The 141,060-nt window shown below is 52.5% G+C and overlaps 4 protein-coding genes across 5 annotated transcripts in view; 2 read left to right on the top strand and 2 right to left on the bottom strand.

Annotated features, from left to right (window-relative positions):
• LOC114226108 (long-chain-fatty-acid--CoA ligase ACSBG2-like) overlaps positions 1–16,751 on the top strand; it is an 18,795-nt gene extending 2,044 nt beyond the window's left edge. Inside the window, exons 2-11 of the mRNA XM_028126017.2 lie at positions 233–316; positions 2,958–3,107; positions 7,160–7,336; positions 9,223–9,404; positions 9,539–9,772; positions 11,852–12,069; positions 13,831–13,970; positions 14,123–14,369; positions 15,673–15,781; positions 16,636–16,751. Of these exons, the coding sequence (XP_027981818.2) occupies positions 248–316; positions 2,958–3,107; positions 7,160–7,336; positions 9,223–9,404; positions 9,539–9,772; positions 11,852–12,069; positions 13,831–13,970; positions 14,123–14,369; positions 15,673–15,746 (1,491 nt within the window). The 5' untranslated portion in view covers positions 233–247 and the 3' untranslated portion in view covers positions 15,747–15,781; positions 16,636–16,751. The remainder of the gene's footprint in view (positions 1–232; positions 317–2,957; positions 3,108–7,159; positions 7,337–9,222; positions 9,405–9,538; positions 9,773–11,851; positions 12,070–13,830; positions 13,971–14,122; positions 14,370–15,672; positions 15,782–16,635) is intronic.
• Positions 16,752–27,360: 10,609 nt separating this feature from the next.
• LOC114226107 (long-chain-fatty-acid--CoA ligase ACSBG2-like) lies at positions 27,361–45,578 on the top strand. The gene is made up of 13 exons (XM_088023537.1): positions 27,361–27,424; positions 27,908–28,131; positions 31,869–31,957; positions 32,487–32,607; positions 37,511–37,591; positions 37,722–37,871; positions 37,988–38,164; positions 39,923–40,104; positions 40,213–40,446; positions 43,718–43,935; positions 44,192–44,331; positions 44,776–45,022; positions 45,487–45,578. The coding sequence occupies exons 1-13, from the start codon at positions 27,361–27,363 to the stop codon at positions 45,576–45,578; spliced, it is 2,019 nt and encodes a 672-aa protein (XP_087879663.1).
• A 4,879-nt stretch (positions 45,579–50,457) lies between these two features.
• On the bottom strand, positions 50,458–114,624 carry MLLT1 (MLLT1 super elongation complex subunit). Its single transcript, XM_028126185.2, has 12 exons — positions 114,528–114,624; positions 105,208–105,388; positions 97,781–97,863; positions 69,083–69,226; positions 65,290–65,415; positions 60,752–61,306; positions 56,621–56,708; positions 54,660–54,768; positions 52,367–52,466; positions 51,959–52,030; positions 51,657–51,728; positions 50,458–51,495 (listed from the first exon to the last, which is right to left on the bottom strand). The coding sequence occupies exons 1-12, from the start codon at positions 114,537–114,539 to the stop codon at positions 51,367–51,369; spliced, it is 1,671 nt and encodes a 556-aa protein (XP_027981986.1). The 5' UTR covers positions 114,540–114,624; the 3' UTR covers positions 50,458–51,366.
• A 9,422-nt stretch (positions 114,625–124,046) lies between these two features.
• ACER1 (alkaline ceramidase 1) lies at positions 124,047–140,255 on the bottom strand. 2 transcript variants are annotated; one of them, XM_088022613.1, is made up of 6 exons: positions 140,113–140,255; positions 128,491–128,600; positions 128,270–128,411; positions 127,311–127,448; positions 124,512–124,649; positions 124,047–124,212 (listed from the first exon to the last, which is right to left on the bottom strand). In XM_088022613.1, the coding sequence occupies exons 1-6, from the start codon at positions 140,253–140,255 to the stop codon at positions 124,047–124,049; spliced, it is 837 nt and encodes a 278-aa protein (XP_087878739.1). The 2 variants fall into 2 exon arrangements, with proteins under 2 accessions (XP_087878739.1, XP_027981843.1); XM_028126042.1 differs by having other exon boundaries at positions 128,491–128,605; positions 140,113–140,205.
• Positions 140,256–141,060: the final 805 nt, after the last annotated feature.

Below are 141,060 nucleotides of genomic sequence, written 5' to 3'. Positions count from 1 at the left end.
GACTCAGGAGGCTGTTGTCTTCACGGGTCTTGAAGTGTTGGAGGCTACTGATATGAAGCACAAAGAACCCCATCCTAAAATCAGGTTGTGTCCTGTCAGGACAAAGAGCAGTGTTCTACGGGCTGGGCAGGGGAAAGAAAAGAGGCTGGGTAACTGTGGGAGATTGCTTAGGAAGGGCATCCACCCTCAGTCTCTTCCAGGGCCATGAGACCCATGTGGAACTTTCTTTCAGATTCCGCAGGGCAAGATGGAGACCCTAAAGGTGATCATCCAGTACAAGCTGCCAATGAAGGAGAGCAATAATAACCTGTACTCTGTAAGTGTGGGAGGGGTCCTCTGAGTCAAGGGGAAGGCAGGCCCCACAAGGCAGGCAGACGGGGCCTTAAGGGCCTTCCTTTTTCTTCCTGGCGTGAAGGGTCTGATTTATGGGAAGATATCTGTTCTGGTTATTTATTGCTGTGAAACAAATCTCCCCCAAAATTGGTGGCTTAAGACAGCAATAATCATTTTTTTTTTAGAACATTAAAGCAACTGAAAAAATACTACATCACTGAAAATTAGGTGTGTGAAAACCCACAGCATTAGGTTTAAATATTTACTTGATATCCAAACCAGAATTTGTTATAATTTTCCTTTGGCTTTAATATGTGCCATGTCATCAATAACAGTGTCACTAAAACCATGAACCATTGTTTAATATGAACAAATATGAATACGGGGCTGAGCATTTCTGCCATGGCTCGGACCAGCTGCCCTGGTAGAGCTTGTCTTTATTTAAATTTTTGATATTTCAAAAAAAACTTTTTTTTTATATTTCTTTCATCATAGATTTTTTTTTTTTTTGGTGTGGTTAGTGACAAAATATATTGCATTAAAATATTTTTTCTCTTGATTGCCAAAGGTTTGTTGTCCTTCTGCTTCATTTTGTTGTTAGCATTTCCTTGAATTTTGCATTGGAAGCTAAGTCCCTAGTCCTCACTCTGGTCTGGACCCTGGGGCTGGGGCTCCTCCTGTCCCTCCCTCTTTGTGGCCTCTCCAGCATGGTGACCTCGAGCTCTCTGGACTTACTCCTGGCTCAGATCTCTACAGAGAACATCGAGAGAGAGAGAGAGAGAGAGAGAGAGAGAAGGCCAGGTGGAAGGTGTCTTGCCTTTAACAAGCTACTCTTGGAAATCACACACCATCGCTTCCGACATACTGTGCCCATCAAGGCCAACCGAAAGCTCTGCTGGGGAATGGGGGGCCGGGGGTGGGGACCTGGACCACCTCTTACTGAGGGATGAGCAAAGCCACTGAAGAGTGTGTGACACCATAAATGCTGTCACAATCATGTTTTGAAAAGGCACTCTGCCTCAGGGTGTTCTATTTTTTACTTTTTTAAAAATTTTATTTATTTATTTGAGAGAGAGAGAGAGAGAGAGAGAGAGAGGGAAACAGCATGAGAGGGGAGAGGGTCAGAGGGAGAAGCAGGCTCCCCGCTGAGCCGGGAGCCCGATGTGGGACTCGATCCCAGGACTCCGGGATCATGACCTGAGCCGAAGGCAGTCGCTTAACCAACTGAGCCACCCAGGCGCCCTATATTTTTTATTTTTTAAAGATCTTTTATCTATTTACTTGAGAGAGAGAGCGCACACAAGAGAAGCACATACTCCCACTGAGCAGGGAGCCCGATGCAGGGCTCGATCCCAGGACCCTGGGATCATGACCTGAGCCGAAGGCAGATGCTTCACCGACTGAGCCACCCAGGCGCCCCTGCCTCAGGGTGTTTTAGTCAGGAAATGTTTCGGTACAAGCAACAGAGATGCACTTTAGCCAGAGTAGGGGTTCTGTGTGTGAGGATACACTGGGTTAACTCACAGACGCTAGGGAAAGAGGCTTGTGAGGGACAAGAACAAGCTCCTGTTAATGTCCATGAGATGAGACCCTCAAACCCATGACTCAAATCGGAAGTCCCACAATGTCACAGAGTTTATTTGGTTTGCCCTCCATGCAGGTGGGACAAAAGGTGCCCATGATCCTTTCTGGCTGACCAAAACCCTTGCCAGCTTTCGTACCTGCCAGAAAACACTCAAATATTAAGACCAGGATGATGAATAATTAAGGAAGAAAACTGATCAGAATCATAGACTTTTTCGAAGTCTTTTGGATACCTCAAAAGAAATCCTTTGTTAGCAACACTACTTACAGTAGGATTTCTCAACCTCATTGCTATGGACATTTGGGGTGGATAATTCTTTGTTGTGGGGTTGTCGCGTGCATTGCAGGATGCCAAGCGGCGCCCCTGGCCTCCACCCACTAGATGCCAGCAACACCCTTCCTGCTGAACCAACCAGAAATGCTCTCGGACATGACCTGATGTCACAGGGCCAGCATCACCCTGGTTCCGCTTCTGGAGGACGCTGCGTGCCCTCCATCTTGAATTCAGGACATTGCCCTCATCCAGAGACTTGCTGGGGGCTCAGTGGTAGAATTTTTGCAGGTCCTGTGTGATTCTCAGTTCATACAACCCATCAGTTCCGCTTGAGGCGTCATATTGGAAGGTCAGTAAGAGCACAAGCTCTGGAGTGTGACCATATTGGTTTAGACTACTCGTTCCTGTTTACTTGCTGTGTGACCTCAGGCAACTCCTGGGCCTACATCTTGACTCATTCATGTCCAGATGACTCATTCCAGTCCCAGCACTTCTAGCAAAAGCCCTGAACTTCACTGTGATTGGACCAGCTGAGGTCACATATCCAGACCCAGTAGCCTGCCAGGAAGTGAAGGAGGAGAAGCAAACATCTTAGGGCTTTTGTAAGAGGTACCAGGACTGGTGACCCTAAGCCTTCCCTCTTGCTGGCAATCATGCTTTAGAGAAGCTGATGGCGCAAAACCTGACCAGGGAAGGGGACTCCTGGCGTGTTGAGGCTCACCCTCACTTCCTGAATCCCCATCCTCTGCCTGTCTTCTTTCCACAGTGGAAGGATTTCATGGAACTCGGCAACAGCATCCCCGATTCCCAGCTGGACGAGATCATGGAAAGCCAGAGGGCTAATCAGTGCACTATGATCATCTACACTTCTGGGACCTTAGGCAATCCCAAGGGAGTGATGCTTAGCCATGACAATGTAAGTGGCTGTCTCTGCCCATGGTGATGAACCTCGCAGCACCCAGAGTCCCTGCACATGGGCCAGTGGCCCTCCAGCTCTTTCTGTTCTTGCCCCATAGCAGGCAGGGTGGCGTTCAGGGGTCTGGCACACCATGGCTCCCTAGCCAGCAAAGCACGGAGAGTCATGCAAAAACTTCCAAGAGGGCAGCACAGTGCAGGGGCGGAGATTAGGGACTTGAGAGCAGACCTGTGTTCAAATCCTGCCTTGTGATCTTGGGCCAGCCACCTAACCTCTCCAAGCCTCCATTTGCACATCTGTAAAATGGGACAGTCCCCGCCCCTGGGCTGTTTTGAAAATGAAGAGTTGATATATTTGTAGAGAGCACAGAACAGTGTTCAATAATAAAACAAGCAGGTGAAAGAGCAGAATATACATGCTGTGTTTTGGAAGTAAAGCAGAAGTTGACGTTTTGGTTACTCAAGAAGGGCTGCATGTCTGGGAAAGACAGATATATGTTTGGACGGAGTCCACAGGTGATAGTACTTTAGACCACTGTTATAGAAAAATAAGGGGAACAGATCCTAAAAGATCTCATTTCTATAAAACCCTAAAAAATGCAAACTTATCCGTAGGGACAGAAAGCAGACACAGACCTGCCTGGGTGGCGGGAGGGTGGCAAAGGGAGGCATGACAGAGGGATGACACCATGTTCACTATCTGGAGGCTGGTGATGGTTTCACTGGTGGAGACAGATGTCAGGGGGTGTCAAACTCTGTATGTCAGTTATACCTCAATAAAGCTGTTAAAAAAAGAGAGAGAGAAGGAGCAGGAGAGACAGTCACAGCTCAATACATGCCAGGCACTGTTCCGAGAGCTTTACACTTAGTAAATCCTCACGGCAAGCTTCCCAATTCTACCAGGCTCCTTTTACAGGTGGAAAAACTGGATTCCAGAGAGGTTCTATAACTTGGCCCAGATCACAGAGAGAGCAACGTGCTGGAGACTGAACCCACGCAGGCAGGCTGGCTTCACGGCACACATTCTTTCTTAAAAGATGTACTGATTCATTTGAGAGAGTGGGGGGAGGCGCAGAGGGTGAGTGAATCTCAAGCAGACTCCCCGCTGAGCGTGGAGCCCGAGGCGGGGCTCGATCCCACGACCCATGAGATCATGACCTGAGCCAAAACTGAGAGTCAGACGTGTAACTGGCTGAGCCTCCTGGGCACCCCTCACAGTACACATTTTTAAAGACGCCGTAGCTCTGCGCAGCTAATGTGTCAAACTCTCTGGCGATGCAATGCGAACATCTTAAAGCCAGTTGCAGAGGAGTATACACAGAGCAAAATGTGCTTTTCGCTAAAAACCAAGAAGCGGCAGCAAGCAATGTGCACATGGGTACATTTTAAGAGCAGGGAAGTGTCCAGCAGGACATGCACCCGACTGGCAACAATGGTTTTCCTTCAGAAAGATCGCTGGCTTTTCAACGAGGACTCTCCTCCCAGCCTGGATTAATAGTTACTAGACACACTAGCCTTTGCACTGGCTGTTCCCTCTGCACGTTCCCTTTGCCAGAGAGCCGCCCGGCTTGTTGCTTCTCCTCCTTCAGATCCCTGCTCACATGTTACCTCCTCCATGAAGCCCTCCTGGACTCCCATGTTTAAAAGGGCAAACAAAAACAAACCACTCCATTCGCTTCTAACCCCGCTCTGGCTGCTGCTTTTCTCACCGTGACATATTATAGAGTCACTTGTTTCTCGTACACGTCAGCTCCTCAAGGACAGGGCCTGTCGCTCCCGTCACAGCCGTGTCTTCAGCGCCTGGTGTGCAGGAGGATGCAATCCGCTTCTACCGGCTGAGCGAGTAAACGTATGAAAGGAATCTCATCAGACCCTCAGCCTGCCCTGGCCGGCGTCTCTCCTCGTAGCGACTTCGTGTGCGGTAAGAGAGTCTCCTGCCGTCAGGGTGACGGGCACAGGCCCTGGAACGAGGCTGCCTGGCTCCGAATCCCGGCTCTCCCACCTGCCAGCCGTGTGACCTGGGACACGTTCCTCATCTTCTCTGGGCCTCCGTTTCCCCATCTGTAAGATGGAGACGAGAAAGGCTTCTGCCCTCTCAGAGCTGCCTCACAGAGTGAATGATCCCACATCCTGTGTCAGTTAACGGATGCTGCGTAACAAGCTGTCCTACAACTCACAGACTTAAACCCCAGGGGCGAGTGACTTCTGGGTCTGGGGCTGAGGCAGAGGCGCTGGCCTCAGCAGGGAGTTCCTCTCGTCCCAGCTGGTGCCGGGGCTGGGCCAGTGGAAGGGCGGCACTCACTTGTCTCATGTGGCCCGGGGTCCCCCACAGGGCGGGGGCTCCAAGGCTGTGGAACTTCATGTGGTGGCTGCCCCCCTGCCCCGCCCAGAGCAAGCACCCCTGAGACAAAGGTGGAGGCTCGATGTCCGAAGCTACCCAGGGTCACTCCTGCTCCGTTCTCTGGGTCAAAGTAGCCCCATGAAGGGAAAGGACAGAGGACTCCAGCTCTGGGGGCGGTGCCGCAGGGACCCCGCAGCATAAGCAGGAACGCCCGGCGCACAGCGAGCCATGCAGGGCTGGCTGTTCGCATTTGTTAGGCACCATCTTCTTTAGACAGGAAGTCAAAGCCAGCCCAAGACGCTCCATGCACATCAACAGTTCAAAGTTACTCCCGTTCCCAGGGCACTTAGCGCCGCGCTGAGCTAGGCACCCGTTTACCCTCGCTAAACCCCTCGCCAGGAGGTAAGGTATCATTAACCCCAGTCACAGACAGGGAAACTGAGGCTCAGAGAGGGGAAATGACGTGCTCCACGTCCCTGAGCCAGGACCCAAACCCGGGAGTGGCAACACCCCTGGATGCATCACAGTCTACACACGCCAAGCCCCTTCCCTCAACAAACCGGTGCTGGGTGCCTCGGAGCATTGGCTGTCAATGACAGGGCTAAGGGGAGAGAAGTAAAATCCCTCCCTCCTGAGGCCCAGGGGGAGAAGTGTGACTGGTCCTGAGGGCTCGCTCTGGGCCAGCGCTTTGCAGACTCTACCCTACTTACATAGCCGTTCTGTCTCCTCGCTCAGTCAACAAAAACGTGTCCGAGTCCCTACTTTGTGCTGGGGACACAGCACTGAACCAAACAGGCCCAATCAGGGCCCTCGGGAAGACAGGGAGCGAGCAAATAAAACCATGCGGGTTGCGGCGACGGCACCTAGAGACTTAGACGACGGCAACTTCAGTTTGCAAGGTGTGTCACGGCCTCTTGGAGGTGGCGTGGCATTCAAGCGGAAATGTTACGTTCGAGAAAGACTCAGTTGCGGGGCAAGCTGGAGGAAGAGCATTCCAAGCAGAGGCAACAGCCTGTGCAAAGGCCCTGAGGCAGGACCATGCCTCATGTGTGGGAGGAACGGTGTGGAGGCCTGTGTGGCTGGGTTAATGAGGTAACTGTTTGCCCGATGATGGACGACACCAGTGAGAAATACAGACTGCAAAATTATACCGCTGCTAAAACGACACATCGAGGCATGCGCTGGAGAAGGAAAAACATGCATATGCTAATTGTTGGGTGTTTGTGTGATGGGATTATAGGTGGCCTTTTGGTTTGTTGGACAGAGAAGCCCCTGTGCCCATTTTACAGGTGAGCAAAGAGCCCACGGTCACTGAGCTAGCAAACAGTGGAGCCAGGATTGGATCCTGGGCCACTTACTGAATCCGTTAGATTTCTGACTATCCATATAGACATTCCGATTCTAGGCTCTGTTGTTGGATCCAAGGGGGTCAGTTCAACCCCCAAAGCTGCCCACTACCTTTTACAGTTCCTCCTAGCCTCAGGCAAGTTCGTTAACCACTCTGGGCTTTTGTTTCTCCAACCCTAAAGTATAAAGGATTGTAGTTACCCACCCAGCATGTGATGACTTCATGTTTGGAAATCGTGAGAGCAGGGCCCAGCACACAGTAGGTGTGTTGTAAGTGTTTGTTAAGTAATTGCATTTAAATGGCCCTCCAGGGAGGATGGGACGGGGAGGGGCCCCCTGGATCGTAAGCCTGACTTGTGTTCTAGGTCACGTGGACAGCGAGCACAGTGGCAAGGAACAGTGGCCTGTCTTGCGCCTCAGAAAAGCAGGAGGTGGTGGTCAGCTACCTTCCCCTCAGCCACATTACAGCTCAAATGATGGATATCTGGATACCCATGAAGATCGGAGCTTTCACCTACTTTGCTCAATCAGACGCTCTCAAAGTAAGGCTGAGGGCAGCCTGGGGTCAGTGGATAGTTCTGTTAAGCCCCTTGATCCAGGGGTTCCTTCTCTCTCATCTTATGCTCCACTTAGGAGCAATGAAAACAGTTGACCACATTCTTTTAGTTTTTATCTTTACCCAAGTCAGGGCATCCACATATGGTTGTATGGATTGTGCACTGAACAACCCAAAACTAAGATGTGACTGGTATTGAAAGCAGAATGTGTGGGGGGGGTTTTGTTTTTTGTTTTTTTTTAAAGTCAGTATTCCCAGCACCCAAAAAGCTCCAAAAACCAAACCCATCTCAAGGCCCTTAACCACATCTCCTCCTTGTCATTTTGTTTTCTGCTTCAGTATCTCCTTGGCCCCTCTCCCCGCCACCCCCCCCCCCGACACTCCGCCCCAGTGCTCAGTGTCTGGGATGTTGTAGCCACTCGATAAATACGTTCTTCTCTGGCTGATTGCGTAATGTGCACCCATGCACCTTCGGGACCGAGAAGTTCCCACCCCCCCATACCCTTATTATCTCCGAAAACCACCAACAGTTTCCAAACGACCAACCCAACACGCAGCGGGTGATAAAGGTATCTTAATGTTTTAAGAAACTGCCCGACTGTTTCCAAAGTGGCTGCCCCATTTCCTGCCCCCTCCCCCTCCGGAGCACATAAGAGGCCTGGCTCCTCCCCATCCTCGCTGACACGGGGCTGCTGCCCACACTACCGCTTCTCAAAGCGGGTGGGAGGCACAACCCCTCATGACAGACGGTGGCGAGCGCCTCCTCATGGGCTTGGTTGACCTTCTTTGGGAGAAAAGTGTTTGTGCCAATCTTTTGTTCATTTCAAAACGTGGCTGCATCTCTTCTTATCGTTGCTCTTGACCAAATATCGGTTTGCCAACACCTTCTGCCGGTGGCGTGTCTTTTCATTTTTAACTCCAATGAAGTCTTTTCTCTTTTCTTTCATGAGTGTGGTGCCATATGCAAGAGACCCTTGTCCGCCCCCGGGGCCACAGAGGTCTCTGTCGCGCGCCCCATAGAGCCTCTGGTTTTAGCTGTCACGCTTGGGTCTGGGCTCCATCCTGGTTCACTTTTGCGTGTAATGAGAAGACACTAAACGGAGTTCTTGCTTTTATTTTTCAGGATAGGACTAGCCTTCCCTCCGCTGAGTTTCATGGGCGCTCTCACTGACTGTGAATTGCTCATAAATTAGAGACTCACGTTTGGGTTTTCTATTCTGTCCCGTTGAACCGTATGTCCAGCCTTACACCCAAACCGCACCGGCGGGACTTCTCCGGCTTTCTGGCACGATGCCCCCCTTGCCTTGGTTTGCCTGAGACATTCCCAGTTTTATGACTGAAAATCCCGCCTTCTAGGACCTCCCTGGGTTCTGAGCAAACCAGGATGGCCAATCACCCTATTTTAGAATAAATTTCAAAATCGGATAGTAATTGTTCCCACTTTGTTCTTCTCTTCCAAAACTGCTTTGGTCATTCTAGGTCCTCCGCATTTCCATATAAATGTTGAGATGGGCTTGTCAATATGTGGAAAAGTCGGCCTGGATTTTGAAAGGGATTGCACTGAACGTACAGATCTGTCTGGGAACAAATCTTACATCATTTTTAACAGTTGTGCAATAGTGCTCTGCGTCCTTGGGTCGGGCTTTGTTACCAGGCGGGTGTTCTCCACCAATTCCCTAGATTTCACCCAGAGAGTGAAATCTGATTGGCCACCAGCCCGCCAGTGGGTTGGCTCCCTTGGGTGGGGGGCTCGCCCTGGTCCAGTCAGCCAAGAGAAGCTTCTCCGGGGCTAAGCTGGCAGGCTGGGGAGAGATGGACATCTGGGTTCCAGGCAGGATGCAGGTGTGACTAACCCAGCTCGGTCCCTTGCAGGGTACCCTGATCAACACCCTGCAGGAAGTAAAGCCTACCGCCTTCTTGGGGGTGCCCCGAATTTGGGAGAAGATGCAGGAGATGATCAAAGAAAATGGTATCAAATTCTCAAGCTTGAGGAAGAAGGTGTTTTCATGGGGAAGAGTTATTGGCTTAAAGGTCCATACAAAAAGGATGTTGGGGTACGTGGAGGGTCCAGTGGGGCCAGGCAGGGAGAGGGCCATGGGGCAGGGGGCCCAGCATTCTCCAGCTGGTGCCCACCAACCCCCGTTCGGCTCCATGGTTGCTGAGCTGCCCTTGGCATTCTTTTTCACAGGATACATGACACTCCCATGAGCTACCGCATGGCGAAGTCCCTCGTGTTCAGCAAAGTCAGGAGTGACCTTGGCCTTGATTACTGCCACTTTTCTATCAGCGGGGCTGCGCCTCTCGACCAGGAGACATCTGAGTTCTTCCTAAGCCTGGACTTGCTGATAAGCGAGATATATGGTATGACTGAAAGCACAGGACCCCACACCACACCCAGCCAGAATAACTACAAGATTCACAGGTACCAGCCTCCTGGAAAGACCCCCAGCCCTCCAGCAGCATGGGGTACTGGGGTTAGAGGTGGGAGGGTGGGCGAGCCACGGGGCTAAGGTGAACCCTGACCTGAGTCTCCAAAATGACCCCTGTTCTCCAGCCTCCAAGCCCTAAATCTTCACAATGAGGGAAGTCCCCATTTGTCCAAGAGCCCATGGACAAGGGCTCTTAGAATGTTCCAGGGTCTCCCCAATTGTCACCTGTGAGTTTTGCCTCCAGAAGGCCCCCCAAGGCTCACCTACCCCAGGTTCACCTGAGACCCTTCATCTCCACCATGCTCCATCTCAAACACGTTCACGGGCCCTTTCTAGCTTTCTCCCAAACTCAGCTGGCTCCAGGCTGCAAGCAGTGAGCCCAGGGACACAGAAGCAGGAAGAATACCAAAGACGAGCTCCACTCTCTGGGTCTGACAGCCACAGGGCCTGCCACTGTCTCTCCCCAACCCCCTCCCTGCTGGCACATTCCAAGTCCAGCTCTCCTCTCAGGCTTGGTCAGGTTCTAACTGCCTTTGAACTAAGTTCAGTCTTCCCAATATGGCAGAACCATCTCCTGCCTCTTACTTTGCCTTGTGGGGGAGATTTACACCTCAGCGTCCCCTGGTCCCCACTCCATCATCCCATCTGAGGTCTATTTTTTTGCATAACCCAAATGCCCACTGAAGTTTTTCCAAAACCAAAGAGTGGTCCCTTCCTAAAGAGAAGTGACCTTGCTCCAACCCTGGAGGAAAGGTACAAGCTCCAGCCTCCATCTTTAAATAGTGTTTTTCAATGAGGAATACATGTCCATGTCCAAAAACTCAGAAGGCATAAAATGACACAGTGAAAAGCGCCCTCCCTCCCACCCCACATCTCCAGGGAGCCTGCTAAGGCCACCTTAACAAAGTTCCCCAAAACTTAAACAACAACAAATTTTTCTTACAATTCTGGAGAACAGAGGTCCAAGATCAAGGTGTGGGCAGGCTGGTTCATCGAGAGGGTGAGGGAGAATCTGTCCCGGGCTCTCCCCTGGCGTGTGGCCGTCGCTGGCCATCTCTGGTGTTCCTGGCCTTGTAGACGTATCTCCGCCTTCATCTTCATGTGGTTCTCCCCGTGTGCGTGTCTGAAATAAAAACTTCCCCTTTTTGTAAGGACACCAGGCAGACTGGATTTGGGGCCACCCTACTCCAGTATGACCTCATCTTAATTTAACTCATTACATCTGCAATGATCCTGTTTCCAGCTCTGGTCATATTCTGAGGTGCTGGGGGTTCGCAGTACCACATATGATGGGAGGGAGGGGCACAACTCAACCCCTAACACCCTCCCAGTGGCCAAACCACCACACCATCGCTCTTGAGCTAAGCTGGCATAAGCAGTGCATGGACATATGTGCTTTTCAACAAAAGCATTTTCCATGTTAAAATGAACACAAAACTCATCCTTCCTGAACTATTACTTGCTATCTGGAGCTCAGGAACCAAATGAGGTCAGATAACCCCGTGTCCTTCATTATCCGGGTTTGTAATACGAACTTCCAACCAGTCTTGATTCACATCATCCGAGCTCAGGAATCAAAAGGATTTGGCTGGTGAGAGATTCCTATCTTGTAGAGAATGTTCCCTATAGGAAGCACCTGCCCCATCTTAACAGCTGCAGTGTGTCCCCCTCGGTGCACGCACCATCATTTACTTAACTGGTCCTCTTACTGGTGGATACTTATGGCTTATTCTCCATCATGGGTCACCACAAACAATGCCGAAACTAACACTGCATGCACATCATCCACGGTGCCAAACCAGTTGGTAAAAAAAAAAAGGGTACCTCAACACAACTTTCATATACGTTCCTTTTGTCAAGAATGAAGTTGAAAAAAACTCTTTGCATACATTTCAAACGCATTTGTATTTATTTTTCTTGGAACTATCTGTACACCTCCTCATGCCCACTGGGTCCTGGAGAGGGTGAGAGCAGCAGATCCCAAGGGGGAGCCCGGGCTGCGGACCCAGGCTGACCTGGGTGGGTGATCTTGTCTCCCTGAGCCCTGGTTTCCCCCTCCCACTCCCTGGCAGCTGTGGCAAAATCATGGCTGGGTGTAAGAACATGCTGTACCAGCAGAGCAAAGAAGGCATTGGGGAGATCTGCATCTGGGGTCGGCACGTCTTCATGGGCTATCTGGAAATGGAAGACGAGACCACGGAGGTCATCGATGAGGAAGGCTGGCTACACACCGGGGACCTGGGCCACATGGACAACCAGGGTTTCCTCTATATCACAGGCCGCATCAAAGGTACTGGGGCTGGCTCTTCAGGAGCTTCCTGTGGGCAGGCCCACCCTGAACGCTGAAGGGCCTAGTGCACCAGCACGGAGGCTCCCGGCCCCCCACCTTCCACGGGGGGCCCCCACACAGATTCACAGAGACACCGCCCTCCACAGAATCCAGCTCTTCCCCTGTGCCTGGCATTTGGCCCCCCGTCAGAAGGGCCCTAGGGAAGATACCCACGTGAGTCCTGAAACCTGTCTCCTCCCCTGTAGCTCGGGGAGCATAATAATCTACAGGATTATAACAAGTGAGGATTCACTGAGATGCTATAGAACAGGGATAAGCCGACTCTTCCTGCAGAGGGCCTGAGAGTAAATATTTTTGGGATCTGCAGGATCACGGCTGCTCAGCCCAGCCAGGGTGGCACAGAGGCAGCCACGGACACCTAATAGACAAATGGACGTGGCCATGTGCCCACACTGATGTCATTCATATAATTCTCACGTGTCCCAAATACTATTATGCTTGGGATTTCCTTCCAACCATGTAAAAATAAAAACCATTTCTAGCTCATGGCCATACAAACCCATGGAAGGTTGGATTTGATTCAGAGGCTGCAGTTTCCTGACCTCTGATGTAGACAGAGCATTTGGCAGTGAGCCCGACATAGGCAGTAACTTTTCCAGTAAGTGGGCTAGGTTAGTATCCTTTCCGTGATAAGCGACAGAAAAGCCTTCTGAAATAGGTGTGAGCGAAAAAGAGAAACTATTGGCTCAAAAATGGAGAAGTCCAAGAGGTCTCACTTCAGGCTCGGCTGGACCCAGGTGCCCAATTAACAGCAAAGGAATTGCTTTATCCTTCCCTTACTGAGCTGTCCTTGGTGTTGGGGCCGTTCTTGGAGAGGCTTTTCCCATTTGGTGACAAGATGGCTGCCAACAGTCTAGTCCCCTAACCACCAAGGCACAGCCAAAGTTTTAGGTCTGGCTCTCACCGGATCCCATCTCAAGATGAATCTCTGCAGAGAACGGAGTGTGCTGGCCAGTCGGACCTGGTCACATGCTCATCCTTGCAGTCCTTGCCCAAACCACGAGCGTTTGAGACAGAGGGAAGAGTTCCCTAACAAACAGCAGGGCTGGATACCTGAGTCACTGGCAGACACCACCACAGGTGTCCATGGCAATCATATAATTACCACTGCCTTAACTACTACAGTAGGGATGGTTGAAAGATCATGGGATAAGACAGAGAGTTTGGGTGGGTGGGATAGGAGGCAGCCAGCATCCTTAGATGAAAGAGCAAGTGAACAGATCTGGGGTAAGAGAAGGAGCTCTTGGAGAATTTGAGAGGCTGGGGGGAAAAGTGACACAATTCTCTTAAAGGTTCTTCTGGTGTTGCCAAGTGGTAGAAAAATCAGGAGACAGAGACGGGGCATGGCCAGAAGCACTGCACTATCTTCCAAGCAAAATTTTTGAGGGCTTGGAACAGGGTACAGAGGACCAAGAAACAGGCAGTGGATTAATACAGTGCTGTCCAAGTGAAATGCATAGGACTTTGGATATCTGATGGGAATTTTAAGGAGACAGGGGAGGGGGAGCAGAGTGATGCTGGGTCTGTGGCTTGGAGAAGGGCATGGTGGGAGTTCTGGCCATGGGCAGGGAGCCTCCTCTGCTTCTGGGGTTTTCTAAGTGAGCAGTCATCTGTGTCAGCATCTGTCCCCTCTGATCCTTGAGGGGGTAAGGCTTTTGTACTGTCACGGTTGAACCCTCACTGAACCATGCTTTGTTCCAGAAATCCTTGTCATGGCCGGCGGTGAGAACGTGGCCCCTATTCCCATTGAGAACTTGGTTAAAGAGAAGATTCCCATAATCAGTAATGCCCTGTTAGTGGGAGATAGGGCAAAGTTTCTGAGCATCCTGCTGACGCTGAAGGTAACGAGGGTTTGCGGTCCTGCTGGGGGGGTCTCTGCCCCAGGGTCCAGAGGGTGCACCCCTGTGGGTTTGAGACCCACTTCCTGGTCCTCAGGTGTGGCCAGGGAGTGTGTGTGGTCATTGGGTGTGGTGACGAGGGTGTCTGGGGGCAGTGTGAGGTCGACGAGATGAACGGAGAGCCACTGGACAAGTTAAGCTTGGAGGCCATCCACTTCTGCCGGAACCTGGGAAGCCATGTGTCCACCGTCTCTGAGATTTTGGAGCTGAAGGACCCCCTGGTCTATAGGGCCATCCAGCAAGGCATAGATGCTGTGAATCAGGAAGCCATTTCCAATGCACAGAGGATCCATAAGTGGGTCATCCTGGAGAAGGACTTTTCTGTCCAAAATGGAGAGATGGGTGAGCAGCCTGGAGAGCAGGTGGCCTTGGCACTTGGAGGCTGGTCCCTTGCTAATGTCCAGGGCCACATGGGAACTGAGGAGATGTGCCCTTGTCTGGTGGTCTGAGGGTCCACTTCCAGCTCATTGGTGCACAGCTCCCCCACCACACACACACACACACACACACACACACACACGTCCCTTCTCCCCAGGGCAGCACACCCCCTGCTCCGGGAATAAAAGCCAAACTCCTCATTAGGGCTCTGCATGATCTCTCTCCTGTTGACCTCTCCTTTTCACTTACTCTGCCCCAACTCCACAGGCTTCTGCGCTGTTCTCACAACTCTCCAGGCACAGCTCCGCCTCAGGCCTTTGCACCTGCTGCTCCCTTTGCCTGGAATGCCCTCCCCCCTCAATTCTTTGGCTCCTTCTCATTGTCCACGTCTCACCCTAACGGCCACTCCCTCGAGCGGCCTTCTCTGACCATCCTGGCTAACGTGACTCACCACTGCCCTTAATAGAGCAGCCCTGTAGCTCACCATCCCACCTCCTATACTGCCGCCATCTTGCCCCCGTAACACATCATAGTCTGAAATTACCCTACGTATTAACTGATCTTTGTCTGTCTGCCCCATGAGGGGAGGGCTCACTCCACGGTGGGTGGGGGTCTTGCTTTCCCTCAATGTCCTTTCTGGGGCTTGCTCTCAGCACTCAGCTGTAATCTGATGGCATGGACCGCAGAGTTAGAGTGACGGGAGCACGCAGCCTCCAACAACTTGGGCTCAAATCCTGTCCCCTCCAAGTCTACTTGTTCCCCCGATCCTTGGTTCTTTCAACCACAAGTTGAAAATGCAGTCCTCGTGGGGCTGCTCAGGACACAGCTGGGGAAGCCTGAACCCCACGGTGACCCAGAGCCTGTGAGCAGCCTGGTGCGTGGATCAGGGCCTGAGTTCAAGTTTTGCCCCTGCCTGCACGTTCTGGGTCAGCTCAGAGCAACTGGCCCTCTCTGAGCCCGTTTCCTCACCTGTAAAATCAGGGGGTGGCATGCCCCCTTCGTGGGGTGCACCGTCCATATGAGGCACAGAGTTTGGCATGCTGTCTGCCTGCTGGCTCACACGGTCCTCACCTCACAGCCCGGGGCGAAGGGAGGGTTCCATCCTCCCCACACTGATGGTGAAGGCAGTGCACCCACGAAGTCAATGGCAGAGCCAGCCCCAGCCAGCCCCGGGCTGCCCCAGTCCCGGGACCCTGTTGCCCACACACGGGACACGTGGACTTTTATTTCATCCCCACATCTGAACTGGTCTCTCCCTTCTCGATAGGTCCAGCGACAAAGATTCGGAGACATTTTGTCACCCAGAAATACAAAAAGCAAATTGAAAAATTCTACCACTGACTTCTCTGGTGGAGCTGCTCTTGGCTGTCCCAATGGTGAGATTGGCTTTGCTGGGCCGGGCCTTGAACGAGTCCAACAGAGGTGGTCTCCCCTGTGTGGCAGGCAGGTCTGTGAGCAGAGCTGCAGAGACTGCACACAAATGCACGTTTGGTTGCCAGAGATTCTAGGCCTGGTCTCAACTCATGCTTTCTCTACCAGAAAAATGCCCACATGGTATACCGTGGCTTCTCTGGAGCAGGCCTTTGTCAGAAACTTTGGTGGGGAAAAGTGCTACCTGCCAGGGACCCAAGGAATGGGGCGTGTTGGCCCATCACAGAGGGCAAGGGATGGGGATTTGAACAATTCCCACCCACCCACCCCTGTTCCTCTCCTCTCCCCAGATCTCATCCAGAGGAGGCCCCCTAAGGCAGAGTCACTGATAGGTTTGGGGGGACTCCAGCTAGATGCAAGAACAGGTGGATAGTAGAATAAATTTTCAGTTGTCCCAAAGGCCCCTGGTAATCCTTTTGTGGTCAAATCATTGTCTTCTGACGCCCCCAGCCGACTCACCCACATTGGCTTGCTAGGGCTGCAGCCAAAAGGTACCCCAGACTCACGCGCTTCCACCACAGGAATTTATTTTCTGCAAGTCCAAGCGCAAGGTACTGGCTGGTTGGCTTCTTCTGAGGCCTCTCTCCTTGGCTTGTAGATGCCCTGCCTTTGTCCATATTGCCCCCCCTTCTTTTTACAAGGACCCCAGTCGTACTGGATCATCACAGATCTCTGAATTCCTATGAACCTTCAAGGCATGATCCCAGGGAAGCTTTTGGGGAGGTGTATAAAGAACTGCTTGTTTTGGAAGAAAGATCTCATCTTGTGGGTTCCAATTAGATTTTTTTTTTCTCCCCAGAGGACTGACTGAGACATCAGAAAGAAAAGCCTTCACAAGTTTGAAGAAGTGGGTCCCCAAATCAACTGGTCTTCCTGGAAGCAACTTGGAAACCCTCCCAACAAGTTCTGATAATAAAGCACTTCAGCATCCCATGTCCTGATTTTTGGCTCCAGATTCAAACATTTTGTCCTTTGTTGAGAAGTTCAGGCTCTGAAATCAGTTCTAGGTTCAAATTCTGACTAGTTATGTGAGTTCGACCTTCTGTGTCTGAAGGGGGGTGGGAATCTGTAAAAATTCCCAACTGTTCAACAGCTGTTGAAGACTCACACCTTCCCAGAGAAAGGGGCATTGAGAAGGCAAATGGTGTGCTGCGTCCGATGCCCAAAACCCCTCATTACAGGTAAACTGTTTCCATCAAAGCCCCCATCAGTCTTGGTTAACAGCTATGGTTCTCGATAAACCCCATCTGTGCAGATGAGTTTTGCTGTTGTCGTAAGGCCCATAGTAACAGCAACTTAAAGAAGACAGAAGTTCATTCCTCTTTCAGCCAAAAGTCCACGCACAGGCAAACCAACACTGATACGGCAAATCCACAGTGCTGGTTCCTGAAAGATCAGTGGAAAGGACACTTCCCAGGCCACAGAAGGACAGCCTATGAGGACAGGAGAAAGAACATTTCCACTCTTTTAAGGTTATCTCTAGATACCCAGAGGCAGTCCAGGCCCCCTTTTCTTTTTAAAATATAAAATTATAAATAGATTGGAAATGTATGAAGACATTCTCCTTGCAAAAAAACCCCCCAAAAAACATTAAGCAATGCACATAGGCTAATGTCATTTTTGATGCCCTTCCTCATCTACCTGGTAGGCTTTTAGGGTTTTTTTTTAAATGTAAATACAGTCTATCCTCCTTTTTATTTTTTTTCCAGATTCTGTATTTGCAAGTTTTCCTGCTCACTAAAATTTATTTGTAACCCCAAATCAATGCCCCCGGAACATCTGTGGTTGTCTGTGGACACGCACAGAGTGGTGAAAAATCTGAATCCCAGCTGAGGCCAAACACAGTGCTGGCCTGCCTTCTTGCTTCAGCTCATGCTGTAAACGCACGCCCTTCTGAGGATCTATTTAGCATCATGTTTTTGCATTTTTTGTTGAGTGATGGCACTGTCGGAAGGGCCCCCAAGTCTAATGCCGAAATGCTGTCTAGTGTTCCTGAGTACAAGGCGGCCATGATGAGCCCAGGGGAAAAAAATATAGGTGTTAGATTAACTTCATTCAGGTGCGAATGATAGTGCTGTTGGCCGTTAAGTTCAATGCTACTGAAGCAACAGTGTGTATTAAATAAGGTGTCCCTGAACAGAAAACACACATAACCAAGGTTAGATAGCAATCAGTTGATAAAAATATTGTGACCAGAGGCTGCCAAGAACTTGACTCTTATTAAGAGCAGTGGTTCACTTATTTTCAATAACTCCGTGTTCACAGCATTTTTATAAACATAAATATCACAAATGACAAGAATTGACTATAAATATATATGTATGTCACTATTGAAAAAAATGTGTGTGTGTGTGTGTGTGTGTATGTGGTAGGGAGGGGAGAATTCATTTTTGCATATAAAAATATATAAAGGACATTTTTTTCTTCCAGGCAGGGGCAAGTTAGCACAGTGGTTGAGAACGTGGGGACGGGGCAGGGCGGGTGGCTGCATGAAGAAGCAGGGGGCAGGCTTAGAGGCCAAGACTGCGGAACAGAGGGGAACCGAGGGCTCGCAGGATGAAGAGAGGAACAGTGTGGTCGGGAGGCTGGACACATTGAGCCAATAAGTAAATAGATTTTTAAAAAGTGGGAGCTAAGTTTCTCACTGGCAGAGAAGAAATTTAGGAAAAGGTTAGAAAGAACCATGGGGTATTCCATTTGGATTGGAGGTACTGTAGAGACTCATGGTTTTATAATATATTTACAGACACAGAACTGTGGATGTGTGTTATAAATAAATATATCTACCTATGTCTGTGTACAAACACACTCAGTCGTGGGCATATATATACACAGACATACATACACACGTACGTTTTCTATCTCTGTCTGCTCTGAGGGCCTGGCCGCAGTGGGCACGCTGAGTGCCCAGATCTTGGTTTCTAAATCCCACCTACGGCTAAAAGGAACCAGGCATGTTTGGGGAAGTGTCTGATTCCAGGGCTAAGACAGGGACTGTGAAAGAGGGGCCTGGAATAGCTTGTGTCAGAAAGTAAAACAGTGTTCAAAAAAAAAAAAAGGTGGTACCTGTCAAAGCGCCAGAGGAACCAGCCCTGAAAGGCTTTCCACTGGCCACCCGGGGGCAATTTGCATACCAATGCAAATAATGAGAGTAACAGATTCCAGCCCACTGAGTAACTGGTTGTCATTATTGTAAGACAAAGTCCCAAATACCACAGAAGGAATGATGGGAAGAGAAAGTCTGTGTTTGGCAATCACGATACGGGAGCCGGTAGTGGATACCAAGGTCACTGGCTGGAGCTTTGATGCTCGGGAAGATAATTGGTATAATCTCATAATACCTCCCCAGAAAATTCTGATCGGCTATAACAGCAGGAAAAGATAAATTTAAGGTGGGGGAACCTGAAAGACACCAACTTGACCAGGTGGTCACGGTTTTTGTCACCTCCTGATAACTGCACTAAAAGGAACACAGCATGGTTTCTGTCATATTCTTTCCAAGAAAGCTGTAGTGAGTCGCAGGGATTGGGGGCCTGAGCGTGACCACAAGGTGACGGCAGTTTTACTTGGGCAGCGCTTCGGTTCTCATGCAGGGGAAGTCCCTCACAGAGTGAGCCTTCCCAGCAGCAACAGCACAGAGCCTACTACCCAGGAGGTGGGGAGGGCAAGGCCCCACCCTCATGCCCCAGGGGGAAGGGGGCTTATTTGTCTAGGTGTCTGTGGGCCAGAGAGCCCCAAAGGGCACAGTGTCCTGGGCTCTGTTATAGCTCTAGGGTTTGTTTTCTATATGGCGCATGCTGGGTGCAGTTTCAAGAGACACACAAAGCAGGCAGGCTCCAAATGGCTAAAAATATGCTTCCTTTAGATATATTTTAAACTGGATGTGTAAGAAACCAAGTTTGCTACCATCTTTCCCTTCCAATAGTGTATAATGATCAATATAACTTAATATACCCTTGAGATCTGGAAAATCATCTTTTTTTTTCCAAGTTAAAGAATAAAATGGGGTTCGGCACCAGAGGGCTTTTGAGCTAGCAGGTCCCAAACTGTTGTGAAGAAGTAAACAACACAGGGCCAGCTACACCGGACCCTCGTTGGCTCATTTATAGGACAAAAGCAGGGTTCCAGTCTGGTCAAGAGGAAACAGCAGGTGAACCCAAGCTGGGGCTCACTCTGCAGAATGTAAGGCCCATGCTCGTCAAGACTGGCCAGGAAGGGAAGACACAGCAAGTGAAGGCCCATTCCAGATTGAAGGGAGTCTGAGGAGACCTGACAACTAAGCGCACATGATCCGGGGTTGTATCCTGGACCAGAAAGGAAGACCTTACTGGATTAGTTAAGAAACTACGAATGGGGTGTGAAGACTGGACGGTCATGCAGTAATCGTGACCTCCTGATCTGGGGGGTTACACGCTTAGACAGTGTCCTTGTTTGGGGGGTGCACACTGGAACATTTGTGGGAAATGCCGGCAGGTTACTCTCGAAAAATACTAATGAGGGGCACCTGGGTGGCACAGTTAGTTAAGTGTCCGACTCCTGGTTTCGGCTCAGATCATGATCTCAGGGTTGTGAGATCGAGCCCTGTGTCGGGCTCAGCGCTCAGCCTGGAGTCTGCTTGAGATTCTCTCTCTCCCTCTGCACCCCTCCCCGCTGCTCCCTCCCTCTCTCTCTCTCTCTCTCAAATAAATAAATCTTAATTAAAAAAAGAAAGAAAAAGACTAATGATAATCTGGCGGGGGCAGTGGATGATGGAGGAAATGATCTTCATAAACAGGATAGAGCGCTCTTTGTACTGTTTTAGAAACTCTCCTATGACCTTCAAATTTATTATTTCAAAATAAATTATTTAAAGGGCATATTAAAAGACATATACCTGATTTTTCTCCCACTTAAAAAATATGCTATAGACACCTTTACCTGTAAAGACGAATATAGCCACCCCACTTGCTTTAACTACTGCACAGTGTTCCAGAGTAGGAGTTTTGCACGGCACTCGTCCATTCCCGTCACTGGACATCTAGATTGCTTCCACCTGTTCACTAACCCCATGCAGTGAGGACCCCGGTATGCGCTGCCTCATGCACAGGGTCTGTCTCTTCAGATTCCTTCTTTGTTGCACCCAGGATTCTTCTGGCCTCTCAGCTATAGTCACCAAGGCCAGCACTGAGTCCGGCCCTCAGTTAATCAACCACGCCAACAACCAAAGTGACTCCCGACTGCTTTGGCTAGTCGAATAAATCTACACTCTCCACTCAGCACATCCTGATAAACTCATTTTTCCTTCCCTAGGGCAACACCCTCAGAATCCAATCCCAAAGACAGTACCCGGATTTTCTGCCCAATCTAAAGGAGCCAAATCTTGTAAGTCGTTTGCAATTCTTCATCTCCGAGGTATGACTTTGTATGTGGCCTCCTGAAGTACTCTGAGACCTGACTCCATCGTAGGTGTGGAGGCAAGGAGGGAGCTACTGGCTTCTATTGCAACGTTACTGCCTCTAGATGGCAGGAAGGGCTGCCTTCTATTCTGCCCCCGTGGCCTGGGAGCCTGCGTGGGATTTAAAAGTTCAGGGCACTAGTACTCTGAAAACTACAGAACACTTGTGAAAGAAACTGAAGAGGATACAAAGAAATGAGAAAACATCCCATGCTCATGGATTGGAAGAACAAACACTGTTAAAATGTCTACACTACCCAAAGCAATCTACACATTTAATGCAATCCCTTATCAAAATACCACGAGCATTTTTCACAGAGCTGGAACAAACAATCCCAAAATGTGTATGGAACCACAGAAGACCCCAAATAGCCAAAGCAACCTTGAAAAAGAAAAGCAAAACTGGAGGCATCACGATTCCGGATTTCAAACTACATCACAAAGCTGTGATCATCAAGACAGCATGGTACTGGCACAAAAACAGACACATAGATCAATGGAACAGAATAGAGAGCCAGAAATGAACCCACAACTAGATGGTGAATTAATCTTCAACAAAGCAGGAGACAATATCCAGTGGAAAAAAGACAGTCTCTTCAACAAACGGTGCTGGGAAAACTGGACAGCCACATGCAGAAGAATGAAACTGGACCATTTCCTTACACCACACACAAAAATAGACTCAAAATGGATGAAAGACCTAAATGTGAGACAGGAGTCCATCAAAATCCTAGACAGAACACAGGCAGCAACCTTTTTGACCTCAGCCACAGCAACTTCTTGCTAGATAGGTCTCTAAAGGCAAGGGAAACAAAAATGAAAATGAACTTTTGGGACTTCATCAAGATAAAAAGCTTTTGCACAGAGAAGGAAACAATCAACAAAACTAAAAGGCAACCCACGGAATGGGAGAAGATATTTGCAAATGACATATCAGATAAAAGGCTAGTATCCAAGATCTGTAAAGAACTTATCAAACTCGGGGCGCCTGGGTGGCTCAGTCATTAAGCGTCTGCTTTCAGCTCAGGTCATGATCTCGGGGTCCTGGGATGGAGCCCCGCATCGGGCTCCCTGCTCAGCGAGAAGCCTGCTTCTCCCTCTCGCACTCCCCATACTTGTGTTCCTGCTCTCGCTATCTCTAAATAAATAAAATATTTAAAAAAAAAAGAACTTATCAAACTCAACACCCAAAAAACAAATAATCCAGTTAAGAAATGGGCAGAAGACATGAACAGACATTTCTGCAAAGAAGACATGCAAATGGCCAACAGACACAGGAAAAGATGCTCAACATCACTCAGCATCAGGGAAATACAAATCAAAACCACAATGAGATTCCACCTCACACTGGTCAAAATGGCTAAAATTAACAAGACAGGAAACAACAAGTGTTGGCGGGGATCTGGAGAAAGGGACACCCCCTTACACTGTTGGTGGGAGTGCAAACTGGTGCAGCCACTCTGGAAACAGTATGAAGGTTCCTCAAGAAGTTAAAAATAGAGCTACCCTATGACCCAGCAATTGCACTACTAGGTATTTATCCAAAGGATAAAAAACATAGTCATTCAAAGGGGCACATGCATCCCAATATTTATAGCAGCACTATCAACAATAGTCAAATTATGAAAGAGCCCAAATATCCACCGATATTTGGATAAAGAATGGATAAAGAAGATGTGGGGTGTGTGTGTGTGTGTGTGTGTAATGGAATATTACTCATCCATCAGAAAGAATGAAATCTTGTCATTTGCAAGGACATGGATGGTGCAAGAATGTATTACGCTAAGAGAAATAAGCCAGAGAAAGACAAATACCATATGATTTCACTCATATGTTTAATTTAAGAAACAGAACAGATGAACATGTGGGGAAGGGGAAAAAAAAAGAGAGAAGGAGAGAGGGAGGCAAACCATAAGAGACTCTTACCCATGGAGAACCAACGGAGGGGTTGCTGGAGGGGAGGTAGGGGGGTAGCTGGGCTAAATGGGTGATGGGCATTAAGAAGGGCACATGATTGGGGCGCCTGGGTGGCTCAGATGGTTGAGCATCTGCCTTTGGCTCAGGTCATGATCCCAGGGTCCTGGGATCAAGTCCCGCATCAGGCTCCCTGCTCCTTGGGAGCCTGCTTCTCCCTCTGCCTCTCTCTCTCTCTCTCTCTCTCTCTGTCTCTCATGAATAAATAAATAAAATCTTTAAAAAAAAAAAAAGAAGGGCACATGATGTGATGAGCACTGGGTATTCTATGTAAGTGATAAATCACTAAATTATACTCCTGAAACCAAAACTACACCACATGTGAACTAACTAGACTTTAAATAAAAACTTGAAAAATAAATAAGGTAATTAAATTAAATTAAATTAAATTAAAGTTCAGGGCACTCAAAGTCGTACAGTCTTCCTCCCAAATTACACCATTCCAATATTTCCATTCTCAGGGTACCGTTAACTCAAATAATGCCCTACCTTTCCTGCAAAGATATGGAGAGGCTGTGAATTCACACCACATTATAATTCAGCAGGCCTACAGCTGGAAGAGCTAAGAAATCACTGAAAGCATCCATAGAACGGATTCTCTGCACATGCTTTGAGATAAGAATTTGAACTCGGAGCCTGTTTTTCATAAGTCCTCCCATGCTACCATAAATAGCCTGCCAGTTCAGAGTCCTTGAAACCCCTGTGTCTCCCATAATGAGTTACTCTTACTGTCCCTCCATCCACCAGATCCTTGCCTTTCATAAAAGAACAAAGATGCAGGACTTTTCATCTTCACAACTTCCCATAAAGCTATTGACCAAGACAGTGTGGTATAAGATCAATCAGACAGAGAGGGCAGAAATGAAAGCTCACATTTATGGCCAACTAATTTTTTATAAAAGTGCCACAGTGGGGGAAAGGACAGTCTTTGCAATAAATAATGCTGGAATAATATGCCAAAAACAAACAAAACATGAGAACATAGACCTTCACCCCACGCCACGCACAAAAACTAACTCAAAATGTATCAGACACCTAAATACAAAAGCCCAAACTACAAAACTTTAGGGTAAAGAAAGACAAAATCTTTGTTCCCTTGGATTAGGTAAAGATTTCTTAGACGTGATAGCAAAGCACACACCATAGAAAAGAAATGACACAACTGGACTTCACCGAACTTAGAAACTCTTGCCCTTCAAAACATACTGTCAAGTAAACGTCAACCTTGAAACTGAAAAGACAAAAGTATTTAAGAATCATGTATCTAAGGGGTGCCTGAGTGGCTCAGTCGGTTAAGCAAACTGCCTTCAGCTCAGGTCATGATCCCACGGTCCTGGGATTGAGTCCCACATTGGGCTCCTTGCTCAGCGGGGAGTCTGCTTCTCCCTCTGTGTGCTTTCCTCTCTCTTGCTCTCAAATAAACAAACTCTTTAAAAAAATCATGTATCTGCTAAAGGACTTATAACCAGAATATGTAAAGAACCCTTACAACTCTACAGTAAAAAGACAAATGGCTAAATTTATAAACGGGCAAAGGATTTGATTGGACATTTCTCTAAAGACAAATGGTCACCAAGCATATGAAAAGATGCTTAATATCACTAATCATCAGGGAAATACAAGTCAAAACTACAAGGAGACAGCACTTTTACACTACCCAGGATGGCTAAAAATTTTAAATCTGATAATACCGAGTGTCAGTGAGGATCTGGAGAAACTGGACCCCGCATCCATCACCGGTGGGAATGAAAAATAGCACGGCCACTTTGGAAAGCAGCTTAGAAAGTTTCTTGAAATGTTAAACATGGAGTTACTATATGACCCAGCAATTCAGCATTTCTCCAAAGAGAAATGACACAAAAGCTTGTACACAAATGTTCATAGCAGCATTATTCATAATCACCAAACGCTAGGAGAAAATCCAAATGTCCACCAACTGATGAATCAATAAACAAAAGCACAGTACCACCCAAATAATGGGACACTACTCAATCACAAAAATGCATGAACAACTGAGACATGCAGATGAACTTACGCTACATGGAAGGAGCCAGACACAAAAGACTACACATTGTATTACTCCGTTTATGACATTTCTAATAAAGGCAAAACGATGAAGACAGAGAGCAGATCCGTAGTTGCCCGAGGCTGGTGTGAGGAGCATGGTCAATCTCACACAGGCGCTTGGGAACTTCTCAGGGTGATTACAATGATGGCTTCACAGTTGTTTGACTTTTATTAAAAATCATTGTACTGGACTCTTACAATGGGTGAATTTTATGGTTTGTCAATGATAGCTCCAAAGAGCTGGAGAGTGGAGGGAATCGCTCATAGGGCTGGAAGAGCATGCTCAGGAATGACTCCTAGTTCCCCGGTCGAGAAGTCTCCTCATCTCAGCAGTGGCTGATGGTGGACTCACGCTGCCCCTGCTCTGCTCAGGGAAACTGCTTATGCCCAAGAAGCTGCTGATTCAGGAGACTGCTGGCCAAAGCACGAAGGTGAGGCTCCCGGCTGGCCCCAGAAACCACCGGGCTCTTCCCCCTCACATGACTCACCCTCAATCAATCAAGACTTGGAACCTCGGCAACCACTCCAGCAACCACCAATCTACTTTCTGTCTCTATGAGGCCAACTATTCTAAGTAACTCCCATGAGTGGGATCAGACAAGATTTGTCCTTTTGTGTCTGGCTTATGTCACTGAGCACAATGTCCTCGAGGTTCATCCACGTTGTAGCAGGCGTGAGCACGGCCTTCCTTTTTTAAGGCTGAATCATAGCCCATTGTGTGGATGGACCAAATTGTGCTCATCCTTCATCCATCAATGGACAGTGGGTTCCTTTTAACTACTGTGAATTGTGCTGCTGGGAACGTGAATGTGCAACATCTCTTCCGGTCCCTGCTTTCCATTCTTTTGGGTATATTCCCAGAAATGGGATTGCTGGGTCATATGGTAACTCGGTGTTTGATTTTTTGAGGCACCAGGGAGGCCTTTAAATGACTTTTTGGTTTATCAACCTCAACGGCATCCAACACAATACATGAAAATGCAGCTGTATGCCCATGTGGGAGACTCTTCTAGCTCCAGACTGTGCCTAATGGACAGATGAGTTCATGACCCCCCAGGCACAGCGACTCAAAGTCCTTCTTGACCTTTTGGGAGCCTCAGGTTCTGCCGACCTTAATTGGCTCTTTGACACACTCCCTGGCCTCAGTGACATCATGCCTTCCACGGCACCTCCTCCATCTCACTACTCCCTCTATGGTCCCCCTGTGAACTTTGTCACCCAAAGCCAACAATGCTGGGCAGGGACTATGGAGTCCCTCCAGCTGCCAGCCTTAAACCCAAGACTTTGCTGCCGGCTCCTCCCTGGGAGCTGTCACTTTGGGAACCACTGGCCGTGGGGGCAGACCCCTGGCCCCTAAGACCCCGGCCCCTCTGCCAAGCAGCAACAGGCCATGTCACCATCATGGCTCCAGGCTACAGAATCTACAATGAGGTCACAAAGGCTGGCCACAGGCAGGAACGTTCTGGATGTCCAGTCTAGAGACTGCTGCTGTCCGCCTACGGCTAGAGCAGGGGGGTGACCAAAGCTGATAAAAAGAATTGGGAGACAGAAGTGGGCACAGCCTCCCTGACGACAAAGAAGGGTGAAAATGTGTCATGGGTGGAAGGCAGGGGCTGGGAGCTGAGATATTTCAGCTCCTGCTAGGGGTCAACCAGTCTGCATACTGCGCGGGGGATGGACACAGAAGGTACCAGAAAGCAATGTTTTACTAACACAGCCAGCAAGACCCCATGCTGATCCCACTCTCACTGCCTATCTTGCTTCATTTCTTTCCCCCCACTTTTCCTTATACTCCAGCCCCGATGGGCTTCATTGCATTATTCTCTTTGCTCAGATGTTTCTCCCTCCCTTCTTTGCCCGGTCAACTCCTACCCACTCTTCAGAGCAGCCTTCCCTGACCACCCCCATGAGTAGGTGGGACCCCTGTGCCTCCACACAGCTGGACACTCCCCGCCCTCCACTGGACTGCAACTGTGTTTCTGTGAACGTCCCAGGAGGCCAGATGCTCCCCAGACAGTAAGAAGAGAGGCCGAAGATACCCTGCACACCATGTCCTCACTCAAAACACTGAGTCTGACGGAGAGAGATCACCAACGGGAAATTAAAGCCAAAGGTAGGGGGCTCCTTGGGCCCCAGAGAAGCCAGTCAGGGTTGGCTAAGGGTGGGTGAGCCAGCCTCAGGATCTTTGAAGTCGCGTCAGGGTGGTGGGGGAGGCTGGACGGGTGGCTGGGAGTAGGGGATGGAGATGGCGAAGGTGGACACAGTTGTCAGAGGTGCCTGGTCCTCCGGAAGTCCACAGGAGGGGCAGTGGGCCTGTGACTGAGCTGCCTGCTCGCTGGTGGGGCTGCTGCTGAACTCCACCCTCTGGACCAGCGCATCTGCCTGTCCGCGCGCCCCTGTGCCCTCTTCTGTGTCTCTCTATCCGCTTCCATGTTTCCCCCTCGTCGGTGGTGTCTTTCTTTCTCTGTCCACCATGCCTCTCTCCCACCCCCCTCCCCCACCTTCTCTGCCCGCCCCTGCCGCCATCAGGGCCACAGCCCGGCCCCTCTTTCACCCACCTGGGGTCTCACTGCCCCCGAGCCCCGCCTGCCCACAGGACACCCCTACTGGACGTCAAAGCGCGACGGCGAGGTGCACCTGCGGCAGGAGGACGCCTTCACCAGCCAGGCGCCCATCACCGTGCATGACATGGTCATGAACACGGCCATCAAGTACGCCAACTACATCGCGCTCGGCTCCAAGCACAGGAACGGTTGGCACCTGCTCACCTACATCGAGTACTATGAAGAGTGCCGGCGCGCCGCCAAAGCCTTCCTCAAGGTACCACGTGCCCTTCCGCGCCTGCGCGCAAGCCCGCCCCTCTGCGCTTGCGCACTGCTGCGCCCGCGCGGCGCGCCACTCCCCGACACCACCACCGCCCCAACCTCGTACTTCTTTTTTTTTTTTTTAAAGATTTTATTTATTTGAGAGAGAGAGAATGAGAGAGAGACAGCACATGAGAGGGGGGAGGGTCAGAGGGAGAAGCAGACTCCCCGCTGAGCAGGGAGCCCGATGCGGGACTCGATCCCCGGACTCCAGGATCATGACCTGTGCCGAAGGCAGTCGCTTAACCAACTGAGCCACCCAGGCGCCCCAACCTCGTACTTCTTGCAGCGCCCCTCCTGCCCGGCCACCCTGTGCGCGCATCCTTTCCTCAGGCTCCGCGCTTACCTGCCCATTCTTGCTCACATCACTCAATCTCACTCACCATGAGGTGTAGTTAGATGCCTGTGGCTTTTTTGTTAAAAAATTACTTAGGCTACACTTGAGGGCATAGCATCATGTATAGACTTGAGGAATCACTGTGTTGTATCCACGAAGCTCATGGAATACTTGGTGTCAGCTGTGCCTCAAACTAACATTTTTTTTAATTACTCAGTCTCACCATGCCTCAGTTTCCCCATCTGTAAAATGGGGATTTTTATATCTATTTTTATATATGTATGATATTAAAAATATAAAAGTTACATATGGACATACCCATTTTATACTTTATTTTTATTAAATTTAGTATAAAACGTGTTCTATTAGCGTTTTATGTACGAATATATAAAAATAAAATATAAAAGCCCCTATAGCACAAGGGTTTGCTACAAGAATTCAGAGAGTTGGGGCGCCTGGGTGGCTCAGTGGGTGAAGCGACTGCCTTTGGCTCAGGTCATGATCTCCGGGTCCTGGGATAGAGCTCCACATCAGGCTCTCTGACCAGCGAGGAACCTGCTTCTCCCTCTGCCTCTGCTGCTCCCCCTGCTTGTGCTCTCTCACTCTCTCTCTCTCTCAAATAAAGAAATAAATACAATCTTTAAAAAAAAGGAATTCAGGGAGTTTATCAAACAGCCTCTGACTCACACAGCATTGCATCAGCATTAGCTATATTCTAATGGTAGTTATTGTTAATGTGTCTCTTCTCCAATGTCTCATCTTTTTTCCTTTTTTTTTTAAAGATTTTATTTATTCATTTTGACAGAAAGAGAGAGACAGCGAGAGAGACGGAACACAAGTGGGTGGAGTGGGAGAGGGAGAAGCAGGCTTCCTGCCGAGCAGCGAGCCCGATGTGAGGCTCGATGTGGGGCTTGATCCCAGGACCCTGGGATCATGACCTGAACCGAAGGCAGACGCTTAACGACTGAGCCACCCAGGCGCCCCTCATCTTTTTTTTTTAAGATTTATGTATTTATTGGGGGGGCAGAGGGAAAGAGACTCTCAAGTAGGCTCCCCACTAGGCGCAGAGCCTGATCCTGGGCTTGATCTCACGACCCTGACTGAGATCATGACCTGAGTCATAATCACAAGTCAGACACTCAGCCAACTAAGCCCCCCAGGTGCCCCTCCAATGTCTCATCTTCTGAGTGAGGTCATCCCTGATCACTCTGGGTCCCCAGACTCACCAGCCCCCAATACTTTCTATCACAGCCGCCTTGAAAGCGTTCTGTTCAGTTCTCATAGCCACATGATTACGTGGTTATATAATTTATTTGTTTAGTTGGTCAGTTCATGAGGTCAAGGGGCCAGACTGCCTCATTCATTGCAGGCCCCCAGAATCTAGCCCCTTGGGTATGTCTTCAATGAAGGAATGCCCATTTATCAGATTAGGAGAGGGGATAAGAGACCTCTAGGGACTTGACCAGTCAACATAACAAACAAGTATGCAGGAAGTAGACAGTGATCCAGAGAAAACTAAAGAAAAGAAAGGGGTAGATGAGTTGGGGTGGGGGTTGAAATCTTACCCTATGGTGGCCAATAAGAGCCTCTCTGAGAGTGGCATTTCAACAAGACTTAAACAACTCGGAGGGGGGAATCTAAGTGAGTATTTGGGGATAAGTGTTACAGGCAGTGGAAACCAACGTGCAAAAGCCCTGGGGCAGGACGGTGCCTGGCATGTTGGCAGAACAGCAAAGAGGCCCATGTGGCTAAAGCAGAGTGAGTGAGGGGGAGAGAGGAAGGTGGTGAGGGCAGGGGGTAATGAGTACAGGTCTTGCTGGGCCTTGTGAGGCTTTTACCAGGAGTGAGGTGGGAGCCATGGAGGGCTCTAAGCAGAGGGATGTGCCCAGAGTTGGGCGCTCACAGCACTGTGTGGCTGCTGCAGAGAGAACAGACTAGGTGGAAAAAGAGAGACCAGTTGAGGCTGAGATGAAGATGTTTGGGACCTGTGTGGTAGCAAGGGAGGGGATAAGAAGTGGTCAGATTCTGAAGGCAGAGCCAACATCATTTCCTAACGAACTGGGTGTCCGGAAGAATGAAAGGTGCTGAGGATGATCAAGATTTCTGGCCTGGGCAACCTGAAGGAACTGCTGTTAACTGAGATTGTGGAAGGCAGGGTCGGCAGAGCGGAGCTGGTAACATCAACAATTCTGTTTGGGCCATGTTGAGTTTGTGATGCCCTGGTTTAGACAAAGACACCCAGGAGTGGGCAGTTGTACCCGAGAGTCTAGAGTGGAGGGGAAAGGCCCACCTGGGGGCCAGGTGGTGACATGCCCTGGTTCTGCCAGGATGGATGAATGGTGCGCCATTTTGAATTTTTAAGTCAATCCGGATGTCAGCACAAAATAACCATGTGGGTAAACAGAGCTTGAGCTATGCAGATGTTCTCCCAACATTTTATCTAATAAAAATGGAGGGGAGAAAGGATCTTACCTAAGTATCAACCAATAAAGGGGGGGGTCACTAAATTATGACATTTTTTTAAAAAGATTTTATTTATTTGAGAGAGAGAGAGAGAGCACAAGCGGGGGGAGGGGGAAGGGCAGAGGCAGAGGGAGAAACAGGCTCCCTGCTGAGCAGGGAGCCCGATGCAGGACTCAGTCCCAGGACCCCAAGATCATGACCCGAGCCGAAGGCAGACACTTAACGACTGAGCCACCCAGGCGCCCCTAAATTATGACATCTCTATATTACACAATATCATAGAGGTATTATATTTGATACCACAGAGAAATATTTAAAGGCTGGGAAAATAGGATGTATGGTTTTATGAACAATGACGCATTAAGATAATATAGGCATAGTACTGTCCTGATTTTGTCAAATATTTAGTCATAAAAATGTTGGAGGGAGAGCATTTTGTTTGTATTATCTCGGGGTTTTTTAATCTCAGTACTATCGACACTTGGGGCTGGATCATTCTTTGCGGAGGGGTCTGTCCTGTACATCAGAGGATGTTTCTCAGCCTCCCTGGTGCCCACCCACTCGATGTCAGCACCATTCCCTTCCCCAGAAATGTCTCCCAATGTTGCCCAGTGTGAGCTGGGAAGGCAGAATCATCCCTGTTGAGAACCACCGCTCAAGATGAATATGGGGTAGCTTGTAATGGGGGGATGGGCTATTTTATCAACAAACAGAAGCACAAATGATCAACAGAGAAAAGGGAGCCCAGAAAATGGGCTATTTTATCAACAAACAGAAGCACAAATGATCAACAGAGAAAAGGGAGCCCAGGGCTCTCAGCCTTAGACTCCCGGGCAGGTGGGGTCAAGTGGCAGGTGAGCCCGCCTGTACCTCACAAGGGCCTCCTTCCCCAGCTGGGCCTGGAGCGCTTCCACAGCGTGGGGATCATGGGGTTAAACTCGGAGGAGTGGGCCATCGCCAGCATTGGTGCTATCATGGCTGGGTAAGAGGTACCTGGTATCTCCCTGGGGTACATGGAGTCAGGAAGCCACCAGCCCAGCAAAGTCTCATCCCTCCTCTTGAATCCATAGGGGTCTCACAGAAGCGTCCCCAGTTCAGGGAGCAGACTAAGGCTGCTGTTTGGTCTGTGCTCAATGGGATTTGTCAAGGGCTCAGCCCTGGGCACCAGCCAGCTCACCCTTCCTGACACTCTCTACCTGTCGAACTCATACACATCCTGTGAAGCCCAGCTCCCATGACCCCTCCCCCAAAAAGCCTTCCCCACTCCCCAGGATTCTCCAGCATTGGGCCCTCCCGTACTTGTCCAGACCACTGGGGAACCCCTGGAGGGCAGGACCCACGCACAAGCTGTCCCTGAGTCCCACCTTCAAACAGGGCATTCTGTGGGTGTCTGGGGGTATCCGCCACACTCTGTACCCTGCCCGAGGGACTGTCTCTGCTTGGGCCAAACCGGCCTCCTGGGAGCCCTGCAATTCACCAGTGGGTCCTCACTTCTTGGGTTCTGCTTCCAGGGGCTTCTCTGTTGGCATCTTGTCCACCAGCTCCCCAAAAGCCTGCCAGGTCATCGCCGAAAGCGCGGAGATGGACATATTTGTGGTGGACAATGACAGGCAGTTGCAGAAGATCATCCAGGTCAGTGACTCCGGGGCCTGTGGGAGCCAGGAGGGCATGCTGGGTGGAGGGCATAGCTTAGGTAAAGGCACAGACTTTGCCTAGTAAACAAAAGGGATCCCATGAACGATGCGCCTACCATCCTATCATTACTCACAAGCTGAGAACTGTGGATTCCATGCATGGGCAGGTCCAGGGCCTCTAAGAGGTGCCAGGCATGTGCTGTTCCTGCCAAATGGTCCTTACATTGCTGACCGCAGCAGGTGCTCAAGCCGGAGGAAGTCAGAGCCCGCTCAGCGATGGCCCAGGGGCTGACCCCCAGCACACCCCAAACTGGGACTTAGATGTGCCCACCGCAAGCAGATCCTCTCTTCCCACTTTAAAAAAATTTTATTGTGGTAAAATGCACATAATATACAATTTATTGTTGTAACCCTTTTTAGTTCAGTGGCATTGAGTGAACACACAGTGTTGTGCAACCATGACCTCTGTCTGGTTCCAGAACATTCCATCACCTGAAAAGCAAACCCTGTGCCCATTAGTGGGGATGCTTCATTCCCCTGGCACCAGCCCCTGGCAACCACCAACCCACTTTCTGTCTCTGTGGATTTGCCTGTTCTGAACATTTCATCGTAATGGAACTGCACAGGAGAACCCTAAAGTTCCTTGGGTCCGGGGCCGATCCAAATGAGGTGGTTCTGGGTGTGGGCTCCATGGCTCAGAGGCCACCTTCACTAACTCTGGGCCCTGGGGCACAGTGTTTGGCCTCCTGGTGCCTCGGTTCCTCACCTGTAAAGTGGGAGTGGTACCTACTGGGTTTGGTTCCGAGGATGAACCAAGTAAACCTGTAATGGGCTAGGACAGAGCTTAGCATGGTCAGTGTTCATGCCAACGCTATCCATAGGATCATCAATGGGATGGGCATTCCTATTTGATCTTTGTTCCAGGGAGGGAATGGGGAAAGATCCATGGGCGTATGGGGCGCCCAGAGAAGGTGGACATCAGGGTAATGCCCACTCATGGTCGGCCACCCCAGGCTCTGGGTCTTCTTCTCCCTCCCATATAGCACCCGTAACCCTATGCCATAAGGAACCAGTGGTGGTCCTACAGCTGAGACTTCTGTACCAGCCCCCACCCTGTCCTGCAGCCTGAGCTGAACCCTGGCAAATGGGGACCCTAAGAGGACCCATGACAAGTGGACAGAGGCACACAGGCAAAGACAGGGCCACCCCGAAACACCCACGAGGGTGACTCCAGTTTTAAAATGGACACTACCAAGTGTTGACGGGGTTGCAGTGGAATAATTCCTTCGTTGTTGGCAGAAATGCAAGATGGTACAGCCACCTTGGAAAATGGCCTGACCGTTTGGTAACAAACACCTGCGAGATGGTCCAGACCTTCCACTTCGGAGACTGTACCCAAGAGAAATGAGAACAAGCGTCTACACTGCATGGAAGTGTCTGTGGCCATTCTGTGCATGATTGCCCAAAACTGCCCAAACATCCATTAACCAAGATCCAGTTGTTTTTCTATCATTTGGATGAACAAATGGTGGTCCGTCCCTACCAACCAAACAATAGCAATGACTGGGCTCCTGATATGTGCAATCACGTGGCTGCTTCTGAAATGTGCTGAAGGGAGGGCTACCTGCTTCGGCGTGAGTTCATAGATGTGAAGCCCCCAGCAAAGGCGAAGCTATGGGACAGAAATCCAGGGCAGCTGGAAGGAGGCAGCTGACCACAAAGGGGCCCGAGGAAACTTTATGGGGCGATGGAAATATTCCAGGTCTTGATTGAGGTGGTGGTCACACTGCTCTAAGTTTGTCAAGGCTCATGGAACTGGGGGCGCCTGGGTGGCTCAGTCGGTTGAGTATCTGATTCCTGATTTCGGCTCAGGTCCTGATCTCAGGGTTGTGAGATCGAGCCCCGTGTCAGGCTCCACGCTCAGCGTGGAGACTGCTTGAAATTCTCTCTCTCTCTCTTTCTAAAAATCAATCAATCAGTCTTAAAAAAAAAAAGACTCGTGAAACTAGAGACCTAAAATGGTGGCTTTTACTGCCTGTAAATTATTCTTCAATCAATCCAGGCCTCTGTTGGCGAGAACGGAAACGGGTGCAGCCACTATAGAACGCAGCATGGAGAGTCCTCAAAACTTTAGAGGTAGAAGCAATCCCACTTGCGGATACGTACCTGAAAGAAGTGGAGGAAAGACCCTGAAGATATATTGGTGCATTCAAGTTCATAGCAGCAGCATCCACAGTAGTCAAGATGTGGAAATAACTCAAATGTCTGTTGATGGATGAATGAATAAACAAAATATGGTCCATCCAGACAATTACTCAGCCTTAAAAAGGAAGGGCATCCTGACACCTGCACACGTGGAGGGACCCTCCAAGGACACTGCTCAGTGAGAGGAGCCAGACCCAGAAGGACACATCCCGCAGGACCCCACTCCCAGGAGGGTCCCCAGAGGAGTCCCGTGCACACACAGACAGAGAGGAGAGGGTGGGAGCCGGGGCTGGGAGCCGTGCTTCACGGGGACAGAGTCTCCGTGTGGGGAGATGGAAAGTTCTGGAGATCTGTTGCCCAGTAATGCATATACACTTAACACTGCAAACCGTATGCTTGAAAATGGTTAAGGTGGTAAACTTTGTTGTGTATTTTTTCTTACCACCATTAAAATTTTTAATGTTTATTTTTTTTAAAGATTTTATTTATTTATTTGACAGAGAGATAGAGAGAGAGTACAAGTAGGCAGAGAGGCGGGCAGAGGGAGAGGGAGAAGCAGGCTCCCCGCCGAGCAGGGAGCCCGATGCGGGGCTCGATCCCAGGATCCTGGGATCATGACCTGAGCCGAAGGCAGCCCCTTAACCTACTGAGCCACCCAGGCGCCCCAATTTTTAATGTTTATTAAATACATAAATAAACCCAAGACAGCGTCTGTGCAGGTGACCAGGTATGTGGCCTGGGTCATTCTCCCCCCAGGAAGGTGAGCCCCTGATGGGGTGAGGATGATGTAAATAACGAAACTTTCACTGCCCGGCTCTCCTCCTTATTCCTCTTCACTTGTTTGAACCTTAACCATGGAGCCAGGCCTGGGACAGCAGACCACTTGCTTTCCGTGCTCTGTATCTTTTCCCCGGGTGATATCTGTGTGCAGACACTTCCCACATTTTTATCTCCCGCTTTCCCAATAATCACCCTGGGATGCCGAAGAGGCATCTCAGACGCAGCCTGTCCAGACCCAAGCTCCAGATCTTTCCCCTAAAACCCGCTCTTCCCTCTGTGTTTCCCAGCTTGGGTGACAGCAACTTCCTCCTTCCAGCTTCTCAGACCCAAAGCCTGGCCCCATTCCTGAGTCCTCTCTCTCAGGAAATGCCATTGGCTCGGTGTGATCAGCAGGATGATGCCAAAGATGTCCACGCCCTAATCCCTGGGACCTGTGATCATGGCACCTCGTGTGGCAAAAGGGATTTCGCTGATGGGATTAAGATTCATGCCCTCTGTCTGGGAGATGATCCTGGATTATCTGGGTGGGTCCCCTATAATCACGGGAGCCCTTCAAAGCACAGACTTCTCTCTGGCTGGAGACAGGAAAGATAAAGCAGAAGGGAGAACAGAGAGATTCAAAGCATGAGAGGAACTCAATCTCCCTGTTTCTGACTTTGAAAATGGAGGAAGGGACCATGAGCCAGGGAACATGGTGGCCTCTGGAAGCTGAGAAGGGCAGGGAACTGAATTCTGCCAATAGCCGGAATGAGCCAGTTCCCAAATGAACAAGCCTGCCGTGGAGCTTCCAGAAGGGACCTAGCCTTCCCACGCCTTGATTTGGGGATTATGAGATTCTAAGCAGAGACCGGACCAAGCTGCTCAATACTCAGTACCTCATTGTATCCTAGCAGCCATAGGAAACCAATGCAGTCTGCCTTCAAAATGTATCCAGGACCCCACAAGGTCAAAAACAAAACACACCACTGACGAAAACCCAGTTCAAAAATGGGTGAAGGGCTTAGACATTTCTCCAGAGAAGTAAAACACAAATGGCCAGTAAGCCGGAGAGAAGATGCTCAATGTCTGAAGTCATCCGGGAAATGCAGATGGAAGCCACCATGAGGTGCCACTTCCCACCCACGAAGACAGCTATTATCAGAAACGCAGGTGACAAGTGTTGGTGAAGATGTGGAGCCCCCGGAGCCCTCGTGCGTGGCTTGGGGGGAGGGAAATTGGGGCGGGCCCCATGGAAAGCTCCTCAGAAGGCCAACCATAGACTTATCGTATGACCCAGAGATCCCACAACTACGTGTCTACTCAAGAGAATGGAAAACAGGTGTGCAAACCAAAACCCGTACGCCAACCTTCTCAGCAGCCCAAACAGGGGGACAGCCCAGACGTCCACCAGCCAACGAACGGATAAACTGTGGCCCATACCCACGCTGGACTGTTCCGCGGCCCTAAAAGGAGGAAAGCTCTGACACACGCCCCAACGTGGATGGACCTCGAAAACATGACGCTCAGTGAAAGAAGCCAGACACAAAAGGCCACATAGTGTAGGATTCCATCTATATGAACTATCCGGAATAGGCCGATCTGTAGAGACAGAGTGGATTGATGAGCGGTTTCCAGGACCCGGAGGACGGAGGAATGGACACACTGCTAATGGGCACTGAAGGTTTCCTTTTGGGGAGACGGAATGTTCTGGAACTAGACAGAGGTGACTGTCGCAGCACGTGAATGTACTAAATACTGCTCAAGTGTCCACTTTGAGATGGTTAAAATGGTAAATTCCTGTGTATTTTGCCACAATACAAAGAAAATCGGGGAGTGCCCTTGCCACCCGTGGGGGAAGTGCTGGGGAAACGGGCTCGGGGCTCAGCTATGACCCGTACTCCTGCCCTGCACCTGCTGAGCCCCACGCTATCTGGCAGATCCAGGGCTCCTTGAAGCACCTCAAGGCCATTGTCCAGTACAAGGAGGAGATCCGGACCTGGCTGCAGAACCTGTATTCTGTAGGTTCTCACCGGGAGGGCAGGGCCGGGGGCCGTAGCCCGGGGGTTGAGGTCTCAGGCTCAAGGGTCTCCTCCCCCACCCCACCACCACCATGAGCCCCTCCCCACCCCAACCCCCGCCTCTCTGCAGTGGAGAGGGTTCTTGGACCTGGCAGACGGCATCTCGGAAAACACGCTGGATCAGGTCATTGACTCCCAAAAGCCCAACCAGTGCTGTGCCCTGGTCTACAGCCTGTCGGTCACAGGCCCCCCGAAGGCCATGATGCTCAGCCACGACAACGTGAGTGTCCCCTCCGGAGGCAGCAGGCTGTGGCTCTGGGTCTCGTGTGGACGAAGGTGAGCTCCTGGGGGTTGAGAACAGAATGGCCTATGGGTGATGGCTAAGGTGTCTTGCAGATCACCTGGACCACGGTGGCCACGGCCCAGAGGCTGTCTTACAAGTGCCCCCCGGAGGAGCAGGAGATCCTAGTGAGCTACCTCCCTCTCAGCTACATGGGGGCCCAGCTCTTCGACATGTGGGTCTCCATCTCTGTCGCCGGAGCCCTCTACTTCGCCCAGCCGGATGCTCTGAGGGTGAGTGGGGCTCCCCAGCCCTCTGCCGCGGTGGGTGCAGGTGAGGTTGGGGAGGCTGGAGGGGCTAGGGTCACCCTACGTGGGATGCTCAGCCGGCCCAGCACTGGAATCCCCACCCTGCCCCCGCCCCCAGCTCGCTGTGCGACTTTACTCCTCCTCCTCTCTGGGTCTCAGTTTCCCCATCTGTGAAGTGAAGGGGCTGAAGCAGACATGAGCTCGTGTCCTAAGGAATGGGAAGCCTGCATCCACCTCCTACCATGGGGCAAAAATCACCAGCACAGGAGGCTTAATCGAGCCGTTAAAAAAGCATGTGAGGGGAAACAATCCAGGTGCCCATCAACAGACAAATGGATAAATAAATGAGTTCCACCCATCCAATAGAATATGATCCAGCCTTAGAAAGGAAGGGACCCTGACACCTGCCATGACGTGGAGGGACCCCAAGGACACTGTGCTCAGCGAAAGGAGCCAGACCCAGAAGGACACATCCCGCAGGACCCCACTCCCAGGAGGGTCCCCAGAGGAGTCCCGTCCCCAGAGACAGAGAGGAGAGGGTGGGAGCCAGGGCTGGGGCAGGGGGTGGGGAGTCCGTGCTTCGTGGGGACAGAGTCTCCGTGTGGGGAGATGGAACGTTCTGGAGACGGAGGGTGGGGGTGGCTGCATGACGCTGTGAGTGTGCCTCATGCCGCTGAGCTGTGCACTTAAAATGGTTAAGATGGTGTTATGTGGATTTTACTGCAATAAAAAAAAAAGCACCTGAGGTCACTGACATACATCATGAGACCTCCATCACAGTTGTGTTCACTCTCTGAGTGTAGAAAACCACACATTTCCCATCAAGACAGGAAGTAGGGAGAAGCAAAGAATCCGAACATCGTTGCCCGGATCCTTACAACTCCCTCAGCCAAGGGTCCCACAGACTTGTCCCACAGAGGGCCAGGCACTGAGTGATTTAGGGTTCCCGGGCCAAGGGGCACAACTGAGGCGAATCACATAGGTACTTAGGGGGAGAACAAATCTCTGCAGATTTCTCGTTGAAAAAATGGAAAACGTGGTGGACATGAAAGCTTCAATTTCCTATTTTCACATGTCACAAGATATTCTTCTTAGAGCTCTCTAAAGGCCTTTGAATAATGTGAAACCTGGCTCAGCTTTGGGGCGGGCATTTGCTTAGGTCCGCCCCAGTGGGCTTTGCTCGGCTTAGTCCTGATTTTCCTCTCCGGCATTCTTTGTTAATATTGTACTTGTGGTCGCTGGGGACTCTCTCTTGGGAACCGGGAAGTTGTGAAAATAGTGACAAAGCCAGAGTTTGTCCCTTCCCCGTTCTCTCCCCCCTCCCATCCCTCCCTGTCTCTTTGTCTCATCTTGTCTCTCTCTCCCTCCATCTCTTAATCTCTGTGTGTGTGTTTGTCATTCTCTGTGTGTCTCTGTCTCTATCTCTGTCTCTCTCTGTCTCTGCACCTTCCCTTCTCCGTCCACCGCTTGCCCTGGCTCAGGGTTCTGGGAGAGGGTGGCCGGGACCACAGAAACAGCCAACAGTGTGGTTGAATCTCACATGTGTTGAGCCATGTGGGCCAGGAAACGGATCCTGTGCGTCCTGCTGATCAGGGTAGGTGGGAGCAGATGGTCCTGGCCATCCCCTTTGGCTCCCGGCCACGGCCGTGGGGAAAGGCTTCACACACCTGGCCCTACAGTGGGGCAGGGGGGCAGAGGGCTGGGGCGGGGTTGGCCGGAAGCCCATCGTGCCGTGTGGTGCAGGGCTCCCTGATAGACACGCTGCGGGAGGTGAAGCCCACCCTGTTCCACGGCGTCCCGTGGGTCTGGGACAGATTGCTGGACAACCTGAAGACCGACCAGCTCTCGTCGACCCCGTTCCGGAGGAGGATGGACCAGTGGGCCATGTGGCTGGGACTCAGGACAAACAGGAAGCGGATGTTCAAGTGAGGCTGGGTCTCAGGGCTGCCCCCAGGGGGCTGAGGGGGGGGCCCGCCTGGGGCGGGCGTGGAGTCCCGAGGCCCAACTCTGCTCCCCTGTGTCTGCTCCTCAAGGCAGACCCATTCTCCACTGTGCTTCAGCCTGGCCAAGAGGCTGACCTTCAACCGGGCCAGGAGGTTCCTGGGCCTCCATCACTGCAGGCAGTACTTCAACTTGGGCCTGGGGCTCTCCAGAGCCACCCTGGATTATTTCCTCAGCCTCAACATGCCCATCTTTGAGCTCTACGGCTTGTCTGAAAGCACGGGCATCCACACGCTCTCCAGGCAGCAAGACTTCCGGCTGCTGAGGTGGATCTCGGTGGAGGGACGGACAGATGGCTGGCCGTGGGGGTGGGGGAGGGGATGGCCAGGGCTGACCTTGGCCAGGTGCACGCGGTCCCCCTACTCTGTTCTTCTCCACCGCGGAATGCATATCCAAGGGCAAATGAGCGAAAGCAAGTGAACCCCTGTGTGGGATGGCCTGAAGCCCCTCCGATTTGTTTTCTGATTTGCAAAGCATTCTTTTTACTAATGGCCAACCATCTTTGACACCCTGGCCCCTTGGGAGGGAACACATTCATTGCTGTGTAAAGGTAACCCTCAGATTTCGCAGCTTAGTCCCACATGGGTTGGGAATTGGGGAGCTGCTTGGTAGCTGTGTGGTCCTGGCTCCAAGTCCCTCACGGGGCCGCAGTCAAGCTGTTGGCTGGGGCGGCCTCATCTGAAGGCTCAACTGGGGCCGGAGAAGCCGCTCGGAGGCTGGCTTCCTCACACGGCCGTGGGCGGGAGGCCTCAGTTTCTTGCTGGCTTTCAGCAGGTGGCTTTGCTTCTTTACTATGCCGACCTCTCCACAGGGCTGCTTGGGGGTGTCCCCCGCCATGGCAGTAGGTTTCCCCCACACAAGAGACCCCAGAGAGGGCAAAGTGGAAGCCACACTCTCCTTTAGGTGGCCAGATTCAGCAAATAAAAATACAGGACACCCAGGGATGTTTGAATTTCAGACAAACAACTTCTTTTTTTTTTTAAGTATGAGTATAGCCCCTGTAGTATCTGGGATATACTTATACTTACAGAAAATTTGTAATTCAAATATAACCAGGCATCTTATATTTGATTGAGCAACCCTATTATGACCTAACCTCAGAAGTGGCACTTTGTTATTTCTGCCACATCTGACGGGGTCAGGCAGACCAGCCTCCTCCAGGGTGCGAGGGGGCTACACTAGATGTGGATTCCGGGTGGACAAAGCCATCCTGGAGGCTGGCTGCTACCACCACTGATTTAGTTCAGGGCCCCTGCACATTTCCGGGAGGACTCAGCCTGTGTTGAAAACTCAGCACAACATAGGGGACTTGGGCGAGTCACGGCCCCTTTGGTGTGCTGGCTTTCTCCCCTGCCCTCGATCTCCCTAACCTGGGGCTCGCTCAGCTCTGGATGGGTGACCATTTTCAAAGATAAAACCCGACACTCCTTAAAGCAACAGGGACAGATTTTATTCACTACTACTAATTCAGCCAGAAGGGCCCGGTGTGAACTGATCTCCACTTCAATTTGGGCCGAGGGACTGGACGTCTCAGAGGGGTCTGTGGGGTTGGGGGAGGACGTGGGGGCTTGAGCCGTCTGGGAAGTGGCCATCACAAAAAGCAGGAAGGGCGGGGGGCGGGGGGGGTCACTAACTGAACCCATCTGGGTCTGAAGACTGGCGCTTCTCTGGAGAGAAATCTCATGTGTTTGTGGCAGGAGGCATAGATCAGAGCCAGCTGCCCCTCTGGGGTGGGGTCCTGTGCCTCCCACAGGCGCTGGCGGTGAGAGCCAGAGTTACCTACCTCCCTGAAGGTTTGTACTTCAAAGAGAGGAGAAAGTTCTGGGTGGTAGATTTGCATGTCCGAGGGCAGGGAAAGAACTTATCTGCAAGCTTGGGGGGCCATCTGGAAAACTCTCCGGGCAGCTTTGAGCTTTCTTGGGCAGGGATGTAAGGGGGATGGAGCCATCCTGGGGATGTGGCCTTGGGCGTTCGGAAATGCTAAGGTTTTCTCAAGTCTCTCTGTGCGGGAGTGGATGAAATGGTTTGCGCTTAGAGACCAAGGCCAAGGGCTAGTGAGAAGAGAGCTCAGAGGAGGCTGACCGGCATTTGGTCAAGGAGAGAGTCTGCGTCACCACCTTTAGAGCACCTTGGCTTTGGAGAGATGGAAGCAACCTTCCGCAGAGACAGGACAAAGAGCCAGTCCCAAAGCACTTTCCCACCCACAGGGTCTCCTCGACCCTCAAACCCAGAGAGGCAGGGCAGAAAGGGGGACAGGCATGGAGGCGGAAGGAAGGACAGGTGACGTGGTCCGAGGCTGTTGCCCGACTGGGCGGCCCCTTGGCATGTGGAGTGATCGCTGCCTGCAGGCAGTGTCCGACCACTAGGGTCACAGCGGGGGACCCGACGTCAAGAATCCCTGCCACGTGGCAGGTGGGGCTCGCAGTCTATCATTCCACACAGGACATAAGCAGCTCAAGGGAAGCGGTGTTCGCAGCCGTGAAATTGGTCAGAGCAGAGGAGCTCAGCGGAGCCTCTCAGTCTTCCACTCTTTTGTTGGGCACTTTGCTCGTTCCAGGGGCGTTGTGACCGTGAACAGAGCTTGCCCTGCACGGGGGGCCAGGCATCTGCCCTCACGGAGTGTGTCTCAGCTCGGGCTGCCGTGACAGCACCACAGGCCAGGGGGCTTAGAGAACCACGCAGATCTAGCCTCAGTTCCAGAGGCTCCAAGATCAAGGGGTCCCTGATTCGGTTGTGGGTGTGGACGGCCGGCTTCTCTCCGTGTCTTTGCATGGTGGAGAGAGAGCGAGCAAGCTCACTCTGGCGTCTCTCCTTAAAGGACATCAGTCTCATCATGAAGTTCCCACTCTCAGGACCTCATCGAGACCTAACCACCTCCAAACACCTTCCCATTGGGGGTTCGGAATTTGGGGGTGACACGATTCAGTCCGGGCAGGTGCATCCTGGGCGTTGGCCGGGCCAGCCCTGAGGCCTTGCCCTGAGTCTCCAGAGAGCCTGGGGAGAAAGCGGAGCAAGGATTGGGGTCCAGGTGCCTGGATAGGAACCTCAAAATTTGAGGGGTGGAGGGCCAGCCCCCAGCCCCCACCCCCAATTTCCAAGGAGACAAGCAGACAAGATGAGATGCCTCATTCTTGCCCAGACTGTACCGTTTTCTCTCCTGCCCCGATACCTCCCACAGCGACCTGTTCCACCCAAAAGGTGTTTTGAGTTTATCTGCCTCTTGCCTTTGTCCCCTGTGCTCAGCTGTGGGCTCCTCGTGGCCAGGGGCTGGGTGTGGTACATCCACACACCCTGCAAGCTTGGCTCCAAGTCAGGGTGGGCCAAGCCTCCACGCCCTGGGGGCCACGCCCTGTCGTCCTCCACCTGCCCCCTGCTTTGGAGCTGCAGGACTCTAGAAGCCAGACAGGCAGGAAGGGGCTAGGATCTGAGTGGCTGTGTGCCGGGGGAAGAGGAGCAGTGAGCAGGGGGTGCCCCTCCGCCAGTGGGCATCTCTGTCTGGTGTGTCTACAATACCCCTTCCCTGCCCATTGTCCGCAGCTGTGGGAAGTCCCTCCCCAACACCCACACCAAGACGCAGAAGCACAATGAGGAGGGCATCGGGGACATCTACATTTGGGGCCGGAACATCTTCATGGGGTATCTCAATGATGAGGAGAATACGCAGGAGAAGATCGATGCCCACGGCTGGTTGCACACGGGGGACCTGGGCTTTTTGGACACCGATGAATTCCTCTATGTCGTCGGCAACGCCAGAGGTGAGCAAGACAAGGCTGCAAGGTGCTCTCTGCCTCTGACCGGGCCCCACAGGGCTGCTGTGGACAGTGGTGCGGGTTGCACACAGCACGATGATGAGGGGGAGGACTAAAGTCCAGCTTGGAGGAAGGGACACCCTCTGTATGCCTGGGCTCCATCTCCGTCGTTTCTGAACATCAAGGGGTGGCCGTGGGCTCCAGGAGAGCTGACTTGATGCGGCTTTTCAGGACCACAGCCCTGCTCCCTCTCCGCATGCAGATATCATCACCCTCAGTTCAGGTGAGAGGATCAACCCGAACCCCATTGAGGAGCGGGTGAAGAGGTACATCCCCATCGTGCGCTACGTCGTGCTGGTGGGCCAGGACGCGCCCTACCTGTGTGCCCTGCTCACGCTGAAGGTACCGCGTGCCTGTGTTTTTGAGCCTCGTGGAATCCGGCTGTTGGCTGGACGGAGCCTACCGTCCTGGTTTCAAGATGGGGAAACTGAGGCTGGGAGAGGCGAGGCAATGGGCCGGTCACTCGGTGCCAAGCCTGGGGTACACTGGCCAGGCCCCATGGGGTAGAAGCTCCTGGCCCGTTTCCAGAGAAAGGGCAGCTGGGCCTGAGCCGGCCCCCCCCCCACCAGCCCCTAGGAAGCGGGGACGTGTGGGGCAAGTCTCCCCAAACCAAGCCTGTTTTCTCATGTGCACCACGGGGATGGGGACCGGCCTTCCGAGGGCCGAGAAGAGAGTGACGGGTTACCCACGAGGGCGAGCCCCCCGCCTGGGGAGCTGGGCGTGGGGGCCGGTGTGGGCGTGGGGGGCAGCTTGGGAGCCGCCTGACCCCCTGCCCCCGAACAACAGTGCCAGGTTAACACGGACACAGGGGAGCCCCGGAATGCGCTGACCAGCGAGGCGGTTGCTTTCTGTAGACAGCTCCGGAGCCAGTCCACCAGGCTGTCGGACATCGTTTACGACGGAGACCCGGTGGTCTTGGAGTTCATCAGTCAGGGCATCGACGCTGCCAACGCCGAGGTCCCCTCGGACAGCGCCAAGATCATCAAGTGGACCATCCTCAGGACGGACTTCTCCATGGTTGGAGGGGAGCTGGGTGAGCAGGCGGGCGCTCACCCCCCCCAGCCCCCCGCGTGCTCGTTAGAGCACCACCATCTCCTGGACCGGGATCCCCGCGGCATCTGCGGTTTTCACCAGCCGCTCCAGGGACTCTGGCAGGGAGTGAAGGGGGCGGTCCCCCACGGGGGTCCTCGCGCAGGGAGTGAAGGGGGCGGTCCCCCACGGGGGTCCTCGCGCAGGGAGTGAAGGGGGCGGTCCCCCACGGGGGTCCTCGCGCAGGACGGACATTCTCAGGGCACTTCGGGGTGGGCCTACTGTAGCTCTCCTCCCTGGGCCCCACAATCTGAGCCGCCCCCCGTTCCGACCCCAGCCGCCCCCCTGCACCCTCAGGACAGGTCTGGCCCACTAACATCTCATCCTGCGGTGAGGGAGGCTCCTGCAGGGGCAGTTGGTGGTGGTGGTGGCGGGGGAGGCCCCGCCTTGCACGTGATTCTGTTGCAGGGGCAACCACCAAGCTGAAGAGGGCCATGGTGGCCAGGATGTACCAAGCTGAAATTGAAAGGCTTTACGAGGAGGCTGATGACGAAGACTAGCAGCCAGGAAAGGCCCTGGGGGGCGGGGGCCTTCCTGCTTCATCACCAGACTGCCATCTCCCTCCCTCCATCCCCCTATCGGATGATCATCGAGGAGCTGCCTTCTAGAAGGAGGGAAGCTGCTCTGAGTGCCAAGTTGCCAAGTGCCGACCGGGGACGGGGTTTTAACTAAGATGCCCCCTCTGGGGCGGTGTTTTACATTTAAAGGTAAAAGATAATGAAATTCGTCTCACTAAAGCGGTGGTTCTTACCCAGGGTGGTCCTGCGCCCCCAGGACACACGTGGCAATATCTGGGGACATTTTTTGGTTGTCCCCACTGGGCAGGCGGGTGCTAGTGACACGTGGCGGGTGGAGGCCAGGGAGCTTCCTGGAGAGGTGCCTGGCCACGGAGTGTCGGTCATGCTGAGGCCGGGAGGCCAGTGAGGAGTTTCCTACTGAAGGCTCTGGAAAAGTCGAAACCAGATGTGATAAACCTCATAGGTTTCTTCACTTTGAAAACTATACACACTCTTAGCGTGACAAAGGTGAGGGGCGGCTGCACAGGCTCCCCACCCTCTGGAGAGACGGTGCAGGAACGGTCCCCCCCCCCCACCGCTGTCTGCAGCCACCCGGAGGGAATGGCCACCAGGATTCTCTGGGGACCCACCCAGCGCCAGCAAGGACACATCTTTTTGGAAAATAAAAATTTCCAAAACCAAAATGTTAACAGGAAACTTCAGGACGACGAGATAAAGAAAACGTTCTAGAACTCCGGCTGACCAGCTTAGGTCGGAAAGCAAACATGCAGGCGTATCTGGGGGGAAGTTCTAAGTAGGGAACAATAATGAAGGGGGACTAGTCCTACTAGTAATAAAGAAATGACAAAGCCGCGGTAATGAAAAGCTCAGTGATGGGGCGTAAATAATAGATGTGCAGAGGAGAGGAGCCCTGCACACAGACAAGGATGCAGGATCGGAGGGGCCTTTCAGGTAAGCGCAGGCAGCACGGGTTAGCCCATGGCCGTGACGGTGGCTACTGCGGAAACAAGAGGCCCTGGCTCCCGGCAGGATGAACTCCGGACGGAGCAAAACCGAGAGGTGAGAAAGCAAGCAAGCGAGGGAAGGAAAGGGGGGGACAGCGTTACACTGCTGGAAAGCCGCCTTGAGAGAACTTGCAAACCTTGTATCAGCCTCGACCAGGAATAAGCACCCGGCAGCCACCGAGGGAGAAGCTGGATGAAGACATAAGGCTTCCGCGTGGTGAGGGACGCCGACCGTGCCCAGCACGGAAAGGCAAGTGGGGTGTAGAACGTACAAGAGCCACATCTCATGCTCCACGGGGAGATCCGAGAAACGCGCGCGTGTGCACAGGCAGGCCGACGCCGAGGAGCCCCAGCCCAAGACAGGGGCGGGCGGGCCCGCGCTGGTGCCCCCGGAGACCCGGTCGCACCCCTGCACGCGTGCAGGGAGAGGACCAGGGGAAAACGGTCCCCAGCCTGCCCGCAGGACTAGTGGTGTGAGTTAAGGTGCACTTAACGCAGCCTAAGGACTTGGACTGAGCTCTCAGACACGTTGAGGAAAAGGTGTGCAGGGGCGCCACCATTTGTGAGGGAGCGCTTGTCGTGGTCGTGAGCAGGTGATGGCTCCCGAGGGACGCGTAAGAAAGTGGACACGGAAAAGAAGGAGGAACGGGGATCACGTGCCCTTGGAACCTGCAGGCTCATCTTGAGCCTGCACCATGAAAATACAAATTTGAAATACAAGATTTGGAAATACTCAAGGCAAACGCGTTTGAAAGGGACAGAGTCGTCCTATTGATGAAACAAACAAATCACCAAAACTAACTTATGCGACTGCTTTCAACTAAAGGACAAAAAGGAAATTTTAAAGGCACCAGAGACCAAAGCCTCCAAGAGGCAAGAGACTGGAGGGCTGACTTCTCCCCAGAAACGGCGGGAGGCAGCGGGCCACGGAGCCACGGCAGAGCGTGGAGGAACGCAGCTGCCCACCCACAGCTCGGCTCCCAGTGGAAGCGCCCTTACGCCCGAAGGATGACACAGAGACATCCTTTTTTTTTTTTTTTTTTTTGCAGGAACAGAATTCCCTGCTGCTAATGAGAATTCCTCAGGCTGAAGGCCAGGGATCCCAGGTGGACCGCGGGGAGGTGGAGGGCGCCACCAGGGGCAAACATACGTAAGCAACTGCGGGAGCACGTGCCCGGGCTTGAGCCTCAGAAATGTGCCTACGTGCCGCCCCACAGGCAGGCGACTCTCCCGGGCCGCTCCGCCTGCCCTGCGGGGACTCTGGCGGCAGCACCCTCGCCGTCCAGGGCTTGGGAAGAGGCCGCGGGACGCTCCTTCGCCCTGCTGCATCCTCAGCCCCTGGGGAGTCAGTCTTCACTGCGTGGTGGGGCTCTGCGAACCCTGCGAAGCCTGCGGGACCCTCTCTCTCTCTGCCCCTCCTCCGGGAACTCAGATCACAAACTGCCCCAGAGGACTTGCAGAATCTTTCCCTGGTAGGAAAGACAGGGCAGGGGCACCTTGATGTTGGAAGTGGGAATTTTGCCTAGGCCGAGAAGAAAGGCACGGGCCCAGGGTGGCCAGCCGGCTCCCTTGCGGCGGCTGTGGGCAGAGTGGCCGGGCCCCAGCCTGCGGCGCGGGGCACTCGCCTGCAATGGAACCCTCGCAGGGTGGGCAGGGCTGCCTACACGGGGCCTGCAACGGACTCGGTCTCGGCCTCCTGGAGTCCAGAGCTGAGCCCACCGCGGACAAACCAGCTGGCAGGCCACCCAGCTCTCAGCAAAGGAAGCCTTTCACCACCCTTTTTCTACGGATCTTGCCCTCTATCAACCTCCCATGCCCCAGCCCCCTCCCCTCCCCTCCCGACCCATCCCCCCACATCCCCCCTGCCCTCCTACCCACCCCTTCTCCCATCTTGTGAAGTCAGGCTTGTTTTTCAACCCCAACCTTGCCGCCTGCTTCCAAGGAAAGAACACACCATCAAAAACAGGACCTGCGATCACATTTTCCAGCATTGCTCCTCTCTTGGATTTCCGGTGGTGCCGTCTGTGCTCCCCCAGGATGCCAGCCCTGCTCACGCTCCCCCGTCCGCACTCGCCCCGCACCGGCTTGACGCCCACCCCCCCTTCCCGGCTGTCCCAGGAGGAGCCAAGCAGGGGCTCTACACACAGATCTGCTTTCCCATCTGACTTTATTTCACTTTTTTTTTTCTATAAAACTCCTCCATAATTTCACAATTTAACAAAAAGTTTAAAATCCAGGACAGAAACAATCCTGTAACTTATTACAAACACAATTCTCCTTTATTCCTTTTATCCAGGAGTTGGTCTCGGGCCGATGAGTGTCCTAGTTCCTAGTCGAGACACATTTTTTGTAAAAACCCTTATGGGTAAAAAAGGTATTCGATACCTTTTGCTTTCAGGTGTCGGTTTACATTTTGTTCAGGAGATAGCAAAACACAGGGATTTGCACTGGGGGCAGGGGGCTTAACACTAAACACGCGGCAATCACAAAGTGCTGGCCCCTTCCTGTGGAGGCGTCCCCAGAGCCCCTGTGGGCCCAGCCGCCGGGCAGCTGGGGGGAGGGCGGGGGAGCAGCTGGCAATGCTGCGGTCAGGGCCCTGGTTGCCTGGCGCGTCCATCAGGTGATCAGGGGGCCAGCACTGGGGCCTTCTGGCCAGAGGAGGTAACTGAGAAATGGGTTGGTGCTTCCGAAGGCCCCAGAAACAGCAGGAGGGGCCACTCTTGCCACTGAGGGTGGGCCAAACCCTGGCCTTCCTCCAGCTGCTTCCCGGGCACGGCCCGGCTCCAGAGCTGAGCGCTGCCCAAGTCACCATGTGGAGCTCGGGAGGGCCTATGGCCCTTCCCAGGAGATGCCCCCAAAGGGGAAAGGCCAGCTCAGGCTCCTGGCATGGCCCCCAGCAGCCTCTGTGCACAGAGGGCTGGGCAGCGGCCGCGTAGCCCACATCAGGCCAGTTCCTTCTGTCCAATGTCTTAGAGTTTCCAGAGAAGAAAGGTGCCCCACTTTGGAGTATTGTTGGCCTGCCTGGGGAAGGGGACGGTGACGGCACGGAGCCTGCCACACAGGCCTGCCCTCTTCCTAATACCTCAAGGTAGTGGGGTCAGGAGAGAATCAGAGCAGATGGCGAGGAGTCATGGCGGTTTCCTCTGAAAAGTTCTCAGGCCTTCCCAGCGAGTTCTGGGGATTTCACCAGGGAGGCTGAAGTCTGGGGGAGTCTTGGAGGCAGAGCTCCCCCGGGAGTGTTTAGGGTCTGCCTGACAGACGAACCACAGGGAAGGGGAGCTTGGCACTCCCCGCATCGGACCTCGGGAACTGGGGGGAGGAGAGACCCTCTGGCAGTGGACTGGGGGGAGAGGGGGAGCCCACCTCCGGGCCCCACCCCGGTCCTTTGCCCCACATCTCATTCAGGGCAAAAGTTGGGGTGGGGAGGCCAGGGGGAGCCTCGAGTCGAGGTCTGGGGGAATGGAGGCTGAGCAAGCAGGGCCCCAGCCCCCAGGAGCCCCACCCGAGGTGGGCCGGCGCCATGAGGACATCCTGGCTAAGAGGAAGAGCCGGCTCGGCCCTTGGAGAGTCTCAGGCATGCGAGGAGCTGGGTCTCTGGACTGGCGTGACTCGCAGGGTGGGAGGGCCAGGCCCAAATCAGAGACACGTGAGCCCAGAAGGGCCTGCCTCTGGCTGGGCCCTGGCCTGAGGGGCTGGCTCTGAGTCCTGATGCTCCTCAAAAAACTCCACAAACTATCCCGTCTTATTTGGCAAAAGCTCATTTTTTTCAAAGTTCGAAGACTCCAACGACAGAGGGGGGAAGAGGGTCCTACGGAAGGAGGAAGAGAACGAGCCGTGGGGCCGGGGGGGGGGGGGGGCGGGGAACGACACACATCAGGGCCTGCGGCTGGTGGAGGCCCGGGGGTCGGCTCCTGGAGGTAGCCGCCAGTCTGACCAGGCGCCAAGCGCGCGGAGGCCCCCAGGCGCCTGCGGACCTGCTGCCCCATCGTAGTGTTCGCTGGCCCTGGGCGGGGCCCTCTGCGCCCCGGGAGGACGAGACATCCTGGGAACCGCGGAGGGGCGACTCCTCCCCTCGCCCGGAGAGCGGCCGGTGCTGCTCCGGCTCGGCCTCCAGCCCCACGACCAGACCAGTGGAAACATCTTAACCTACAAGTCCCGCCTTACGCACCCCCCACCCCCCACGTGCACCGCTGCCACGGGAACGCACACCCGGAAGCCGCTCTGGTACCTACAGTGCATACACACGTACACTAGAGAGAACTATACAGACGGAGGCCCAGCACAGTGAGAGCCCGCGGAGGGGCTGTGGCCCTCTGCGGTCCTGGGGCACGGGGGAGGGGGGCGGGGGGGGGGAGCTGTGAACCGTTTGGGAAGGCCGGAGGCAGTGTCCTGGCTGCTCAGAGAGGCCCAGGCAGTGAAACCAGGCCCCCGCTGCCGGCCACCTTTCCTCCCCTTCTGAAGTGAGGCCTGGTGCTGCCTTCAACACCAGCTGCTTTCCAAGGGGGGCCCAGGGGACGGCCCCTGAGTATTGGGGAGCAGTGGCGCTGGCCTGCCCCCCCTCCCCTCAGCCTCAGGGCTCCCGCTAAGGTGGTGGGGAGGGCGGGCCGGGAGCCGGCGAGGAAAGTGCAGCTGGCCGTGCGGGCCGAGGACAGGGCGGTCACTAAGGCAGTGCTGCGGGCAGGTGAGTCGAGAGAGAAGGAGGGAGGCGGGGCCCGGATGTGGCCTCCTGGGGCCCCAGCGAAGTGGGCCCGGCACCCGGCCCAGGGTCATGTGGCCACGGCCTCCAGGTAGCTCTGCAGCTTACGCACGGTGGTCTCGTCCAGGGAGAAGAGATCGAAGTCGAAGGTGGTGTTGGTGACGTTGAAATGGCCGGTCTCCTCAATCAGGTTGACGATCTAGAAGGTGGTAGCAGGTGGCTTCAGGGAACAGGAGGCTGGTCTGGGGTGGCCCTCACCCCAGCAGGCTCTGAGGGGGAGGGGAGGAGGGAGGAAGAGGGGGAAGGAGGGCTCCTTGGAGATGCATGCCTGGGGGCACCCCCTGCCCGAACCGTACATACCTGTTGCAGCACGTTGCGCTCCCGCAGGGCCATCAGCCTCCGGTGCAGCTCTACCAGCTCATCCGTGTAGGCCTGGGGGTTGGGGGGGGTGGGGAGGCAGGTGCTCAGCGGGTGGCCTCAGCCCCTCCCAACTGCTCAACCTCACCCTGTCCGTGGGCCCACCCATCTTGGCTCAGGGCCCTGAAGAGAAGGAAGGCCGGACGCTCGCCTGGGCTAGGCTGGGACGGGGCACCCGCTGGGAGGAGCGTGTCCAGCTCTGGGATCCCCCGGGCCACCCCACCTGCCCGGTCCAAGCCCACCACCTTGTCGTAGGTGCCCCTCTTGAGGATCTTCTCGGGCTTGCTGCAGGGCTCCGGGCTCCTCCGGCCTGATGCCTGCAGGGCAAATGGGGTCGGCTCTGAGCTCCCCCCTTCCTCCCCTCCCCCTGCCCGCAGGAGGCCCTCCCACCTCCCCAGGGCCACTGCCCAGAGCTCTGGCACCCGCCTGCTCCGAGGGCGGCCCATCCTGGCCAGCAGCTATCTGTCTGGGGCCTGGGGGGACCAAGCCCCTCTCAGCCCCCACCCTCAGCCTCAAACCTCTGGAGAACTACAGCCCAGGACCAGGCCAAAGCCCATCCCTCAACCCTGCGTCCAGGACATGATCACCCAAGAGGCCCCCCCTCCCCTCCTCCTCCTGAGCGGGGAGGCCTCCCCACCCCCGCCCCTGCATACCTTGCTGTTGGGCGGGGGTGGTTTCTTGGAGGGAGGGGGCTCCCGGCTGGGCAGGCAGGAGTCGGCGCTGTTGTCACTCTCACTGTCACTGAAGCTCAACCTGAACACGGGACACGGCACCATGTCAGGCCTCAGCCGTCCGCCGTCCCGGGGACCTGTGCGCTTGGCTCCTGCCCCGCAGGCCACGCGTACGCCCAACATTCTGGGTTCTGCGCTCCCCCAGGCCCCAGGAGACCAACCTCCCTCAGTTCTAGGCAGCTCTGCGTTCACAGCTCGGAGCCCCAGGCAGCAGGCCAGCACCCTGGGAGGCGTGGGGGGGCCCCCGGTGCAGGGCTCCTGGGCCGGAACACAACCCAGCGGGCGCTCTGCCGATCTCGCTCCTGAGCTCGGCTGTGCGGCTGGTGGCAGAGCAGGTGGAGCTGCCGCGCTCTACAGCAGGCTTCCCTCTGGGGCAGGGGGCGCCCTGACCCGCCGACAAGTGTGCAGGCTGTCTCAGAGGGAAGGGCGCGGCGACTCAGGCTTCAGAGTGGCCAACACGTGAACCTAGAGCCACATCTCTCCCTCCTCTCTGCACAAAACATGCGGGCCGCTGCCTTTAGCATTCTCCGCTCTCTCAAGGCCCAGCAAACAGGTGTGGAGGGAGCCCATCCGTGGGCCAGCCACACACAGCACCCCTGGGCAGAGAGTCTCTGTCCAGGAGCCCCAGTCCCTTAGGCTTGACCTAGTCAGGAGCAGCCCCCACCGCTGTGGCGTACAACACATCTACTGCGCTGTCGGTCCGCCGGCCACTCTCTCCTCTGGCCTGCAACAGGCCGTGCCACAGAATCAGTGCGAGAAGTACCAGGACACGCGGTGGCCAGCAGCTCAGCCCCGGGCGCTCTGGTCTCACTCCCCTGGGATCCGTGCTGTCCTGCCCTCAGGGGGGGTTTCTCCCACAAGCAGCACCTGTCCCCAGGGCCCTGCTGTCTTCGGGGCCCAGAAGTTGCTCTCTCCCCACCTCCCACAGCTGCGGGTCACCAGGGGGCACAGGCAGGCGGGCGGTCTCCTTGCTGCCCAGGGAGCACATGGCGTCAGCCAGACCCCGGCGCGGCCCTGGAGACCAGCGCACCCTTCTCTTCCCCCGCGTCTGCGGGCCCACCAGGCAGCCACTCCCCACAAAGCAGACAGGACAAGGTGGGCTTCTGCCAGCTCCTCCCAAGCAGCCATGGGGCCAGCATGGCCCCTTTCCTGGTGCCCCAGGAAGCCCCACCTTCCACGTCTGCCCCTGCAAAAGGTCACTAAAGGCGCTTACGCACATCTGGTCCCCAGGCTGCTCGAGGAGCCGCTCAGGAACGGGAGCCCCATGTGTGAGTGCTCCCAGCTGCCCGCTCCCAGGGCACATCACACCCCACACCGCACACTGAAAGCATCGCACCCGGCGGAGCAGGGGACACTGCCGTCTGTCACTTCCGCCCTTACCGGGAGCGTGCTGGCAAATGCAAGAGCCACCGAAAGCCTCTCTCAGGACAGCGAGGTAACCACCACGACTAACACGGCCCCACCGCAAACACCCGTTAGGCCTTCCCAAGCCTGGGGGTGCAGACCCAGTGCCCAGCCTCTCCTAAAGCGGAGCTGCTGAGGTCCCAAGGTCTTGGCCTCACAGGGAGGAGGAGCACCATCAAGACAGGGCCACCGACTCCGGGCTCGGCCTGATCTGCCGGCCTGGCACCGAGGCCGGCTTCTGCTCTGGGCTGGAGGCTGACCACACACAGCCATCCTCGAGCTGGGCTCACTCCAAGGGTCTGGGGTGCCCCAACAAGGAGCTTCAGCTCACCCTGCCCTGAGGAAAGGACAGACGTCACCTTCCCCAGGCCGGTGGGCAGCCACAGCAGCTCCCCATGCTGGGGTGTCTGAGGGTCCCAGGAGAGCTCTCAGTCCGTCCTCATCCTATGCCACCCATGGGGGGGAGGGGAAAGCGGCCCCCTGGCCCCAAAGCAGAGGGACAAGCCCTCCTCCTCGCCCCCCGGCCCCCATATACCCTGGACCAGGACTGGCCCCGGGGCTGCCGGGCCCTGCTTCACTCGTTTCTCCGATGGTGACTGCACTTCCCAGCCGGCCGGCCGGCCGGCCGCCAAGAGCGCCTCGGCTTCAGGAAGCTGAGAGCACGCAGCCCCCAGGTGCGCCTGGGCTGTTCCATCGACATTCCCCTCCTGGCCCGGCCTCCCCGAAGCCCCCCAACCACAGCAGAGGCAGGTAGAGCCGCCCCGGAGCGGCTCCCACGCCCGCCCAGCTCGCGTCCCACCGGCCCAGGCACCTGGAGTCCCTCCCAGCATTCGTCTTGCCAGAGGCCTCCTCGCCTGATGAAGAGTCGTCCTCATCGGACTCCTCAGACTGCAGGTCCTCCACCATGGAGCGCAGGGGTCCTGGAGAGGGCAGCGAGGGGCGGGGGAGGGGAGAGAAGGAAGATCAGGGCTCTGCCTGGACCCTACAGATCCCCCTGCACACCCAGGGCCACATGGAGCTTCCTGAAACCATCACCCCAAAAACACAGCCATGCAAACCTGCCTCGGAGGTCCCTCCGGCCAGGGTGAGGTCTGCCACCCGCCTCTAAGAAATGCCCCCGCGGTCACCCCCTTCCTGAGGGACCCCCCCTGGCTCCCCCGCCCCCTACCTTCCTGGCCCTGCGCACAGGCCTCTGGCCCCTGGCCCTGCTCGCAGGCCTCTGGCCCCTGGCCTGCTGCAGGACTGCAGGGCCCCTCCATTGCCCGGGCCGGTGGGGCAGCCCTCCTCTGCTCTGGGTGCAGGGAGCACAGCCTCTGCCTGGAGCCACGGCAAGCCAGCCCTGGCCAGGGAGCGCGAGGCAGCTAGACCTGGGGGCTACAGAACCCTCCCAGGCAGCCTGCGCCCCTACTCCGGCCTGCCCAGCCCCTCAGCAACCCCCTCCGCTGCTCTGGGCCAACTGTCCTCTCCTCTCTCCAGAGGCTCGCGGTTCCAGTCCCCTACAGACGGCATCTTGGTTTATATTCCTGTTACCAAGGCAACAGAGGGACACAAAGCCCTCAATTACCTTGGTCACGTGATCCTGCTTGGGCAGGTCCCCCCTCCCTTCCCCGTAGATAAGAACCCTTGGAGAGCGTGCGGGCTCTGAGCCTCCCATCCCCCATTCCCCTCAGCGACTGCTGTCTGAATTCCAGGCCAGACCCTCCCCCCACCCCCCTGCACATGCTCCAGTCCCCAGCGCTCCCCAACCCTTCAAACAAACAAGATTCTAGGCTGTGGGGGCAGGACAATCTTGTCCCAATCCACCAGAAGAGATGCTTCCGGTTTGCTGCCCCCTCACATCAGCACCCTGCGGGCCGGGGCCCCCAGGCCCATCTGCACCTGAGGAAGGCCCTCCCTGCTCTGGGGCAGCCAAGTGGGCCTTCTGCCTTCTCCCCCCTCCAACCTCCCCAACAGGGATGCAGGGAAAAGACAGAACCGCAGCCTGCGGGGCTCTGAGCCTGAGAGCCAGGCAAACATGCAGCAAGAGCAGAGCATTTCCTGCCCCATCCCACGAGAGCTAGGCTGGGGTGGCGGGGAGGACGGGTACGGGGTTGGTGGGGGAGGGGGTGAGGATGGGGGTGAGGACTAGGGCAGGGGTGAGGCGAGGGTGGGGGGCAGGCGGAGGAAATGAAGCCTCTATCTGCTGGGGGCGGGGGCGGGGGCGCCGGCAAGGAGGGTGTCCGCTCAGGAGTTGGGCCCAAAGAAGAAAGGGGCCCCTCTCCAGAGCCCCAGAGGCGCAGACAGGCACAGCTGGGGGCCCAGGGCACTGACACCAAAGATGAAAAAGCCCCAGAGAGAGCAGGACTTCGCACGCCGGCTGCTGGTCGGGCGACCTGCTTCTGTCTCGCCCTTTAGTACACGCTCCCTGAGCCTCCACCGACCTCTGGACGCGCATCTCCGGGGGCCTGGTCTGGGAATTCCAGGGCCGGGCTCCCCACTCTTCCTGTCATCCAGGGCCTTCCCCATCACCCGCCCCAGGTTAGCTGTCCATGAACTTTTATAAAAGACAGCAGCAGCAGCGTTCAGCCTCGGAGTGTGCGGACGCTCAGGCAGGGAGTGAGCCCCCATGCAGGTCAATCATGTGGAGAAAACCGTCATGACGCCCTTTGGTTGGAGCCCAGACCCCCCCTGCCTCACTGGCTCCAGGCAGCCAGGGGCTGCCGGTGCACAAGAACACTCCCGGTGCGCCGAGGCCCCGTCCCCTTCCCCCCTCCCCCCCTTTGCACCACGCACCTTGACTGTGGTTCTGGGAAGGCTCGAAGTCCGAATCTGAACTGGAGTCAGAGCTGGAGCTGGAGTTGGATGGGCTTGACTGGGCAGACTTCAGCCCGGGGCAGTGCGGATGGGCAGGGCAGGGGGAAAGAAAACAAGAAAACTCTCTCAGTCCAGAGGGAAGGAGCGGGCAGTACATGCCCTCTGGCCGCAGGAACACCTGGTCGGTCTCCACCCAGATCCCGGTTCAAAGGGTCACAAAGGCACCAGACCCCAGCACCCCTGGCCTAAGGCTCACACAAGCTCTGGGTCCCCATTCAAAATGCAACGAAGGGACTTGAAATTCCTAGCAGTTCCAGGACAAGCTGCAGACTACATGTCCAGTCCGTCCAACCTCCTGGGCAGGACAGCGCCTCTGCGGCTGCTCATCTGCTTATGGGTCCTGCCCTCCTCTGGTGACGGCATGCATCGGCTGGTGTGGGCAGTGGTGCTGTAGGGAACAGCTGAAGGGTCTGGACAGGAAAGGTGGGTGCAGAGACCCAGCTTCTCGTCCTGCCCCTCGTTTCTTCACAGCCCATCCCGAGGCTGAGGGACGACCCAAAGCTGTCTTCCTGCCATGTGCTATCACCCACCGGGTGCCTGAGGTCATGATGAGCATGTGTGCACATGACAGGCAGGTGAGGACACGGTGGACTGGAGCCTGGCCCGTCATGCCACAGCCAGTCACAGCCCCTCCTCCTTCCTCTTCCTGCAGCCAGCCACCCCAAACTCAGCCACCAGGGGGCAGTAAAAGCCAAAATAGAAGACGAGACCATGGGATGGGGGGAGGAGGGTGGTTAAGATACCTGCGGGTTGCACCTGCCACAGGGGGACACACGCACGTGGCAGGGGCCTCTGGCAGAACAGAGGTGGCATCTGTTCCTGAGCCCTTGGTTTCTGCCAATAAGCTACTCCAAAGGGGCAGCACAGTAAGCCGTGGGCCTGGGGCACAGGCTGCAAAGGGCAGAGGAGCAGAGCCTGCAGCTCAGAAGGTCTACCTTGGCCCAGAGTGCCCCCAACGTGCAAGGGACTCAGCAAGCCTAATCTCGGGACAGGGCCTGTCCAGCCCTCTCTCGCCTCAGGGGACCCTCTGAAGGGACTGACAGCTTCAGCACCTGGGACCAGGCACCCCACCCCCACCCCACCGTCACAAGGAGGGAGGGGGCCAGGGGACTGGCAGAGGCACCCCACAGCACCTGCTCAGTCCCAGCAGGTGCCGCATGAGAGAAGACCCCAGGAAAAGAGCCCCTGACCTGCTGTGGGGGACAGGCTAGCCCCTCTAGATGGTCTGTGGACCAAGGGCAGCCCCCAGCCCACGGAAGGGGCCCCAGGAAGGCCCAAGTCCTTCCTCACTCCATAGACCCACAGAGTGATCCAGGCTGCCCAGGAACAGATGCCTGATGAGTTAAAGAAGTTTCTTGTCTACGGGTTATCACAGCCTACCGGAACCACTCCAGGCCTTCCCAATGTACACACCCCTGCTGACGCCCCCTACTCACCCACCTTCACATTGGCCAGTGATGTTCCCTGGGGAGCCCTCACTGGGAAACCCCGCCTAGACTGCCATCAAACACCGACCACTGAAGAGGTGCCACACAGACCAGCGGGACCCACAACCCCCAACGATGCGCCTAGAGCCCCGTGGGCCCTCCGGCATGCAGATCCTGAAGTTCTTATTCTGGTGCAGGGGTGCTGGGTTCTGACCCTGGCTTTCTCACCAGCGCCTCTGGTTTTAAGCCTCAGTTTCCCTATCTATAAAAGAGCGACTCTGCTGGTTTTTGCTAAATGCGTGTCTGTACCAGATGCTAGCACACCGAGGTCGAGGCCAACTGTGCCACCGACCTCGGGGGGGGGCACAAAACTCGGATAGGACTGGGCCGGGGGCATGGGCAGCAGGGGCCGAGCACTAGGCCAGAGATGGCGGCCGTGCCTGGTCAGGAGACTCAGGTCAGCAGACTCTGGACGTGGGGAGCCCCCCAGGGACGGGCCTGGGCCCTGTGTCAGAACAGGCCAGCACTGGCGTCGTCCCTGACGTGCTTCTCAGGAGGGCTTGAATCCCCCAATCCAAAGGGCGGGGGAAGGGAACCTGGAAGTGGCTTCAGCCCAAAGAGCCTAGAGGAGGTGTGGGTCAGAAAGTGCACAGGGCCTCACTGTAAGCGCAGCCAAAGCATCCCGGTGCTCAGGCCACATGGGACATCCAGAAGGAGGGCAGAAGGCCACCTGGACCGTGACCGGATGGGAGCCACTGGCTCAGGAACCCCAGGGGCCAAAGAGACTACAGAAAAGCCACCGGAGCAGCTGGGGAGCTCGGCCCAGGGACTCAGACAAGGAGCCACGCAGCCACCTCTGAGGGCTACGGAGAGAGGCGACTGGGGGTCCGCACACAGGGCTTTCGGACGCTGGTGCCTCACGCAGCCTCCAGGGCCGACGGCCGGGGACGCCTGTGTCTGGAAGGCTATCCCGCCTCCACCACAGATCTCTGCACCTCACTGAGGTCCCAGGGTTGGCAAATGTCCGCAAGTCACCGTCCGGCATCCTGTGGGCGGTTTGGCTCTCACACGTGCATGGACCTCAAGTGGCTAAGCCTTGTCGTTCGGAGGTCTCTCGGGACATGGGACGCGCTTCTTCAGCCAGGAGAAACCCCCAGGCTTCCTCGAGCAACTCCAGCCCGGGACATAGTGCCCAAGGCCACAGACGCCGGATGTCCAGCCAGCCCGCGCGGAGCAGCCGCCCCCACCATCCCCACTGTCCCACACGGCCTGCCAGGGGCTCACGATGGCCACACCAGGACGGCAGCATGGGCACCTGCGGCAGGGCACCATGTGCAGCTCAGGGGGGGCTCCAGGGGAGGGGGCTCCAGAGAGGGGGCTCCAGCTCTCCCCGCGTGCAGGTCGGCAGCCTTGTGCACGGAAAGGCCTGGCCTGAAAGCACCTGAGGTGAGGAGGAGGGAAGGGCACCGGCTCAGAGCTGCAGATGCTGAGCAGACGGAGGAGACAGGGGCCAGAACAGGTGCTATCAGCACCCAAAGAACCTCCAGGTGCTGGGCGAGCTCCTGATACAGCCCGGCGGGCCTGCTAGGAGGCTGAGGCTCCCCCAGAACAGGACCGGGGGTCTCCAAGTTCACGGGCGGAGTCTCCTGGCCGGGAGGAGTGCGGGGCGCACGGCATTGACAGCTCTGTGTGCGTGTCCCTAAGCCAGTGGGGCGCACGGTTACCCTCACAGGCCAAACTGTCACCCCCAGCCCGCGCCGTCGCCTCCAACAGTCTGCCCCTGGAAGCCACACGCTCAGGACACCGGCACTGCAGACACCATCATCCTGGGGCTTCGTCTCTGGGAGCCATTCTCCAAGTCCCAGCAGAACTCTGAGTAGCAACACCGGAGGCAAGGTTTCTGCCGTCCAGAATGAATGGGGATTTGGAAACGCAAGAAGGCCCCGGGAGCTGGGACCGGTGACACAGGTGGGGGCCACTCAGCCACCCAGCCAGCCAAGCACCCATCCTCTGACCCCCGGATGCCACACGGCACTCAGAGAGGGGGCTGCCACCGGAGGCCCCAGTGACGCCTGGCCACTGGCTGCCCGGTGGCTCAGCCGTCTCTAATGGCGGCCTTCAGAACCGCCGGGAAAAGCTGCTGTGGCAGGAGCCCCTCCTGCACGCACAGAAGCAGGTGGTGGGCGGAGTGAGGAGGCTCCGGTTCCCAGAGCAGAAGAGCGGGACAAGGACACTCAGGGATGCCCCACTAGTGGAGGGAGCGAGGCTCCTGTTGGACTGACCCTGCAGAGGCCAGGGAAGAGGCAGCGGGGACATACAATCACTACCGAGACCCTGGCCCGCACAGGGGGCTGCCCAAGGAAGACAGCTCTGAACCGAGCACCAAACTACCATACTCCACCAAAACCACTTTTCCCTAAGCACTGTCTCCAAAGTTTCCTGACAGAAGCGGAAACTGAGGCTTAAAGAGGTCTGGACGTTTGCCCAAAGCTACAAAGAGCAAGTGGGGACCCCTGATTCCAGCCTCCTCGTCTAACCTTCGGGCTGACAAGGTTTCAAGCAGCTCAGAGCCAGGAAAGAAAGGATGGGGGCGGGGGCGGGGGGGGGGAAGGAGCCACCTCACCTCTGTCTTGAAGGAGGCCTCGTCCTCCGAGTTGGACTCCTCCACCTCCGGGGGCTTTTTGATCTCCCTGGGCTCACTCTCGGTCTTGACCTTCTCCCCTTTGGTGCTGCCCTTGTCCTTGGCTGGCTTTTTGTCCGAGAAGGAGGAAGACGAGGTGCGGGGCGAGGTGCTGGGGGCGCTTCTGGACCCCTTGGAACTGCTCTTCTTCTGCTTTTTGGCGCTGGGCTTGGGGGAGTCGGCGGCAGCCGGCCGCTTGCTGGAAGACTTGGGTGGGGGCGGGGGCGGGGGCCCGCCCTTGGGGGACATGCTCTCCAGTTTGGTCTCCTTCAGGGCCATCTTGGGCTCCTTGAACGCGGCCTTGGCCGGTGGGGCCTTCTCTTCCTTGGGCGGCCGGCCTTCGCCCAGCTTCCGCGTGGCATCCTTGGCACTCCTGGCCTGCTCACGCTCCGGCTCCTTGGACGGGGCCTTGCCCTCAGAGTCCTTACGCGGCCGCTCCCGGTGCTCCTTGGCCGTCTTGTGGGTCTTGCAGGCCTTGCTGCTCTCCCTGCTGGCGTCCTGAAATGCCGGGGCAGGAGGGGGAGAGACACGGTCAAATGGCATCTCGGGGTCGCCCTGCTCCGCCTCCCCCGACCCCTACAAAGTATAATCCACCTGATTCAGACTCAGCTAGAGAAAATCTTCCATAAAGCGAAAAAGTAAGGCAGCAGGTGAGAGTTTTAAATGGAGCTGTCCCTTTAAACTACTAGGAAGTGTCAGCAGGTCCCGGGCGAGTGCAGGCTAAGATTCCCCTCTGAATTGAACTGACATTCCCTGAGGGATTCAAGAAGAGTACACGGTGAGTCAGATACGAGACAGGCAAGCCACATCTACCCACTCCCACTCCAACACCTCGCAGCTTCCCAGTGGCCCAGGGGAGTGGAGGCTGCGTGTGGTGTTGGCGGGGGGGGGGGGGGCTGGGGGGGCACCAGCAGGCAGGCCCCCCCCCTTCTGTCCCCACACAGAGCCTGCGTGCCTCCTGCCCGGTCACCCCCACCCCAGCCCCAGTGCACGCCCAGCACAGTTGTTCTTTGATCACCACAGTCAGCATTTATTGAGCACCTGCTGGGTTCCCAGGCACTGTGCAGAACAGCTCCTAGATCTCTCAGAATCAAAGCCACCTGGGCAGTGTTTCTAAAACACGTATGACTCTTGGGTCTCCACCTTGGAAATTCACAGGGCTGAGAATGGAGCCCAGACTCTAGCGTTGGTCCACCAGGTCACGGAGCTCCCGCTGGGGACAGGCAGACATGGCCCTGAGCCAGGCTACTAGGGGGCTCCAACCTGCGTGCCTGGGCTTCCTCCGAACAAGGGCAGGACCACCTACCTCACTGGGCCGTGGTGCAGGGCCTGGCAGGCAGCAAGCGCTCAACCAAGAGGGGGCTGGCAGCCACTGCCACCCACCCCTAAGCAGCTGGTGCAGTCTGCAGGCAGGAGCCCCACAAGACACCTTGTTCGGGCTTCCTTCCTATCAACACCCCATCATCACCCTGTACATCCAGGCACGCCAGACAGGTGCCTGCTGTGGTCAGCTGCAGAGGGCTCTGCCCCTACTCAGTTGGCTAGGTGCACAGCTGAGCCCGGAGGCTCTCCAGACCAAAGCACACCAGGAAACCAACAGAGCCAGACCAGAGGGTGACCCACACCACGCAGGCAGCCACACTTCACCAGTTCACCCCAAGCGCCAAGGGGACAGGCTGCAGCGCGTAGGAGAGGGCAGGTAAGCCAGGAAAACCCCCAGTAGCAAGGCCCCTGCTGCTCTCACAGCCCACCATGGGATCCTCCCAGCAAAGAGCCACAGGGACAGACGGCGCAGCCTTGACCACCTCTGATCCACTCGGGTCGCCGTCTTCTTGCAAATCGATAACCCACGTCAGTGCCAAAGGTTCAGCGACAGCCCCACATAGCCGTGGGTTGCTGCCGCCTCCCTGGAGAAACACCGCCTGGGGGGCCCTGGCCCCAGCTCTTACATCACCAGGGCAGGGGAAGGGATGCTCACGCCACGAGCCCCCAGCAGCCCATCTAACAGGGCAGCCCGCTTGGGGCTGGCTTTCAGAATGGGGCTCCATTCCCCAGCAAGCTGCTCTCCCAAGGAGGGAAGCAAGAAGCAAACGCCACATGCAATTCCGGCCTCTTCTCGCAGTGCCCCTGAGCATGCCTGGGCTGCAGGAACTGGTCCGAGCTCCCAGACGCGAGGCAAAGCACACCCACCAGGCACGTTGGCCAATGTCTCCAATGTAGTCCCCACCGCCTAGCCCCCACCCCCCGAGCCCTGGGGTTAACTGCGCTTCCGCTGCCGCCCAGGCCCCTGCACAGCTAGCAGCAGCCTTTGGAGCAGCAGCTCTTCACCCGGGGGTCTGTAGAGCGATCCCAGATCATGGGCTCTCAGAAATCACACAGGAACTTGACCATAATGTAGACATTCCCAGGGTTAAGGACTCATCACTGTCATATTCTCAAAACTCTTAATGACCCGAAAATGGCTAAGAACCAAGTTTTAGGGAAAGGTCAACCAGGCCATGGCTGACATCAGACAAAGAAGCAGGCTGCCCCTGAATCTACATGTGTACAGTCCAGGGGGGCTGCCGGGTGGGGGCCATTATTGGCGTGTGAGCCTCCAGAGGGTTGCCCACCCCTCTCCCAGGAGGCTCCGATTCCTGCCTGCCAGGGTGCCCTCTAGGGACAGAACCGTCTGGGAATGATCCATCGAGGGCTGCGACAGCCAGACTCTCCAGCAGTCCCCAGGCAGTGGGCAAGGCCCCGCAAGAACCCACCCCCCCTTCCCTCCCAGCCCCCTCTGACCGGAGTATGTGGCCTGGCCAGTCAGACCTTTCGGCTCCAGGCTGCAGAGAACCAATCTGGGGGAGAACAGCCAGTGCCCAAAGGAAGGTCCTCAGCTGGAGAAGGAGGCTGGCGCACAGGCTGTGCCGTCCAAGGACAGCAGAGTGAGACTGCTGGCTCAGGAGCAAAAGGGTTTCTTGGAGAGCTATCAGCAGAGAAGAACCTGCCTTTCGCTGCAGGAGAAACCCACGCAGGCGCCTCCTCAGTCACACTGCCTGGGGGGCTAGAGAAAGAGCCTGGGGCAGGGAGGGGGGGACAGAAAACCCTGCCCACCCTGGCAGATACGCCCTTCTGGCCTGGGGGCTCCTGAGGATCTCAAAGATGCTGGCGAGGGATGCCACAAGCAGCCCCAGATGCAGCCTGTCAGCTACTGCGGTGTCCTTACCACCCAGGGGGGGCATTTCTTTGGGGGGTTTGGGTGGCTTGCAAGTGACACGTACAGAAAAAATGTCAATTCCTACTCTTCCTATTCTGCAGAGTCCCAAATAACTGTGGATAGCTGAGAGAGAAGCTACCAAGATCTCCAACAAGAATTTTTCTTCCTTTTACCCTCCACGTGGTTTAGGGAAGGACAGGCCCAGGAGGCCAGCATGGGAAAGACCCTCCAGAGCTGCACTCTGTGCTTGGACTCTAACCACACACGTCTGGAGAGCTTAAGTCAGATAAATCTGGGGATGTCAGAAACCCACTGGCCTTATGGAAAGTGCCAGAAAGACCTTGCCTGGGTGATGCGGCTCTCCTCCAGTGTTGCTGATGAGGAAAGCTGTAAGACAGCCCGAGAGCCCAACCCATCCCACCCGGGGTGCTGCAAGCCCACAACACCCAACAAGTGAGTGAAGCAAGAGAAACACAAAGATGAGAAGTGGATAAACTTGTGGGGTCAGCGGCGGGAGGATAAGCAGGGAACCCAAGCTCCAGACGAGCCTGACCTCCGGGACACGGAGCCGCGGAGGCAGCTACAGGGGAAGAGGACTCACGCTCACGAGTTTCTATGTACATCGGGACACTATCCGAAGAGCTCCGGTGGCCACTCCTTAACAGTTAAGAGAGAGGTCTCGGGAAGGCAGAGTGCCGCCTGCCCAACAGGACTGCGACAAGATGACAAAACGTTTCTTCTTGGGGGAAATGCGCCTTCTCACCGCATCGTCCCACCTGGCCCTTCCCCCAAATAAGCATTCTATGCTGACAGCTGCTCCCAAAGAAAGAGGCCAAGCCTGGACCAGCACAGGGAGGCGGCACTGAGCCCTGGCAGATGGGGCATCCCGGCCACACTCAGGAGGCCTAGGGGTTGGGCAGCCGTGGCTGTGGTGGAAATACTCTGTCCATGGCCCCCAACCTCGCGAGACTCTCAGCGTCCTGTCTGCGGGGTCCTAAGGCCCACTGACACAGTGGGAGCAGCGAGGATGGGGCAGGCTCTCTGGCCTTAAGAGGAAGAGGGTGAAGAACCTAGAGTCATGTGGCTGTTCGTGCAACCCAGCAGGGGCCAACCCTCCTAAGTGGCAGGGAGCTGCCAGGTAGAGCGAAGAGCTCTATAAGAGGAAGATGCCAAGGGAGCGAGTCTGGGAACGGAAGGTCCAGCTCTGCAGAGGGGGCGCCCTGAGCCCAGGACCCACCACTGGGCCCCAGTGCTCCCGTGTGACTGGGCCTTCCGCCTCACTAACCTTGGAGCCGTGGGACGGTTTGGTCTTCTTGGGGTCAGAGAAGGCAGAGAGTGGAATTGTGGGTAACATGGGGTAGTCGGGGCTGGGCCTGGACACCGTTTCTGCTCCTTCGGGCATTACCATCACCTAGTGATAAAGAAGAGACAGATGTTATCAGTGAGCAAGGAGGCAGGCTGGATTTCTGACCGGCAAGAGGAAGTCAGCCTGCAGGAGTATGGCCAGAGGCTGTGGGAGCTGCCTTCTGGGGGAAGGGCAAGGGAGGACTGGAGCGCCAGTTTTCCAAAGAATTAAAGGCATGTCCTCCATGAGAGGCTGGGGGCCAAGTGCTTGGAGCGAAGCGGGCTCGAGGTGGAGAGTGAAGAGAAGCCAGGGTCCCAGGATGGCTGGGCCCAGGTGCGGCCACACGGTCTCTGGAAGGAGAGCCCAGAGCGCGGCGGACAGGAGGGCCAGGCCAGGAAGACTTGCGGAGTGTGCCGAGAAGCACGAGAAGGCAGCTGTGGCCCAAGCTGACCTGCACGCTGCAGTTTAGAAGGACCAGACGCACGGTTTGGAAAGGCGAGAGGCCAGCCAGACACCCACACTGGGCAGCCGCGCGGCGGAGCGAGCAACTTCTGACGGCCATGCGCATGGGGGGGGCTTTGCCGGGTCCCGCATTTCCGGGGACGGGGGCCCGAGCCCTCCTCCGCGGTCGAGCAGGCGAAGGTGACTGAATCGGCAGCATGGGGGGCAGAGGCAGGAGAGAAGTGCACAGGGTGAGTGCAGCACGAGCCTGCGGGGGGGGCCAGAGAGTGCCCCGCTCGGTTAGCCAACTGCTGTGCGGAGGAAGGGCCTGGGGTCCTGCCAGGAGGTGCTCCCGGGAAACACCTGCCGGGTCCAGCGTGGCTCCCCAGCTCCCGCTGCACCTGCTGAAGGAGAGAAGGCTTGGGGGCAAGTCGTCCAGATGCTGACACTACAAGTTCACATGACTTGTGTGAACCAGCCAGCCACTCAGAGCGAGCCTTCCAGATAAAGACGAGACAGAACAAAAGAATAAAGTGCACATTAAAAAAAAAAGAAAGAAAGAAAAGAAAAGGAAGAAAGAAAGCAAGAAAGCAAGAAAGCAAGAAAGCAAGAAAGCAAGAAAGAAAGAAAGAAAGAAAGAAAGAAAGAAAGAAAGAAAAGAAAAGAAAAGAAAAGAAAAGAAAAGAAAAAGAAAGAAAGAAAAAGAAAGAAAAGAAAAAAAGCATTTAGCTCAGTAGAACAAGCATCATTAATAACCTTGAGCACCTGGGATTCCTTGATAAGCCAAACCTTTCCTCCGAGTAGGCTGGCGTCAGGGGACACCGGGTTGAAAGTAACACAGTGAAGCCCCTCGTGCCCCCCCCCGTGGCCCCCCGACTCTGAGGCAGCGAAGCCAGAGGCCCCAGGCGTTCCCCAGAGCCCGTCCAAGCACAACACTCTGACCCGTGGCACCCGAGGCCCAGCTGAGCAGCCCAGGCCTCGGGCAGAGCACCGCACTCTCAGGCTCGCAAGCACTCGTGGGACACAGAGAAGCGACTACAACCCGACCCAAGGGCACAGACAGGTTCCAACGCTCTTTCACTCGCTTTTCCTTCCACTCAGCCTTCAGGACTCCTCTCTCCCTTCGAATTAATGTCCTAGCCTGACGTGGCTCCATAACACAGAGAAAACCTCTCCGGGCCCTCTCCCCTGTAACAACAGCCCTTTGAGAAAGGTCAAGTGAACCAACGGATCCACTTTTATCTCCGCCGCCGTGCCTCAAGAGGACCCACCACACCCGATGGAAATACAGACCCTCGGTTGCAAAAGGAGCTTCTGTTCCGTGCAGCTCAACTGCCGATGGGGCAAAGGACGAGACACAACGCTGAGGAGACAGGCAGCCGCCTCCCCGAGGCTGGCCGCTGACCACCTAGCAAAGGAGCAAAGCTGATCTGGTCACTGCTGAGCAGGTGCCTGATGTTCGGGCGAGGACTCAGAGCTCCAGGTGACCGCCGGCGGAGGGGGCAGCAAGGAAGGCAGGTCTCATCGACCTACGGGTCAGGTCGTGACTCCAGTTCTTCCGGCACCGACATCAGCTCGGGCGGGTCTGCGGTCATCGGCCACAAGATGGCAAATGCCAGCCCCAGTGGGGACACTCCGCTCCAAAATGGCACACAAGGACCACAACTCACGTGTTGGGAGCTACTATCTATCCCATCAAGGTCTCAGGCTGCTCCAAAGACCAGAGAGCGCTGCTTTGCCATTAGCCCAGGGCAAGCCCCAAAGGCCCACAGCCCCAAAGGGTGAGAAAGTTCCTGACCAACCAGTCAGTTCTCCGGCCAGCCCTCCCCAGGGTGCGGAGCACCGAGCAGAGACCACCGTGCCGGACTCTGCCTCTTCCCTCCAGGATTGGCCCTTCCCACACGGCTCGCCGGACCTGCACTCCCAACCTCTCCCCCTCGCTGCCTCCGCCCTCCGGTTTTATAGGTTTTGATGATGCACATCAAGCCTTCGTCTCTTAGCAAAGAAAACCTCCTTATGCAGGGGGCAGAGGGGGGCAGTCCCTTGGTCCTGGAGCTCTGAGAGGCCAAGAATGCTAAGTGCACATGTGTCTCCCGAAGAAAATGTTGACTATGGAGCCTTTGGGTAACAAATACTTCGGAAAATATCCGGCAGCAGAAAGAAGGTGGAGAAGCAGAGCTGGGGAGGACTGTGGACCCCAGCAGCGCCCCCCCCCCTTCCTTGGCTCTTCCAGACCTCTCAGGCAAACTTCAGGACAAACGTCTCTGTGAACAGATTCCAACACCTCCCTGTTTGTTCCCGTCAGCCATCACATGCTAGATTATAATCACAGACACATTTTTTATAAGAAACCTGGCAGAACATAATCAAATTTTCTACAATGAATAAGTGACTGCCTTTATTAAAAAAGAAAAAAAAGTACAAAAGATCCAACTGAATCAGAAAGGACTGCTCTGCAGGCCTACAGAAGCTCAAGCCAAACTCCCTATGTTCACTGGGGAGGTGGGCCTGCCCTGCCACATGCACTCACACTCGCGGCCCTGACCCAAATCTTCCTGGCTGGCCACTAGACAAATGCTCAGTGACACTGGGGCGCTGAAAGGTGGCTGTGGGACGTCCCATGTCCTCGGCGTGGCCCTCCCTCGGCCAGGCACCCCTCCTCCTCCACAACAAGCATCCCATCCACACCAAGCGCCCCTACTCCGGTTCTCAACTGTGCTCCCCGCACTCTGCCACCACACACGGATCCCCAGCTACACGGCTCCCTCCGAGGCCTGGGTTCTGAGAGCTGACGCCTTTGTCTGGCCTCACTAGGACAAAACTGCCAGGCAACGCGCATCATCAGGGAACCCCCCGGAGAGCCACTGCTGTTTCCCCAGATGACGCTGCCCCAGCACAGCCTTGCCAGTCCGGTTCAGCGCTGGCTCCTGCGCCTCACCACGCTGACAGACTGGCCTCACGCCCATTTCTCCCACCCCCCTTCCCGTGGAGGAAGATGCTAATTACCCACAGTCAACCAGGAAACTCTGGGGATAACTAGGCACTAGTCGTTCCAGCTGACAACGCCCCGGCGCAGACTCGGGACACCTGGATCCTACACAGGGCGGCCAGGTGCTGCCTGAGCAGGCCGCCCCTCCGGGTCTCGGGCACCCAGCCAAAGCTGACGAGACCTGTCTGGGAGACCCCCTGGGCACCGCGAGCACCGAGGCCGCTCAACACAAGAAGCCACGCAGGAGCCACGAGGGAGCAGCTGGCACCTCCCCAGCATCCGTCTGAGCAGGGGCACACTCACCCCGCCAGCCATCAGGAGCTTGTACCGGAACTCAATGGTGGGGTTGTTGAAGGTGAGCTTCTCACAGCGCAGGTGGTTCACAGGCGGGTTGCCCTCCAGGTTCAGGAACAGGTCATAGGTGAAGCATACCTTCCTGGGCTCCTCCTTCAACAAAGAAAACAAGGAAGTTCACCTCAGAGGGGCAGGCAGCCACAAGACACGCTCCCCACCACCGGCCCCTTCTCTCTCCTCTGCTGGGCCTCCGTTTCTCTCCCCCTCAGTCCCTTACCTGCTTCTCTTGTGTGCCTCCTTCTCGTCTATTCCATTATCCAAAATAAATTAACTTACTACTTGCACTGGACCCAGCAAAGCAGTCTCCACGAGAGAAACAGATCATTAAGAATGATGTTCTCTGACAGTTACTGGACCTATTCCTGCTGATGGCACACACACCCCCCCATTTCGGCCCTCACAGCACCCGTCAACAAACGGAGAGACTGAGGCTTGAAGACATGGCTGATGAGTGGCAGTACGGAGGTCTGACCCCAGGCCCCGAGGCCCGTGATTCCTCAGGCTGCACCCCATGCTCCCCCGGAAGGGGGAGATAGCTCCAGAGACATCCAAATGGCCAACAAGCCCACTAGAAGGTGCTCAATATCACTAATGATCAAGGAAAAGCAAATCCAAACCCCGAGATAACACCTCCCAGCCTCCAGCACAGTGGTTCTTTACAAGGTGGGGAATCTCAAGTGGCAGTGAGGCTGTGGGGCAGTGGGTGTGCCCTGTCACCAGTGCCGTCAATCCCGGGGCTGTCTGGGGGCCCCTCCCCATGTTTACTACAGAGTAACCGCCCCATACATGCCTAATACACAGCCAAGAGAAATGAAAACTTATGTTCACACAAACGCTTGTACGTCTATGTAGCACAGCAGGATTCACAACAGTCAAAAGTGGACGCAACCCCAGTGTCCCCTGACGGATAAATGGGTCAACGTAACATGTCCCTCCACGCGCAGGTGCGTCCCTCAGCTGCAGACGGGAGTGAGAGGCCGACACACGCTGCCCCGGGGATGGACCCTGAGCCCACGACGCTCAGGGAGGGAACCAAACACAGAAGGCCACACGGGGTGTGAGTCCACGTGGGTGACATGCCCAGAACAGGCTCTTCCACAGATGGGAAGAGGGCTCGTGGTTGTCAGAAACTGGGGCCTGGGGATGAGGAGTGACTGCTGATGGGGATGAGGTTGTTTTCTGGGGTGATGGAATGTTCTAGAATTAGAAAACTGTGATGGCCACACAACACTGAATATACTAAAAAACCACTGAATTAGTACGCTTTAAAAGGGAATTTTCTGGTATGTATATTACAGGCAATTTTTTAAAAATGCTCTCCAGTAGGGGAGAAAACTCTAGGAGTCGGGGTGCTGGTGAAGGAGCTCTCACTTCAGGACTGGACAGTCAGGGGTAAGGAAGGAAGGGGGAAGCACAGAGACTTCCACATAGGCATGCCCACGCTCTCTTTTTCCCCATCCTTCGTTCCACACAGACCAGCAGGGTCACAGTCCCGGGGGGAGAAGGGAGCAGAGGCTGGGGCTGAGCCTCATTCCTGCCGCTCTGACTACAGCCAGGGGCTCGGGCAGCCTCACCCTCCTCCTCCATCTCCCCAGCCAGCGGTAGCATGGTTCACATGAGCCATGCTGGGCTTGTTGAGCTCTGACGAGTGGGTGACACCTAGGAGAGGGAACCTGGCTGGCCCTGTGCCTGCTTCTGAATAAACGGACAGGAGTGGGGTCCCGCAGTTGCACGAGGACAACTCGCCACCCCACCCGCCCCCCCATTTAGGCCACAGGTAGAAGATGCACCTGTTGAATGAAAGAGTCGCAGACTCTGCCTTCTGGGAGCCTCAAGTCCAGTGCAGAGAAGACAAGTAAAGAGGCCTTCCCAAGGCAATGCCAACCAGTGAGGTAACACTGGCCTCGCCCTCCCCCCAGCAGCCCTTGGGGTCAAAAGAGTGGTTTCCACCCCCAGCCCATCTAAAGCAGACTTGGAAATTGTTCCCTGGCCCAAGGTGGACACGTGGCCTGGTCTGAGTGATGAGGTGTAATGAGGTCAGCCTAGGGAGCGCTTGCCTTCCCAAGTCAAACACTAAGTGTAAAGAGAAAGGCTCAGCATCATTATTCCTCTTGCCTAGTTGGAAGGTCAGCCATCCTGGGAAGAGCATGGAGGAGAGCCATGTGGATCTCTATTCCAGGCCATCAGCCAGCTACTTTCCAACTGCCTGTTAAGGAAGAGAAAGAAGCCCCCATGTCAAGCTTCTACTACATCCCCGAATGCGGCTGATGCCTCTCCTCTGGGCCTGCACGGCTTCGTGCCAACCTCATGGAGGCACTTGTCACAGCGGGAATGTGTCCCCACCAAACTGGGAACCCCTTGGAGGCAAGGGTTGTGGGGACCCCTGTCCTGCACTCAAGACGTTTTTGTCAAAAGAATGAAATGTTAAGATGGGCAAGAGCGGAGCATGACCCAATAGTGGGGGTGGAGAGGGGGCCAGGAAGGTTCCCTGGAGGCTGTGCCAGGCTCAGAGAGGGGCCATGAGTCAATCAAGAAGGGGGTGGGGAGAAGCTGCCGAGGCCACAGCAGAGTCCTTTCTAGAGCCCCGAGAGTCCATATGACTACATCTGGAACGGGAGGGGGACAGTGGTGGCAACAGGTGACCTGGAGCGATGGGCCTTAGCCACATCCTGGGGGCAGAGGTGTCTACAGGGGGATCTGGGCTCAGAAAGAACAAGCCCAGATCTGTGTCCCAGGAAGCAAACCTTCTCGGGCATGCAGGATGCCACTATGGGGGGCAGGGTTTGAACCTGGCAAATAAAGGGAGCAAAAAAAAAAAAGGAAAAAAAAAATCCACACCAAGAATTTGTCCTGCCTTCCCACGAGGTAAACACAGAAGATCTGAGAGGCAGACAGCAGGAATGTACTCCAGCTAATGCGTGAAGAAGGAATGCGGGCACCACTGTTCTGTCCCTCCTAATGGGTCAGTGACCGGGGCACTGTCCATCCACTGCGGCCAACATCACAAACACAGGCCACCCACAAGGTCAATGTACCACCTTCCAGGGAGGACTTCAGTTCCAGATTCAAGTTCAAACTGACCGGGAATGTACAATCAGAGGATGGTGTATAACAAACCCCAGGTACAAAAAGCAACAATAAGCTAGGTGATACCAAACTCTACAGGACAAATGACCCAGCTGCCTCAACAAGTAAATTGCAAAGAAAAGCAATGGTATAAGGAGATTCTTCCCTACTTTATGCCTTTTCACAGTAAAAGGAACTTACAAGACAAACTCATGAATCACGTGTTGGTCTTATCTAGATCTGATTCAAACAAAAAAAACTTGAAACACTGACTACATATTGAGGAATTATTAATTTGTAGGTGTGATGCTGATATTATTATTATTGTATGATTAAAAAGCAGTTCTCATCTTTTAGGAGACACATTCTGAAACAGGGACACACGAAATCACGGTGTCAGGGCCACACGCGGAAAGTGCTGGACCCAGCGGGTGGCTACGGGGACCTGTTAAAGCACTCCTCCTACTTCTATAGATATTTCGCTATTTCCCCAAAAATTATGTGAGTGGACTCAGTGCAACAGAGCCGCACACGTGAAGGAACTCAGCTAAGGGAGCATGTCAGGGAGGGGATGGTGGCCAGGGGACTCAGGGAACGCCAGCAGGATGTGGGCAGGCAGCTGGACATCCCCGACAGCCCCCCGTGAGCACGGGGTTAGACCAGGACGGGGCCTCACCTCTCACTGGCTGCCCGGCCTTGGTCATGAGGCCCGTCCTCCCTAAGCCTCGGTTTCTTCAACTACGAGCGGGAGTATTGGATGAGACAAGGCAGCTAATCGCCTCAGCTTGGTGCCGTCGAGAAAGGGAAGCTACCGCTTTTACCAGAAAGAGCTCTAGGCTGTAGGAGGTCACCTGGGAGACCCAGCAGACAGATGGTGACTGAAGCTGCAGGATTCGCCAGCAGGAAAATGGGAGCTCACAGGGACGCCGAAAAGCCGCTCTGTGGTTCTATCTACCACACACGGGGGTGGAGGGAAGCGGAAGGCCCAGTGCCAAGCCCGGGATGCCCAGCAGTCACCGGCACTTACCATGGCCAGGCACTTTTCTAAGCACTTAACACATACGACTGCTTCACAGCCCGAAACACGGGTGCTCCCTGCGGCCCCACTTCCCAGATGAAGAAACTGGAACAGGCAGACGAGCTGCCTGGGGCCACGCGGGCGGTGCGCAGAGAGCCGGGACTCACTCTGGGCAGGCTGCGTTAAGCCCTGGTCCCTGAAGCAAAGTGGGAGGAGTGCTTTAGGGCTCCCCAGAGCTGGGCATGCAGCATGTGAGCCAGGCGGAGGCCTTCCCCTGAGTGCCCACCGTGTGTCTGGCCCTGGTGACCTGGAATGAGACCTCCGGCCTGTGACGCCCCCTGCCTGGCAACGCTTCCAAGAGCCAGCAACGTGTTCAGTGAGGAGCAGCCAAGTTCAGGGTGTGCTGGGCCCACAGTCCCAAGAGCAACATCCTTGTCATTCCAGCCAGACACTGCAGGTGCCTCACTCTCAGCAAAGGCAGCCGGAGCCGGCCTCAAACGTTCTGAGCATGGCTTGCAGGCGGCCACCCAACCGTCCAGGATACTGGCCACAGGCCAGCGTCTCTCTCTAGACTCAGCAAACTAAGATGCAGAGGAACTGGCCAAACTGGTGCCAGCGCCCAAACCTGGAGCGCGTGGACTCGTCCACAGCGTTCGGGCAATCCAGGCCATGGGAGCCCTGGCCAAGGCCCACGGCTGGCACGGGCCCGCGCCAAGGCCAATGGCCCACAGCCGTGGGGCTGGCTGACCAGACCTGTGGTTTCCGCTGCTGCCCCTTGGCCACCCCGGGCCCCACCCTCTTCTGCAGCCGGCAGGGCTGGCCCTGGAGGACCCCCAGGTTCTCAGCCCTACCCGTGTGTGCAGCCAGACTCCCGGCGGCCCAGAACGCACCAGCTGAGGAGGGCCTCGGGGCTGTGTCCTTGCTATCTGGGCCCTGCCCACACTTCTCTTTCGGTGCCTGTCTGCCATACCCCTGTTAGAAGGCCCCAGGGTTCATAAAATAGTGAAACATGAATCTGATCATGGCCCTATATCTAACTGCCAGTTTACAGGGCTGCAGTCAGCAACCTCCCCACGGGACAAACCATACAGCTTCTTAAAATGCTTTGCAAGGGAGAGAAAGAGAGAGAGATGGAGAGACAGACAAGATTTAAAAGAAGCTTAAGAAACGCAGCAACCAGCCACTCTGGACCGACCTTACCTGAATCCTGATTTGAATAAATTATTAAAAAAAAAAATATATATATATATATACATACCCGTGATAATAAAAAAACTGACATTACTGGATATTTGATATTAAAAATTGTTAATTTGTTCCTTCCCAGCTATGATGACATTGTGGCTAGATACTTTTAGAAGAGTCTTATCGTTTACAGACACAGACTGAAATATTTACAGATTAAAAAACAGGATGTCTTGGACTTACTTCAAAATAATCCCGGGGCTAGAAATGAAAACAGCACTGTACTCAAGTGCGTAACTGCTCGGGTGGGGGGTAAGTGCTGTGCTGTGGTCTGTTCTGCTACTGTCTCTACTTCTGCAGATATTTTTTAAGTTTTCTACATTAACAGACTCTTAACACCCAGCCCTGCTCACAGCTCTGCCCCTGGGCATCTGCTGACCGCCTACTAGGAAAGGACTCTCTCCTGGTTCTGGGGACAAGGGCACAGACAGTGCCCCTCATGGAGCCCAGATGAGGCCAACAAAACCCTCCATCCCTGAGTCCCCTGGGATCCTCCTGGGCCACCTGGTGAATGCTTCGCTCTCTGCTTCAAGCGGCCACCCTGCCACCAGCACCACTCAGGGAGCCCTCCCCGGGGCCAGGCGCTGCACCACAGGCTTTACCTAGCACCTTCCTTCAGGCTCACAAATACTCTGGGAGTTCGTCACTGCTCTCACCATACGTCAGGAGAGGAAACTGAGGTTTGGTGGCATTTAATCATTTGTCAAGGCCACGTGGAACCAACAGAGTCAGGCACTCGAGTCCACGGACCACAGCCTCTGGCGTCTTCCTCTTCCTGTGGACACAGCCCCGCCCCATCTGGCCCCCGATTTCACGGTGCGCTGGCACAGGCCTGCGGCTGGGGCAAAGTGGGACTGCCCACCGCCCAGGGAAGGAGAGCAAGGGGAGCACCGTGGGGAGCCCCCGCCACCACACCTGAAGTCCCGCTTCCAGGACTCCGATGCTCAGGGAGGGTCCCTGAGGCATTCCTCAAGTGGGAGGCCTCTAGAGGTGCCCATCAGGGACGTGACAGCAGGTCTAAGCTAGAGGGTGCGCCACGCAGCCGTCGTAAACAACGAGGTAGAGTTAGGGGTACTGATGTGGGAGGTCAAAGATATTTGTTTAAAAATGCATCTCCCTCCCTCCGTCCCTCCCTGTCTGTCTCTCTCTCTCTCTCTCACACACACACATACCCCACACAAAAAAAACTGTTTCTAGAAGGACTTCACTAATTGCTTACAGTGGTTACTTCAAGGAGACAGCCTGGAGAGAGGACTCCGATTCCCTGCAGCCCACACACATCACCTCTGTAGTTAGACGCAGAAAAATGACTTTAAAAGGCTTAAGGAAAACAGTGCAATGTGGGCTGAAAACCGTGGGCTTTGGGGTCCAAGACCTTCTGGATGCCAAAGCAGCTTTGCCACCGACTCACTGTGTGACCCTGGACAAGCCACTCCACCTCTCTGAGCCTCAAGGAGGGGAGGAAACAAAACCACAGGGTTCTGAGTGTACAAGGGAAGGAGGGAGAAGACTGCGGCTCTGGCCAACAAGGTGGCATCAGTCTGGGCCCGCCTCCTGCCCTCCCCACAACTGCTCTGCCATGATGAACACAGGACCACCTCTCTCAAAGTCAGAACAGAGGCCGTATGAGCCCAGAGCTTGGCCCCGAGTGAGCACAGGGGTGGGCTAATGTTGACATTACAGCCTGCCCGATCCTACTCATCTGCACCCCTCCCTCACTTTGAGGGGTGACAGTACGAATGACTCAGTTACATGATTCCCATCTTTACAGGAAATGCATTCATCAGTCAGGAAAGATTCTCAGGGAAGGTGACTCCAGGCCAATTCTTCCATCCCCTTCTCCAGGAGCCCAGAAGGCGGCACTGGTTAGGGAGCCAAGCTGGAGGGTAGACTGTCCCTCCCAGCATCCTGGGGTCAGGCTGAGCCTCTTCTCACACACATTTGCTCTTTCGAGGTGCTTCTCTGTGCTGCTCTAGACACCACCCTCTAAGAAACAGAGGTGCTTCTGGAGTCCCCCACGGAGGAACAGAAGGGCCACTACAGGGAAAGACAACCCTAGCTGCATAGCGGGCTGGCATTCACACGGCCTGTCACAAGCCGGCAGCCCCCTGACCTTTCCCTGGGTTGGTCTACCAGCACAATGTCCCTCCTGCTCTGGCTCCTCGCCCCCCCCCCCCCCGGTCCGCCCCGTGAGGCTGGGCCCCCTGGGTGGCATCAACCGGCCAACTGTCCCTGCGCACAGGAGTCGCCAGCAGCCAGCTCCGCAGAGGGCTGCCTGCCTCCTGAGCTCTGTGGAGCCCCCAAAAGCTGACCCACGAATGGGCAAAGGGCCGAGATGATGGTGACCCTAGAAGGGGGGCAAGCTGGGAGGGGAGAATGTGAGTTCCCCACCCAATCACTCAAGGCCGGCTGTTACACACCAAGTCTCAATTTAAACTGAGGGCAGGTGGGAACAGCCCCGCCCTGCCCAAGGGAGAGGGTCTTCGCAGGCCAGGGCCCTTTCCACTGGGTGGGGGGGAGGGAGCAGAAGAGCGCAGGATTAGGTGGCCCTGGGACCCCCACCAGCTTGTTGCCAATCCTACCACACTGTCTACATGGTTATTTCCACAGAACACAAGTCAGCCAGGATGTGTCCGAGAAGATGCCTCTGAGGGCTTATGGCTCGGAAGCTGGCAAGCGCTGTTTCAACTTACTTTAAAACAAAACCAAAAAACCCTTCCAAATAAAACCACGCAAACTTCCTAATAAAATGTACCAAAAAGCCCTTCCTCTGACCTCAGATAATAGCATTTGAGTAAAGCCACGGAGAGTTAGTGATGGCTGGGGCTCACTGTCCAATAATAGCTTGTTATAGGGGGTGGGGGTGGAGGGCAGAGAGGATGTCTCATATTAGCAGCAAATAACCAAAATGAACTTGTTTACACTTGACCAGTTCTGAAAATTGGGCTATCTCTTAAAGTCAGCGTGCACACCTGATAGGTTTTTCCTCCTCCCAGAGTGTGTTATTACATCGATGGTACATCTCACCATGAAACAGTCGAGCTGCAAGTTCAACACCAAAATGAGCCCAGGCCAGCAGTGACTCCCTGACAAACACCTACAGGGCGCAGGCGGCACCTCTGGCCCAGGCAGGTGCTGCAGGAGAAAGGAGAGTGTAGAAAACCATTTCACGGGCGCCTGGGTGGCTCAGTTGGTTAAGCGACTGCCTTCGGCTCAGGTCATGATCCTGGAGTCCCGGGATGGAGTCCCGCAACAGGCTCCCTGCTCAGCGGGGAGTCTGCTTCTCCCTCTGACCCTCTTTCCTCTCATGCTCTCTATCTCTCATTCTCTCTCTCTCAAATAAATAAATAAAATCTTTAAAAAAAAAAGAAAACCATTTCACAGCTGATTGCCTTCTCTCCTCTCGGGTTTGCCAATCACCCCAAGCCAGAAACTTGGGACAAAGAGGAACCAGCTTGACTTTGAAAAAGAAAAGAATCAGACCTACGAGGATTCCCAAGGAAAATGAAGTCACATCAAATGATGCCTTACATCTAGAACAACTACTGAGTCTAGCTGCCGGCCTCAGCGAATGACTCAAAACCAAACCAAAACAGCAACTCCAAGCCAAGGTCAATGTGCCGTGAACACAGGTAAATCATGGGGTCACCAACTCGCGAAATTGAAGGAAGCCGCCAAGAGCTGGTCCTAGCACAGGGAGGGGTGGGAGGGAAGGGCAAAGGTCACGTCCTCAGGGGTCACACGCTCAGGGAGGGGCAGCGGCCCCCCCCCCCGCCAGGTCCATCCCCCACACCTGCTCACCATGCCCAAGACCAAGCCCTGGAGTCTCCCTCCCATGTGGATACTTCAGGGCCCCAGTTCCCCAGCCCCACCCCCCATCTGGGACACAGACAAGTACTTCCTGTTTGGCAGCCACTGAATTACTTCTGGGAAACATGGACGCAGATCTGCTCTGTAATGTGACCCTGCCACAACACACTCTGGGACGGGCATGAGATGGGCACTCTGCTGAGCACTCTGGAGCCTTGACCAGAGGCAGATGAACCCAGAGGCATGAGAGGGCTCGACCCTTCACTGAGGGTCTAACAGCACACCCACTCCCCACACACAGGCCTGAGAGGGCTTTTTATGAAGAAAGTGGCACCCCCCCCCCAGCTGGCACACTCCAATGGCTTCCTGATGTGCCTGGGTTGAGCTGCCCTGCCAACCACCCAGCCTCCCTTCAGAATCCAAGTGCCCCTGATTCTCCACCTCCACAGTGCAGCTGCTTTTGATGAAGGATAGTTGGAAGGCAGGCAGGCATGGACAAGGCCCCCCCGCCCTAAGAGGAAACCACCCTAAGGAGGATTTTACACCACCCTGGAAAGATTCCTCCACCCTTTCCCATATGATAGATAGGTGACAAAAATCTGATTGGATGACAGACGCAGGGAGGGTTGATCAGATTAAAACAGCCCTTGCCAACAAGCCCATAAAAACCCCTAGACTTTGAAACTGGTGGTAACCCCATCAGGTCCCCTCCCTCCTTGGGAGCTTTGTACTATCACTTTGCTATGGCTCAATAAACCTTGCTTTGCCGCCCACCACTCTGTCTGGTCTACCTCTTCATTCTTCAAAGTGGCGTGACCAAGAACCACGGGCACCAATGGAGAAAAAAAATCCTGCAACACTTTCATCTGGAAAAGTGCCTTCTGGTACTCTCCACCCCATCAACCCCCACCCACCCGCGACTCTCAGAGTAAACGTGGCTTCCTAAGGGAAGTCTTTCCCTACACATTCCCCAGTTCTTTCTGAATGAGTCCCCCATAATACCCTGGCAGTACTAAGATAAAGACACTTGTATCCAAAGTATATTAAGAACTCTTAAAACCCAAAAATAAGAAAACAACCCAAATAACAACAACAAAAAAAAACAACCTCTAAACTTCCGAACACTTCACCAAAGGAAATATATGAATTGCAAACAAACACATGAAAAGATGCTGAGTGTCATCAGCCAGTGAGTTAACGCAAATCAAAACCTAATGATTTAGATTTAGGGATTCAGATGTGGGTTTAGGGGTACTAGGTCACATCCACTAGGACGGCTAGAATCAGAAAGACAGGAAGTGAAGGTGAGGATGTGGAGAGGCTTTGGGACCCGTGCGCTGCTGGTGGGAAGGTAAAATGGTGCAGTTGCTATGGCAAAAAGTATGGCAGTTCCTCAAAAAATGAAACCTAGAATTACCATATGATCCAGCAATTCCACTCCTATGGATTTGCCCCAAAGAAGTGAAAACATCTATGCACACGAAAACCTGTACACAAAATCGCTAAGAGCAGAAAACAACGCCTCAAATGACAAACAGATCAACAAAATGTGGTCCCCTCCATCGATGGAATACATCCAGCCATAAAGAGGAATGAAATACTGATGTGTGCTGCAACACAGAGGAATTCTGGAGACATTATGCTGAATAAAAGATGCCAGTCAGAAGAGGCCACAGACTGTACGGTGCCGTTTATATGAAAGGTTCGGAACAGGCCGATCTATAGCCGAAAAGTAGATCAGTGGTTGTGAGGGACTAGAGGGAGGGAGGATGACGAGTGACTGCTAATGCAGACAGTTTCTTTGTGGGTGAGGGAATGTTCTGGAATTAGTGGTGATGGTTGCCCAACTCCGAATATGCTAAAAAACCAGTGGAATGTACACTTTCAGTGGATGAATTATATGGCATGTGAATTATAGCTCCATAAAGCTACTTTTTAAACAAGAGAGCTACGACTACACAAGTCCCTGAGAAAAGCACGCGGAGACAAGCAGCCGTGCCGAGTGCAGGCCGGCACGCGGGGCACCGCGGACAGCTGGCTGCTGGTACGCCTTACAAAGCCAAACACTCCCGCTCCGCGCGACCAGCGACCCCACACCACCGGGGATCATTACGCACGTGAACTGAAAACTTACGTTCACACAAAAACGGGCATGGGAATGTTTAGGGCAACTTCATTCATAATCACCCAGAACCGGAAACAACTGCAATGTCCTTCACGCCACAAACGGGTACACAAAGCGCGGCGCAGCCACATGATAAAGAGGAACGAGCCCCACGTTCAGGCAACGACACGGATGAATCTCCAGCGCATTCTGTATAGACAAAGGGCTGCACGCTGTGTGGTTCCATTTCTATGACAATCTGGAAGAGGCCAGACTACAGGGATGGGAAACAGATGAGTGCTTACAAGGGACGAGGGGGGAAGGGGACTGGCTTCAAAGGGACAGCGGGAGGGGATCGGGGGGAGGCTGGAACTGCTCTGCACCGCACTGTTGTGGCGGATGCACGACCGCATGTCAAAACCCAGAGTGAATTTCACTGAAAACAAACCAAAACAATAATAATAATAACCAGACAGGCAGGAGGAGGGGTCCAAGATGGAATGTAGACCGTGACGAATGAATCTAACCATACTACACATGTAGACGTAACCACACCAACAAGATGGAGGGACAGAGCTGTCACATATGACCTAGTGAAGAAGCTGTGTTTCAGCCAGACACCCGAAGGCCCAAGACCAAAAAAAAAAAAAACTACACACAGTCACTGTACCCCAGCTGGTAAATTTACTTCTCCCAGGAGTACTGGTCAGCAATTCGTAAACTACTTTCCCAGTCCACTGGAGTTCAACAATAAGCGAATATATTATAGATAGTGAGGGTCAGGTTTCTCCCCTCAGAGAAAGTTAAACTAAGCAATGGAGGGAGGAATGCTAGAAAAGGCTTGCTGGTGCAGGCACTGGTATGAGCTGATGGTTACTGTGATCTACGTGCCGACAGACGGACACAGAAGTAACATGCAGGCGGAGGCGGTGAGCACAGGTCACCCTTGACCAGGGCAGGGCTTAGGGCCACCTATCTCCCCGCAGCTCCCCCAGCAGTCAAAAATCTGCATATAAACTTCTGACTCCCCCCCCCCAAAATTTAACGACTAATAGCCTACTGGTTGACCAATGTTGACCAATGTTATATTATCAGATACTGTGTTCTTTAACAATAAAGTAAGCTGGAGAAAAGAAAACGTTATTTAAAAAAAAAAATCATAAGGAAGAAAAAATACATTTACAGTCCTGAACGGTGTTTATCCAAAAAAAAAACCCACATCTAAGTGGACCCACACGGTTCAAACCCGTGCCGTTCAAGGGTCAACTGGATATGTGCACATAATCCCCAGGTCTGTCACAGGAGGCCCAAATGCAGTGATGCCCCAGGAGCAAAAGCACACTTCACTCCCAGACCCTGGCTTTCAGTCCCACTTTTTAATAACAGAGAGCAGGGCCCCTGTAGACATGGCCGATTCTAGGGCTGGGGCAGGGAAACCCAAGACGAGCCTGAGCACCCTGTGGTGCCTGAAAATGAGGGAAGGACCCCCAAAACCATGGGAACGTAACAAAAAAGCACAGGGCCCGCCCGAGGGAGGTCCCATTGGCCAGAGTGAGAACAGTTTGAAAATAATAATAGGACTAGATTATAATGCAAAGGAAAAAAACAAATATCCATGAATCCATACTGATATAAATAAATGAATGAATGAGTACATAGATGGGGGGAGAAAGGACAACACTTGCTTACAGAAAAATTCCAATGAATAATGGAAGACATGAAGGAAACAGATCGGCACAGAACACCACTGATGGACTGCTAAAACTAGCAGATGAAACTTGAAAAAGAAACAGGTTAACTGTGTACTTTCAAAGTATCTCCTCCAAATAGATACTAGTTACCATGGTGGTTTGAATGATACCTACCAGGATGTGGAGCTTAATTTCTCTCTGCCTGAGTGTGGACTGGACTTGACTCGCTTCTAATAACTAGCAGAGTATGGAAAGAGACAGTAACTACAGCAGAGAAGACTGACAGCACCTTAACAAAGGGATCGAGGTTAACATTCCCAGTAATAAGTCAAGTTTATATCAGGTCCTCCCTGGTACGATATAATGGGGGGGGGGTGCTCTTCACCTCTGTGGTCTTCTTACCAAAATCTGCCACCCCATGCAATCATGAGAAAACACCAAACAAACCCAATTTGAGGGGCATTCTTCAAAATGCGTGGCTAGAGTATTTTTAAAACGCCAAGGTCAGAAAAGGCAAGGAAAAGCAGAGAAACCATCACAGACTAAAGGAGGCAAAAGAGACATGATGCTAAATGCACCGTAGGATCCTGAAGTAGATCCCAGAACAGAAAAAGAACACTAGAAAACAGGGAAATCCCAAGTCTGTTAATAGAGTCTACCAATCCAAATTAACACCGTGTGCCGTAGTCATGGGAAAGATAAACATTAGGGAAGCGGGGTGTGGAGAACATGAGGACTCTACAATCTCTGAATTCTTCTGTGTTTCTAAAATTATTTCAAAATTAAAAGTTACAAAAAAAAAAAAATCCTGGACCATGAGACAGTCCATACTCGGCTGCTAGTGGAAGACCTTTATGTACATCTGGAGCAACCTGAGTTTGTGAATTTACTCCTTTCTTCGAATGTGAATTTCATGGAATCTAAATATAGGTCAAGTCTTTCTGATAAAATTTCGTGTCAAAATTGACATGATTCAGTACGTATAATACACATACCAAATTTCCAAGATTTAGTATGAAAAAAGAATACAAAATATCTCAGGAATTCAAAAATACTGATTAATGTTGAGATGATAATGTTTTAGATATAGTGGGCTAAGTTACATAATTAAAATTAATTTCACCTGATTCTTTTTTGACCTTTTTAATGTGGCTACTAAAAACACTTTAATTACATAGGGGGCTTCTATATTTCTACTGGATAGCCACTGTATGAAATGTAATTCACACACTGAAACAAGAAGGGCTTCTTGGGGCCGGTCAGTTAAGCGCCTGCCTTTGGCTCAGGTCATGATCCTGGAGTCGGGATCGAGTCCTGAATTGGGCTCTCTGCTCAGCGGGGAGCCTGCGTCTCCCTCTGCCTGCCACTCCCCCTGCTTGTGCTGTCTTGCACTCTCTCTGTCAAGTAAATATATAAAATCTTAAAAAAAAAAAGAGAGAGAGAGAAGGGCTTCAAATGCATCTGGCCACTTCCAAGACAACATACAGATATAAAGGGAGAATTTCAGCAAAACTGCTCACCTGATTGGTCCTAGGACACCCAGGAACCGATTCACCTGTCCTAAACACACTGCCTTGTCCTGGGGCGGCCCGAGCATGCTCTCCCAGGCCACTCCCAATGCTCTAGAGTTCACTTTCCACAGGAATAAATCAGCCACAGCTCATACAGGCTTCTAGGTCAACATGGGATCAGAGGGTAACCGTCTGGATCCCCCTAGATGATGACCTTGAGCTCCCAACTCAGGGATGTTCACGTTGTCCATTCATTCTGCCCAATAACATGCTTTGCTGTCAGCGTTTAAAGACAGGAACCTAGCCAGAATTCATGCAAAACTCTTACAACTCAACAACAAAAACACATTAAAAGATGGGCAAAAGACTTGAATACATCTTTCCTCAAAGAAGATCTGCAACTGGCCAACCAGCACACGAAAAGACTCCTGGCCTCATTGGTCACTTTGGAAAATGCAATTCAAAACCACAATGAGATACCACTTCACACTTCATACGCACTAGGATGGCCATGATCGGAAAAACTATTAAGTTAAAAAAGGAAGGAAGTGCTGGCAAGGATGCAGAGAAAACTGGAACCCTCACACACTGCTGGTGGGAAGGTAAAATGATGCAGCACCTGTGGAAAACAGGTTGGTGGTCCTTTAAAAGGTTAAACACTGGGACGCCCAGCTGGCTCAGTTGGAAGAGCGTGCGACTCTTCATCTCGGGGTCGTGAGTTCAAGCCCCACGCTGGGCATGGAAATGACTTAAAAAAAGAGAAAAAGAAAAAGAAAAAGCTAAAGAGAAACACCATATGACACAGCGACGCCACTAGGTATCTACCCAAAGGAACAGAAAACTGGTGTTCAAACAAGCACACGCACATACGTATTCATGGCAGCAGACAACTGACGACAGCCTAGAACTGCCCATAGCTCACATGTCCATCAGCGGATGAATGAGGAGACAAACTGGGACACGGCCACGCTGCGGAACGTTATTCAACCGTGAACGAGACCGGCGTTCCGATACAAGTTACAGCACCTGTTCCAGCAAGTGCAAGGAGCCAGACACCAAAGGTCACGTGAGGAGCAACTGCTCACTGGGGACAGGCTTCCCTTGTGGGCTGAAGAAAATATGTTGGGACTAGATACAGGTGGTGGTTGTACAACACTGTGAATGCACTAAAACGCCACTGAATTGTTCATCTGAAACTGGTTAATTTTCTGTTCTACGGATTTCACCTCAGTTTTAAAAAAGGGGGGAGGGGTTGCTGGTCGTGTCACAAGGCTTCTTGACGCACACAGCTGCCCCTCCAGAATCCGTCTGGTCCGTCCATTTAGTCACTCATTCCACAAATATTTACCCAGTGTCATCTCTGTGCTGCAGGCCAGGACAGAGCAGAGAGCATGACTGACGGGGCGCTGCCCTCGAGAGCTGACATTCTAGGGGGAGAGATAGACCTGAGACAAACAAACACATACAAATTTAAGTACCACGGAAAAGCAAAAGAAAAAGAATGAAGGCCAAACTCAGAGTAAGATGAGAGCAGACCACTCTGGGCGCTCCCCCATCCTAGCTGTGGAATCTTGGGCAGGTTAACTTCCCTCATCTTTCATTTTCCCACCTGTACAATGGGACCTACCCCTTTGTGGGGCCATGTGAGGATCATGGGGGCTACACAGCCCCTGGCCTAGGTTATCATTAAATACTTTTTTCCTAAGTATAAAATGATCTGAGGTGTAGCAATATTAAAGAAAATAAAAATCACATGATCATCTCAATAAATGCAGAAAAGAGCATTGGACACAATTCAACATCCTTCTGTGATTAAAAAAAAAAAAAAAAAACCCACTCAGCAAACTAGAAACAGAAGGAAACTACCTCAACATAATAAAAGCCACATATGGAAAACCCACAGCCAACATCACACTCAATGGTGAAAGACTGAGCCCTCTTCCTCTAAGATCAGCAACAAGGCAGGGATGCCTCTCACCACTTCCATGTAACATAGCGCTGGAAGTTGTGGCCAGAGCGCTAGGCAAGAAAAAGAAAAGAAAGGAGGCATCTAAATTGGAAAGGAAAAAGTAAAATTATCTGTTAGCAGATGATAACCTCATATGTAGAAAATCTTCAGACGCCACACACACACGCGCACACACACACGCACGCACAAACGGTTAGAATAAATAAAATAGCCAAGTTATGGGATACAAAAATCAACACCAAAAGTCAATTGCATTTCTATACAGTAACAATGAACAAAGTAAAAACAAATTAAGAAAATAAATCTACTTACAATAGCATCAAAAATAATAAAATACTTAGGAATTAACTAACCAAGGAGGTAAAAGAATTGTACAATAAAAACCACAAAACACTGCTGAAAGAAATTAAAGAGCACGTAAATGGAAAGACATCCATGTTCGTGGACTGGAAGATTTCATGTTGTTAAAATTTCAATACTGATGAGGGATAGAAGCAGAAAAATGTGCACCTTTAGTCCAGAAGGCTGATCTATAATAGTTCTGATAAGGATCAGATCTGTGCTGGTTGCTACATTCTTAAAGGGTCTCATGACTGCCTATACATCTCCCCGATAGTTAATGTCGAACTGAGTGATAAGCGCCAGAGAAATCTTGCGAAAGCAGGTTTACGAGCAGAAATCTGAAGAAAACATTTATGATCTAATACTCCTTGCACGTCCCTTCCCCCTTGAGCACTAAGCACATAACCACCGGCTTCATACAGAAGTGCGGCTCTTGCTGCCCACGGGTCCTGTCCCTGTATAAACTTACTAAGTTGCACCATACAACGTCTCAAGAATTCTTTCTTGGCCACTGCACTCGACGACCTCACAAGAGTACAGCTGTGGTGGAAAACAGCATGGGGGTTCCTCAAAATATTAAAAATAGATTTACTTTATGTTCCAGTAATTGCACTTCTGGATATACAACCAAAAGAAGTGAAAGCAGCATCTCAAAGGGGTATTTCTATACTCACGTTCCTAACAGCAGTGTTCATGGTAGCTAAAATGTGGAAGCAACCCAAGTAGCTATAGACAGATACATGGAAAAGCCAAATGTGGTGGGTACATCTGCACAAGAGAATACTATTCATCTTTTAAAAAGGAACGAGGCACTGACACACGCAACAACACGGATGAGCCCTGAGGCCACGATGTGCAGTGGAGAGTGCCGACTAGCCAGGGCCAGTACTGTACAATTCCATGTGTGTGAGCTATACCTACAGGAGGCAAGTTCAGGGAAACAGAAAGTAGAACAGAGGTTACCAGGGACAGGGGGAGGAGAGGTTATTCTTTCATTGGTTTGGTTTTATTTGGGATGATCAAAAAGCTCTGGAAATAATGATGGTTGCATGGTATTGTACATGTGCTCGATGGCGCTGAATGGTACCTTTAAAAATGGCTAAAATGACAAATATTATGTCACAGACACACACACAAACACCCACAACCACAAACCAGAAAAGGCAAAATCAATAAAATGGACTTCATCAAAATCAAGAACTTCTGTTCTTTGCAAGACACTGCCAACAGACTGAGGAGACAAGCCATCAAATGAAAGTATCATAAAGGACTGACATCCAGAAATATAAAGAAATCTCACAAATTCAGTAAGACAGACAACTCAACTTTTAGAAAATGGCAGACGCTTTGAACAGACACCTCGTTAGAGAGAATGACAAATAAGTATATGAAAACATGCTCAACCATGCTCAACGTCATTAGGGAAAAGTCCAGAACCAGATGGTTTCACTGATAAACTCTACCAAACATTCAAAGAATTAATACCAATTCTACTCAAACTCTTCTGAAAACAGAAGAGGAGGGAATACTGCCTAACATATTCTATGAAGCCAGCATTACTCCACTACCAAAGACAAAGATACCACAAGAAAACAACAGACCAGTATTCCCTGCAAATAAAAAATCCTCAAAGAAATACTAGCATCCAATATCACACTTAAAAGATTATACACCTGAAACTAATGATGTACTCTAAGTTGTCTAATTGAATTTAAATAAAGAAAGATTATACACACAACTGCCATATATCCCAGGAATGCAAGGGTGGTTCAATGTAAGAAAACCAATTAAAACGTAATATGCCACATTAATAAAACAAAGGAAAAACACCCACATGATTATCTCAATGGAGGCAGAAAAAGTATTTGAAAAATGTAAGGCCCTTTCATGATGAAAACACTCAGAAAGCTAGGAATGGAAGGGGGCTTCTTTAACCTGGAAAGCACATTTCTGAAAAACCCACCACGAACACCACACTCAATGGCAAAACACTGAAAACTCAGCCTTAAGCTTTATTTTTTTTTAAGATTTTATTTATTTATTTGACAGAGAGAGAGAGAGAGAGAGCACAAGTAGGCAGAGCAGCAGGCAGAGGGAGAAGCAGGCTTTCTGCTGAGCAGGGAGCCTGACGTGGGGCTCGATCCCAGGACCCCGGGATCACGTCCTGAGCTGAAGGCAGCCACTTAACCAACTGAGCCACCCAGGCGCCCCTAGCCTTAAGCTTTAAAACTTAAGATCAGGAACAAGATAAGGATGGGCCACTTTCCCCATTACTATTCAACACCACAATGGAAGTCCCAGACAGAGCAATGAGGCAAGAGGAAGGGAAAAAAGGGAGGTGGGCATCCAAATTGGAAAGGAAGAAGTAAAATTATCTCCACTTGCTGATGGTATCTTACGTGTAGAAAATCCCAAAGAAGCCACAAAAAAATAAACAGATTCAGTAAAGTTGCGGGGTATAAGATCAGCACACAAAAATCAGCTGTGTTTCTATACACCATCAAAGAACAATCCAAAAAGAAAATTAGGAAAATAATTCCATTTATAATAGCATGCAAAAGAATAAAATACCTAGGAATAAATTTAAATAAGAAGGTAAAAGACTTGTATACTACAAAGTATAAAAGATTGCTGAAAGAAATTAATTAAAGAAAACCTAATTAAATGAAAAGACATTCCATGTTCCTGGACTGGAAGACTTAATAATGTTAAAAGAGTAATGTCTCCCAAGTGATTTACAGGTTCAAGACAATCCCTATCAAAATTCTAGTGGTCTGTTTTTGCAAAAATGGAAAGTCAAACATCAAACTCATACGGAATTGAAGAGGCCCCAAATAACCAAAACCACACTAAAAAATAAACAAAACCCCCACAAAATCGGAGGGCTGTCATTTCCCAATTTCAAAACTTCCTATAAAATTACAATCAGGGGGTGCCAGGGTGGCTCAGTTGGGTAAGCATCTGCCTTCGGCTCAGGTCATGATCTCAGGGTCCTGGGATCGAGCCACAAGTCGGGCTCTCTGCTCAGCAGGGAACCTGCTTCTCCCTCTCCCTCTGCCTGCCGCTCCCCTGCTTGTGCACTCTCCCTCTCTCAAATAAATAAAATCTTTTTTAAAAAGTTACAACAACCAGGGGCGCCTGGGTGGCTCAACTGGTTAAGCATCTGTCTTTGGCTCAGGTCATGATCCCAGGGTACTGGGATCGAGCCCCGCATTGGGCTCCCTGCTCAGCAGGGAGTCTCCTTCTCCCTCTTCCTCTGCCCCGCCCCAGCGTGTGCATGTACGTGCGCGCGCTCTCTCTCTCTCTCCCAAATAAATAAATCGTTAAAAAAAATTCACAACAATCAAAACTAGTATAATGTCATGAAGACCAATGGAATAGAATTGAGAGTCGAGAAATAAACCCAAACATCTATGGCCCGCTGATTTTCAGCAAGGATGCTAAAACAACTCAACGGGGAAAGATTAGTCTCTTAAAGAAATGGTGCTGGGGCAAATGAATAATGACACGCAAAAGAATGAACTGGACCCTACCTCATGGCATATATCGAAATTAACTCAAAATGGATCAACTATCTAAATATAAAATGTAAAACTATGAAAGTAAAGTAAACAGGGATAGACCTTCACAACTTCAGATCTGGCAATGGAGTCTGAGATTTTATACTCTAAGTGTGAGCAACAAACAAAATTAGATAAATTGAACTTTATAAAAATCAAAAACTTTTATACATGAAAGGACGTTATCAGAATATGATAAAACAACCTATGGGATGGGAGAAAATATTTGTCAAGTCAAGCATCTGGTAAGGGTTTACTATCTGGAATATAGGAAGAACTCTTATAACTCAACAACAAAAAGACAAACAATTGAATTAAAAAACAGACAAAGGATGTATATAGCCGTTTCTCCAAATAGGACATACAAATGGCCAATAAGCATGTGAGATGTTCAATATCATCGGTCTTTAAGGAAATCAAAACCTCAATGAGATACCATTTCATACCCACTAGACAGGCCATAATAAAAAAAAAAATTTTAATGGAAAATAACAAGCATCGAGGAGTTTTCACACACTGCTGGTGGGAATATAGTATGGGGCAGCTGGGGGAGCAGCACGATGGATAGTAGCGAATAAGTGGAAACAGCCCAAACGTCCACCGACAGATGAACGAATAAACAAATTATAGCCTAGTTCATCTTCACCATTCACGCGTTCCATATTTGTGAATTTGGCTTACTCACTAAAATTTATTTATAAACCGACAATCAACACTGTGGCTCTCACATTCACTCACAGACACGCACGGAGGGGTGAAAACTCTGCGCCTCCCGGGTTGCTCCCAGCTGATTCCGAACAAGGTGACGCTCTGCCTTCCTGTCTCAGCTCTCGGGCTGTAAACAAGTGTCCTTCTTGTGGTATATCCAGGGCCATGGCTTTCACATTCCTGTGCTTTCCGCGGGTGATTTTATGGTCTGAAAGGCACCCCAGGCACGATGCTGAGGTGCTGTCGAGGGCCTAAACCCAGGGCAGCTGTGAGGTGCCTTACAGAGAAAATACATCTGTCAGACAAGCTGGGTTCCGGCAGTTGGCTGTGAGCTCAGTGTTAATGAAGCCACAGTGTACATTCAATAAGGTGTCTGTAGACAGAAACACCCAGAACACATGGCTACAGACCCATCAGTCGATGAACTGCATGTGACCAGAGGCTCCCAGGAGCCCAGACCTTGTTCCCCTCCCCTCGCAACAGTGGCTCAGGCTTCACTAACTCAGTGTTGGCGGGGACGTTCCAGAACCTACCCCCTGAGGATAAGGGGAACGTCACCCAGTCATAAGAAGACACGGAGCAACAACACCACTGCAAACATGGAGGAACCTCTGCAGCCATGACACCGAGCGGAAGCAGCCTGACGCAGAAAGACACACGCTGTACCACTCCACTCACATGAGACGTCCGGAATGGGCAAACCCACAGAAGAGAAAGCAGAGACGAGAGGTTACCAGAAGGTGGGGCTGGGGACGATGGGGAGATGAAAAGGTCTCACCTGAAAATGGTTAGCTGCATGTAAATTTCACCTCGCTCAAAAAAGATTTTTTTGACAACGGTGGTACCTGAGAAAGACATTTGGGCTTTGTTCCTGGTTCCTGGCACAGATCTCCAAAACCCTTGGAATGGCCTGAGTGACAGGGGCGTCTTTGGTTGTCACAAGACAACCCTTGGTGGGGCCCTAGACAGGGGTGGCTGGCTGGGGCTGGCTGCCAGAAAGACCAAGCCTTGATGAGAAGCTTGGATCTCCCAGCCCTACCTCCCAACCTCCAGAGACGGGTGAGGGGCTGAAGGCTGAGTCAGTCACTAACCGCCAATGATTTTAATCAATCATGCCTACGTATTAAACCTCCATAAAACCCCTAAACAATGGGGTCTGGAGAACACCAGGCTGGTGAACACAGGAGGTGCTAGGAGGGCGGTGTGCCCCGGGACGGCATGGAAGCTCCAGACCCCCACCCTGTACACGTCTTCCGGCTGGCTGTTCCTGAATGATATCCCTCATAATAAACTGGTAACAGTAAGTAAAATGTTTATCAGAGTTTTCTGAGCTGTTCTAGCAAATTATGTAACCCGAGGAGGGGGTTGTGGGAACTCGTCCCGTTAGAAGCCGGGGCTCGCAACTGGCACTGGAAGTGGGGGCAGTCCCCTGGGGCCGCGTCCTTAACCTGTGGGGCCTGAACTAGTTCCGAGTAGACAGTGTCCGAACTGAATCTAACTGCAGGGCACCCAACCAGTGCCTGCAGGGTCGGAGCTGGAGAAGGGTTCTTAGAAAGGACACCTCTTGTTTGGGGTCAGAAGTGATCTTAGTAAAAATGCTCAACAATGCACATATATTACTTTTGTAGTAAGACAAAGCTCCCCCGCTCCACTCCAATTTTTTTTCCTTCGGGGAAAGGAGTGCTTTATCTGTCAAACAGAATGTAGCCTCACGTAAAGTACTACGGCCAAACAACACGGAAGCAAAATTCTTTCAGTTCACAGACACCGCTGTATTCAGGGTCAAGAGTGGCTAAAAACCCCTCAGGCTGACACAAGAAAATGTCCTATGCTTGAGAATATGCCTGTTTTTGCTGTGGGCAGAGACCCTCCCCACTCACCAGAAAAGCCAAAAGTCATCGTTCTTCATCTCTGGAATGCTCATCTCCTCTGGGCCTGTGGAGGCTGCTTTCTCAGCTCACCTTTCTTAGGCAGATTAACCAACAGGAGAGGACCCACCTCAACAGCAACAGTAACAACACACTCTTAGCAAATGCTGGTACCTGCTGGGCACTGGGCCAAGCGCTTTGCCTTTTTTTTTTTTTTTTTTTAAGATTTTATTTACTTATTTGACAGAGACACAGCGAGAGAGGGAACACAAGCAGGGGGAGTGGCAGGCAGAGGGAGAAGCAGTCTTCCTGCTGAGCAGGGAGCCCGATGTGGGGCTCAATCCCAGGACCCTGGGATCATGACCCGAGCCGAAGGCAGACGTTTAACGACTGTGCCACCCAGGCGCCCCAGGCTTTGGCTTTCATCTCTCTGAATCTTCCTACTGGCCCTGAAAGGCAGGCACAACTAGAAGCCCCATCGTGTGGACAGAGAAAACTGAGGCCCAGGGAAGTAAGCTGTCCACTCACTTCCCCCTTCGCTTACTATCTCAAAGATCAACTTACCTAGAGCTGCACTGTAACCAAATGCAACCCTTGCCTACGTCAGGGTGGAAAAGCCATCAGCAAATCCACTCGCAACGACCCTACTTCAAACAGTACCCCAAGCCTGTAGAAGCTCCTTTTGCGGTTAACTCGTGTTTACTTTCCCACAACTGTCTGATCTCTACAAACCTTTGAAAGCAGGGACCCACATTCAGACAACTGCAGCACACAATGCCTAAAACACTATCCCTGTCACCCAGATGTAAGCCAACACCAGGATTTGTGAGCAGCGGACGCCCTGGGTCATGCCTGTCTCAGGTGTTTAGGCAACAGGTGTACACGTACAATCACAGGCTCCTGTGACCGCGTGGCCTTCACCAAGTGACTGGGTAACCAGGAGCTCCTTCATCCACAGACTGGGGAGATCACCTTCCTCCAGGCCTCGTCTGGAGGCTCAGTAGGTAGCTGCTTAGCAGAGCACCTGGCCCAGTGCGCACACCCCACAGGACCTGTGACTGGACTTGCATCCCAGGCCCCTCCCACAGTGGGCCTCGCTTCCTGAGTTCTCCCAGTTCAGGGCCGCCCTCTAGAGCTCTGGGGGCAAAACCACCTCCAGGAACAGAGGTGGCCAGCGTGGGTCCTGAGCAAGAACATGCTGCAGTTCTGAGAACAGGCTCACAGCGGCACTCCTGCCCCAGGCACACAAGCCTCGGCAGGAATTGGTCAGACAAGTCTATGCCTAGGAACAGGACCTTCCTTTTCTTTTTTTTTAACAGAAAAAACAGCCACACACCAACAGATTTCAAGTAAACACAAGCCAAAATTTCAAAAACCTACAATACCTAAAAATGAAAGAATCATAGTTAAGTAAATTCTGCCTCGAGAAACCAGACTCGAACAAAAACTCTTTAAATTGAACCAGAAGCCACCCTGGATGGCTTGGACACACAGGGGCGGTGAGCTGCACACGTGCGCCCTCTAAAGGGGCACCCAGGGAAGTGGCGGCATGCTGGGGCCTGGAAGAGGAGCTGGGACTAGAGGTTTAAGGAGCCCAGGGTCCTGCCCTGCCCTTGTGAGAGAGAGAGAGAGAGAGAGAGAGAGAGAGAGACATACTCATACACACACACCTGCTTACTCCCAATAAGAAAGCCCAAGGATCCTGAAAGAGCACACAAGGATTCAGGACACCCTCAGAGGGATTCTCTCTGCTTCCTCGATGTCCCAGTGAAGTGAGGGTGCTGTGCCCAGGAGAGACACATCCTATGGCCAAAGGGTCACCCGGAATTCCCTTTGTTCCCCACCAGGGGCAGGACAGAGGGGTGGAACCTTGGGAACTCAGTAAAGGAAGTCTGGATGCAAGGCTCAGGGGAGCAGTACAGGACGCGGCAGGCAGATGCAGTGACCCATGGTGGAGACCTTTCCTGGGGCTCCTACGGGGGTGGGCAGGTTGCACCTGCTCAATCTGGATTTTGTAACACCCGGGGCTTCTGCATGTGGCTGGCCTAGCTCTCCCCCACTGCAAAAGGCTGAGAAGGGGGTGCTGAACAAACAGAACCAACCATGGCCTGCCTCAACATCCTCCAACACGAAGCCAGCCCCACAAAGCCACCTGCCAAGTCAGGGGACTACAAAGGCCAGGCGCTCGATTCTCCCTCCAAGGGCTCCCTGGCCGCCTTCAGATACATGGTCTGCCTGAGATTCCATAAGCACAGGGTAACAACTCAGCCTGGAGGGACACTCCAGCATGCAGTTCTTACGCAGACCCAAACATAAAAAGGGAGAGGAGAGGCTCTTCTCTGGGACAAGTGTCCTTCATCACTGAAATGACCGGCCGCCGATCCGAGGTGAACCTCACGCAATCCCAAGTAGTGGACGTGCCGGAAGGGAGACAACGCTGGGCCACCTTGGCTCTGTGCCAACCCGCTGTGCAAGCTGGAGCAGGAGATACCCTCTCTGGGCTTCAGAGTCCCCAGCAGTCTTGAGGGGCTTGAAGACATGGGGGCATGGCTCCAGCTTCAAAACCAAATAAAATGCTTCTGTGAAGCACCCTAAGTGTCCAACGATGGATGAATAGATCAAGAAAATGTGGCCAGTGTGTGTGTGTATATGTCCACAGACACAGTGGAATATTGTTTGGGCTTGGAATCTGGAACTTGGGAAATCTCAACGGGCTTGGGATTTTGAAGAAGAAAATGCTTCGTAGATGAACCTAGTGAGATTACACTAAGTGAAATAAGCCAGACAGAGAAAGACAAATACCACATAGTATCACTTACATGTGGAACCTAAAAAAATAAGAAAATCATAGAAACAGAGAGTAGAAAGTAGTTATCAGGAGTTGGGGGGTGAGGGAAGTGAGCAGAGGTTGGTAAAAGGGTGCAAATGTTCAGCTGTAAAATAAGGTCTGAGGATCTGATGTGTAACATGGGGACCATAGCTGATAATACTATCATTAATTGAAATTTGCTAAGAGAGTAGAACTTAAATATTCTCAAAAAAAAAAAAAAGGTGTGTAAGGTGATGGATGTGTTAGTTAACTCGATGGGGAAAATCCTCTCACAAATGTGTGCATCTGCCAAATCATCACGTGGTGCACTTTAAATGTCTTAAAAAATTTTGTCAATTACACCTCAATGAAGCTGAAAAAAGAAAAAAAAATGCTTCTGTGTCCTATAGTAACCGGTAACCCCAATCGAGCAGTCCTCACGGGCGCCCAGGGCTCCTGCAGCTCCCAGGGAAGACAGAAAGCGGCCCAAGGGCCTGGGCGGGGCTTCCAGCAGCAGGCTCTGCAGGCCTGATGAGGGGTGAGGCAGTGAGGGCCGGAGCTGCTGCCTCCCTGTTCAACGCTGAGCACCACCCGTCCTCCAGACGGTAAGCCCTTCGGAAGGCTCCATTCGGCTCACGGCCAAGAAGCTGGAACAGGATCCGGACGGACCCCGAGCCCCCTCCCAGCTGCCAGAGCACTGTGCCTTTTCTGGGGCTAAGTGGAACCGAGCAGCATCCCCCACCCGGTGGGAGAGGCCTGGGCAACGACAACCACTAACAGAGGCTTCAGAAGCCACCACAGGAAAGGTGCCAGCTAAGGCGCAAGCACCAAGCACTCCTGCTTCTTGCCAACGTTTCGAGAGAAAACCTGGAGAGCAGCAAAGGTCCCTGGGCCAGGAGAAAGGGCTCCAAGAGCCAGTGCCGCTGACGCAGCAAAGCACAGCCTCTGTGTGGGACTTCCTCCCCTGGGCTAAGCCCTAGGCTCCTGGCGGGCCCCTGGGGGGCACCAGGAAGCTGAGCGGGCACCCCACCACTGCCCAGGTGGTTGCAAACACAGCTCCCACATGGTGTCAGGGACCAGACAGCAGACAGGTCACAGGAAACACGAAAGCCTTGCTGGCCTGGGGGGCCCCAGACTGCTTCTGAACCTCAAAGGAATGAATCTAGTTAACCCAGAGATGAGCTTTAAGTGGCGACAGGACGCCCCCAGCCCCCGTCCCTCAGAACACCAGTGCACATGAATACCGGGAGCTTTGGGCAGACGGACTCAGTCTCCCCAGCCGTCAGCAAGCTGCTACCATCCTCCCCCGTCACAGGCTGCCCCCAGGGAGCTGGGAGGCCAGAGACACCTGCCCTGAGACCCACCCCCGCATCCGTCCCCCCTCCACAGCCTCTGCCCCGTCCTCCACACTCCTGGGGCAGTGAGGCCTCCCTAGGCGGGACTTCAAAGACCGCCCCACCGCCCACTGCAGGGCCCAGCCCCAGCAGGGCAGTCTCTCCCCCGCATCTCCCCCCTCAGCCTTTGCCGAAGAGACATGGAGGCTTTGCCCGCGCACACAGGCTCGGCCTCTTCGCTCAACAGTGGCCACTCCCCGGGCCTCCTGCGTCCTGATCCCCCAAAAGCCTCGGGATGACCCAGGCTTCTGTGACCTGGGCCCCAGAGGGCCCACAGCCAACTCCCACTGAGTCATACCCGCCGAAGTGGCACTCGGTTCCCCGTGGGTCAGCACACCTCAGCACTGTTCCCCGAGGCCCTGGATGCCTGGTGGTGTGCGGAACAGCCAGGGCTAAACGAGGGACGCATCAGGCAAGCGGTGGCATCCGCCGGCCTCCCAGGGAGGTCTCCTTCCTGAGGGAAGGCAGAGCTGCTTGCAGACAGGCTAACCGCGCTTGTGGAAAAGCACACCTCTGAGCCCGGAAAGCTCACGTGGCCTCTTGGTGGCGCCTGTGAGAAACAAAGGCAGGCTGCCAGGAAGGCTCTTTTTTTATCTTAATCACTGGGCTTTAAAAAAAAAAAAAAAGAAATGCTATGGTCCGAATGTGTCCCCCCCCCAATTCCTATGTGGAGTCCTAGCCCCCGGAGGTGACAGAAGGAGGAAGTGGGACCTCAGAAGGTGATTAAGTCCTGAGGGCGGAGCCCTCACGAATGGGATGCTTGTTCTTCTAAGAGAGACCCCACACATCACTGCCTCTTCCTCCACGTGAGGACACAGCAAGAAGTCTGTGACCCGGGAGGGGGCCCTCCCCAACCCGCCCTGATCGTGGACTTCCAGCCAATAAACCTCTGTTGTTTATAAGCCACCCGGTCTGTGGTATTTAGTTACAGCAGCCTGGACGGAATAAAACAATATATGTAAATATATATATTCGTTGTGTTTAAAAAACACACATGGAAGAAAATAAAACAAAAACCCCTTATAACCCTAGCCCCCAGATTACCCTTTTAACATGTTGATGAACCTAACTCCTTTTATCTATGAATAATATACATAAACTTGCTTTTTTCACTCGACAATTAAACCTCCCCCCCAGGTCATCGAAAATTCTGTATAGATGGACCAGACACATCGAACCACTCGCCTACCGTCGGACGTTGACGTAACTTCTGCGTCTTGGCCACTGCTCACGGCCGGTGACTAGCCCCCTAAGACCATCCGTGGAATCTGGCCCTGCCGTGGCATGTCACTTCTGACTCGGGGCCCACACACACCTTCAGGGCAACTGGACGGGGACGTGGCCCGGCTGCTCCCCGAGAAGGCCACACCCACGCGCACCCCCACCTGCCGCCCCAGCAGGCCGCTTCCCCAGCCCCCGCCTTCACGCACCGGCGCCTGTAACTCGGATGTCGGCTCCGAGTGACTCCAACACTCCACCCCGCAGGCAGCCCCAGCTCCCCCTCCTCTTCTGTGAACGGTGGGTCCTCCTCGCGACTATTCCAGGATCCTACCTTGTTTTTGAAGTACACCTCGATGGGCATGATGAAGCCAGCGTAACCCGACTCCTCCACTTTGTAAGGGGGCTCCTTGCACACTAAAAAGAAAGGGAAAATGCATCATCAGCTTCCTGCACACTTGGAAGGCCCAGCCGCCGGCAGCGGGCCCTCTGCGCTTTTCGGGGGCTCAGTCAGCCTCACCGGACTGTGGCCTTTCAAGAGGCCAGATCCCCCTGGGAGTGTCAATTCCCCTGGAATTTGAAGCATCACAGGGCATAGAAGGAGCAGAGCAGGAGAAAGGTGACCCCGCCACAGAAGGAGGGCGGCAGAGAGGCACAGGAAGGGACGTGAGACGAGCTAGGACAGAGTAGCCACTGCCAGCCACAGGCCGCATGAGTTCAACCGAATCAGGGCAGTGAGGTGCCAGGCCCTGTGCGGCCCCAGCGGCCCGCACAGGGAGGACCGTATCTGCCACCTGCCGCTACTCACTCAAACACGCTAACGGAGGCCCAGCTGGGCGGCAGGGACACCGACGCAGGGAGCAGGGAAATGGGAGATGGTGACGGCGGGTCTTCGCTGGGACTCCCCGGGGTTCCATTTTAGCGCCTCACAAAGGCATTCCCAAATGACTTGTTAACCCCAGAGATGGGGGCGGGGGGGGGAAGCTGAAACTAAAAAGAACAGCAAAGTACAAGTAAAATGACCTCCAGCAACCACACCCTCCAGAATGAACCTCAATGTTTTGACAGGCATGCTGTCATGAAAATACCGTTCTCCCGCTTTTAAGAAAAATCAGAACAGTACAGGTCAGCTCCCCAGGTCCTTCACCCCTCCCTCTCCAGAGGCACCCTAGTGGGAGACAGGAAAACATCCTGCCAATCGTGAAAAACCATTATGCACATGTCTGCACCAGTCAGATAATCCTTAAGTGGGCCAGAAACTGCTGGAAAACAGTGCATGGAACATAATGAAAAAGAATCTTTAAAAATTAAAATAGTGTAAGGTTTTTCTTTTAAAAAAATCTTTTCAGCTCTCAAATATCTCATCCAACATCATATGTCAAATACCTCATGAATCTCATCTATCCCCAAAAAACTGGCCAACACGGTAGGTTTGGAATAACTAGGGACCCTCAAAGGCAGGGCGAGCTGGAAGGCCTTGCATGGGACCCCAGCCTGCAAACCCCAGGGGAGCAGGGGACAGGCTTGTGGCTCAGGCTTCAGGAGCCCTGCTGGCCTCGCAGACCAGAGCAGGGATGAGCCGCAGGGGTATGAGCCGGCCTTGGCTCCGGCAACCTCACCCAAGGCTCCCTCCTTCCATCCCATCCCACCCCCCCATGCTGAAGACCCTTCTCCCTTCGAAGTCCAGCCGGAAGCCGGCTATCCTCTCCCCAGCTGTGTGCTCGCTGGGCACTCTAGGAGCCAGTCCCGTGCCCTGCCACAGGAGACACTTCTGGGGGGCAGGACGTTGCACACCACCGGTATATGAGGCTTACTCAACTGGACTGGCTTCCCCACCAGGCGTCGGGGGGAGGGGGCTCCCAAAACAGCCCCCGGACATGCCACAGCACACAGCACAGCCTCCTGGAGGCCAGCAGTGGCCCCAGCTGCCTCTGTTGAGCACCCCGAACACTGTCACCTGACATAAGGGTCTCCGTGTAAATCATTACTGCTGCCAAATGCAGTGGTGACTGCATCCATTCATTCGCTCTGCCACTGTCCACGTCTGGCAGTGTCGGGTGCTGGAGTGATGACAGAGGCCATGAGGACGCCTCTAGTCTGGCACCGATTTCCTCTGTGTCACCACCCTCGGTCTGATGCTCAGCCCACCTAGAAGGAAGGAGCAGCCCTGCCTCCAGGACAACAGGCTGGGCCAACAGGTAGTAAACCCACGTAGCCCGGGTGAGGTCAGCAGCAGATCTCTATTCCAGCCAGTCTCCTTCTGCTCCTCAGACATTCTCCCACGGGGGCCAGATGGGAAGCTCAGATATAGCCAACCCCAAGCCACCTCCTCATGCCCCTCTTAAACCTGCACTTCCCCAGCATCCCACAGCTCAGGACCCAGGCTGCCCACGACCCACCCAAGGACCTGAGGTCACCCTGACTCCTCGGTCTCCCAAGCTCACCTGTCACCGAGTGCTATCACGTCTACCTCCAAAACACTCTGTAATAACCCACTGCCCTGGCGCCCCGTGCCTCTGCTCCAGCCCAGGCACCCTGCCTCTCGCATGTGTTACTGGCCAGCACCTCGCTGGCTATTCTGTCTCAGGCTCACTCCTGAGCTGTAATGATCATTCTGAACTGTGAACCGGACCATGTCCCCTGATGGCTCCCCACTGCCCTCAGGACCAACTTCAAGTCCCTCAAGGGTGTTGCAAGGTGCTTTGTCATGACCGGCCCCATCTCTTGCCAGCCTGGCCTCAGGTCCTAGATCCAGCCACACTGACCCTCTCCCATCACAGATCACTTTCTTCTGATGACCTCATCTTGAAATTGGGGGCTCCACTCCCTAACCAGAAGCCTACTGGTCAAGAAAACCCATCCTGCCTTACAAAGAGCTCCCAGTAAGAGTTCCCACCTGGAGGAGAGAGCCCAAAGAAACAGGAATAATTCAGGGGCGCCTGGGTGGCTCAGTCGTTAAGCATCTGCCTTCGGCTCAGGTCATGATCCCAGGGTCCTGGGATTGAGCTCTGCATCAGGCTCCCCACTTTGCAGGGAGAACCCTGCTTATGTTCCCTCTCTCACTGTGTCTCTGTCAAATAAATAAATAAAATCTAAAAAAAAAAAGAAAAAAAGAAACAGGAATAATTCAGGGGCGCCTGGGTGGCTCAGATGGTTAAGCGTCTTGCCTTTAGCTCAGGTCATGATCCTGGGGTCCTGGGATCAAGCCCCACGTGGGGCTCCCTGCCCAGCAGGGAGCCTGATTCTCCCTCTTCCCCTGCCCTCTGCTCTGCTCTCTCTCACGATCTCTCTCTCAAATCTTAAAAAAAAAAAAAAAAAACAGGAATAATTTGGAGACCACATGAGAACTTGAGGAAAACAACAACAACAAATTAGAGCCAATGTCCTCAGATTCAAGATATGCCCAACAAATAAAAACAAAATACTTTAAAAAGGATAATTAGAAAGTAGGAAAGGGCTCTTAGAAGTTAAAAATAGAGTACTTATAATTTTAAAACTCAATGGGAAGACTAGAAAGTAGAGTGGAGGAAACCTCCCAGGATGCAGAACAAAAAGACACATATTTAAAGGGTGAGATGTAAAGAAACAGTTCAGATTAAACAAAGAGTAACAGTACCTAATATTTATAAAGCACCTACTGTGTGCCTAGCACTTTATACATATTAACGCGTTTAATCCTTAGGACAACCTTCTGAGACAGATACCATTATTCCTGTTTTACGCAGGAAAAGATTTAAACATACAGGAGTTAAGTACGAAGCATCCCAGAAACAAAAAAGAGAAAATAAAAAGAAATTGTCAAAGAAGTAGAAGAAAATTTTTCAGAGTTAAAAATGAAGGACACCAAACGTCCAACATTAAGAACAACAAAAAAGACCCCAGAAACAATGCTATAAAAAATATCCTAAATGCTTCTAGAGAAAAGTAAGCAAACAAACAAAACAGGTCATCTGCAGTAGCGTCAGAACCCAATAGCATCGGACTCCTCAGAAGAGGGTGAAGCAGTACTTCAAAAGTTCTCAGTGATCACAAGTCTCAAACTAAAATATTATACCCAACCAAACTATCAGTCAAGTGTGAGAAGACATTAATGGCATTCTCCAATGCACTAGGAGTCAGAGTTTATTTCCCACATGCCTCTCTTCGAAATTGCTTAAGCAATTAGTCTCTTGGGACATTACTTTAGAAATTACTCCAGTAAAACAACAAGCCAAAACACAGGGTAATAAATCAATCCCCCCAGGAGAACAATAAAGTCCCAGGGTAGCTGCTAAAGAGGTGGCCTTGACAGCTGCCAGTCCTAATTAGAGAAGAAAGATAAAGAGAACCAGAATGAAATATCCAGGAGGGGGAAAAAAAAAAACACCAAATAGAGGAAATGATCGAGAGGATGTGAAAAAAGTGAAGTTCCTTGGATATCAAAAAACAACACGGGGAAAACGGGGAGAAGCAAATTATTCAAAGTTATAGCCCAAACATGAGGCAAAGTAAACAGGGCGAAATTTTAATCAAGAACGACAGAAAGGACCCACGTGACCTTGACATGACCTTGACATGACCTTGAGCGTTCTCCTTTGGGTGGCCCACTCAGAGGATGAATGAAATCCTGGCAACATGACCAGCCCAATAGGGAACAGAATCAACAGAACAGTTGGTTTCCAACTTCTAGAATTAATCTCTAATCTGAGAGCAGAAGTGTAGCCCCCAAAAGGAGGGGTGTAAGGCTCAAGGAAAGACAGGGGTGCTCAGGTCCTTCTCTTCCCAGGTGGAAAGTCAGAAAGCACAGACAAAAGTACAAAAGTTGACAGGTCTGGAGAACCCATTTGTTCATTCAATAAATATTTAGTAAGCACCTACTGTATCCTTTCAGCACTAAGGTCACAGCAGCAAACTGCATACAGCAAGACCTACATCTCTCTCTCGGGGGAAGAGGGAAGATGGACAAGATAATAACGTGTAATTTAAGAGGGGGCTAAAAAGGGAAAAAAACAAAAACAAAACAAAACAAAAAAAGCAAAAGGCTACAAAGCATGTGGCATGTGGGTGGCTGAGCAAAGAAACCATGAGTTAGACCCAGCAGCCAGAGGTCTTCCTCCAAGGATGACGGGAGCCACTGTGGAGGATCCAAAAGGTGAGCAGGTTTGTCTCCTCATTCAAAGTCACAAAGACAACCACTGAAAACGAATCACTTACTTACAAAACTTGTTAGAGATGCTGGAGGAAGGGCTGGAGTTTAGCATAGAGCTGGTAAGTTAAAAACATTGTTTTAATTTGGAAAACCAGGAGGTAGCAAATTTGCTTCTACTACTTTTAAGATGTTCGGGAATGGGGCGCCTGGGTGGCTCAGTCGTTAAGCGTCTGCCCTCAGCTCAGGTCATGATCCCAGGGTCCTGGGATCGAGCCCCGCATCGCGCTCCCTGCTCTGCGGTGAGCCTGCTTCTCCCTCTGCCACTCCCCCTGCTTGTGTTCCCTCTCTCGCTGTGTCTCTCTCTGTCAAATAAATAAATGAAATCTTTTTAAGATGTTCGGGAAGGAGAAATCCAGAAAGGGCTCGAGTGCCCCGGGGCAGCATGGCCAGTGTGAGACAGAAAGGGAAACTTCCCGCCCTGCACACTTCTGTTGGGTTTGTTAGGAGCCCGTATTTGATTGAAAAAAGGCTTTTTAAGTAGATCATGTGTAATTTCAGAGAGTCCTGTGTGAAATTCACACTCTCTTTAACCTGATCCATGTCTTGTTGACAACTGGCAAGATGAGTCTGGTCAACACCGCCATGTTCACAATGTGATACATTTGGTGCAGCTGCTCCCCGTGCTCGTGCTCGGGCGTCTGCGCTCACAAACAGACTTCGAAACCAGCATGCTTCAGCTACTGATCACACCTCTGCCCCAGAGCTGACGCGTTCAGAGAGTGTGCTCCACTCATCACCCCATTTCCCAAGTACGTGGAACTCAGCAGGTGCCGCCTCCACATGACCACCACGGGCTACTGGGCCTCTCTGAACCTCAGTGACCACATATGCCTTGAGAGATTCTGGGAGGCCCCACGTGGCAGGGCTGTCACGAGCATGGCACAGAGCAAGTGCATGATAAACGCAGACTGCCATTCGTGTCGCTTCTGGTGCCCAGGGGGACACAAAGGTGAAATAAACAGCTTAAAGGTGGATGGAAACATCCCACCGGGGCCACCCCAGAGGGAAGGGGAGAAGATGGGGGAGGCGGCGGTGAAGAACTGGACAGGAAGCTGCCTAAGGAGGCTCGGAGGGCCCAGTCCAGGAGGACAGCACCGACAGCAAGCAGGAACACCCGAGGGAAGGGGCGTGCGGGTGCTGATAACAAGCAGGGGCACTACCCCAGCCCCCAGGCCAGTGTGCAGACCTGGCTTTAAAGCACAGGCCGTGCAGCGGGCCCTCCTGAGCCTGCCTCCCATAGGTCAGGGCACTGTGGGGAGACTGCACAGGGACCCCGAACGGGAAAAGAGCTTAGCAGGAAGTGCCCGGTAAGCACCATGGACTTATTCCTGAAGGTGCTTGATAGACATGTGCTGCTGTAGTAACCGAGCTGCTTTCCTCCAGGATGCTCAAGAAAAGAAGGAAAAGGAGACCAGGAAAGGAGAAATGAGGGAAAGGAATAGCTGAGAGCCGATGGAAGAAACCAGAAGAAAAACAAATGGCTACCACACTGCTAGGAATCTCCAGTTGCCTTCCCCTGTGAACCAGAACTTTCTGCATGTGTAACAGAAGTCATTTCCCCACTAGAGCACAAGCCACTTGCTGGCACAGGCCCAGGCCCCAGGGGATCCCACGCCGTGCTCCCGCTTCAGCCTGAGGCCATCCACGCCTGCTCACGCTCAGCCCCCATGGTCCCCCGCACTTGGGGCAGAGGGCTCAGCAGCGGCTGTCCCCACCCTGCAGTACTTTTCCAGCAAAAAAGTCCTTCTCTCCTTTATCAACACATCCGTTCAAGAAATTATTTACTAGACCCCCGTGACTGACGTGCCACACTTCACCCGGGGGGGGACTCAATGATGAGAAAAGCAGACATGGCACCGGGCCCACAGAGCTAAGGAGACGGTCCCCAACTTCAACCCAAATTCCCTAGGCAGTGTTCTCTGACACCGCCACCCCCCCAACCTGGGTGAGTTCCCACCTCTCAGCCCCCTCAGACTCCTGGGCCACAGGTGATCGAGATCTGTGCAGAATACATGAATGAGGTGCTTCCTTCTCCACAAACAGCAGTGTGGGGGGTGGAGCAGGGAAGGAAGACACACAAAACAAGACAGCGGTGAAATGAGAACCTTTATGCTTTTTGCCCCAAATATCGCAAATTCTTAAAATGGCATCTCTCATCAAATGTAGGCCCAATAAGCAATTTCCTGATTACTCACCAGGTGGGAGTAAGTCGCCCTTCCCACCCAATGGCCACTGGCTACGTTCTCTGCATGCTTCTCAGAGCCCAGGTCTAAACAATGATACAAGACACAGTCACCACCTCCTTTGGGTTTTCCCTACCGTGATCTCATGAGCTGAAGGACAAGCAGAGAGGAGGGAGGAGGACCATTTTATTTTAAAGTCAGAAAGGGCCGCATCCTGGCTGGGTACCTTCCCTCCAGCATGGAGGGGGGTGCAAGCCAGAAGCTCAGAGTGTGGACCCCGTTGCTCCCGAGGAGAGGGAGGAAACAAGCCTTTCAAGGAGTGATGACACAAGGGTTATGTCACAACAGTCGGTCCCTGCAGGGCTGCCCCACCAGGCTGGAGGCACTCACCACGCTTGGGCTTGGGGAAGCTGTCGTGCAGCCGGAAGACCACTTTCTCCACGAAGTGCTGGATTTCACATTGCTCAGGGCCACGGACAAACACCATCCAATCGTGGGTGAACCCCTCTGTGGTGGGCTTCTTGCGCAGTTGGGCGCGGTGTCCCAGCTCTAACTTGACCTGGACAGTGCACTGGAGGGAGAAAGACGCCGGCGCAGGTCAGTGAAAAGCCCAGAGCAGAGGACCGCAAGCCTTCCCACCCTATCGTCTACAGAGCATGGTGAACGCTGGCCACAGGAAGAGACAAGACTCTTGAGCACTGCCACGGGATTCTCAACTCACAACGAGGGCACAAAGAGCCTTACAGTGGACGAGGCACCATGTGAGCTGCTCGGCAGGCCCACTGGAGGCCCTGCTGTTTCCTGCCCTCATCCCCATCCACCGTCTCAGCCAGCCTCCCCACTGTTCCTCCAACAAGCCCCGCTCACTCCTATCTCGGGGTCTCTGCACCCGGGGTTCCCTGTCTCAGGTGCTCTTTCCCTAGGCCTTCCCAAGGCTGGCTCCTTCCTGTCACTGAAGTCTCGGCTTGAGTGTCACCTCCTCCGGGAAGACCCCCTGGCCACGCAATCTGAAGGCACCCACCACCACCCCGGTCACTCTGTGTCACGTCCTATATTCTTAGCATCTGTCACTTCTGGAACTCATCGGCTCACAATCTGTTGTTGGCCCTGCCTGGATGTCTGACTCTTGGGGGTGGCTCCTTGTCCTGAGCTGGAATCCTCACCAAGAGCTCTCTGAATACATCTCCCAGTGTGACCAATGCAGTTCCTTCATTTTACAGATGAGGAAACCAAGGCCCCAGGATCGAGCTGCTAAGCAGCACACCGTCAGCTGGTAGGGAGCAGGGCCCGGATTCAAGCACAGGTGTGTCCCCCTCTGCCATCTGGCCTCCCTGGTCAAGTCACCCAAGCTCCTTGATGAAAGCGTGTTCCCTCTCCTCTGCCCCGTGGGATGCCTCTGGAGAACAGAGGCCCTTGGGGTCACCTGAGTCCACACAAACACTGGCTTTCAGTTTTAAGGGCAGAATAGTGGTTCACAGTGCAAATGGAGGGGCCAGGATGAAGCCACGTGGGGGACGACTCTGTGCCTGAAACGTGAGGGAGCTCGTGCCAGCTCCACTCCACTGAACACAAAGCCACAAAACGTTTACGCCTAGGTGGGCCAAAACCACTGAAAGGGAACCCACTGTAAACATCCACTCTGGTCTGTAAGATCCGCCCCAGGCTTCTCATAAAGCCTGACACCTAGTATCAAATGCAAGAATGCCACAAAGAAAGCAGAGGCCAAGTGGACACTTGTTCCTAAGTGCTGAGGCAGCCAAGAGCACGTTACTGGGTGGCGTGCAACCCACACTTACCCAGCAAAGTCCCCCTCAGCCCCCGCGCCCCCCTCCAGGGAACCACCCTCCCCGCCACCCACCAGAGACCTCCTGCTCTGTACTTTGGAACCCCTTTCTCCCCAGCCGACCTTGTGTGTCCTCCTGCCTCTTCTATGATTCCCAGCCCCCGCGCCCCAAGGAGCAGATCGCCACACCAGCGCCCTCCCTCCCTCCTCGCCCTCTCGGTCACTGACAGGAAAGCAGGACAGACACAAATGATCGTTCTGCCAGTGCAGCTTTCAGTGGCTTGCCACTCCCTCAGAATAAAGTCAACACACCTCCTGCCTCCCACCTGTGTGTTTCCTCAAGTCCAAGATGCTCGTTTTTCACTTTTCAAGCTTTCTGAAGTCAGAGTGTGTCTTGCCATCCACGTGTAGGTTTTATGTGTTGAGGTATGGGCACGCGTGCACACACAAACACATGAGCTGTCCCCAAGCTGGTGGCATGCCTTAGAGGCTCCGCGGCCGTCTGGGTACTGCACCCACTTCATCCCCCCCCCCCCCTGCTCCTTGGCTGCTCACTGCTGCCTCCCCAGGGACCACATCTAGCTCATCCTTTACTTCCGTCTTGGAACCACCATATACGAGGCATCAATAGTACGAGATAATTTAAACTAGAGAGCCTTCCTAGATCAGCAAATTCTAAGTGGTGATTTCCAAGAGGGAAGGGCCAATAAGGACACTGATAAGACAGGGGTTCCCAGTGTATGGGAGAGCTAGTGGGAGGCTCTGCGCACGGAGCGAGCCAACTGTAAACCACAGAGTAGGAGGTCCCCCAGCACGGGATCGCAGCCACTGGGGGGCTCCGCGGGGAAAAGAGCAGGGGCTCGCTGGGTCCGGGGCCACTGGAGGGCCAGGTGGGGGCTGGGATGGAGCATTTAGATTCCCCACAGCAGAACTGACAGCCAATTGTAAGGAGATGATGGATGCAAGGAAACAGTATCTGAGTCAAAATTCCCCGGCAATTGTGTACAGTTTAGGCTGAAGGCAGAAAAGGACAGACAGACAAACAACAAGCCTGCTAGGAGGCAACCAGAGGGAGTGGCTGGAAAAGGAGATTTAGCAGAGTCTGAAACGGGAGAACTGGCAGGACTTGAGAGTGGATGGAGGGGCGCCTGAGTGGCTCAGTCCGTACAGCATGCGGCTCTTGATCTCAGAGCCATGAGTTCGAGCTCCCCCCTTAAAAAAAAAAAAAAGACCGGATAGAAGAGAGACAAGGAAGCTCAAGCCCAAGACCCAGGGCACTGGGGTGCTGCCGACGCCATGTGGTGGTGGGGCGTGGGGAGGGAGACAGGCGACGGGATACGCAAGGGGGAAACACCACACGAAAAGCTAGAGACGAGGGAGCAAACGTCTGGATAAACAGGTAATGCTCAAATCAACCCAAGCCTCCATGTGCAGAGCACTGCATATGGCCCATGTTCACCACAGATGAGCCCAACCAGTATTTACATTACCCCGAGTGGACCGGAACCCCCAGATGCCCCTACACACAGGACAGAAACTCTGCCTTCACACTGAGAAATCGGGAGATGCTCCCTGGACTGCTAGGAGGGTTACAGGTGAACTAACTACATAGGACCCTAACCATGCGCCGGCAGACGACTCTGACTTTTGGTTCTTGGGGGTTAATTCCCATGTCCTGAGAGGTCTCCTCAGAGTCGGCTATTCACCAAGCCGGCTGCCTTCTCAGCAGTTCTGATTAGCTGGGGCTCCTACCCAGGGCACACCAGGGGCAGGGCAGTTATTGTGAAAGAATGGAAGACCACAGTTCCACAGAGAGGGAGAGAACGAAGCGCCAAGAAACCGTCCCAGAGGCCAAAGTAAACAGGAAGGTTGTGAAGCGGTGCTGGGTGATCTCTGCAGCTGGCAGACCATGCCGAAAGCTCTGCCCGGGCAGCATCTATGCCCCCCGGGCTGGCGCCAACTCAGCCTGGACAACCCCCCCGCCCCCCCGCCCTGCCGCCCCGCCTTGAGGGGCCGAAGACAGCGTACGCTGGTGCACTAACAAGAGGAATGCCCCCCCCCCCCTCCGAATGCTGGAATCTTTCAAGAAATAAAGATGGTGGAGTCACACGGATTCTGAGCCCACTGTCTTAGAAAAGAAATCACTGATTCAGTAAGACATACAAGCTACCTGAGCTGGAGACAGGAGAAAAACTGAGCCCTCCCCAGCTACTCTGACTTGTCAAGTCATGATAACTTATTAGCACAACTAAGCCAATTCCACCTTCAAGGGTTCTGCCCCCCTCCTCCCTTACTCCACCTGGACTCCTTCCCCATGCAGCAGAACCAAGGAATTGAGGTGAACCAGTTAGCTGTTTCTCCACGAAGGGTGCCTGGCTTTATAAAGAGGTTAACTGCCAGTTAGTTAAGCTCTCAACTGTCTCCGAAGGAATGCATCTCACTTGTCCCGCCTGCTGCTTGGAGGCACTCTGCTCAACCTCCAAGTGGGTGGCTGGAAGTAGCCCCAGTGACCTGGCCTCAGTGCCTGCCATGTCCCAGGACCCTGGGAACCACTTTGCCACCCACTCCCCCCACAAAAGCTGGGAACAAAGGGGGAACATTCCACACCTGCCCCGGAAAGAGTTCACTATTTTACTTCTGGGATATCACCTGGAAGACCCTCAGATGGAGATGGAGCAGCTCCAGGGCTCTGAGGGTGATCGGAGACAGTTAGGCTTGGGCTGAGGGCCTTCAGCCATGCACTGCTCTCGCCAGATCAACTGGAACCCAAGGGTGGTAATCCTAAGTCCTGCAAGCCAGGCAAATAGACCCTGGAGGACACCTCTTCACTGAACAGTAGAGATCCCCCCAAGTGTGGACTCATAGTGAGCCAGCCTCCTTCCAACAGCTCCGCTGCTTCTAAGGCCTTTCCTCATTGATTCTTCCCGCGTCCCATGAACCCTGCCCTCGGCCTGGGCCCCCAAAGGCAGGTCTTTAACGAGTTTATCTGTAAGAGTTCCCCTGATTTCCTCGTGGGAATTCTCAACAGATGCCCTTTCCCCTGGGAATTCATACTTTACCAAGTGGTATAATTATGCCCGGAGTTCGGCTACCGTATCCAATTCCCTCAGATACAACAATTCCCTCCCCTCCCAGGAAGAGAGAACACCGAAGAGCCTTTTCCCCTCAGCAGCCTAGATTGACCGTGCCAAGTCCAACTGGGTCTGGCACGGCTGCTGGCAACACAGTCCACATGTACAGAAGTGGGAGAAGGTGCTGGTCCCACAGAGCGATAGCAACACAAGACCAAATAAAACACTCTTTGCAGGACTTTCTCCCCGCCAGACCCAGCTGGAGGCTCTCAAGAGCAGTCACTGGATCAGAACATGAGAAAGATGGGAACATGATGGATATCCCTCAGTGACAATCCTCTCAAGCAAAAGACTGCCCACCCAGAGGTAGGGACAGAGCCAAGGGACCTCTCACAACCCCTGCACAACGCCTTGGTCTTCTAACCAGTGACACACGGGGGGGGGGTGGGGGGGCGCCGCACCTGTGCTCGTCTGGCCTCGTCCCTCTGGCCCAGGGCATAAGGTTAATGACAAAGGGACAAGAAGGGGCTCGGTGAATGTCTCCCTGAAAACTAAGGATAAGTGTGCAGACCATGAGGAGATGTGATGACACCCCCAATCCTTAGTTTGCAGGTTCCCAGGAAGACTGACCCTTACCAGCTGGCCAGGAAGGCTTGGACGGGGTTTATACTACATACATGCATTGACATTCACGCCCACAGACGTGGAGATGGTGTACTGGCTATCACCAAAGTTCTCCAGGAAGCAGCACTGGGAGATTTCTGAAGGAGCACAACGCTAATCAAGGCATCCGTCTACATGCCAGGTGGGCCTGGTTACAAAGTGACTGATTCCTAGTTACTTTTATTCAACCAACAGTTGGCAAAGCTAAATGCAAAACTTTGAGTTAGAAACTATGATGGATACAGGGCCCCTGGGTGGCTCAGTCGGTTCAGTGTCTGACTCTTGATTTCAGCTTAGATGATGATCTCAGGGTCATGGGACCGAGCCCCGAATCAGGCTCCATGCTCAGTGGGGAGTCTGCTTGAGATTCTCTCTCCCTCTGCTCCTCCCCACCAGTTCACTCACTCTCGTGCTCTCTCTAAAATATGTGAGTCTTTAAAGAAAAAAAAAAAAGGAAAGAAAGGAACTATGATGGTCATAAAGGTGAAGAAGATTCTGGTTCCTACCTCAAGTACTATACAACATAGTAACTTTAGGACAAACTACTCAGCAGGTCAACTTTCCAGTGATGGTCTCAGAGCTGGGTAGGGGAGAATCCCGTCATCCTGAAGTTAGTGCTCTGTGCAAGTCTGAGCCTTTCTCCCCAGGGTTTGGGAAAAGGACACAGTTCCCTAGGAATCCCACCTGGTCCTGACTCCTCTCGGGACCCTCCTGAGCCTCCATTTCCACATCTGTAAACTGGGCCATCGCTGTCAGAAACAAACCTCCTCTTCTGGAACAGAGGATGGTCAACAGCAGTGGGATCTCACACCTGAACTTGGCAGAATCAGCAAGTATCATTTCAACTGTGTGATTCAATGGGTCGGCCACCCACCTCAGGTGCCAGGCCCAGGGCTTCTGTGAAGGGGGGACTCCCTGGTCCCTTCAGAGAACAGGACCATCCAGATGCTGACACCACCCCTGGCTCCCAAGGCCCCCCCCAGTGCCCGCAGACACTGTCCCCATTCTCCTTCCTCCATGTTCTCACCATCTGCTCCATCTGCACCCATGCCATCCTTCCACACCACCCATGCCTCCTGGCCATGACCCCCCAAAATACAAAACCCACAATGGACCTGTGAGTCTGCACTGGGGGTTGGGTTAGATGGGTTAAAGTCAGGGCAAAGGGAATCAGAAAGACTTTTCCTGGCCATGGGGTAAGGATTTCAATGCTGAGAAGTTGGGAGCCCACAGCAAAATGCAGAATCCCCCTTCTTAGCTGAGCCTGAAAGTTCTAGAGACTAAGGCAGGAAGGTAAAGAGAATCAAACCCTCCCAAAGCAAGCAGGGTAAGGGGCCCTTAGGGAAAAGTCCTGTTGTTTCCCATCAGGCTGAGCCATGTACAGGTTTGGGGCAACTCAAGGGAGAAAGAGAAAGCCGAGATTCTAGTGAATTAAAAGCGTTTTCCACGCACCAAAGTCATTCCTGCACACTCGTAGCCAACTCCCTCACTTGGGTAAAGGACACCATTCTCTCCTGTCTTCCCAGGGACTGCCATCTCTGTGAGAAAGGGACAGAGCTCCTGACCTCTCCCAGATTGGCAAAGATGCAGCCAGGAATAGAGATTCAGACTATGGAATGCCACATACTTTCCTTTGGGGTCAGTTTCACTTGCGAATACTTCTGTAAGGATCTAGACTAGCACTGCCCCATGGAACTTTCTGCCATGATGGAACTGTTGTCTCTCTGAGCTGCCCATTCAGGTGGCCAGCAGCTCAGTAGTGGTGGTTAATGGGCACTTAAACTGGGGCTAGGGCCACTGAGAAACTGCCTTTTTCGCTCTGGTGCATCTGAATGTAAACAGTCACAGGTGCTAGCAGCCGCACACCAGGCAGTGGAGATCTCACTCTCCCAGCCCAAGTGTGATCACCAGTCCACTCAAGCAGGACTGTCCTCTCCTTCTGTCACGGCCAAGAATGCCACCTATCCCCACCATTCCACTTACATAAATGACAACAACCCACACGGCCAGGTCCTGGCAAATCACAGGGGAATGGACACATTTGGGCTGAAGATACCTCCCTGGGGGACTAGCAGGTGGGGTGACAGGTGGGAGCCACATTCTATGCCTGCGTGGTACCCAACAAGACTTTCCCACGGAGGGGGGCTTCACTGAGGGTAGACACTGAAGGTATATTCTCTTTTGTTTTTTAACTCAGTGCAGGCTGGAGGCAACAAGCTCTGTCCCTTCAAGAGAAGTGAACTCACACCACGCTACAGAAATCCATCACTGAACAGCTATAAACTCTACCCCACCTCTCAAGAGAGAGGCCACAATGATCCTGTACCACCACAGGTGACCGGGATGGGCAAGACAGGAGGTCTCCTGCCCACGCGCCCCTGAGACCTCACAGCCACACAGTGCCTTACCAGACAGAGCCGCCTCAGTGGCGCCAGCAGCCAGGGAGGCCCCAACCTGCCCTCACTGCAGATTTCAGCTGCCACCCCCATAGCCCCACACCACCGCCTTTCCTGGCCTCGCGCCCCTGGAAGCCAGGGGCAGGGGGCAAGGATGAAGAAATAAATGACCCCATGCTGGGGACTACAACAGTCCTAGGCTTGAGAGAGGAAGGGGCATGGGTATTGAAGAGGAGACCGTGCAGAGCTGGTGAAAGCGGGCCCAGGGCCTGAAAGGCCTCAGGTTTACTTAAGCTGACAGAGTTTCACTCCAGGTTTCCGGACGGAGGGAAAGGGGCCATGGGGAGAGTTTATGGAGGTTGGGGAACCACCCTGAGTTTGGAGCAAGGCCCTAAGATGCTGGGGAAGGCAGGGATACGGGGTGTGCTGGGGGGAGAGGACAGTGGCTGAAAGCCAAAACGTCAGGCTGTGGGATGTTGGGAGGAAGCGGGAGACCCTGAATGCAAGGAGAGAGGTTCGGGGGGGGGCGGGGGGGGCTGCAGGTCTGCAAAGGGAAGCCAGCTGAGGGTGAAAGAGGCAGACTGAGATCTGGACTGGGGGAGAGTGTGGGGAAGTGTAAGTCAGGGCTGCAGGGGCAAAGAGGACCCAAGCTGAGGGAAGTGAGGTATCTGGTGTCTGAAGGGCTTAGGGGCTCCAGGTCAGAGCATAAAATGCCCCTGGGCCTGGTGTGAAAGGTCTGAAGGTTAGAGAGCCCTTCAGGCACCAGGGGCCGAGGGACTGACCAGGGCCTGAAACCAGAGGGAGCTGAGGAAGCAAGGGGCGGGGAGGTCAAAAGTGTCTGAGGAAGCAAGCCCAAGTCCAAAGTGGGGATGAGGGGGTGAGCTCAACTCAGGCCTGGGTCCTTGTGGGAAAAACCCAGGCCCCAGCCAGAGTTCAAGGGCAAATGGTCACCTAGGCTAAGGCAGTGGCAAGATCAAGGGTGAGAGAAGGCTCGGTCCTGGAGGAGAAGGAGGGAGAAGAAGGCTTAGGGTGGGCCTAGGTTTGAGGAAGCGGGAGGCTGCACCAAGGTCCCAGGGATTCTGGGGGGGCTGGGGGTGGGGGGGGACTCAAACCCCAGCAACCGGTTTAAGGAAAAAGCAGCAACAGGCTGCGGGCTCACTTAGTTTGAGGGGACTCTGGGCCAAGGGTCCGGAGAGAGGAGGCGACAGGCCCTAGAGCCAAAGAAGGGTGGTACAGCCCAGATCTGACAAATCTGAGGGGTCCCTTCACCCCCCACAGGGGCAGCTGTGGGACTCTCTGGACGGGGCCAGAGTTCCCTGGGGTGCCTGCGGGGACTCTGGAGTGGGCTGGGGTCCAAGGGGTTCTGGGCCGCCCTGGGGTCCCAAAGGGCATCGCAGGGGTTTCCAGGCCAGCTGTGGGGGCTCTAGGCTGGTTCAGGGGCCCGAGGAGCGTCCCAGAGGGTGCTGGGCTGGACTGGGATCACAAGCGGCATCCCGGGGGGTCCGGGCCGGGCTGCGGCTCCGGGAGGTGTCTCAGGGGGCTCTGCGCCGGGCCAGGCGGGGGTCCCCGGAGAAGTCCGAGGCGCTCCGGCCGGGCCGGGGTCGCGGATGGGGGAGGGGCGCCCCCGCCCCACATAAAGGCCGGGGGAGCGGCGGGCGAGCACAAAGCGGGGCGGGCGGGAGCTGAGCGTGGGCGGGGAGGCCGGGACCCAGGAGGGCCCGGCGGGCGGGTCGTGGGAGGGAGGGAGGGGACCGGGCGGGCGGCGGGCTGCGCCGGGGCGGCGCGGCCGCTCCTCACCTGATTGTCCATGGCTGGCGCCCCGCCCCGCCCCCGGGCCCCGCGTCGCTCGCCGCCGCCGCCGCTCAGCGCCGCCCCGCCGCCCTCATTGTCTGTCAGGCGCCGCCGCCGCCGCCGCTCCCGGCTGCCCGCCCGCCCGCCAGCCCCGCGGAACCGGAAACCACCGCCAGTCCGGGTCGCGCACCGACCGCGGGCCCCCGCCGCCGACTCTGGCCTGCCGCCCCGACTGACAGCCGCCTGGGCTAATCTGCGGCGCGGACGGCCGCTCCTGGGGCGGGACTTCCTGCCTGGCGGGGGCCTGCCGGGCTGCGGTCGGAGGGACGAAGCCCCCAGCCAATGGGAAGCCCGAACCGGAGGGGCGGTGGGAGGGAGGGAGGGAGGCGCGAGGCGAGCCCAGCAGAGGGGAGCGCGAGGTGTGCGCCGCACGTGGAGGGGGGCGGGGGCGGGACGGGCGTGCCGCGCCTGCGCACTGCGGCCCGCAGGGGGCGCTGCCTCGTGGCCGGAGCTTCCCCCGGCCTGAGCCTAACCTGGTCCGGCTGAGGTGGCGGTTCGAGCTCTGGGGAGGGAGCCCTAGGAACACTTTTGTTTCCTGGCCACGTGTTGCTACCGTGTCATGGAATGGGCTCTGGGCTCTGGAACTGGAAATTAATTTTCCGGAGCTGGATCTGCATCAGGGAAAGCCTGGTCGACTCACCTCTCCCCCTGAGTCTCAGTTTGCGCATCTGTGAAATGGGAACACTCAGTACCTTGTAATGCTAGTTCATATTAACTGGAATGAGACACATTTGAAATCTTCTCCATTAAAATGATCAAGAAAGTCTCATTTTATCCGTGAAATTTATCATGCTAATCCCTCTAAAACCGTTTCTTAATTTACCCATGATCATGTAATTTCACAATTTCTAAACTTCGTTTAGATGAGATAGAGACATATCGTTCCATCTTTTTTAGGATCTTGCAAGCCACTTGTCTCTCGGACAATAGGACTTCTGCCTGCAACTTGGGGACCCTTGTACAGTTATTTTATTTTTTAAAGATTTTATGTATTTGTTTGAGAGAGAGGCAGAGAGCAACAGGAAGCACAAGTGGGGAGGAGAGGGAGAAGCAGGCTCCTCCCTGAGAAGGGAGCTTGACTCCGGGCTCCATCCCAGGACCTTGGGATCATGACCTGAGCTGAAGGCAGACACTTAACCAACTAAGCCACCCAGGCGCCCCTGTACAGTTATTTTAAATTTCTTCTTATAATAAACCAGGGCTTTTGGTTTGCTTGGGGTTTTCTTGCCCTCCCCTTCACATTTAAGTGTCGGCCAAGTATTCTTTAGGTAATCAGGGCACTACTTTGCTCTGAAGAACAGCACCAGGAAATCAGTTAACTTTGGAATGAACATAATTCCATGTAAAACTCTGAAGAAGGCCAAATGCTGTCATAGTAATACTGTACCTTTTGGGGCTGGGTGTGCTGGGGGGAAGAAATGAAGGACATGCTGAGAAAATAAGCAGCAACTTTAATGTGTGTACAACTTTTTTTTTAATCCTATAACTGGATGTAAGTGGATCAGTAGCTCTAAGTGGTCCTCGAAACAGCAGGTTTGGCATCCCCTGGGAACTTTATTCAAAATGCAAATTCTGGTCTCCCTTGATTTACAGAATCAGAAACTCTGGATGCGTGGCCTGCACCCAGAGGGATGGTTGAACTAGCCCTGCAGATGATAGTGAAACTTACTCAAATTTCAGAACCACCACCCCAGGTAAAGGGACAAAAATTGGGGGGTTAGCCATTTGTCTCTAAAGGAAGCTTGCAGTGAAAAACCTTCAGGCTACAGTTGTTGCAAGGAAGAGCTTCAGGAACTCAGCCACCTCCCCCTTACTCATCTGGGAAATTCTCCTTCAGTTAGATTCTGAACTGTGGAGGGTTTTCAAAACTATATCCCCAGGGCTCCCACTAAATCAAGCATAACCCTTTAAGAATCGGAAAAAATAATGGGAAAACAACCCAAGTGTCCATCAACAGTTGAATGGACAAACAAAATGGGATCCATCCATGCAGTGGAATATATTTAGCCTTAAAAAGGAAGGACACCTGCTACAATGTGGAAGACGTTATGCTCAGTGGAATAAGCCAGACACAAAAGGACACATCCTATGTGATTCCACTCATAGAAGATCCCTAGAGGAGTCCCATCCACAGAGACAGAGAGGAGAGGGCGGGAGCCAGGGCTAGGGAAGTGGGTGGGGAGTCAGTGTTTCCTGGGGACAGAGTCTCAGTTTAGGAGAGATGGAAAGTTCTGGAGATGGAGGGTGGGCGTGGTTGCACGACGTTGTGAGTGTGCCTCGTGCCACTGAGCTATGCACTGAAAGTGGTTATGATCATAAATTTTGTTATGTATATTTTTACCACATTAAAAAATTAATGGATTTCTTGACACTGTGAACATATAAATATCCGCGAGTCCATAATAATATCAAGACAACAGCATAGCTCATTCATCACTTTCGAAAGTGCCAACTACATCAACTCCTGACTTACCGTGCCTTTACAGCATGAAAGAGCTCAGTTGATGAGGGAAAGTCCTTTTCACAGAAAAACACCAGCTGATAATGTTGGAAGGATGATAGCAAAATCACTATTTTCAAACCACTAATTAAACAACCATTGAGGACAAGAGTCATCTATGGAGGCTAAAACCATTCCCTGAAAGGTTACAGGGGACTGGAAAGTCTCATGTTCGCCACAGATCTTCCCTCAGATTGTCTGCTAAATGCGAAGAGGAAAAAAGTAACTCTGCCACGGAAACATCATGCTGTCACCACCTTGGTACAGTGACCACTCTTAGCAGCAAAGCAGCAGGACAAGCAGAATGATGGACTCCTGCCAGGAGTGATGAGAAGTACACAGCACCAAAAGGAAAGTTCTTGCCCAAAAGTTTAACCCTGCATCTGATCACCCCTAATGTCCTAACTTCCAGTTCACAGCAGAAACACATGAATACAGAGGAGCATGAGAGATGACATCATGTGAAGCAGTCAGACCAATCTAGAAGGTGGAATCTCAACAGCCTGGCTTCTTTGCGTCAACAGGAGGGAATGAGAGAAAAGGTGACTGCCCGGAGGTACAGGAGGTGGCCTCACAACGAACTGCAATGTGGGCATCTGTCACTGGACCTTGGGTTTTGAACAAACTAGCTGTGTCAACTGGGGAAATATGAACATGGATAATAGCAACTGATATTTGAAAATGTATTTGGTTAGTTGCGATCATGAGATTATGGTTGTGTAGTAAAGTGTCCTTACTGTTTTAGAGATGCATGGGTTTGGTTTAGAAGGACTTATACATTGTGGCTGCGTAAATGCCGACCAGTACTAATTGCCTTCTAAATACATTAATAAGGGGCGCCTGGGTGGCTCAGTGGGTTAAGCGTCTGCCTTTGGCTCAGGTCATGATCCCAGGGTCCTGGGTCCCTGCTCAGTGGTGAGCCTGCCTCTCCCTCTCCCTCTCCCTCTGCCTGTCACTCCCCCTGCTTGTGTGCTCTCTCTCTGTCAAATAAATAAATAGTTAGATAAATCTTTAAAAAAATAAAATATATTAATTAAAAATTAGATGCAAAATAGAAGCAAAAATGGCAAATGTTAAACATTGTTGAATCTAGGTGATGGATATGTCAAACTGTTCCTCAAACTATTCTTTATACTTTATATCTGTGTGTGTAAATTTCTATAATAAAAAGCAAAAATTTTAAAAAACACATCCTGTGCTTAAAATAGAACCACTGTATTCCTTCCTTCAGGAGGTCAACAGAGGGCTGCCCCATTTTCTCATAGCCAACACCTGTTATGTGCAAACTCATACTATCTCATTTCATCCTCACAATACTATGAGGTAAGTGTTGTTGGCCCCATTTTACAGATGAGAAAACTGAGGCTCGGAGGTGAGTGAGTTAGCCCAAAGTTGCATGATGCGTATATGGCAAAGCCAGGAAACTTCTTGATGAGGCCTACCATGACCATCCCATCTAATTCTGTCCCCGCACCATAGCTCCCCAACCCTTGTGACCCTGCTCTAATTTTTCCTTTATCCACAGCATTTATCACCCCCTTTTTTAAATAAAGATTTTATTTATTCATTTGTGAGGGAGAGAGAGAGAGAGTGAGTGAACATGTACAAGCAGGGGTAGTGGCAGGCAGAGGGAGAAGCAGGCTCCCCACTAAGCAAGAAGCCCGATGTGGGACTCGATCCCAGGAACCCAGGGATCATGACCCGAGCTGAAGGCAGATGCCCAAACGACTGAGCCACCCAGGCATCCCTTATCACTTCCTAATATACACATATTTACTATTAAGTCCATTGTCTATCTCCCCTAAATGGAATGGAAACTCCAAGAGGGCCGGGATCTTTGTTTTGTTCACTGATGTATCCTGAGAACAGTGCCTGCCGCAAAGTAGATGCTCAATAAATAGTTGTTGCATGAAATGAAATAATAATGAATCATGAAAGAGAAGGTTGGTTCCTTTTCATTTCTCTTCAGTCTTTCTAACTCCTTCAGGAAGAAAGTCTTGGCTTGGTGCTCATGTGTTTTAAACTCTTCCCTGTCATTCTCTAATCTACCTTAATGACAAGGGAACAGACCTAGAATTCAGAGCCTGGGATGGGTGATCATATCTGGTGCCTGGACTTTGAAATCTCCTGATAATCTGTAAAAAATACCAGTGCCAGGAGCCTTAAAAAAAAATCCCACCTTCAGAGATTCAGGTCTCATTAGTCTGGAGTAAGACAGAGACACCTAACCCCATACACACATCCACGTACACACACGCACAGGCACACACACTTTCGTTTAAATTCAGCTGGGGATTCTAATGTGCAGACTGGGTTCAGGATCACTGAGCTGCAGTTAATAACACTTTTTGTTGTTACTGTATCTAGTTTTCTGGTTGTTTTCTATCTATAACAAATGACTTCTTAAAGTGACACAATGTTTCCTATTTAAACAGCAGTGTGAGCAAAGGGAGTAGATTTAAAGAAAGACAAAGTAAATAGTAATTTGAGCACTTGGCAAAATGCATGATACACGTTATCTCAATGTTACAAGCAATGAAATTGAGACACAGAGAGACTATAAGTGGTGGCCCAGCTCCCACAGCTAGAAAGTAACATTTTGAACTTAGGGAGTCTGGCTTGCCCCCGCCCCGGGGCTGAACTGCTACTACGTTAGGTCTCTATCGCCCCCTAGTGGTCCAGTTTATTTGCACCCACGCGTAGGGCTTAGCACAAATGCACACACAACCATACATAGCAAGACTGAATATGACCAAACTGGAGCAGAGCCCAGCGGCCAGTTGGAGTCCCACCCTAGATTAACCTCAGCGCAGAGCAGATCTTGAATGGCACATTGAAGCATTTGCCCCTTATCTCATGGGCAATAGGGAACCCTGAATGGTTTGGGAACCGACCAAAAATATGTGCAACAAAGCATTTCCCCAGAAGAGGGCAGCACACCGGACATTTGCCGTTTCTCTGTGAAACAATCCCTGATCCTGGTACTCCTCCCAGGGCCAATATGAGCCTGTAAGTCCCCTTTGTATGAATTTTAAAATAGCAGCCCTTCCGGGAGAATGCCAACTCATGACAGGGCACAAGGCTTGAAGGAGGACTTCAACTCCCAACCCCCACTTATCCCCCACCCCTCTCAGACCCCAGTTAGAGGGGGGCTCCCCACTGGCACAAGGAAGCATAGGTCCAAACGTGGCCAGTCAAAGGATTGCATCTCTCTGACTCCTGGAATTGGTTTAGTGGGGTGGGGCATGACCTAAGACCAGCTGAGAGACTCTGGGAGCTTTATTAAATTTTAGTGGTGCAGGAATTCACATAACATAAAATTAACCATTAACCCTATTAAAGTGTACAATTCAGTGGCATTTAGAACATTCACAATGTTGTGTAACCACTACCTCTATCTAGTTCCAAGACATAAGAAAAGGAAACTCGTCCCTATTAGCTGTCACTCCCCATTCCCTCCTCTCAGCCCCTGGTACTCACGAATCCACTTTCTGTCTCTGTGGATTTGCCTGTTCTGGATGTTTCATAGAAATGAAATCACATACTATGTGTGACCCTTTGTTTCTGGCTCTCTCACTGAGCATCGTGTGTTCAGGGTTCGTCCCACATGGTAGCACGAGTCTGTGCTTCACTCCTTTTTATAGCAGAATAATATTCCATTGTATGGATATACCACATTTAACGGTTCATCCACTGATAGACATTTATATGGTTTCCACGTTTTGACTCTTATCAATGGTGCTTCTAGGAACATTTCTGTACAAGTATTTGTTAGAATACATATTTTCAATTCTTTTGGGTATATCCCTAGGAGCGGAATTGCCAGGTCATATGGTAATTCTATGCTTAACTTCTGAGGGACAGCCAAACTGTTTCCAACAGTGCTTTCACCAATTTACATTTCTATCAGCAATGTACAAGGGTTCCAACTTCTCCACATTCTCTCCTACATTTATTTTTCTGTTTTTTTTCTTATGATCAACTTCACAGATATGAAATGGTATCTCGTGGCTTTGATTTACATTTCCCTACTGACTAATGACACTGAGCATGTGCGCTTGGAGCTTTGGTATATACTTTTTTTTTTAAGATTTTATTTATTTATTTATTTATTTATTTGAGAGGGAGAGAGCATGAGAGAGAGAGAGAGCATGAGCAGGGGGGTAGAGGCAGACTCCCTGCTGAGCAGGGAGCCTGATATGGGACTCGATCCCAGGACTCTGGGATCACGACCTGGGCCGAAGGCAGCCACTTAACCGACTGATCTACTCAGGTGCCCCTGGTATATACTTTTCAACTTGGAAGGATGTAAAGCCTAGCACTGCTGGCAGCTGCCTCCCACCCATGAGGTAGACCAGAGGGATGGAGGGAGACTGCCCCTGGTGACATCACTTGAAGCCTGGATCCAGCCATATCTGCAGCTTGATCTTTAACTTCAAAAGTATATGTGCTGGTTGTTCTTTTGTCATTTCAGCCAGCTGGAACTGAACATTTTATCCTTTGCCACAAAGAGTCCTGATGGTGACTGGGACTTGCCAAGATCACATGGCTAGTTCCAATTACACAAGACAAGTATCCAGACCTCCTACCCACCTGTTGCCTCCATAGCCAGGAGGCTAAGAGGAGGCTGTGAGGATGGGTCAGCAGGGGCCAGGAGATAGGCAGTGGGGACAAATTATTGCTATGTATTTAAGGACAGAAGCATGGGTGGGGTAGGAGGGGGGACAAGAGGCAGATGCTTCTCTATCTGCCCTTCTCCCCACCAGAAGGTTTGAACTGAGGTTCTTCACTTTCAGGGTGCCAAATGCCCCCTTAGAGAATCTCTTGGAAGTACAGCTCCTCTCCTCCCCACAAAAAAAACACCAAGACAACATTTTGCAAGCAATTTTATAAGTTTGCAGAAACTCCCTCCCTCTCTGCCCCCCTCTTCCCAGTACGATCCATCTTGGGGCCAGAGGTGAAGAACCTCCAGTTTCCAGAACAAGAAATTCAAAGGGATAGGAAGCAGTGGCCCTGTGACCCAGATTCGATCCTACTGCTGACTAACTGTGGTACAAGGAACTTTGGGGGCAGGACAGACCCGGTTCGAGTCCAGGCTGTGTGGTCCTGGGTAAGTTGCTTGCCCTCTCTGAGCCACTTCTATAGAATGAGAATGTTCATGTCTATCTGAAGGGTTGTGGGAGGGGTATTAGGTTCAATTATGTGTGTCATGGGCATATAGCACATGGTAGTCTCAATAAACATGAGCGGTCCTTTCTCTTTCAACTTCTCCATCTCTCCAACAGGCCAGATGGGCTAGCCTCTACTCCTTTTGGAGTGACACACTCCAGGGGCCTTGATAACATGCCCAGACAATCCTCGTTAGCAAAGAATGTCAAGTGGTCCATGGATACTAAACCTATCCCAGACCCCCGGATTACAAATCCCTTACTCTACACTCTCCCTCATTTATTAAGTTCCAGCAAGAGTGTTCTTTCTGATCGTTGAACACTACATCAAAAACTAATGATGTACTATATGTTGGCTAACTGAACATTAAAAAAAAAAAGAGAGAGAGAGTTCTTTTTGTCGTGCCAGTTCATCCACACCCTGGGAGTTTCACACCTGCCATTCCTTCTCCCCAAGAATGGTCTTGCCCAGCCAGCTCTCAGTAGGGCTGGTGTCCTCTTGTCACTGAGGGTTCATCTGGAAACTGCACTTCCCCACTGAGCACCCACTTGAAAGGGCTGCTTCCCCACCTCATGATTCTCTAAAGCGTCACCTGCTTTATCATTTTTGCAGCAGGTATTTGTGTCTGGAAAAGCCTTGTTTGTCTTTTTATTTGTCTAACACTTGTCTCCTCACCGGAGCAGGGACATTGCATGTCTTTGCTGCCTTGTATCACCAGTGGGTAGTGTCAGACATAGAGTAGGAACTCAATATATATTTGTTGAAGAGACGAATGAATGAATGAGTGGGAACACAGATGAACGAAAGGATGATTAAAATATTTGGGTGGGTAAATGAACATAAATGGATGGCTGAATATAGATGGAGGGAGGGAAGGACAAAGGGATGGATGGATGGATGTTTTCCAGACTCGAGGCTAAACACTTTTTGTACGTGATCTTGTTTTATCCACGCAGAAGTCCCATGAAGGCAGAAACATTGTCATATTACAGACAAGGTGCTTGAGCTTCAAAGGTAGAAAAAAATCACTTCCCCCGGATTATACAACTAGGAAATGGTGGAGCAGGATTCAAGCTTAGGTCTGCCTGACCCCAAGCCCTGTGCTCTTAACCACCACAGAAATCACCTTCCTGTTCTCCTCTCACTTTGAGAGCCCATGCAGGCCACCCCAGCTCCCCTCCTGATGCCCATGCCCCAACAACAGCCAGATTGCCCAGTCTGGGCCTCCATGTTGCTCCATTGTCTAGCAGTGAGATGGCAGCAGAGGTCTGTGGGAGCATGTGTGTGAGAGGACCTGCAAGGTCTCTGCATGCATGAGTGAGGGCAGATGAGGTGACTGGAAATCATGTCTGTTCTCTGGGATGCCCCCAAGTACCAGGGACATTGCTTGGCCAAAGACAGGTCCAAAGGGTGTGGTAGTGACCACCACTATTTGTGAGATGCCCGGGCACCAAGCCCCAGCCTGAAGTCATTCCCAGTGGCTGCCAGGTAATCCCAGCACCTGGTGATCCAGCCTCACAGAGTGAACACAAAGGAGGAAATGAAAGAGAATAAGGGCAGATCATGGAGGAGAGCTATGCCAGGCAGCTCCCCCACGGTCATCAGACTGCTGCACAGAAGGCTCATGAAGTCCATCCCCTGTCTTGGGGGGGGGGGGAGCCATGCAGGACAAGAAGGATGGAGAAAGGGAGGTAGAGGAAAGAACCGTGAGCATCTCTCGACTCCTGATCCAGGACTCCCTCTTCAAGACACAGGTGAGTTGGCAGGTGCTCAGGTGGTCCAGAAGCTGGCAGACATCAGCAGTTCTTGTCGTCACGGACTTCCACGTAGGGCAGCCCCACAGGCCAAGTGTCCCGAGGCCAGTAGCGGACTATGAGGGTTTGACCTGGCATCTCATACCTGGCATCCACTAAGGCCATGGTAACCATGCCATAAGGAAAGGTGATGCTGATGAGTACATGCCTGTGGGGGGCAGGAAGAAGGTGGTGAGGGCACAAGATGCCAAGATGCCCCAGAGCTAGCTGGATGCCCCCACTTCGGTTCTCTCCTTCCTTCTCATGGATCCTGACCATCCGAAGGGACATTCTGGATCAGACCCTCGATTGCAACCAACCCCTACACACACACACACACACACACACACACACACACACACACACCAACATCTGTGCCTCCCCTCTCTGTCCCCAGGTTCCTGCTCCAAACTCTGCTATCTGAGATTTTCTGGCTCTGGCACCCCATACCACAGGGCAGGTGCTTACCAGATGCTGTGCAGGTAAAAGAAATTGATCTGCTGCCAGAAACTGCAAAGCAAGCGGTCACTGATCCAGCTGGTCAGTGCAAAAGCCCATAAAACTACGGAGACCTCCATTATATGCCGAAGCTCCTTATTGCTGGTCCTAAGGGAGAGAAGGAGGAAGATTAGAGCCAGACTCGGAGAGCAGAGCCTGAAGGGGCCAATGGGAAATTCCTCCATCCAAGGAGATGAGGCTGGGAAGAGGGAACAACCAAGAGTACCAGAGGGAGGGGGCCTAATTTGTGACGATTGCTAACATTTGCTGAGCACTGATAGGACGCCAGATAGGGTTCTAAAAGTTCTTCAGATAAAAACTCAGTCCTCACAACAATGCTATTATTTTCATTTTGTAGATGAGAAAACAGGCACATGAGATTAAGTTTACACAGATAGCAAGTGACAGAGCTGGGGTCTGAACCAGGTTTGTCAGGCTGCAGATTTCTTAACCAACAAGCCCTCCCCTGTTTGTCTTGGGCGGGCTGTAAGTGTGTGCACACCTGTGAGTCAGTGCATGAGGATTCATGTCTGTGTGGCTATGGGAGGGCAAATTCTCTGGAGGCCACATCTGGGGACAACTCAAGAGCAGAATCTGTTTCCCCAACAGCAGAGCTGACCCAGCATCCTTCAGGAAAGAGCATATCAGGGATTAATGAAGCAATAACTTCTCTATGGTTAAAAGTGCAGGCCCTGCCCCCTAGTCTAAAATGGGAGAGTTTGACCACCAAAAAAAGAATAATGAGTAAGGATTGATGAAATCTGAATATAGAGTCTGAGGTCTAGTTAACAGCATTGTTCTGTCATCAGTTTCCTCCTTTTAAGGTTGTACTATGGTCACACAGGATGTTCCATTGGGAGAGGCTGGGGGAAGCTGGATGAAGGATGCACAAGACTCTGCACTATTTTTGCAATTTGTCATGAGTCTGTGACTACTTCAAAATGAAAAGCTAAAAATATAGCACGGCGACTGCAATGGATTGAAACACTTCTGAGATATAAACATCCATGAGTTCATAATAATACTTTTCTTAAAAATTTCATTGGTCCCCACTAGAGATGGCTAAGGCCCCGACTCATTACTCTGGAAATAGATCAATTAAGGGAAAGAATCAATTATCCATCCTGTCATTCCTGTGCAAACTGTATTTCCAGGTTGACGAGTGAAAAGTCCTTCTTGATGGAAGAACTCCAGAAAATCATTGCAGAAGGAGTAATGGAATCTGCAAACCGCCCTCTTGCAACCACTAATGAATTCATGGATGGAAGCAGTGTGCCTGAATGGCTGCTGAAATTCTTAGGTGAAAAGTCAGTGGAAAACTTTATAATAAAAGGAGGAGATGACACCACCTGAATCCACTGATCAACCTTAATAGCAATAATGTGGCGCAACCATTCATTATGGGGTCCTAATGGCATGGAACAAGAAACACCCAGCACCACACATGCAATATTCTGGCCTCAAAATACGAAAACCTAAATCTAGTTCTAACTAATAATTTGCAAGAAATTAAAAGAAAGAAAGAAAGAAAGACAATGAAAGACACCACAGGAAGCAGACAGCCAAATCCAGAATGGTCTACAGGACAAATGATGGAGTTTCTGTTATCAAATCAGAGGCATGAAGATAGGGGAGGGAGGGAGAGAATGCTATGACACAAAGAAAACCTAAGAGACTATGTTTGCATTCCAATTTCAACAAGACTAGTTGGAAGAAGACATCTTGAGAAACTGAGGCAATATTGGTGCAATCTGGGTATTGTCTACTTGATTAGCCTTGTGTGTGCCCCATCTTCCTTTTGTCCCTCTAGATCCTTCCCTACCCCTCTCCATTCTGCCCTATGCCCCGGGGAGGCGGGGTGTTGACCTGTGTGGACTGAAGCTGGGGATTCCTTTGTCCTTGGGCTTCCAGTTAGATTAGCCAACGGTTTCCACTTGGTTTAGCCAATGGCCTCCAGTTGGGTTGGCCAATGCTTTCTAGTTGCGTTGGCCAATGCTTTCTAGTTGGGTTGGCCAATGAGGCACCCCAGCAAGAAACCAAAGGGTAAGAGAAGGGTATGGTTAGAATATTTATTCTCCTGGCCTCCTCCATGTGGGGTTGGCTCAAGCTAGCCGCAACCAGCAACTGGAGGTCACGGTTCTTGCTAAGGAGGCCCTCTCCACAGGGCTCTCTCCTTCCACACTCTTGTAATCACTCCCCCCCCTTCTCCCCCCCACCCCAGGTCTCCTGATGGTCATAGGATCCCACTCTTATCAGCACAACGGTTCTAAATGATCCCTAGTGATTTGCCGACACCTGCTCTCTCCTTTGTAAATAACCCTTTTATTCAGCTCTCCTCAAATGGCTCCATTCCAAAGAGCCCTCTTTTTATCCTGCCAAGACCTGGTATGGGTTAAAAAAATAATAATTATTATTTATCAGGAGAGTTCAAACCTGAAAAGTTAATGGGTGCCAGTATATGGAATCTGGGGGGAATGTGTAATGCAGGTTGGCAAAATGCTGATTGTTATCGGGACCGGTTAGTGGGCACATGGAGGTTTATCATACAACAGTCTCTGCTTGTATGTATGTTTGGGGTTTCAGCCTTCAGTTCCAATCCTAACCCTGCCCCTTGTTAGTAGATGATCTTGGGGAAGGGACATCCCTCCCCTGAGCCTGGAGTCGATGAGACCTCCAGCCCTGGGACTTGGTGAGTACGTGGGGTGAGGGACGTGCTTGGAGGGGGACGGGAGCCACCTCCCCGGGGAGGCGCTTGCAACCACCACCCACTTCTTGTATTCCTGGAACACGATGTAGAGGATGTGCACAGCAATGCTGTTGAGGGCATATGCGTTGATCACGGGCCTCAGGAAGGACAGGAAGGTGCTGACCACAGTGGTGATGACGACCAGGCAGATGAACTGGGGCCTGGGGGAAGAAGGATGCAGCTGTAGGAGGGTGGCTGGGAGGGTCCTGGGGGGTTTAGGCAGGGTCAGGAGATCTTGTGGCAGAGGTGGATGAGCAAAGGGAAGGGGTTTCAGGGTGCCCAACCGCACTCAGGAAAAGGTATTGAGGTTCCCAGGTGGGCTCAGCAGAGGGTCCCAAGAAGGGTCCAATGAAACATCCCAAGTGGGCCCAGGCAGGGTCTAAAGGGGGTCCCAGGGGTAAGGGTGGGTAGGATGATGAGAGGGTCTCAGGGAGGCTCAAAGGGGCTTAGTCAGGTCAGCAGAGGGTATCAGGGCCCAGGTGAGGTCAGACAAAGGATTCAGGGGACCTGGGTAGGACGAAGGAAGGAATTACAGAGGTCCCAAGTACTATCAGGAGAGGGGTCCCAGAAGGCTCAGATAGGTCAAACAGGGTCAGGAGAGAGATTCAAAGTGGTCTCAGGTTAAGAGTGGAGCCCAGGAGGATCCCAGGAAAGTTCCAGGGGGCCCAGGTGATAGGCTCAGGGGAGAGGTCCCTGGGGCCCAGGTAAGCTTACGTATGGGTTCCTGGGACCCCCAGGTGGCTCCGGACAGGTTCTGGAGAAGGTACCAGACTATCCAGGCAGGATCAGGAGAGGATTTCTGGGGGTCCCGAGTACTCTCAAAGGAGGAGTCCCTGGAAGCCAGTTAAGTCAGGTAGGGTCAGAAGAAAGTGCTCGGGTGGTCAGGGGAGGGATTCCAAGGACCTCAGGTGGGCTCAGGGAGTGGACCCAGGAGCCCACATGGGCTATGGTGGGATCAACAGAGGACCAGCCCCCGCCCCACCTGTTCTCTCCTAGGAAAGTGGGAAAGTAGCAGCGGGGCATCCATATGCTGTAGCCACTGGCCAGCAGCCACAGGATAGCGATCTCATCCAGCAGCTGGCCCAGGAAGCTAAGTGTCATGTGGAAGTACATGGAGAACAGGCCTGGAGCAAGAGACAAAGGTAGGTGGTCAAGGGGGTGGTCCCCGCCCCTACCACCCCACTGTCACAGACCCCCACCTACCTACGACCATGAAGAGGATGCAGGTGATATAAACATAGCGGGAGCGTTTCTGGGCGTAGGGGTGCATGAGAAACATCATGAGAGGCCCAAAGATGAAAAAGGTGACATTGCTGAACTGGAAAAGAGGAGGACATGGGGAGGGGTTGTCAGAAGTGCAGGCAGGCGAGGGCTGCCCCTATGTCCAACCCTAAGTTATTAGCCAATTGGTCACCTGTCCCCTTTCAGGCAATTGATCAACCCTGAGTTTGTCACTCTTCCAGTTGATCTTGACAGTCATCAATAGGTTCATTACTCCATCTGTTATTCTATCGGTTTATTCATTCATTCAGCGAGTGTGGCAGACTGTCTACTAACCTTCTACATACATCCGCCCCCCTTTTCCTTTTGGAAATAAGATCCCCCCAAGTTTTAGACACAGCTACACAACATTTTCCAGGCTTCCTTGCCACTAACTCTGCCCTCATGACCTGGTCTGACCAAGGGGATAGAAATGCAAATGAATCTATTACTTAAAAAAAAAAAAATATATATATATATATATATGAGCTTCATTTATCAAGGTTGGCTGTATTAGAAATCGAGACTGAGAAGTTTTCAAAACCCAGGACTACACAAGCACATATTCCCTTGGCCATTTGAGAGATGGTGTCATCACTCATCACAAAACCACTAGAAGATCCCATAGTACCCTGGTGAGATAGAGTGAAAAAGGCAAACAAAATCTTTCTATTATTATGAAAATAATTTTTACGTCGAGGAACCTCTGAAAGGCCTCAGGGACCCCACGGTGTCCCTGGACAGTATTTCAAGAACCACTTCTCCATGAAGAGCTTGATAATGTTGAGCTGCCAAGTTAACATTCCAGAACCATCTACCTCTAGACTTCCATTTCAAAAAATAATAAGATATGATCTTTTCTATTTAAGCTGTTTTTAGTAGGCTGTTTCATTTGAAACCAAAGCATCCCATTTACTGGGCTTCTGCACGCCACTCACTGACTGTGAGGAGTAAATTCACTGCTCTAACCTACCATATCTGCATTGGTGACATATGCACAATGCCACTTGCCTCTTCATGTTGTTGACCCAAAGATCCCCCAGGCCTCCATAGTCTATGAGTACAGTTAAGGTGACAAGAATATTTGCACCAGAATTTCAAGGGTTCAGAGTCCCTGACCACTAGGATTTCAGCGCCCCCTCAAAGTTTCCCCCAGATATGTCTGGGCCACAGTTGAGTCTCTCACATGAGCTCAGAAACAAGTGTTCTTACGGTCTTCTTCTTCTACCTGCTAACTTGAGGTCAGCCGCTTGCTCACTCAATTATACCCTCTCTCCCCAATAAAATCTTCACGTTGTAAAGGTCTCCTCCATCGCCTGCGTCCCATCTTAGAAAGTGAAGAAATAGTGCCCTGTTAACCAGGGTGCTCCGTTATTTCTCAGAAACCTAGACTGAACGGTGCTGACTCAAAAATAGAGAGCACAGGGAAATGCAAGTCAAAACCGCAATGAGCTATCACCTCACACCAGTCAGAATGGCTAGTATTGAAAATAAAGAAGAAGAAGAAATAATAAGTGTTGGGTAAGACTGTGGAGAAAAAGAAACCCTCATGCACTGTTTGTGGGAATGCAAGTGATGCAGCCACTCTGGAGGTTCCTCAAAAGATTAAAAATAGAAATACCATAGGATTCAGTAATTCTGCTGATGGGCATTTACCTCCCCCCCAAAAAAACCAAAAACACTAATTTGTAAAGATATATGCACCCTTATGTTTACTGCAGCTTTATTTATAATATTTATTTATAATAGCCAAGATATGGAAGCAACCAAGTGTCCACTGATACATGAATGGCTAAAGAAGATGTGCTGTATGTATACAGTTGAATAGTACTCAGCCATCAAAGGAAGGAAATCTTGCCATTTGTGACAATATGGAGGGACCTAGAGGGTATTATGCCAACTGAAATAGGTCAGAGAAAGACAAATACCGTATGATTTCCCTTATATGTGGAATCTAAAAAACAAAACAAATGAACTAACAAACAAAAGACAGAACAGACTCATAAGTACAGGTTACAAACTGGTTGTTGCCAGAGGGGAAGGGGTGGGGGATGGACAAAATGGGTGAAGAGATTCAAACTTCCAGTTATAAAATCAGTAAGTTATGGGGATGAAAAGTGCAGCATAGGGAGTGTAGTCAATAATATTGTAATGACATTTTATTGTGACAGATGGTAACTACACTCATCGTGGTGAGCACTGTGTAATGTATATAATTGTCAAATCACTAAGTTGCACACCTGAAACTAATATAATATTGTATGTCAACTATACTTCAATAAAAAAAAAAATACAGAGCACAGTGGTGGGTGTGGGGAAATCATTTACCTGATACAGGGTCACCATCTAGGACCCTAGGTCCTGGGCACCAAGACTAGTTTCCAAGGCAGGAGTCCTTCTGATTCTAGGGAGGCCCATGGCTCTCCTCGGGTGATGGTGAACCAGCTCAAAGGCTGGTTCCACAATTTGAGGATGCTTGGCACACTGGTTTTGTAGCCCACGATCCCACCCATGTCCCTGCTTTCCATACCAAGGTGTCTGATGCCCACCAATGGACAGTGTCAAACACATTTCTGGCACAGCCACTTGGTTCACAATGGCTACCCGAGAACATGCACGCTGTGTCTGCATCCTGAGACTCAACCCCACTGGAGTAGACACCTATCCCAAACTGGGCCAATCAGATTTTCTTGGGAATTTGAAACTTGGAGCAGACACAGAGCCTGGGAGTCCACCAAAATTGAGTTGCGCTATTGTCAACTCTCTAAGGTCTTGGGATATTGTCCCGATGTTTAAGATATGGCAACCATCTTGCCACCACAAACAGACAAGGCTGAGAACACAGGCAAATACTCAAGGGTGGTATCTTCCTTGTGCTAAATCCTCCAGACCTACCTTGGACCCTAGTCCTCCCAAGCAACTCATCTCTCCTTTCTAAGATACCCCAGTACCTACCCGATGCATTCTTCCTATTTGGTTTGTTTTTTGATTTTTTGCTTAAGCTAGCTTTCTAATGCTTGAATCCAGTAAAACCATCACCATTGGTATATGAGCTAGGGTTCTTTGGTAGCAAGCAACAGAAAATGAACTTGTACCATAAGTACAAAAAAGTGTGTGTAGTTACTTATTCAATTTATTTGTCATTCAGTCATTATGGGAGCTCACAAATCCAAAGAACTGCAGAAGACAAGGAAAACCAGAAACCAGAACGGTTCTGAGCCTCGAATGGACAGTCTCTTCAGGGAGCAACTTCGGGCATGAATGAAAAAAAAAAGTTATGTTCAATTGTTATATCCTGGCTCAGGATTCAAATTCAGGAGATGCTTCCTGGGCCATAGCCCACCCTTGGTCAGAGGAAGGGAAGCACCTTGATTGACCATCCTGTTGAGAACATAACCAGTAGAAGAGGGGCAGTTGGTTGTCAAAGGGAAAATGGTGCCATGGATACCGAATGGGCAAAATCCCAAACAAATCGGAGTTTCCCTCTGCCTTCAAACAAACACCAGCCCTTGGGCGTATCGAACATGGCTGAAGATGCTGAGCCAACCAGTTCCCCAAACTCTAAACCCTCCATTTAAAACACGTCTGTGAATCCCATAGATAAAATCCAAACCCTTAAACCTGGCTGATAAACTCCCTCCATAACTCACCTCTCTCCACCTTCAACTTTATAATCTAGGTGGAAGGGATAACTCCATTCCTCCAAATGAGCCATACTTTCTCCAGAAGTTGCCACATGCTGTTCCCACTGCCTGGAACACTCTTTGTCCTCACTTGCCCCTCTTCGGCAGGCCAACTACTGCTCCATCTTTCCCCTGGGCATCACCTTTTGATAACGCCTTCCCAGTCCCACAAGGCAGGGTCAGGTGGTCTTCTCTGGTGCCCTGTTCCTCTATCCTAACACTTGGCTAGCTGTTCTGAAACTGTCTTGCTCTCCCACTAAACCTGGCTTTGAGAACAGGCGCTGTCTTCCCCGTTCTCCATTGTCACCTCAGGAACTGAGGAATAGTAGGTGTTCAATAAATATTTCCTGTTGACTGGATCTCAAAGCAGGTTTATGTGGATCACCAAGTCACACACATGAAAACACTTGGCAGAAGGGACTGTACCTGGAAAGTTCTGGATGGAAGGTGCTATGACTGTTACTTTCTTATCTTTTGACAGCACAATTTTATAGATATTGCTTCCTCGCCCACACCCCCCAAGGTCTGGCTTCCTAGTTCTTGTTTGGCGATGAGAAAACTGGATCTCAGAGAGGTAGAGTGACTTCTCTGAGGTCGCACAGCTCTGGGGGACTCCAAAGTTTGCTTTTACCCCCTGCCTTAAAAGAGGAGAGGACAAGACAGGTGGCAATGACTAAGAGGGGGCTTCCCTGCTCCCTGGCTGTGTGGTCTAGTGTCTCTGGGTCTCCCTTTCCTGCATCAGCAAAATGGCAGTGAGTAATTAATGCCTAGTGCAGATGCTGTTGAGGGGCATGCATGAGGCCCTTGCCAGGGATGTGGTTTCAGCTCAACAAATAGCAAGGGTTACTGCTGCTGCTGTTGTTGCTGTGGGAGATAATGGTGACAGGCTGATCCTTGGTGTAGTTGCTCCAAGCTCAGAGGCCAGCAGGACCAAGACAGAAGTCTCTGATAATGCCCCTGAGTGTGCAGAATGAGGGCAAAGCAACGGGCGGAGCCTCTGACTAATGACTTCCAACTGGCTCCAGAGTCTCTGATAGCATCGGAGACTGCCGCCTACCGGGGCCTCCCTCCCTGCCTCTGGGGCTGGGTCCCCACATTTCCCAACCACTGGCCCCACCTAGACTCTTCCAGGAGGGACAGACGCCTGCCCAGGATCGTGAGCTGGACTCTCTGAGTCCCAGCCCCATCAGCTGCCTTCACATCCATCCATCCATCCACCCATTTGCTTACCAACCACTCCTTCAGTATCTACTATGCTGCTCAGGGACCTAGCAGTACCCCAAAACGAAGTCTGCCTTCACAGGTCTACCCAGTCAGGGTTTGGGGGACATTCCGTGCCTCATTTTCCTCCTCTAACTCCAAGCGTCACAGTGAGGATTAGAGAACCAAGTGCTACGGGGTCCAAGAGTTTTGCTCACTGCTATGAAACTCCAGTGTCTAGAGCAGTGCCTGACGCATAGTAGGTGCTCCGTAAATTTTGGTAGAGAGTGACGCATGCAGAAACTACATGGCTGCCACAGCTGCTATACTGACTATGAATAACAGTGTTGCTGTTATTCTGGAATAATTTGCTTTCTTGACCACCAGTACCTAGCAGGGTGTCTGGTAGATAGATGTGGCTGGGTACCTTAGGTCTGGAAGAAGGAAAGGAGAGAAGCGGCAGGGGGGGGTGGGGGGGTGGACAAAGAAGAGAAGGGAGGAAGGCAGATTGACCTGAATTGACTGCCCATTTCAGCTTTGGGAAAAGGCGGTGGGGGAATCTGCGTTCTCATTTTCCCTGGCCACCTGGAGCTGCCTCCCCACCTCCACACACTTCTTCCCTCCCACCCACTGTTTCACTTGTGCATTCCATCGATGCATTCTTGACTCCTTTATTGTCCCTCTCCTCCTCACTGGAGGGTGACCTCCGTGTGAGGACGATACGCACTTGTTTTATCCCTGGCTGTGTCCCCAACACCCACCTCGCTGGGCACGCAGTGGGCGCTCAAGAAAAATGTGTCGAATCAACCAAATCAACGAACATCGCCAAACACTCCTGTGCTCTCTCTCCCCACTGCCAAAGCTCGAAGTCCCACCATGCACACCTGGCTCTGTCACCTGTCGAGGACCCCCTCTATATCCACTCAACACATGCACAAGAACGTTGGTGCAGGGCTGGGGCCGTGGAGCTAGAGCACCAGCCATAGACCCTCCCCGAATAGGACTTACTTGCATGAATTAAAACACACCCAATTAATTGTTAATCACTCAGTAACTGAGTGGCCTCACAATGCTGTGGTTAATTGAGTGAGAGATTCTGGGGCCAGGTGGCCTGGGCTTTAACTCCGGCACTTCCAGTATACACAGCTTTTGTGCACTCGTGATTTACATGCTGTAAAACCCCGAGGAGGAAACGTACGCTCTCTGAGCCTTTATTCCCCATCTCTGAAAATGTGGAGCATAAGAGTACTTACTTCATAAAATTGCTATGAGGATTACAGGAAGTGTTATTTGTTAAAAAAAAAATGAATATATTAACACTTTTGCATCTCTGTGCTATGTTTACCTCTAATAGCAATAGCCTTGTTTATTCGATGCTTAGGATGTGCCAAGAACTGTAAAGTTTTTTTTTAATCTGTTTTTTTAATTGAGATATAAATCGCATACAATCAAATTCACTCTTTTAAAGTGTGCAAGTCAGTGGGTTTCAATCGCCTATTCACGAGGTTGTGCAACCATCACCAACATTTAATTCCAGAACATGCTCATCACCCCCAAAAAGAAACCCTGTCCCCATTAGCAGTCACTCCCCTGCCTTACCACACCTCCCCCCAACTCCGCCAGCTCTGGGGAACCACTCATCTGCTTCTTATCTCTGCAGATTTGGCTCCTCTGGGCATTTCATATGGATGGAATCACACAGTGTGTGGCCTTTTGTGACTGGCTTCTCTCCCTGAGCATCATGTTTTCAAGGTTCATCTATGATGTAGCGTGGGTCCGCCCTTCACTCCTGTTTATGGCTGAGTAGTAGTCCATTGTGTGGATGAATGACAGGGTATTTATCCATTCGTCCACGATGAACATTTGGGATACCCAGTAGATGTTTCATCCTCTCCATGGTCCTACGGGTTAATCACTATTAGCACCCATAGCTGCTCCCTTTCTGAACAAGTACTCAGTAAATATTTGCTGAATAAATATGAATGAGTAAATGAATGAACACATGAATGAATGAGTCTTTCTTCCCTGTCCCACCTGCATGCTTTACTTCTGACTTGTTTTTTGTCTGTCTCCTCCATCCCCCAGGACACTGGCCCCGTGAGGGCAGACGTTTTCATTTGCTTTGGTCACCTCTGTGTCCCCAGAGCCTGAAACAGTGCCTGACTCAATCAATTCTTGTTGAGTCATGAACAAAACGAAGGGGTCATTGTCTCTTCAAATTGGACCCCTCTGTCATCCCCAGAAGGCTTTTTCTGAAGGAGAAATGAGGTCCAGAGGGACCTATCGAGTCTGAGCCAAGATGTGTCATGGGCATGGTCCCCAGTGTGTGAAATTATTCAATTAAGAGTGTCTGCCCTCCCTGGGGGCAGGAATCATGCCCTCCTCATTTTCGGCGGGGAGGGGAAGGCTGGCACAGTTGCTTTTGCTGTGAATTTGATGAGAAGGAAGGCAGAAGAGGGAGGTGTGGTTTAGAACTTATGGGACCTGTTATTCACAGCCAGGGGCTCAGAGAGGGGAGGGTCTCCCCCTGCATCACACAGCATTCGAGAGAGAGGGACAGGAATCCCCACAGTGCAGAGGCCAGCGACAGGAATGCTCGGTTGCAAAAGGAGGCTGGGAGGCTGTAGGAGGTACGGGTGCTGCAGCCTAGACCCCCTTGCACAACCTCCTACTCCGACCTCTCTGTCTCTTCTATTGTACCCCTCCCCCAGACTATGCCCACCACTGCACCTTTGCCTATGCCGTTGCCCCGCTCCAGACATACCACCCCTTTGTTCTCTATCCAAGCATCCGAGAGGAAGCTTTCTGGGGAGGATGAGATGCAGAGCTTCTGAAGCTTTGGCAGGACCCCAGGAAAGGAATTCAGCAGCACAGCTGCTTCTCAGAGCCAGGGAGCCTGGAAACTTCCTCCTCCACGACTTGAAACTCTCTTAAGTTGTCAGCCGCCCAGAAGGAGGCCACACCTGGAGGCCACCAGGCCAATGCCAGCAGAAGTAAACCGGAGCAGCCCACACCTTGATTTCTCCTCTACCCCACCTGGCCCAGGCCCTCCCACGCCCTTGACCTCTGCCCCTGTTGGATATGCCCTTCCTGGCTCTCCAGGGCCGTCTGTGAAAGGCAACCAGGTGCCCCAGCTGCTGCCCACATCATTGACTCTTTGCTGTTCAAAAGTCCCCCACGGCTCCCCGGTGCCCTCACCATGGAGCTCACCCTCCTCTGCCAGGCATCCCCCACGTGGCCCCCGGAAACCTCCTCCACCTGTCTCTCAGCCCTCATTTCCTCCTTCTTGGGCAGCCTGGGCTCTCGCTTCAAGCCACCAACCGTTCCTTGATCTGCTCTTCTCTCTCACCTCAAGGCCTTTGCTTATGCTGGTCCGTTTGCTCCATATGCCTTAGAGAACATTCACTCATTCTTTAAGCATTGAAGTTCCCTCCCCATTCAGCAAGCAGAGGCCTCCTGTGCCATCCACATGGCTCCCTGCTGCCCATTCTGGCCCCTTTGCCCTCCCTCTGCCACAAGCTAATCATGGGACTGGTCAAATCTAATCCTGAACACCCCACTTCCTTATCCTGGGAGCACTGAGCCTCTCTGGGACCCCAGGACAAATCAGCACGGGTTGGTTCATAGCACTGATGCGGGATGAATGAATGAGTCCAATGAGTCCAGCAGGAAATACGGGATATATTTTTTGAACACTGACCCAGCATTCAGAACTTGTTCATCTTCATCTCTCCTCATTTTCTAGCCACAGAAACACACTTCCCTTTCCCAAACTGTGCAGGCTCTTTTTATTTCCAGGACTCAGTACATCCCTTTTCTCCCTTCTCCCTTTTCCTTGACTCCTACCCTACTTGGCAAGCTCCTATCCATCTTTCAAAACCCAACTCCTAGGTGCCCTCCTCTATGAAATTTGTCAACCCCTGGGCTGAGTCCTCGAGAGCTGCCTTCTTCTCTACCCTGATCGTGCGGGGCTGGGCTCCGCCTCCCCCCACTCCAGACTCAGCAAACCTTGCAGGCATCCAGAAAATAAGTTTCTGAAGAGTGAAGTGACTCCTAAGCGGATCCTGATGAAACCAACATGAATCGATTTTTTGAGAAAATCCTTACTACGTATTTTGTCTTCATTTACATACCTGGATCAAAAACATGCTTTTAACATGCTTTTAAAGAGCTGCGCAGTATTTGACCAGAATGTATTCAGCCCTACACAGGCTGGTGAAAATGCTATGACCCCCTTTCTATGTATTCCATTATTTTTGATTGCAATTACAAAGGACTCAGACAGAACTATATATAAATTTTGTTTTCCACTGGGATTATCTCTTTGACGCAAGTTCTTGGAGGTGCAATGACGGAGTGGGGGCAGAGGGGGCGCTATCTGTAACTCCATGTCTCCACTCAACTTGACAAATTGCCCACAGGAAGCTGCAAAATACGAGTGTGCCCACATTCACTACCATGTAAATTCATTTTTAATTACTGATCTGAGAGGCCAAAAGGAAAAGATCTTACTGTTTTCTATTTGGCTGGTTATTATAAATATATATATATATATAATCTCATAAGCTGGCAAACTCTGGCCCCGTGCCAAATTCCCCCTTGTCTTGTTTTGTATGGCTTATGAGCCAAGAATAACATTTACAATTTTAAATGGTTGAAAAATTAAAAGAAGGGTATCTTGTGACGCGTGAAAGTTAAGTGAAATGCGTATTTCAGTGTCCATAAAGTTTTATTGGCACATGGCCACCCTCATTTGTTTACATACTATCCATGGCCACTTTCCAGGTACAGTGGTAGAGCTGAGTTATTTCCATACAGATTGTATGGCCCAAAAAGCCAAAAACAGTTAATATCTGGCCTTTGTAGCAAACGTTTGCCAATTCCTGAACTCAATGATTTATTAGCTCTGGTGATGGGTTTGGGATACTCAGAAGTGTTTGGGAGGAGAAAATCTTGGGGAGACCCTTTATAACATAACTCGGATTCAATTCCTCATGCCCTGGTCTGTTTTGCAAGAGCCTTTTCAATAGGAAAGGAAATGTCCAAGTATGTTCACACCAGGGAAAGGCAACTATCATTTTGCGAAACTTCTGTTTCTCTTTGATAAGTATCTGGAAATGCAGGTACTGGGAGATGATGATGTTGAAGTCTAGTATGTGTCATGACCACGTCTCCTGCGGCCTCAAAGGGTGTCTGCCAGTCGCTCAATTTGCTACATTTAGAGAGGGGCTGAATTTGCTACATTTAGAGACCGCTGAAGGAGGACTGAATGGAGGAGCATTTTGCATTGTCAAGCACAGCTAGACTGGAGGCTCAGCCCAGCCCCAAGTCAGCCTTTTCTCGGTGCCTTCTGTGGGGACCCCCCACCTCGGGGTGGGCTGCCAGGGAATCCAGAAAGAGGGGTCCCAGAACCTCAAACCTCTTCTCCACCTTAGAGATCAGTACGTTCAGCCCCCTCCCGTGTGTCAGGTGAGGGTACTGAGGACCAGGGTCAGTATCTCTGTCCAGGAGGAGCAAGAACCAGGGAGACCAGAGGGAACCCCTGAATCTCAAACTCCCACCTCCCAGCTCTGGAAATTGGTGAGGTCAAACAGGGCAAAAGCAACCAGGGCATCCTGAGACCGAGCTCCTTCTCCCCCATCCCCCAAAAAGAATCACTCGGAAGCACCAAGTTCAAATCCTAGCTGTAAGTGCCAGCATGATCCTTGGTATATCTTTCAGGCTCCCTGAAGGCCATTTCCTCACCTGGACAACGGGATTAGCTCTATGTAATATACACTCTGCCTAATTCCCAAAGTCGTTGTGAAGATTAAACTGAGATTTTTTCCTGTAAAATGTTTAGTAAAATGCCTGCCACACATAGTAAGCACTCAATAAAGGTATGCTTTGTATCACTCACTGTGTACTGAGCACCCTCGCTATGTGCAGGGTACAGAGCAAAACACATAGCCTGCATCACCCCCGATCCCAGGGGCTCCAGGAAGGTGAGCAGCCTGCCTTATTCACAGCAGTCTCCCCAGCACCCCACATGGGCGGTAGCATAGCCATATGCATCTTTGGCTGCTTTGCATCTTACAAGCTTTGCTGAAATGCCTGTGCCATTTAGGCATTTCGAGCCCTTCCAATATGGCCCCTTAGCAAGGGCTGGAGGAAGGATGGCCCACTGTGCTGGTGTGCTTAGAACTGAGGGGTCCCCAGGACATGGGACTTTCAATGCTGAAACCAGGACAGTCCCCAGCAAACTGGAATGAGTTGGTCAACCTAGGCTGGGGGTAGAGCTGAAAAAAAACTAAACACAGTCACCTCCTCCTGGAAGCCTTTTCTGATCCACTCCCCCCAACCCCCCTCCCTGATCCCCAAGGCTGCCTGTGCAACTCCCATTACAAGCACCATTAACCCGGGTTGTGAGTGCCTGGAGTCACATCTGTGTCATCTGCTCCGGAGTGGGGGGGACAGAGACTGGCTGTTTCCCTGGTCACTGCTGCATTTCCAAAACCTTCCACAGAGCCTGATGCCAAATAAAGATGAATGAATGAAAGCCAGCACTCCTTGACTAACAGATGAGCCAAAACTCAGAGGGGTGATTCCTCAAGCAGGATTCCCCAGCAGTGATTTGGAGAAGCCGGACTGGAACCCCAGTCTGTTAAGGCTGCAACCCCCAGCCCTCCCACCTGGACCTCACCGTGTTGTAGAACTCGGCCACCAGCTCCGAGTGCTGAAAGTTACTCTCACACCAGTCCACCTCGGAGCTCTGGTAGGCGAAGATGCTGGGCATCCTGATGCAGCGCCCAGTGCCCACTGGCTCAGTCTGGCAGAGAGGAGCATGAGAGCCTAGAACAGCCAGGCCCGGGTGAGACAGGCAGAGGACAGCTGGTTGCCCCACGGCAGGCAGGCCGACCAAGAGGAAAAACCTGCTGAACCACTCCCTGTTGCACCAGGGCAGCCTAGCTGTGCAGTGGCGGCTGCCCTGGGCATAAGCAGAGGGGCTGGCCCCATCCAGGGAGGGTGGAGGTGGGAGGGGGTGGGTGGGAAGGGAGTGTGCTTCCCATCCCTACCCACTAGGAGTGGGAGTTAGGGGGACTGTTATTAGAACAGTAATTTAAAATAATAATGAGCCCATTGAGAGGAGTACGCTGGCTCTCCCCATTTTACAGATGAGCAAACTGAGGAAGAAAGAGCGAAATCACTTGCTGAGGGCATGCAAGGTGGGGGGAAGGCCATAATGTGAAAACAGGCAGCTGAGTCCAGGCTCCGGGCTCTTAACCATTAGGTTTAACTACCTCCACACCGTCAAAGCTCCAAGCTGCTATTTCCCATACCAGGGGCAACAGTAGCTCACCCACCCCCAGTGCACTTGGCTCAGCTGCCTGGGAGTCCTTGGCTATGAAACCTAGCCCAATCATTTCACCTTTGGGGGCCTAGGTCTTCCTGTTTGTGTTATGGGAGGCTGGGGCAGGACTGATGCCATTTCTCTTGGGTGGTCAAAACCTCAGATGCCTACAGTGTCCCAACTTCTATCAGGGGCCACCTTCAAAGCTCCCATGAAGGGAGGACTCTGTAGAATTCCAGGCCTGGGGGCCCCTAGTCCTGGCTTCCAAGGGCTGTGGAAAACTCTGGTTTTAGAGTCAGC

The sequence above is a fragment of the Eumetopias jubatus genome, unplaced genomic scaffold (assembly GCF_037043125.1).
Source record: "Eumetopias jubatus isolate StellerSeaLion01/CBP00866 unplaced genomic scaffold, mEumJub1_p1.0 scaffold_1, whole genome shotgun sequence".
Classification (NCBI taxonomy): domain Eukaryota; kingdom Metazoa; phylum Chordata; class Mammalia; order Carnivora; family Otariidae; genus Eumetopias; species Eumetopias jubatus.
The sequence above is the reverse complement of the archived record's forward strand: the minus strand, read 5'-3'. Positions and strand labels throughout refer to the sequence as shown.

What these genes read in the sequence shown, in the direction of transcription:
- ACER1 (XM_088022613.1), bottom strand. Translation starts at nt 140,255, where the DNA reads ATGCTCCTCTCTGCCAGACTGAGCCAGTGGGCACTGGGCGCTGCATCA. An exon ending in CATCCTCTTCATGGTCGTAG is followed by an intron (nt 128,412 to 128,490) that starts GTAGGTGGGGGT and finishes CTCTTGCTCCAG; the next exon opens with GCCTGTTCTCCATGTACTTC. An exon ending in ACTTTCCTAGGAGAGAACAG is followed by an intron (nt 127,449 to 128,269) that starts GTGGGGCGGGGG and finishes TTCTTCCCCCAG; the next exon opens with GCCCCAGTTCATCTGCCTGG.
- LOC114226107 (XM_088023537.1), top strand. Translation starts at nt 27,361, where the DNA reads ATGTCCTCACTCAAAACACTGAGTCTGACGGAGAGAGATCACCAACGG. An exon ending in ACGGGAAATTAAAGCCAAAG is followed by an intron (nt 27,425 to 27,907) that starts GTAGGGGGCTCC and finishes GCCTGCCCACAG; the next exon opens with GACACCCCTACTGGACGTCA. An exon ending in GTGCCCTGCTCACGCTGAAG is followed by an intron (nt 44,332 to 44,775) that starts GTACCGCGTGCC and finishes CCCGAACAACAG; the next exon opens with TGCCAGGTTAACACGGACAC.
- MLLT1 (XM_028126185.2), bottom strand. An exon ending in AGGCCTCCTTCAAGACAGAG is followed by an intron (nt 56,709 to 60,751) that starts GTGAGGTGGCTC and finishes CCCGGGCTGAAG; the next exon opens with TCTGCCCAGTCAAGCCCATC. An exon ending in AATGCTGGGAGGGACTCCAG is followed by an intron (nt 52,467 to 54,659) that starts GTGCCTGGGCCG and finishes TCCCGTGTTCAG; the next exon opens with GTTGAGCTTCAGTGACAGTG.